This window comes from Carlito syrichta, unplaced genomic scaffold (genome assembly GCF_000164805.1).
Source record: "Carlito syrichta isolate Samal-C Ts95f unplaced genomic scaffold, Tarsius_syrichta-2.0.1 Scaffold313468, whole genome shotgun sequence".
NCBI lineage: Eukaryota > Metazoa > Chordata > Mammalia > Primates > Tarsiidae > Carlito > Carlito syrichta.
In genome coordinates, this window is record NW_007257564.1 from 66,841 (window position 1) to 208,285 (window position 141,445).

At 41.1% G+C, this 141,445-nt stretch overlaps 1 protein-coding gene and 1 pseudogene across 2 annotated transcripts; both read left to right on the plus strand.

Annotated features, from left to right (window-relative positions):
- Positions 1–3,927: 3,927 nt before the first annotated feature.
- Positions 3,928–49,780, plus strand: FRMD6 (FERM domain containing 6). Of its 2 annotated transcripts, none has more exons than XM_008070508.2 (13): positions 3,928–4,188; positions 15,707–15,797; positions 19,071–19,174; positions 20,162–20,238; positions 22,616–22,802; positions 25,950–26,105; positions 29,746–29,811; positions 30,675–30,743; positions 33,617–33,791; positions 38,612–38,947; positions 40,034–40,165; positions 44,710–44,801; positions 46,754–49,780. In XM_008070508.2, the coding sequence occupies exons 1-13, from the start codon at positions 4,090–4,092 to the stop codon at positions 47,036–47,038; spliced, it is 1,869 nt and encodes a 622-aa protein (XP_008068699.1). In that variant the 5' UTR covers positions 3,928–4,089; the 3' UTR covers positions 47,039–49,780. The 2 variants fall into 2 exon arrangements, with proteins under 2 accessions (XP_008068699.1, XP_008068700.1); XM_008070509.1 differs by having other exon boundaries at positions 3,932–4,188; positions 19,071–19,150.
- Positions 49,781–60,228: 10,448 nt separating this feature from the next.
- LOC103273055 lies at positions 60,229–60,626 on the plus strand (annotated as a pseudogene).
- The last annotated feature ends 80,819 nt before the right edge of the window (positions 60,627–141,445 follow it).

The window sequence follows — 141,445 nt, forward strand, 5'->3', positions numbered from 1 at the left end:
TGTTGAACCAATCTTGCATCCCAGGAATGAAGCCTTCTTGGTCATGGTGGATGATTTTTGAGATGTATTGCTGAATCCGGTTTGCTAGGATCTTGTTGAGAATTTTAGCATCTATGTTCATCAAAGATATTGGCCTGTAGTTCTCTTTCTTTGTTGGACCTTTACCTGGCTTGGGTATCAGTGTGATGTTGGCTTTGTAAAATGATTTGGGGAGAGTTCCATCTTTTTCAATCGCCTGAAATACCTTCAGTAGGATTGGTATCAGCTCCTCCTTAAATGTCTTATAGAATTCTTCTGGAAAGCCATCTGGACCAGGGCTTTTTTTTGTAAGAAGTTTTCTTATTACGTAGTCGATTTCCTTGATTGTTATTGGTCTATTTAGGTTCTCAATTTCTTCTTGTTCCAACCTAGGTAGGTTGTGTGATGTCAGAAAGTCCTCCATTTCCTTAAGGTTTTCAAGTCTGAATTTCTAAGAGAAAGCATATGTAGGATGTTGTATTTTGCAAACTTATTTATCCCCAGACCACCTAGTAACATTTTTCAGGAAAATGTTTTGAGCACACAAATTGGATCTGTTTTAGAAATTTATATCTTTGAGCATGCAGTGCTGAGGACTTGCCTTTTTTTTTTTTTGTTATAGTAGTAATGTGGTAGCATTCACATATGTTGCTTTTCCCTAATTCTTTAAGATATTTTTCTTTTCTTTCTTTCTTTCTTTTTTTTTTTGACTCTGAGTCTTACTCTGTTTCCCATTCTGGAGTTCAGTAGCACACTCACGGCCACCAAGCCTTGACCTGCTGGGTTCAGGTGATCCTACCCCTCAGCTTTCCACGGGCTGGAACCACAGACAGGCTCCACCATGCCAGGCTGATTTTTTTATTTATTGTAGAGACGAGGTCTCACCAAATTTTCCAGGCTGGTCTCAAATTCCTGGGCTCAGGCAATCCTCTTGCTTCTACCTCCCAAAGTACTGGGATTATAGGTGTGAGCCACCACACCTGACTAATTTTTTGATTTATTATAGAGACGAGATCTCACCAAGTTGACTGGGCTGGTCTTGAAGCCCTGGGCTCGGGTAATCTTCTCACTTCGGCCTCCCAAGGTACTGGGATTACAGATTTGAGTCACCGTGCTGGCTAAAGCATGTGTTTTTAAAGATGGCTGATAGGATCTGGGGTGCGATTAGTTTGCCGTAATGGGATACATCAGTTAAACACCCATTCTGGAGACACCTGTAGCACTGATCTCCAGTGACTCCATTAAGTGATGTGTTGGCTATAACCTAATGGGAAACAATTGATATTATTCTTTAAATAATTATATTATATTATATTTAAAAATATATTTAAAGAATTATTCTTAAAAAAAAGCAGAATACTCCTAAGAGGGCTTTTGGTTACCTTCCTAATAAGAAAGTACCATATATAAGGTTATCCCTTGCTAGTTTTGAGTAATTCACTTATGGATAGTATTTTATTTATACTTTAAACAGAAATGCTAGCTTATATTCACTAATTGTGCCATCTATCTAAGACTATGTTCTCTTCCCTCCTGCTGATAAGAGATAGACATTTAACCTTTAAGAAGTAGATAGAAGCCAGGCTCAGTGGCTCAGCCTGTAATCCCGCATCTTTGGGAGGCTGAGGTGAGTGGATTGCCTGTGCCCGCGGGTTCAAGACCCGCCTGGGCAGCGAGACTTCATCTCTACCATAAATCAAAAAATCAGTAGTGCGTGCCTGTAATTCCGGCTACTCAGAAGGCTGAGGCGGAAGGATCGCCGGAGCCCAGCAGGTCGAGGCTGCGGTGGCCGGGAGCGGCCACTGTACTCCAGTGTGGGCGACAGAGTGAGACTCCAGCTAAAAAAAAAAAACGTAGGTAGAGCAACATTCTGTCTCATTTTTGCTTTGATTTATGTGAGCACTGATAATAGCTTTTCTGTGAAAACTGTATGGTTCTATATACTCTGCCTAGTGAAACAGTTCCATGTTCCTGGAAATCATCTTTTACTTCCTACATATATAGCTGGAAGCAACTAGTCTTGGCATATCTTGGTTGAATAGTGTTCTATTAGCAATGATATGTGAAATACTAGACACTGATTAAAAGTAGGAAATATTCGCTACTGTTTTAAAATTAGCCTGCAAGCTCTCACCAATGCAATGAGACACGAAACAAAAATAAAAGGAGTGATTATTGAAAACTGGAGATAAAATTTGTATTACTTGAAAACAATTTTTTTTTAAATTCAGAGTCTCGGTCACTCAAGCTGGAGTGAAGTGGTACAATCACAGCTTACTGCAGCCTCGACCTCCTGGGCTCAGGAAATACTTTCACCTCAGCCTCCCAAGTAGCTGAGACTACAGGCATGTGCCATCACATCCAATCAATTTTATTTATTTTTCATAGAGACAAGGTCTTGCTATGTTGCTCAGGCTGGACTCAAACTCCTAGGCTCAAGCATTCCTTCCACCTCGGCCTCCCAAAGTGCTAGGATTGCAGGCATGAGTCACCACACCTTGCCATACAAAATTCTTTATATCAAAACCTGAGAGAAGTTAAAAAATAAAATTTAAGTTTAATGGAACTAATTAGATAGGAGGGGGATCCCAAAGCCAGAGCTCTTTTTTGTACAAATATGGTTTGATATCCACAGTCTTGTTACAGCTATGGTTGGTGAAATTATACATAGAAAAATTAAGTTTGCACTTTCAAATTAGAGAATCAGGAGAGAGCACCACCCTAAAAGCTAAAGGAGATGAAAGTTGTCAGGAAGGTTTAACAGCCATGGTAAATGTAGATAGATTGATTCAAGTGAATCCTACAGACACTGCTGATGGCCTGGGACCCTGGGCTTCCTTGAACAGAGCCATGTTGGTTGGTGAAGTGAAGAAAGTGGGAGCCAGACCACGGTGGTTTAAAAATAAATGTACATAAGAGCCAAGGCATTTGAGAGAGAGAGACGAGAGAAAGTGTTTTGTTGCTGCAGCTATCTTTGTCCTTTTTGTTTGTTTTGGGAACCCTTCGTTGTCTCCCAGGTGAGTCTGGAAGCCCCTTACCATCAGGATCTGTTTCTGTGAGGCCTGGAGTGCTTGGTACTTCCTTGAATGTGAGAAGCTGTCATTGGCTTTCAGTTTAATTCCTAACTGTGAGTGAAAGTTTTAAAATGGCCTGGCATGGTGGCTTACGCCTATAATCGCAGCACTTTAGAGCCTAAGGCAGGAGGTTTTCTTGAGGCCGGAGTTCAAGACCAGCCTAGGCAACATAGCCTTGGCTCTACAAAAATTAGAAAATAAAAAAATTAGCCCAGTGTGGTGGGAGTGCCTGTAGTCCCAGCTACACAGGGGACTGAGACAGAAGAATCACTTGAACCCAGGAAGTTGAGGCTGCAGCATGCCACTACATTCCAGTCTGGGTAACATTAATAATAATAATAATAACAATAATATAAGGTAATTTTTTTTTGAGTGGGAATCTCACTCTGACATCCAGGCTGGAGGGCAGTTTCACACTCACAGCCACCACAGTCTCAACCTGCTGGAATGAGGGGGATCCTCAGGGGATCCTTCTGCCTCAGCCTTCCAAGTAGCTGGAACCACAGGCATGTGCCACATGCTCAGCTGATTTTTTGATTTATTGTAGAGACGAGGTCTTGCCATGTTGCCCAGGCTGGTCTTGAACCCCTGAGCTCAGATAATGCTCTTGCCTCCGCCTCCCAAAGTGCTGGGATTACAAGTGTGAGCCACTGTGCCCAGCTAAGATAAAAGTTTTGGAACTTTGTGAGCAAAATGCAGAGTGCATCTCAGTGGGCTCTCGCTTATTAAACTACATCCCTGGCTTGAGATGTGCTGTCCCTGTGCCCACAAGAGTACTTATGCACTGCTCGTCTCCTTACCCCCTCCTCTGCCTTTATTCAAGAGCCTCCCTTTGGGCTTTTTTTGCAGCTATGAAGCCCACGTAGTCGAACACCATGATGCTTCTCCTGTCGGGGATGTGATGAAGAGGGGAGTTTTTGGCTTTGGAGTGTTGGGAACCTGAGCGATTGCCGAGGACTCGGAGCCCAGCCCTGACTACTGGAGAGCCCACAACACAATGAACAAATTGAATTTCCATAACAATAGAGTCATGCAGGACCGCCGCAGTGTGTGCATTTTTCTTCCCAATGATGAATCGCTGAACATCATCATAAATGTGAGTAGATCTGATTTCAGAAGTGTTTAAATACTGTGTTTTTACCAGTGACCACAATCAAATTATGGCTTGGGTTAAGGGTGAAATCTCTGCAAAAGACCAGTAATAATGGGGCAGAACTGGGATGTTAAATAGTCCATATAGGTATAAGCTTAGCGTTATGGCTTATCCCTTATAGCGTCCGTTATGGCTTTTACCTTAAGTGCAGCTGCCTTCAACGTTCTCTTTTACCTGGGGTAAAATCAGAGAATTTTGGTTGCTATATTGAAAAACAAACGTGTTTACTTGTTATTTTTAAACTTTTTATTGCAATGTAATTTTTATTGAAGTCTATGAAGTTGTGTTTTACCCACACAAATGAAATGGTACTAATTGCCAGCTTTTTAATATGCATCTTGATTGTTGTTTTAGTCGTAGCCAAAGACTAGCTGATTTCAAGGACTAGTGCATTTGAGCACTAAGCTGTTGCTTATGATTCACAGGTCAGAATAAACTTAGTTAACCTGGATGTTGAGGAATGTATTTTTTAACTTTTTTTTTTTTAAGAATCAAAGTTAGTTTTATTCAGACGTCTTACTGAGCACTATAAACCGAGTCCTGTAGCCTGGAAGCAGCCCTTTAGGGAGGTTCTGTCAGACTGCTATCTATTTTTTAACTTTTAAAAGTTGAGTTGCAATTTATATACTGCAAAGTATAAAAATACTAAGGGTTTAGCTCAGTGAATGTTTTACAAGTGTACATATCCGTGTAGCCATCACCACATCACCAGCTTGAGATGTAACAGCACACCAGAAAGATCCTTTGTGACCATCCCTCCTAGCGAGTATTCTCTACCCAAAGAGTGAGAGCTGTTGGGACCTCTGTCACCATAGAGTAGTTGTGCTTGTTTCTGAACTTCACGCAGCTGAAAATATATTTTACGTGTTCTTTTGTGCCTGGCTTCTTTTACCCAGCATTTCGCCTGTGAAATTCATTCTTGCTATTGTATGTGACAGTAATTATTTCCCATTGTGTGATATTCCATTGTATGAATATGTCCAATTTATATATCTATCTGCTGTTGATAACTACTGGGTTGTTTTAAGTTTTAGGCTATTATGAATAGAACGGTTGTGAACATTTTATGTGTGTGCACATGTGTATATATTTCTGGATTTGCACCCAAGAGTGGATTGGTGAATCATATGCTGTAGATATGTTTAGCCTAGGGAGAGACTGCCAGGCAATTTTATGGTAATCAGTGTCATGCTTAGCATTTTTCAGCCCCTCTCTATATTATCGACTTTCATATTCTTTTTTGCACAGATTGTATCCTGATGGAATTAGGGGGAAAATTGCCTTAGTATATGCCTTGAATTAGTTTTATTTCCTGTATGCTACTATATTTTTAATCCAATTGCTATCTAAAAGATTATTTCTAAGTGTTATACTGAAATATGTATGGCATTTAAATAGATTCATTTAAAAGTTTAGATAGGAAAAGATTCTGCTTATTGCCATAATCATTTGGCTTTATTCCCACAGTCAACACAGTTTCTTGATTTCCTAATGTATCCTCGCTTTCACTCGTACAGATTTGCCCGAGCATTAGGCCTGCTTGCTGGATGAACTTTATCATCTGCTGGGCAGAATCTCCAGCGACTAGCTGTATTCCTGGTCAGAGTACCTGGGGTTGTTTTTGTATGTGTGAAGTAGTAGGCTATTATTTTGGCAGCACTTAGTTTTAAAAACTGAATAAAAACTGGCACCATGTCTCCTTTTTCAGTGTGCACTTGCAAGACAAATTAAAATGTAATTCTCTCTATAGCAAAAAAAACAAAGCAGGGAGGTATCATACTTCCAGACTTCAAACTTTGCTGTTCAGCTACAGTAATCAAAACAGCCTGGTGTTGGTACAAGAACAGGCCCACAGACCAATGGAACAGGACAGAGATTCCGGAAGCAAAGCCTCAATTCCTCAACCAACTCATCTTTGACAAAACCTCCAACAACAACCACTGAGGAGAGGAGAAACTATTCAATAAATGGTGCTGGGAATACTGGCTGACCACATGCAGAAGATTGAAACAGGACCCCTACCTATCACCATACACAAAAATTAACTCTAAATGGATCAAAGACCTAAATGTAAAACCTCAAACTATAAGAATCTTAGAAAGCGTGGGAGGCACCCTTATGGATTTGGAATTGGGAACCAATTCCTATTCAGAACCCTAAAGCCCCATACATTAAGAAATAAGATAGACAAGTGGGACCTCATCAAATTAATGAGCTTCTGCAAAGCAAAAGAAACCATCAAGAGAGCAGGGAAACAACCCACAGAATGGGAAAAAATATTTGCCAATTGTATATCTGACAAAGGCCTAGCAACTAGGATCTACAAGGAACTCAAATGCGCCAAAAGGAAAAAAACAAACAGCCCCTTTAAAAGTGGGCAAAAGACATGAATAGACACTTCTCAGAAGAAGGTATACGGGCAGCCAACAGACACATGAAAAAGTGCTCAGCCTCACTCGTCATCAGAGAAATGCAAATCAAAACCACATTGAGATACCACCTAACCCCTATATGAATAGCCATCATTAATAAAACAAACAACAACAGGTGCTGGCAAGGATGTGGAGAAAAAGGAACACTTCTATACTGCTGGTGGGAATGCAGACTAGTACAACCTCTTTGGAAGACAGTGTGGCGATTTCTGAAAGAACTAAAAATTGACCTTCCATATGACTCAGCAGTTCCCCTATTGAGAATGTCCCGGAGGAACTCAAATTATTCTATGAAAAAGATACCTGCACCACGTATGTTTGTTGCAGCTCTTTTCACAATAGCAAAAACATGGAACCAACTATGTTGCCCATCAAAGCTGGCCTGAATTAAAAAAAATGTGGTACATATATACAATGGAATATTATGTAACCATAAAGAAGGACAAATATATGGACTTTGCAGCAACTTGGATGGATTTATAGTTTATTATACTCAGTGATTTTCATAGACAAAGAACTGAGTTCCATATGTTCTCACTCATAAGCGAACCTTGAACATTTATAATGCTATAAGAAAGCGATTGGCAGTAGTGGAAAACTGTCAGGGGAGGAGGGGTGGGACTGGCAGTGGAGGGAAGCTGCTAGGGGAGGGAGAGGCATACCTCATCAACAATGGTACCTGCATGATCAATGCTTATATACCTAACCCAGAATTGTACCCCAGATCTTTACTATAAATTTTTTTAAATGTAATTCTCACAGATGTGAATATGATGTTTAAGTTCTTTTGTACGGTTAGATCTGCTAAATTTTTTAAAAATTACATATCAGGACATATAGCATCAGCACCTAAGAAACATCTCTCGCTTTCATTTCTGTCTTTTTACCCAGTAGAATGTGTATGTGTGTGTTCATGAATGTGTACACATGTGCAAGATGTGTAGCAAAATATTAGCCACATTAAGTGAAGACTCGTCTGACTTAGTGAGGAATACTAAAAGCTGACTCTAATTTTCAGAGACATCCATTTGTACTGAAATTTCAGCTAAAGAAATTAATGATGGAGAACAGATTGTAAGCTAGCCAGTTTTATCGTTGCTGTAAATCAGTGGTTTTGAAACTGTACATTGGATAATGTACGTTGAATATGTGTACTTGAATTTTTTGGGGGGGAGCTTGCTAAATATTGATATTGTTGGACTCTACTCCTTAGAAATGCAGTTGTAGTAAGTCTGAGGTAAGACATGGGAATCTGTATTATAATCCCCAGACAGGTGCTGTAACATCTCTAACATCTTGAGCCAGACAGGCAAGGACCCGTGTACCAGCACCACCTAGTTTCTTTCACTCTCTAGAACTTTATGTACTGGCTTGTGTTGTTGGCATTGTGTCAGTGACCTGGTTCTCAGAGCAGTACGTGACACATAGTAAGTGCTGGTTGTTGTTTGTTGTAATAATAGAATCATCATTGTTGAGAAGTATTACAAGATTATTCATATTTTGACTCTAGAATTTGCTAGACACGTTACTTAAGCTTACAAACCTTTTTTCATTTGTAAAAGCAGATTGCCCAGTACCTTGTACATAGTAGGTATTCAATTTGTATTAGCTTTCTTTCTGCCTTCCCTTTATAAAATAATTGAGGGGCAGTATGGAAGTGAAAGACATAGTTGTACTTAAAACATATAGATTTGTTTCAAATCATGTATCAAAATGACTTTTGGAACACTAACTGTACCTCCCTCAGCTGCAATGTCTTCATCTGTAAAATGAGAATAATACCTATGTTCCAGAGTGATTGTTACAATCCAGGATTAACATGTAGCGTAATTTCTGACACATGGGTTAGTGGAGGCTATTATTATTTTAACCTCTAGGCAGAAATAATTTTTTTTAAAGATGTGGGGGTACAATTCAGGGTAAGGTATACAAATGTTCCTTATGCAGGTACGCTTGTGATAAATTTTATACTTCTTCAATTTCCCTCTTTTACAACATTAGTGTAATCTCATAAGATGGTCAGGACTCTCTGATCATGGACTGCGAAGCCATATATCAAGGTAAAACTTGGTTTTAGAGTCGTGGAGACTGGGTTGAAATCCCTATTTCATGACTTACTTTGCAATTTAGGGCACATTTCCTAGTTTTTTGGTTATGTTTTGGGGATTTTGTTCTTTGTTTGGTTTTTGCTTTGGTTTCTTCTTCTGTGAAGTTGGGATAATAATCTTACCCTCCTCACAAGGATGTTACGAGGATTTGAAGATGTCACATGCATGGCGTGCTTAGTGAAGTGTTTAGCACGTGTGTGTCACTCAGTAAGTGCGCTTTTAACAGAGTGTCATTTTACCTGTTTTTCTTTCCTTGAGCTGTTTGTTCATTTCATTACTGTGTTCTGTTAATGAAATGAAAATGTAGGCCTATAAGATTTCTTATTCCAGGGCACATAGAGTCTTCTGCCATGCCCAGACGCCTCTCCAGCAAGCAGTGGGTCCAGAGGAGGGGCTGGGTTAAGTAATGTGGAGGCTTCCCCTCTGTCAGAAAAACAGCTCAAGCCTGCCAAGGGTCCCTCTTTCTCTACAAAGTAATATCTTTGTATTCAGAAAATAGCAGTTGATGTTTGTAGAATTTGCGTGTAACAAGTTAACTATAGCAAAAACTTTCATAACAAGGCTCTTCTTGTTCATCATTTCTAATTTTTTTTTTTAACAAGCTTTGTTCCCTAACAAGTGTGGTTGAGAATCTTGCCTTTTTTGCATGTGGAATAAATTTGGTGTTTTGATCATTCTGAATTCCTTATGAGTTATGCTAATAGGATCTGTTTTCAATGATTTTAGTCATCAGGCATATATTAAATATGGGATCTTAGAAAATTTTGGAAATAAAATTATGGTAAATGTAAGAGCCATAAAGTTTTTGAGTGATATAAATTATGGCCAAGAGCTTATACATCTTCACTAAGACTAAACTGAACAATTCTTTTTTTCTAAAGCATATTTTAAACATTCCTGCACAACAAGAAACCATTAATGTTTAGGATCACATGCTGTTTTAATTTAGAAGTCCATATAGAGTATATTTTTAGATGAAACCTTAGTTCTTATTCTTAATACTTTATACTATATAGCACTGTTTTAAGGTTCCCATTACTCCTGAAGATTAAAGAACTTGAGAAGTTTCAGTCGGCTAAAATATAGCCTTAAAGTCGCATAATATGCAAATACAGAAAACTCAAGCTTGTTTTCACAGCAGGTGAGAGTTCAGAGTCCCAGCCTTATTTAATTATAGTTTTAAACAAGAACACTGTGCTTACTTGATAGTTGTTAAAGAGCTTTATCAGTAGCCTCCAAATACTTGATTTAAACTAGTAGAGCAATAATAATTGTATGGGATGCATAGAGGAAATGTACAGCATTATTTGGTCTACAATTGCTCAAAGTTACAACATGGTTTATTTTCTATAAATTCACTTTGTGGTTTGGGATTTCAACTTTTTATTGCGTTTTATCCTAGCCGCTTTGTGTCTGTCTGACTTCTTAAAATACAGTGAAACTAAGGATTAAAAGTGCTCCTGATAATATGACATTTACATCTTAAGTATAAAATTTGTAGTATGTATACGGTTTAACTTAAGAATTTTATATAACTTTTTTTTTTTTTTTGAGTCATAGTCTTACTCTGTCATCCAGGCTGGTGTGCAATGGCATGATAATGGCTACTGCAGCCTCAGCAGGCAATCTTTCTGCCTCAGCCTCCCAAGTAGCTGGGACTATATAGGCACATACCACCACAACTGGTTAATTTTTTGATTTATTGTAGAGACAAGACATTGCCATGTCAGCCAGGCTGGTCTCAAACTCCTGGGCTCAGGCAGTTCTCTCACCTCAGCCTCCCAAAGAGCTGGGATTACAGGCATGAGCCACCATGCCCGGCCAAGAATTTTATATGACATTTGATATGCCTCTTCTTTATCATTGTTTATTTATGCTTGTTTGTATAGTAACATTATGGTGATATAGAACTTAAAATCCAGAGTCTTTTTAGTGAACATTGGAAATAGCATAGAACTTTTATAGGACAGAAATCAAAGATCTCAGTGGGCTGAATCAAGCAAGATATACACAAAGAGGATGATAATAATTTCCCATTGACAGATGTATTCTCCCAGTGGTATTGGTGGGTTTGCATTGATATATTTTTCCTAAAATGCTGAATGACACATTTATAAAATGGTTAGCAGTAAATCAGGGAGCGGTCTGTAGTCATAGAACAGAACAAAGGTGAGAAGGAGCCCACAGGGAGTCAGATTCCTGGATTTTGTTCATCAAACATTTACTGAGTGCCTACTATATATCCTGATTATAAAATAAGACACTGTCCCAGGTCGAGGTCCTGGCACTTCCAAGCAGCTGAATTGCTGCTACTCTGCTCTTTCCAGTGGGAAAGGTGCTTCGGGCTGGTTGCCATTTAATAATGAATGTGGAAAAGAGCAATAAACCCATTCTTCTTACTGCAGTTGGAATTGTCACCTGTTCTGAATTATTTGGCTTTCAGTTTTCAAGGGATCTCAGCATGTTTTTTATTTTCTTAATCTGAGTTCTATATTAAGATATGATAAAAAGTCACTAATTCAGAGTTAACTATTTCAGAATTTATAATAATTCAAACTTTAATTGTCTTCGTTATAAAAATGAAGAAAGCATTTGAGGGCTAGTAATACTAATAAGAGGGGAAAATCTCACATGTAATCTATGTAGCTAAAATCAGACTATCATGTTATACATATTTTAATACATACAGAAATATTTAAATGCACAAATGATTTGTGAGTTGCTGTCTTTGTCACTACTAACAGCATGACTGTAAGCTGAGTTTTATTTTATATTTCCAATGAGAATTACAAAACACTGCTCAAAGAAATCCAAGAAGACACAAACAAATGGAAAAATATTCCATGATCATGGATAGGAAGGATCAACATTGTTAAGATGTCCATCCTACCAAAGGCAATCTACAGATTCAACACAATACCCATTAAGTTACCAACATCATTCTTCTCAGACCTGGAAATGACAATACAGAAATTCATATGGAAACATAAATGACCACGAATAGCCAAAACCATCCTTAGCAAAAGAAACAAAGCAGGAGGTATCACAATTCCAGACTTCAAACTTTGCTATAAGGCTACAGTAATCAAAACAGCCTGGTATTGGTACAAGAACAGGCACACAGATCAATGGAACACGATAGAGATTCTGGAAGCAAAGCCTCAATTCCTCAACCAACTCATCTTTAACAAAACCTTCAACAACAACCACTGAGGAGAGGAGAAACTATTCAATAAATGGTGCTGGGAATACTGGCTGACCACATGCAGAAGATGGAAACAGGACCCCTACCTATCACCATACACAAAAATTAACTCTAAATGAATCAAAGACCTAAATGTAAAACCTCAAACTATAAGAATCTTAGAAAGCGCAGGAAGCACCCTTATGGAATTTGGAACTGGGAACCAATTCCTATTCAGAACCCTAAAGCCCCATACATTAAGAAATAAGATAGACAAGTGGGACCTCATCAAATTAATGAGCTTCTGCAAAGCAAAAGAAACCATCAAGAGAGCAGGGAAACAACCCACAGAATGGGAAAAAATATTTGCCAACTGTATATCTGACAAAGGCCTAGCATCTAGGATCTACAAGGAACTCAATGCGCCAAAAGGAAAAAAAACAAACAGCCCCTTTAAAAGTGGGCAAAAGACATGAATAGACACTTCTCAAAAGAAGATATACGGGCAGCCAACAGACACATGAAAAAGTGCTCAGCCTCACTCGTCATCAGAGAAATGCAAATCAAAACCACATTGAGATACCTCATAACCCCTGTAAGAATGGCAATCATTAATAAAACAAACAACAGATGCTGGTGAGGATGTGGAGCAAAAGGACCGCTTCTACACTGCTGGTGGGAATGCAGACTAGTACAACCTCTTTGAAAGACAGTGTGACAATTTCTGAAAGGACTAGAAATTGACCTTACATATGACCCAGCAATTCCCCTATTGGAAATATATCCAGAGGAACTCAAATTATTCTATAAAAAAGATACCTGCACACATGTTTGTTGGAGCTCTATTCACAGTAGCAAAAATATGGAACCAACTGTGTTGTCCATCGAAGCTGGACTGGATTTTTAAAAAAATGTACATATACACAATGGAATATTATGCAGCTATAACAAAGGACAAATATATGAACTTTGTAGGAACTTGGATGTATTTGGAGTCGATCATACTCGTGTTTTATCACAGAAAGAACTGAGTTCCATATGTTCTCACTTATAAGCTGACTTTGAACAATTAAAATGCTATAAGAAAGTGACTGGCAGTAGTGGAAAACTGTCAGGGGAGGGGGTGTAGGATTGGCAGTTGAGGGAAGCTGCTAGGGGAGGGAGGGGCATACCTCATCAACAAGGGTACCTGCATGATCAATGTTTATATACTTAACCCTGAATTGTACCCCACATCTTTATAATAAATTTATAAAAAAGAGAAATTGACTTGGGTAGTTTCTTAAAGGTAATCCTAACTCTGATAAACTTTGGCAATTTAGAAGTCTAAAAGGTAGACTCAGAATTACTGCCCTTCCAGCACTTCATTAAACATTTGAGAAAGCATTCAATTGTATCTTTTAATTTTTTTACTTTTTGTGTTGGGGAGTCTCAGTCTGTCACCCTGGTTAGAGTGCAGTGGCACAATCATGGCTCACCACAGCCCTGACCTCCTGGGCTTGGCCAATCCTTGTGTCTCAGCCTCTTGAGCAACATGAATACTACATGCCAGGCTAATTTTTTTGTTTGTTTTCTTTCATGAAGACAAGGTCTCGGTTGGTTGCCTAGACTGGTAATATTGTATTTTCTAAAGACTCTTTTATCATTCAACTTGGGACTTGGCAGAATGATTTATCCCCACAGGTCCATGTTTTTATGGTTTTATGATTGAATTATACTAGGACTCAGAAAAGAAATCCGGTTTAGGTATTAGAAAGTTGTTAGACGGGAGGGGTGTGGAAAACTGCCAGGGGAGGGAGGGGCACACCTCGTCAACAAGGATACCTGTATAATAAACTTTTGTGTACCTAATCCTGAATTATACCCCACATCTTTAAAATAAAAATAAAAAATAATTAAAAAAAAGAAAGATGTTAGACAATAGTGATTGATTAAAATAAATAAAAGCTAAGCAGGTCAGTGGTGTAGCTCATGCCTGTATCCCAGCCCTTTGGTAGACTGAGGCTGGAGGATCTCTTGAGGCCAGTAGTTCATGACCAGCCTGGGCAATATAACGAGACTCTGCCTGTACAAAAAAGTAAAAACTACACACACACACACACACACACACACACGGCAGTGACTTACTGTAAAGCATAGGCTATCAAGAGGAAAACTTTCCTTGCAAAGATATTTGCCCTAGCCGGGCTCTGTGGCTCAGCCTGTAATCCCGCACCTTTGGGAGGCTGAGGTGAGTGGATTGCCTGAGCCCGCGGGTTCGAGACCCGCCTGGACAACTTGGCAAGACCTCATCTCCACAATAAATCAAAAAATCAGCCAGGCGTGGTAGCGCGTGCCTGTAATTCTGGCTACTCGGAAGGCTGAGGTGGAAGGATTGCTGGAGCCCAGCAGGTCGAGGCTGCGGTGTCCGGGAGCGGCCACTGTACTCCAGTCTGGGCAACAAAGTGAGACTCCAACTCAAAAAAAAAAAAGATATTTGCCCTAAATAGACATTCCTCAAGAGAATACAGATGACCAATAGAGTATATGGAAAAATGTTCAGCATCGCCAATCACTGAGGAAGTATAAATTAAAAACCACAATGAGGTATTACCTCACACCCCGTTAGAATGGTCACTGTGAAAAACACAAAAGGTAACAAGTGTTGGTGAGGCTGTGGAGAAAAGGGTACAGTGTTGATAGGAATGTAAGTTAGTATAGCCATTATGGAAAACAGTATGGAGGTTGCTCAAAAAATTAAAAATAGAAGTAAGAGTATGATCCAGCAGTCCCACTCCTTGCCAGTATCCCTAGTCAATGAAATAATTGTGTTGGAGAGATATCTCCAACTCTCATGTTCATTGCAGTATTATCCATAATAGTCAAGATATGGGATCAACCTAAATGTGAATAAATGGATGAAGAAAATGTGGTACATATACACAGTGGAACACAATTCAACCTTTAAAAAGAAGGAAATGTCATTTGCAACAACATGCATGAACCTGGGGAATATTATGTTAAGTTAAATAAGGCAGACACAGAAAGACAAATCCTGTGTGGAATCTAAAAAAGCCTAACTCACAGAAGCAGAGAGTAGAGTGGTGAGGAGAGAGGGGTTAGGGAGATGTTGGTAGGGGATATAGAATTTCAGTTAGGAGGAATGAGTCCAAGAGATCCACCGTACAATATAACTGAAGTTAATAAAGATGCATTGTATACTTGAAAATTGCTGAGAGTAAATTTTAAGTGTTCTCACCACACAAAAAGATGTATGTGAGATAATGCATATGTTATTTAGTCTGATTCAGCCATTCTATAGTGTATGCATATATCAAAATATCATGTTGTACACCTTTAATATATACAGCAGCTTTTTTATTAATTAAAAAGCAAATGAATAAAAATGTTTAAAAAGAAACAAGAGAGATGTGCCAAGTAAATACTTCAGGAAATCTGAGCAGGCTGCATTGATAATGTACTGTGGTTTGAGAGCCTTGTTCGTGTATTGTGAGATCTGAGTCTTGTGCAAGATCACATTGGTAGTTTATTTCCATGCTGTAAAATTTGGTATTGTGATCATCATTACTGAAACTTAGCCACAGATTAAAGTGATTTTGATAAACCAGCAGTTGTTTTGCTAGCATCAGCTTGTCCTTTCCAGACCTATATTTACTATGCATTAAATTGCCTGACTGTGCCTCTTTGTGTGGACTTATTTGAATAGTTATCTCTAGCCATGCTTTCTTCCCCTACAGGTAAAAATTCTGTGTCACCAGTTGCTGGTCCAAGTATGTGACCTGCTCAGGCTAAAGGACTGTCACCTCTTTGGACTCAGTGTTATACAAAGTAAGTCTTACACCCATCTGTGAGGGATTTCACCAGGTATCCCTGAGGAAATGACATTTTATAGCTGTAACTTAAATAGGGCATATTTTTATAAAACTGTGATTGTCAAAATATCCATAAACTGATCTTGATTTTTAGTCTAGTATTCATTTTTAAATCTCAATCACTGTGTATTTCTTACAAGATTTGGGATTTTAGGCATGTATTTGTTATAGTTTGAACTTAAAAATGGATTCCTCTTAAGGAATCTAAATTTTATGTGTTTGTTCTTTCATAAATCAAGCTTGATTTTTGTTTCCTTGCATTCAGGGAACTAGTAGGAAAGTAACCTAGGTATTTTTGTAATTTATTTTATAATTTTTGACATTAAACTGACTTTCCTCTTTTCAAGTTCTCTTACTATTGATTGTGTAGTATAACAAAGTAATCTATTAATCTTATTATTTGTTTTTCTCTCTTACCCCTTTTCTTTTTTCCAGTCAGACTATATAATGGAAATTTCTTCAGTAACTTGGTCAATCAATTTCTTCTATACTATTTAGATGAAGAAGATTTTTTTAGTTAAGGACTCCATATAAGATTTTTTCTCCCTTAACATCTTAGTTAAATTCCCAAGACTCATCTGCAGCCATTTTATTATACACTTTCTTCTTTCAAAGTATATCTAAACATTTTTCTAATTCAGTCTTCTGCATGCCAAAAATCTTTCATATTTTTGCTGATTTTGTCAAGAAGACTTTTGTGAATATATACTTAATTATATTTTATACTTGAACTGTTGCCGGAGTTGGTTTAAGTTTATAGTTTTAAGGTAGCTTGAGAATCTGGTCAATACCATTAAATGCTTATATCTGCCAAGTTGGAAAGTCGTGGATTATCATGGCCAACTGATAACAAGACCCTTTTTACTAAAAAAGTGAACGTTTTTCAGATGCCTTTTTAGAAGAGACCAAAGAGTATGGTGCAAGAAACGCCTCAGGTCCCTGTGAATCAGCCATTTGCCCCTCAGTTTTTTCCTGTGGTAGTTAAAACAATAAAAACATAGATGCTAAGGTCTAGCTTGTGTTAGTACACATGTCAGTCCTTCTTTTAAGGAAGGGTCTGGGAGCAATAAGATGCCCTGTAGATTTATTATTCTATGCACAGAATTAATTCTTCTTACTACAACTACAACCAGACTGTTCATCTTTGTTGTTTAACAGGTCAGTCCAATAAAACCAGTTTACAACTTCCTTAGGTTTCAAAATAAGAGTTTTTAAGAAGTCCCTTTTAAAAAGAGATTGCAGTATGGCGAAAGAACTTCAGAGCAGGAGTCAGATGGCCTGGTTCTAGTTCTGGTTCTACCACTGACTGGAAGTGTGGCTTTGAACACACCACTGACTTCTCTCAACGTCAGTGTTTTTCACATGTCAACTGGTAGAAGGTAATACTCCACCAGCTTTTCAGGATTGATATGTGCTTGAGAATTCTTAAAGTATAAAGCTCTGGTAAAACTGTAGGTAGCAGAGACATAGTGGTAGCTTAAAAACACATATGTGTTATTATAGTGCACAGTCTCAATTCTATTTGTTATGTTGCTTCTTCAGACAGGAACTCAAGCCAAACATAAATCACTTTCAACAGGAAGGCTGTCTGATCTTGCCTGTTGCATGTTTAATCAGTAATATGAGAGATGGGAGATAATGTTAGTTGACCGATAGCTAAATTTAAGTAGCATTCCTTTTCTTGTCTTTGGTATTCCTTTCATTCAAGTTGGTTGACATAATATGCCATTTATAGCCAAGGAGTAGTTTTACCCTTCTTATTCTCTTATGTCATTTACCGAGGAGTCACAGTGTAGCAAAGTGTTTGTCATTGGAACAGACATGCTTCTCTTCCAGAATGAGTTCTTTTTTGGTGGGGGAGTAGGGTTGAGTTGGAGTCTCACTGTCACCCAGGCTGGAGTAGAGTGCAGTGGCACACTCATGGCCACCACAGCCTTGACCTACTGGGCTCAGGCGAGCCTCCTGCCTCGGCCTTCCATGTAGCTGGAACTACATGCACATGCCACCACGCCCGGCTAATTTTTTGATTTATTGTAGAGTCATTTTACCAAGTTGCCTAGGCTGGTCTTGAACCCTGGACTCAGGCAGTCCTCGCACGTCAGCCTCCCAAAGTGCTGGGATTACAAGCATGAGCCACTGCATCTGGCAGAATGTATTTATTTTTATGCAGATTTTTTTATGAGGATGTCCCCTTAGTTGATAGAGGAATAATTTTTTGTTTTGTTTTAATATTTAAAACTTTGACCAGGCACAATGACTCATGCCTGTAATCTCAGTACTTTCGGAGGCCGAGACAAGAGGATCGTTTGAGCCCAGGAGTTCAAGACCAGTCTGGGCAGCATAGGGAGACCTTGTCTCTACAAAAAAAAGATTTTACCTAAAAAAACTTTGCCTAAGACAGGAATGCTGAAGGCTTGTCTTATGAAATATGTTTGTCTTTTAAAAGATTCTTTTGGAGAATTCTGAAAACTACCCCCACCCAGGTTCTCATATGTTTAGGTCATGTTTACATAGGTTTCAACTGTCTTATTTTCTGTTCACCTTATGGACATCATCCTCTTGTAGGAATATTTTGGCGTTCATACTGTTTTTCTTCTCCTGTTTTCATGAGATCAATCCCAAAGGTAGTGTGAGTGATGTTCTATCATTTGTTATGCTGTGTTTTGATGAGTGTGGAACACAAAAGAAATAGCCTTAAAGATTATTCTTCACAAAGATTATTCTTCACAAATGGGTCAGGCTTCTCACTTGGAAATGGGCTGATATTATCAATGTTTTCTAATTTCTTTAGTAGCAATTAAGATGGTGTTTCTGCCTGGTTTCATTATTTCACATCTATGAGAACAGTCTTCTCAGAGATGAACAAAAGCATGTTTTTCTAAAACTTACGTCATGCCCACAGTGTTGGAAGTTAGACTATAAGTCATAACAACCCCAGAAGCTAAGAAAAAGCAGAAGTTGGAAGCCAACATTTCTTCTAAACATTAAATATTTTTAACAGTGTTTGTTTAGTATTGCAAAAGCAAAATAATTAATAAAGAATCTCGTTAATGTCTAGTTCACGGGGCCTTTTATCTTTTAGTGTCTTGTTGGGTTGTCTTGGTAATATATGAATGTAGAGTACATTCACAGACCTGAGTCTTTTTTTTTAAATCTTGTTTATTTATATATTCTTTTCTTTTAAAAATCTGTCCTTTTCATTTTGTCTCCTTTGCTTTTTAATGTGCAGATAATGAACACGTGTATATGGAGTTGTCACAAAAGCTTTATAAGTATTGTCCAAAAGAATGGAAGAAAGAGGCCAGCAAGGTACGACAATACGAAGTCACTTGGGTGAGATTACATTTATGAGCAAAATTACTTGGGTTTTTTTTTTAAAGAAAATGTTTATTTTAACTATTATACATTAGAAAAATGTAAGCACTACTCTATACAGTGGAGGAAAAATGGAAAAAGGAAATGATTATAAGTTCTAGAATGTCTTATGAATCAAGTATTAATAGCAAATAATCGGTTCTGGATATCTGTTAAATAATGTTGGATAATAACTTTTTAGTAATTTTGGGATGATGCTTCAAAGTGAAAAGTACGGGAAAATTATTTGCTTCTCTTGTGGCTTTGTTAGTTGTCACAACTGATGTCCTAGACGTTACTACTAATTTTTAAACAGGCTTTTACTATTCTTGCATTTGCTACTTTATTTTATTGTACTGGTGCCTTTATTTAGTAAACATCAATTCCTTTTACAGGGGAGAACATTCACGGGCAATTTACCTAGTATTTCCAGGATGAAGTCAAAAATAATAATCCTAGATCCTCTCGTTTGTATTTAAGAATTCCTAGAATAAACTAGAAGGCTGCTTCAAAGCCAACTACAAAGTAAAGAACATGAATGTCTAAGTAAACAAACAGCATATTAGAATTTGGTATGCAGAATGTCAGAGGAACAGGAGAACATTTGTAATAAAGAGCAAATGGTCACCACAGGGAACAGAGCTGAGTGAGGAGCTGGATCTCAGCTAGAAATTTCCACTGGCATTTATTTTTATCTTCCCTTATGTTATCATTGGCATTACAATGAATGAGATTCAGGTAGAGGGATGATGCCCTGTTTTTTGCTTTAGAACTTTCTAGTTTTATGTGAACCTGGTATCCGTATGAGACAACCATCTAGCCACTACAAGCCCCCACTCATTACAAGTAGATAAAAACTTTCATTGTTTAAATGTGTCTTTCAAATAATGGTATTTTGATTGCTTTTGAAACCCATGTTTGAAGTGACTAGAAATAGCCTGATTTTTGTGTGTGCCTTTGTTTTAGGGTATTGACCAGTTTGGCCCCCCCATGATCATCCACTTTCGCGTGCAGTACTATGTGGAAAATGGCAGATTGATCAGGTATAAGGGCAGGGAGAAATTCTAGGCCTTTACTTCCCCACAGCACTTCTTTGAACATGTCAAATAAGTCACTTGTTTTTATTGTTTGTCTCTACCTGTTAAAACATGAACTCCATAAAAGCAGTGATGTTTTTCTTTCATCTTTTTTACATACACATGTATCCTCAGTCCCTAAAACAGAGATACAGTGGCCACTCAGTAAATATTTGTTGAATGAATGAATGGTAAATGTTAACAGTTTCACTGGCTCTCATTTTCTGTACTCCACTTTTTCATGACAAATCAGTCTCCAAAATGGTATTTCTTTCAAGAAGAAACTAGTATTTTTGTGAAGAGATTGATGAAAGGATTATAATCTTTTCTGCTGATGAGGTAGGTAGTAGGTCAGGGTCAGGAATTCTCCTATAAAAGTTCATGGGTGTTTATGTAGCCTGGTTATATTTTCAGTGTTTGGGGTCTTGCTTGTATTTTTGGCAATAGCTTTAAAGCCAAGATTAAGCCCAGTAAAGCTATCCTGTGAGATTCTTTGATGCGATTTGACAAGGGCAGGTAATTGATTCTTTTTCTGGAAGTGAGTACATGAACCATTCCTATGTTCATGATACAAATTCAGTATTCAGCATTTCAGAACTCAGTCCACACAGGAGGATTCAGTGATGGAAAACTTCCAGAGGTAATTTTCTTGGACGATAGAAAATACTAGAAATGGGAAGTCCGTGTTTTACATATATGTTTGTATCATTTCCAGATACAAATGAAAAAGTAAAAAATATTAGCCCATAAAAATGTTTTTAAAGTAAAAAATATTAGCCCATAAAGAATATTTTTAAAGGTGAATAAATCTTATTAGTTATTCTCAGTTTATATAAATGTTTCACTCAGTTTACCTGATAAATATGGAGTGACCTGCAAAAGAAGCAACATCTATTATTTAACAACTAATTAACCCCCAGGAGCTGATAAATGTTGGATTCATCCCTGTACTTCTGCTCTTACTCCCCAGGGATGGACTGGTCCAAACAATGTACAGTTGACATTATAAAAAGAAGTGCTCCTAAAAGTACTCTGTCCCAAGAGGGAAAATTTCATAAATGTTATATTTTTTAAACTCTTTGTAGTTAAACCACGGTCTTGGTTAAAATAAACCCATGTAGCCGGGCTCGGTGGCTCAGTCTGTAATTCCGCGCCTTTGGGAGGCTGAGGTGAGTGGATTGCCTGAGCCCGCGGGTTCGAGACCTGCCTGGGCAGCAAGACCTCATCTCTACAATAAATCAAAAAATCAGCCGGGCGTGGTAGCGCATGCCTGTAATTCCGGCTACTCGGAAGGCTGAGGAGGAAGGATCGCCGGAGCCCAGCAGGTCGAGGCTGCGGTGGCCGGGAGCGGCCACTGCACTCCAGTCTGGGTGACAGAGTGAGACTCCAACTCAAAAAAAAAAAACATAAAATAAACCCATGTGTCTTTATTATTATCTACTAATGACATTAACTGTGACTCTCAGTTAAACATTTATCCCAAAATAATATGGAAGCAAATAAGCTTATTAAAAAACATGCCCACTTCTTGCATGTTTACTTTGATCGTTTTTAGAGCTTTGACCATGGGTTGCCCCAGTCAGCACTTCTTAATGTATTTAATGGGGATTATTTATTTCTGACCTCAACACATCGTCATGAGTACACTGTTAGTATTTTCTCTTGTGGGGAGTATAATTGTTATGACATGTGCCTATAAAAATACACCCATAAAGTAACATTCACTTAATAAAAAAAACAAAAACCAGATTGAAGGAAAATTTTGGGTTCCTTCTTCTCAGAGGAATTTTTTTTAAAGAACACTATAGTTAAGCAAAAAATTTTTTTGAAGGACATATAAACAGAAACATTTTTTAAAGGGTCTTAGAGTATTTGTAGTGTGCTCAGTTAAAACATAAAACAAAAAAGAACAGCCAAACCTGAAAGCGGGATTGCCCCTCAGATTTGTCCTTGTTTATGTCGTGTATGCAGCATGTCATAGCAGAATTACTTTAGTACAGACGACACATATCTAGCTTCTATTCCAATGCTTGTTCCAGTGAAATATTTGCCATATTTGAGTGGAATGACTCAGACCCTTTTCCCCTTCCCTGAGTGAGTCAAAAGTTGTAAGCCTTGGGAAATGTTAGCTTTGTTGTCTGGGTAGTCTGACTTGGGGTTCCAACCCCCCCCACCTCAGTGAGGCAGCAATCAGGTATTAGCTCCAACCTTCCCCTTTGCTGAGGTGGGGGGGAACAGAAACAGAAGGGCTGCTGTTGCCAGATGGAGAGCAGGATTGGGCTCTGTTTACACGCGATTGGATTGTTGCATCAAAATGAGGTTCTGCTTTCTTTTATTCTCCTAGTGACAGAGCGGCAAGATACTATTATTACTGGCACCTGAGAAAACAAGTTCTTCATTCTCAGTGTGTGCTCCGGGAGGAGGCCTACTTCCTGCTGGCTGCCTTTGCCCTGCAGGCTGATCTTGGTAACTTCAAAAGGAATAAGCACTATGGAAAATACTTTGAGCCGGAGGCCTACTTCCCATCTTGGGTAGGCACTGTTTTCAAATTCTAAGGAGTGTTTTCTCTAACACATTTCTGGTTCATTGCGCTGCTACTCATGTTGCTTCTAGAAATGGGAACTCAGCTGTTTTCTGGCCACTCAAATGCCTCATGATGCGCAAGTATAAATTTAACACTTGACCAGGTGCGGTGGCTCACGCCTGTCATCCCAGCACTTTGGGAGGCCTAGGCGAGAGGATTGCCTGAGCTGGGGGGGGACGGGTCAAGACCAGCCTGGGCAACATGGTGAGACCTGGTCTCTACATAAATCAAACAATTAGCCGGGTGTAGTGCCGCGTGCCTGTGGTTCCAGCTACCTGGGAGGCTGAGGTGGAAGGATCGCCTGAGCCCAGCAGGTCAAGGCTGTGGTGGCCATGAGCATGCCACTGCACTCCAGTCTAGATGACAGAGTGAGACTCCCAACTCAAAAAAAAAGTAACACTTGAGAGTGCAGTACATGTGATGTCTCCATATACTTGGTCTGCTTATGGTTAATGGGTGAGAGGATTGCCATCGGTCCCAAAACGGTGGAACTTGGAATTTGCCCATCTCCTTTTGGCCTTCACAAGGCCTTGACTGTCTTATCTACTATGACCAGAGCAGCATATTCCCTCCTTTAAAGGGAGAAGAGCATGACCCTTCAGAAGGTAAGATCATTCACAGCCTTTGCTGTGTGAGAAAAAATTTATGTCAACTTCTTGTCCTACACTCCCAGGAGAAGAACCACCCCCCTGACTTCAGCAAGAAAATGTAGGTTATTCCAACGCAAGCTGTCTCAAGGGCCTTCTCCACCCCTCCTTGTGTGTATTTCCATTCCTCCTCAGGTCTCTGCTGTGTCATCTCTGTCTCCTGTATCATGAGTCTCTCCTCAAACTAACTCTCCTCTAGTCAGAATGCACAAAACATGATTGGTTCTCACCCACTCATCCTCAGGAAAGAAGAGCTACTACTCTTGCCTGTCCTTCTCAGTAAAGCTTCTTGAGAAGGTAGTGAGTGTATGTTTGACATTTTGGCTTTACTTCCCACATGTGTTCCTGAAGCCACCTTAGTCTGCTTTCTTTCCCCATCAGTCCCCCCATGGTGCTGTCCCTGGGGTCACCAGTGGCCTTTATATCGACAAATCCAATGGACCCTTTTCACTGAATTTCACTGCTGTATTTGACACTCAACCACTTCACATCTTGGAAGATCATCCCCATTAATGCTTTTAACAATCGCCTGCATGCAGGCAACTCCCAAATCTGTTTCTCTTGTATCCGTGAGGTAGGTGTTTACACCTAGGCACCTCAAGCTCAATGATTTAATCTTCTTCCCACCTCAATTCTATGTATTCCCACCTCTCAGCACTTGAGAGCCATCTGGATTCCCTCATCACTGTTCTGTCTCCTTGTCCATCCCATCAGCTGCATCATCCTATAACATGTATGCTTGACTACCAATTACCCAGCTTCAGAAATACAATTATCTTGTGTTTTTGTTTGTTAGCTTTCCCAAGCATTCGTTGTGTCTCCTCAGTCGTAGTGCCTACAGCTTTGCAGGGCCCAGCTCTCAGCCGCTCTACTGCAGAAGCATGCCCCAGCTTCAGGCTACTTTACCATGTACAGGGGCTCCCCTATCACCTGTACCATGACACCCAGGTTCCCAAGCAAAACCTAGAAACTCACAAGGATGTGGTTCCCACATCCAGCTTCTTTTCTGCGTGTTCAGCACCTTGAACTGTATGTTCTGTCAACATCCAGCACACCTGTGGGCCTTTCTGCAGTTACTTTAGCTAGTGAAGCCGCCTCCCTGTTTAACCTGGCTGACTCCTATGCATCTTCTAAGCCTCAGCTCAATTGTGGTTCCTTCTGGGAAGATCATCAAGGGATCATCTTGATTCCTGCTCAGGGGTCAAGAACATAAGTCCCTGGACATAAGTGTTATCTGTCGTATTTTCACTTGATCTGTTTATCTCTTGTCCCCAGTAAAGTAAGGGTTTGCTAGTATGTTCTAAAATTTTTGTCAACTGATTTGTAGACTTCTCTTGTGGAAGAGAAGTTACACTACGTGTCAAGCTATTGCTTGCTGTCTGTGGCATGTATTTATGTCCTCTAGTTATCATCAGGTACTCCCGAATCTTGGTCATTTAAACCCAGTTGGTATGCCATGGCACCCAGTGTGCCAAGGTACCAGTGTCATCAACTGCTGGGATCACCAAAATCGTCTACTTCGGTGCCCTCAAATATTATTTCCAGTGTTTTTGACGTGAATCAAGGTTGACAAGTACTAGTGTAGATGATCACCATGGAAAAGGAATCTAGAGAAATCTGTAACTTGAGTTCTCAGCACAACTTGACAGTTGACTAGTGATGCATCACATTTAATTCTCCGTAAACTATTTAACAGGAAGAAACAAGATGTCAGTATCTGCACATACATTGTAAAACTATAAATTCTCTTAATTATTTTATTCTGATCATTTTAAGCTCCACTGTTTTGCTCACATTGTATACTTCTTTCCATATTTTATAATTCTCGTGAAGTCAGCTAAGACTTTAGTCAGCTTTTCTCTTAGCCTGTAGCTGCTAGATGCTATCCACTTTTGACATATAAAAGCTCAGACTACTGTCTGATGAAAACCTAAGTCACAGTGAATCACAGTGCATGTTTGAGTGAAACTGTTCTCTCGTAAGTATTCCAGCAGTGTTCATTATCAACCTTTTATGCAAGAACCACAAATGTTTCAGAGAATTCCTCCCAGTCCCCTGCCTTCTGTGGATTAACAGGCAGAACCTCCCACTTTGTGCCTGTAATTTTCTAAGAGTTAAGTAGGATAGTGTGTGCAAAATTATGGAAATTTGCATAAACTTTTTTTTCTATTTGACTTTAAAGCCAAGAGAACGTATTTTTTCCGTTTCTTATGATTTTTCTTCTTAGATATTCAGCACTGCAGTTAAATGGACTTTAACTTCCAGTACTTGCTGATTCAGCCTAGCAACATAACAGATGGTGAAAACAGAATAAAAGTGGGAATTTTCTAATGGAAATTAGCCAGTTTACGTGGCCTATTTTAGAATCTTGTCCTTTCATAATTTTGGGGATGGGGCAGTACGTCATTCCAACAAATGTTGCATTGCAACCCCTTGTATTTCAACAGGTTGTTTCCAAGAGGGGGAAGGACTACATCCTGAAGCACATTCCAAACATGCACAAAGATCAGTTTGCACTGACGGCTTCTGAGGCTCATCTTAAATATATCAAAGAGGCCGTCCGCCTGGATGATGTTGCTGTTCATTACTACAGACTGTATAAGGTACGAAGCACAATTTCTGAGAAAAAAAAAATACCTCCTCAGTTAGGATTTCAATTCTTTTAAAATTTGTTACTTCATTTATTAACAGGCTTTTAAAAGAGTGTCATTTGAGCCACCATTTGTTATCATAGGTCGTTTCTGTCTTTCTTCCATGCCCTAGAGATGCATTGTTAATACCCCATCATCCTTGAAGGGCATAATTGAGTTCCTTAAGATCTTTTTGGCTAAATTCCTAAATTCTTAAAGTTGTGGTTTTGTGTGTATGTGTGTGTTTAACCTTAAGAAATTTCAGTTGGAGTCAGTGGTGTTTCTCTGACCTTGAAACAGGATGAAGCATTTTTTAATGATTCTGATAGTGAGATGACAAATGGCCACAAATTGTGAATAAGTGATTATGACTCTATTTTTCTCTTCAGATCTGCTCTTCTACTTTGGAGAGTGACGTTTGTAACTTGTTTGATCAATAATTTTTAATGTTCCTCAATGTGAAGCCATTCCTGCATTGTATTCATTAATTATAAGACCATCACCACAGCAGCTGAAGTTTATCGAGTACTGTGTTCATAGGGCACACTTTATTTATTTGTTTGTTTGTTTAATCCTTATGACTATAAAAAAGAAACTGTAATCTTCATTTTACAGACCAGGAAACTGAGGCGTAAGGAGATAAAGTAATTCTCATAAGATCACAAAACATTATGGCCGAAGCCAGGATTCAATCCAGGCCTTCTTGATGTGCTTACGCCACTGTACTCCATGCTTCCTTCTCTCTGAAGTTTCTCACTTCTGTGTATCTCTAGCCTCATTTTTCCATGCTGGGGCAGGGGTGACACACTCAGATAACAAGGGACTATGCTCAGGGAACCCCTCATGCTACTCTTTCTCATCTTCTTGTCTTCTCTTCCTCTACCCCCTCCTACCTACCCTGTCAATGTCCCCACGAGCGCCACTTCATTGCTAAGTACTCTTGAATGCTCACTTAAATATTCAGAGGTATATTCTCAAACCAAATGGAATGAATTGGTTAAGAGCATGGACAGTTGGGCCTGACATCTGGAACTAAATCCTAGCTCGGCTTTTTACTGTGTGACCTTAGACAAGTTACTTCTCAGTGCTTCATTTTTTCCATAGTGAGGACAGTAATAAATCTATCTTTTAGGACTGCTGAAGACTAAAGAAATTATTGGATGAAAAGTGCTTAAAACAGGCCCAGGCACATGTTAAGCATGCTGTTAGGCTTGCTGCTGTTACCATTACCATTGTTAGTATTGTGTTTGCTGTCTCTATAATGCCCTTTGTGGTAAGATTAGCATAACTAGACCATTAGGGACTGGGCTTTAGTTTGGATGTATTGCTCAGTAATCTGCTTAGCTGGCTCAGAAAACTTAATGAGGGACCAACGTGATAGTTTTTCTGTCTCTTCCATGCCCAAGAGATGCATTGTTAATACCCATCATCCTTGAATGGCATAGTTGAGTTCCCTAAGATCTTTTTGGCTAAAATTGTGGTTTTGTGTGTGTGTGTGTGTTTAACCTTAAGAAATTTCCATTGTGATACCTCAATTTACATGACAGAATGCAAATAAATGACATTTTTCATTACTAATTTCTATTTTAAGACGCAGTAGAAGTACAAACAGTGTGTTTGAAAGGCTGTGGCTTTGGAATCAGGTATCAGTTAGAAGCCCTATGTCCTTGCTCACTTCAGCAGGGAACTGAGGCCACTGTAGCTGCAGTCTTGAGCCCTCCACTAAGTGGGCATGACATTTTCAATATACTTTGCAAGGTTGGGAAGATTCAATGATTCAACGAGATAATGATTCTGAAATAATGAGGTAGAATACCTGGCATGTTAGCGGGTGCTCAAATATCAGTTGCTTCTTACTTCATTTGCTGGGAAGGCTTGCTCTTTTAAAGAATACTATTAGCTGGGCTCGGTGGCTCAGCCTGTAATCCTGCACCTTTGGGAGGCTGAGGTGAGTGGATTGCCTGAGCCCACGGGATCGAGACCCGCCTGGGCAGCGAGACCTCATCTCTACAATAAATAAATCAGCACGCCTGTAATTCCAGGTACTCGGAGGCTGAGGCGGAAGGATCGCCGGAGCCCAGCAGGTCGATGCTGCGGTGGCCGGGAGCGGCCACTGCACTCCAGTCTGGGTGACAGAGTGAGACTCTAACTCAAAAAAAAATATATATATTATTAAGGAAGAAGAATCTTTTTAAAAAGTAGATATCCCCAATTTACCTTTTGTGTAAAAAGTTAATTTTTAAATTTACCTGAAGGTATGGTTCTTCTAAATGGTATAGGAAATGACTCTCTTATCTGCTTAAAACAAGATATTTAATAAAAATGTAACAGAATCAAATGGGGATATTGTTACCTGATGTGCAGTTTTCATTCTTTGGAGAAATCAAGTGACAGCTATTAAATCTGCTTCATTTAGGGGCTGCTCATAAACTGGAAATAAGGTAGACAAAGGACAGGGAACATTCTGAAGAACACTACTTTATACCCCTTTCCCACAAATACATACCTTGTATGTGAACAGTCAGATGTTTATGTGCACGGTTTTATTTGAGAAAACTGTCAGTACAGACTTGAAAGGGAAATTGACCAGAACTTGTATAGGGATGCACTGGTTTCTCCTCTTCAACCTTAAACTGTGTGTCTTTCTTGATGTAACAATATACTAATTGGAAAGAAACAGCCTAAATAATAAAAATAGGCAGTGTCTTCCCTTGACAGTGCCAGGTGAGGAAACATTTTCTGACGATATTTCTTCCCATGTTCATGGAGAAACTGGCACTAAGTTAATCAGTATCTTTACATATTATTTTATTGTTTTTATTGAGAAATCTCATAATAAAAATACTTATTGTATTTATTTTTTATTTTGAACCTCATACCTCATATATACTTCTTATAGATGAGCACTTAAAAGATATGGCCAGAGTTCAAAGTATATGTTTAATTGTTGAGGGTTTTTTCCCTTATAATTGTTGTTGTTTATTTGTTACAGTTTATGGATTAGCTGGTAGAATATGTATTATATGGGCAAGTGATAGTTGAACTTCATAAAAACAAGTATTTCCAAACTAACCGAAAACAAAGCTCTCACAACTTTATTATCTGTCCTCATGAGAGAATCTAAAATATTTAGTCACTTGCCTCTAATTTTGGCTTCTGAGCTGGGAGATTTGTCCAGTTTTAAACATATGAAGTCTGATGCATCTCAGAATACAACTAGAACATTTGATTTAAGATTCTAAGATCTGAGAAAAGCTTAATCATAAGATGGAAGATTAAAAAAACCAGATGACACAAAAGCCGCAAAAATCGTCTTTTTTCCTGGAGTTCTCAATAATATAAAGTATTTAGAATATTGTTGGATATGGAAGTGTTTGTAATATAGTGAAAACACTAAAGCTTTGAAATCTCAGGGATTTCAGAAGTAGAATAGGCCACTATTTATTTAATATGTGCTCATGATTTTCTTAAATCCTGTAGAGATGTAGAGCAAAGTTGCTTTAAGTAAAAAACCTTTCAGTTCTGAATTTCAATCCTGAGATGTTTCTTTAGTGCTAAATTGCCCACTGTATAAAAAAAATATATAATTTTTCATCAAATCTTATTCCTGCAGGATAAAAGGGAAATTGAAGCTTCACTGACTCTTGGATTGACCATGCGGGGAATACAGATATTTCAGGTTGGTAAATGAGAAATAAGTGTCAAATGGTACTGACCATGTCTTACTCTTGCAGTGGGCCTGTGTGGTCCTGCAATAGGTTTGGTAGTTCATTCTCAGCCACTGGCTGTTCCTTATTTCCTGTTTATTTAGCACAGATGTGGATGATGTAGAACAGATGATGTGGCTCCGCCTGGTCCTTAACAATAGTAAGATCAACAAGCCAAAGATTAGCCCAGGTTCATCACTAAAAGATCACTAACAGATCATTATTACCCCAGACATTTCTCTCTTGATTTCTCATTGGTTTTAAATATTCTCTTTTATCCTCTGGAGCACTTACAAGTTGAAAGAAAAATAACATTTTAATATGTTGACTGACCAGACATTTTAATTTCCGTTACACTTTTCTGATAAAACTTGTCCCTTGAATAAATAGCAATGTCACTCTTCAGCAGGTGGGATGGTGTTATCAGACAGCTATCAACAGGGGAGGCAGAATACCTCTTTTTGTAAGACACAGGAAAATATAAGAATCTCATATCTTTGATGTAGGCTAAATATCCAATTATGAAAGTCTGAGTGCCTTATTACACCTCTTGAATGCCTGAGTCATTTGGAAATTTTATTTAAATTTAGAGACAGGCCAGAAGGGAAAAGATTGCTTTGAAAGGACCAGTTAATACAGTCACACAGGAACCAAAAGCTACAGGATGTGTCACTAATCTTCTAATTACTGTCTGCACTTCTCCAAAGAGAGTTGGGGACCTTTTTCAGATTTTAATTACTGTATTTTAGTTTTCAGGGAGAAAAGTTAGAGCCATTTTAGAGTATTTGTCATTTTTCTCATTAACTCTATATATGCATTGTGATTCTTTTCACAGAATTTAGATGAAGAGAAACAATTACTTTATGATTTCCCCTGGACAAATGTTGGAAAGTTGGTGTTTGTGGTGAGTTTAAAATAACTAAATTAGGAACATTTAAGTAATTGCTTATTTTTATGGATTTTTGTTGTTTTGTTTTTAAACAATATGTCTTGGGCACAAAAGTTGTTACATTTAAAAAGTTGATGTTGAAGATAATTTGCTCTCTTGTATCCTAATGCATGCATTAGCTCTGATCCTTGTCACGTGTATCAGTAGTGAACTTGAAGTCAAAAATCTTCTAGCAAAAGAAACTGCTAATTTTAATTTGTGTGTTTGGTCCCTACCACACTCCCCTAAGTTATTCTAATTGTAGGAGATAGTTGATGGGAAAAGTACAAGGTAAGTTCCTTAAATAGAATTATCATAAAAAGCCTACAGCAGGGGGATTGGAAAACAGAAAGCCATAATCAGAGTAAATTACTCTTAGTGTAGAGGTTAACTGGTTCTTTAGGAAGTTACTTCTTAAGGGCAAAGAATATAGAATTATATAAAAAGATGTTTCTATTAATATCTGACTATTTAAAGCTCAGTATTATAAAGAAAAACCTACAATTCTTTCCAAAAATGTACTCATATTTGTACAATATAGAGACTGATACAGATAAGAATTTGTAGACATGTGCTTCTCTCCCATAAGGAAGATGGCCTATATAAACAAAGGGCTACCTTGCAGATAGAATGTGGGCACCGACTCTACACTGCCCTGTGAGTCAGAAGACTTGTTTCACATTACCTTAATTACTTGGGCACGATTCAATCTGATTCCACTTTACTCATACACTAAGTGAAGACTGACCTGCCTTCTCCTCAGTGGCTCTCTCTTGTCCAAGCTCTTTGTGAAAGTATCTGAGCTGTTTGATTTTTTTTTAATGTGTGTGTGTTTGTGTGTGTGTGTGTGTGTGTGTGTGTGTGTGTTCGTGTCCCACTCTATGCCCAGGCTAGAGTGCAGTGGCACGCTCATGGTTCATTACAGCCTTGACCTCCTAGGCTCAAACCATCCTTCTGTTTCAACCTCCCAAGTAGCTGGAACTGTGAGTGCACATCACCATGCCTGGCTAATTTTTAGATTTTTTTTGTAGAGATGAGGTCTTCCTGTGTTGCCCAGGCTTGTCTCAAACTCCTGGGCTTAAGCAATCCTCTTGTCTTGACCTGCCAAAGTGCTGGGATTTACAGGAGTGAGCCACCAAGCCTGGTCTTATGTCCCAAATTAAGTGGTAATAAAATGCATGTATGAAATGGAGCTTTTTTAGGTCCTGGACTTGTGGTTATTGAATCTAGTTGTATATTGGCCTTACCCGAGGAGCTTGTTTGAGATATGGATTTCTGGTCCTTATCCTCCTCTCAAGGAATTTTTGACTCAATGGTCTGTAGTAGAAACCAGGATACTGTTTTGCTAAGTTTTACCAGATAATGATTCTCACAACCAACCAAGCCCTGCCTAGCTGTGTGACCTTGAGCAAGTTACAGAAACTCTCTGTGCTTTGGTTTTATTCCAAAATGGTGATAGTTGACCCCTGCATAGATTTGTTGTGAGGATTAAATGAGTTAATACATGTTTTGTGCTTGAAAAGTTTCAGTTATTTGTATTTCAGCATTAGGATTCACTGGCAGTTCCTTTAAAAAGAAGTTAACAACAGCAACAATAAACACCTCTTCCTATCTGGGCTTTACAAACCCATACTACTTTGTGCCGACTTTAAATGCGTGTGTGATTAAAATAGCCCTCCCTCCCTGCTTACCTCTGCCTTCCGGCTGAGAATCATTATGTCTGAACTATTCCTTTTGTAGTTGCGCTATTTATTGCCAGGAAAGTTAAAGGAATTCATAATATCCCATAACTAAAGAACTTTGCCAAACCCTCACCCCCAACTTAGAACTTTACATTAATGATCCCAGACTTAATGAGATTCCTTACATCTCTCCTGATAGCTGTTTTTTCTTCTTCTCGTCTGATCTCCCTCCAGGTTTCTCGTAGACATCTCCCATTCTTCCTAAACCCCAAATAGATATGTCCTACCGTTATAACTCCTTACTTGTTTTCTTCCCAGAATTTATCATAAGCTATGATTATTATGTGTGTGTTTGCCATTTCTCTAACTGGGATGTAGTTTCATGAGGATGCAAACCTTATCTGTCTTATGCACTGCTACTTTTCTTCAGTGCTTAGCACAGTGGTGCATAGTAAGTGATCAATAAATACTTGAATGTATGAGTCTCTTCTAGAATTCATCTTGTATGCTGAGTTAAGGTGTTGGGATTGCATCTGGGGATACTTCAATGATGGGCCCTTCTTTTCTCCATGAGACAAATATCCTGACCAGCCAGAGAAACCAAAGATATTCCTCAGCTGTCTTACATAGTCAGTGTTTTCTGAAAGACCCTGGTTAGATGCTTCCTTGAATTTTTTTTTTTTTTTTTTTGAATTGGAGTTTCACTCCGTCGCCCAGGCTAGAGTGCAGTGGCACACTCACGGCCACCCCAGTATCGGCCTGATGGGATTTGACAATCCTTCCATTTCAGCCTTCCAAGTAGCCAGAACTGCAGGCACACACTACCATGCCGGCTAATTTTTTTGATTTATTATAGAGATGAGGTCTCGCCCAGTTGCCCAGGCTGGTCTCAAACTTGTGGGCTCAGGCAGTCCTCTCACCTCGGCCTCCCAAAGTGCTGAGTTTATAGGTCTGAGCCACCATGCCTGGCCGTTTCCTTGAATTTTTGGTGTTCCTCTGTCCTGTGATATTTTTGAAAGTGGAAGCAATAACTTATCCCTTAGGGACTTTTAGATGGAGCTTTCTCCATCTATTTCTGAATCTATAGTTTTCTCTACGAAATAGAAAACTTTGGCAAAGCATGGGTTGATTTTCCTCCTAAGTTTGACTCACGCTTTCCTTCGACAGGGTAAGAAATTTGAGATCTTGCCGGATGGGCTTCCCTCAGCCAGGAAGCTCATGTACTACACAGGGTGCCCCATGCGCTCCAGACACCTCCTGCAGCTCCTGGGCAATAGCCATCGCCTCTACATGAATCTGCAGCCTGTCTTGCGCCACATCCGGAAACTGGAGGAAAATGAAGGTACGCAGGGTCTCAGGGCAGGGAAGCAGTAGTGGCCCTGGCCACTCGTGGTCTCTCATCCATCATCACCATAAACTGGGGCTGTGAGCTCCAGGCAATGGGATTTGGGGACTCGGGCTCTCCAGATTCTGAGCAGCATTTGTCCCAGAAGGTAAGGGGACAACTAGAGCATACCCGCCGTAGCAACTATTCAGAGTTTCCCTGGAGTGCAGTCTTTTTAAACTTTCCTCACACACGACTGGCTTGAAAATCCTTGCAAAGCCACCTTGTAAAGGCACAGGGCAACGGTCTATCTGCAACTCAGATTTTATCTGCAACTGACCCACCTTGGTGCTGTTATCCATAGATGGTCTGGAGTTCCTTTCAGTGTTGTTATTCATTAGGTTAGAGTGACAATAAAGGTGTGTCACAGATGTGTGGCCAGCCTCTCTGATTGACAGCTGGGAGACCCCCCACGTCCAGTCCATCAAGGACAAACAGAGAGAGAGGTTTTCATATGAGCATGTTGTCAGCCGTCATGGAGCTTTGCTGAAGTGCAGATGGAACAGAGCAGTCTGTCTGGGGCCCCAGCATGCTGGACCCTGGAAAGTGGGGCCAGTCAGGGTGGGGAGGACAAAGGCTGAGGCCTCTGACATCAGTCTTCAACTTCACAATGTTAGTCTAATGGTTAGCCCTTTATCTTGAACTGTGGCACCCTGGAGTTCCTCCATGTAGCACACATGCCTCACTTCAAATCCTCAGAAATCCTGTGTTGCATATTTGTTTGTTTGTTGATGCTTCCAATTTGACGTACAAATTCACGTTGTAGTCATTCCTTTGGAAATTCGATAGTGTGCTAGTTTGATGAGGTTAGGTTTGGGTTGTTTGCACGAACATCAGGATATAGATTTATATCTTAGGTTCATGTCCAAAACAAATTTGGACCCCTCAGGCTTACCTTTTCTGCAGAAACAAGGCAAATCGCTATCCTCTCTTACATGAACTAAAGATCTTTATAGAAGTGTGTGCTTCTGATTGATTTCTCTCAAAGATGATCTCTCGATCCAAATGAGACCCCATTTGGCAATTCCCTTGGAAAGGAGTGGTGATGAGAACATGAATCACCATCCACTGTCTGCCACCAAACCACACCTGCCTTTGGAGAGAATTGGTACGACTGTCAGGTGTATTGACTTCTGCTGTTGCAGGCTGCCAGTTCTTCCCCACAGTGACTCATTGGTAGAACACATATATCTCTCCTTTGCTGACATGAATACGGAAAGGAATTCAGTGGGGACAGAAGGAGGTTGAGGAACCAAGGGAACCTGTGGGACTAGGTGACTTAATTAGGTGCAGAGTGCATACTTTGCCAAGTCAGCCGCATTTCTAAGTGGCCAACGTGGTGCCTCGCGGAGTTCCTTTAGCTCACCAACCTTCTGCCTGCAGCATTTTGGCACGCCTTGTTCAGATCACCTTGAAGGAGACCTTTAGAGACCGAAAGAATCCATGGCCCTTCTGTAGATTCCAGGGTAAAATGTAAAACGATTTTGAGTGCTCCGAGGGGCAGGGCTTTGTCATCACCATGCATGCTACCAAGTATATCTGGGGGCTTCAGTGAGCAGGTGTCTCAGTTCGTTGTGTGCTGCTATAACAAAAGATCTCACAGACTGGGTCATCAGAAATGGATTTCCTCACAGTTCTGGAGACCAGAAAGTCCAAGATTAAGGAGCTGGTTTCTGGCAAGGGCCTTCTTGCTATTTCATCTCATGGTGGGAGGTGGAAGGGCAAAGAAAAAGAGCCCAGACTCCCCTTCATAATGAACCCCCTCCCTTGATAACCACATTAGTCCATTCATGAAGGGAGAACCTCATAGCTTAATCATCTCTTAAAGGTCCCACATCTGCTACTGTCAGGATGGCAGTTAAATTTCGGCATGAGTTTGGGATGAGGGGGACAGGCATTCAAACCATAGCAGTAGTGGAATGAAGGAATATAGAGGTGTAAATTGGATCTTTTATTTGTGTCCTTGAAGACAGATTTAGGGAAAAACCTTTTCTTCGTCTTCCAAAGAAAACAGGCTTAGTTTCTTCTACTTAGAGGTACCTCTGAGTCTGAAGAAGGCCAAAAACTAAGTTCCTCTGGGCCAACTTTGGCCTGAATCCAGTGATCCCGCCACACTTAAGGGCTCCATCATTTTAACAAGAAAAGCTCTTTTCTTGACATTAGTTTAGCAGAAAAAGTCTTTTTCTTAATTAAATTTCATTTAGTGTCACCTTGTCTGCAACACTATTTTAGAACTTTATAGTAAAAAATCATGACAAGAATTCTTCCTTCCTTAAAAAGGAAGGAAAAACATGCCTTGTGTCATTAAAAAAAAAATTAAGCCTAACTTTATTAAATAGCTGGAGCTTATTCTTAGGTTTTACACATTTACTGCATTAATGTCTAAAGTAACATATGAAGAACTGTCGCCTCTGGACTTTTACAACAGAGGAAGCGAAAAGAACACAGACATATTGATGATCTGTACTGGCTGACACCAGTGTTTATTAGGGGAATGAGAGGTTGCATTTTGCGTTCCTTAGACTCAATCTCAGAGTTATTTAAATGGTTCCTTCAGTTTGACTCTGTGAAACTTCTTAGATGTTTGCAAAAGGTGTACGTGATATAGCACTAAGAAGGGAACAGGAGTCAGCCACATGGAACAGCAAAGCTGCACTGACTTGTTGATGGGAAATATGATTTACACTAGGCTCCTCCTAGATAGAAAACAGGTTAGTGAGTACTAGGCTTCTCCTGAGTATACTAGGGCACACAAAGTAACAGATTGCCTCTGAACCTACCAGGAAGCTAGGAACAAAACTGCTATCTGTAAAGAGGCAGAAAGGCTTTTAAATGGTTGGACCCACAATTCCTTACTTGTCTTAGAGCCTTAGAACTCTGATATCTTGTAGACATTTTTTACTTTTTTTCTCTTCACTTTCCAACTTTCCAAGGACCTCATGGTCATTATTTGTGAAACTACATTTCAGCTCTCCATCTTCATCTCATACTTGTTGCCCTCAGAAGATAGGGATTGTTAGAACCCAGTCTGCTCCCTGAGCAACAGGCTGCACCTGGGTGTGTTTTATTGTGATGGTGTAAGACTGTGATGTCCGCTTCCACCTGCTTTTTGTGTGGCTGCATCTTCGTGTTTGAGCCCAGTTCCTTAGAATGATGGCGGGTGGGCTACAGCCCAGAAGTGTACACAGAACCTTCTCCAAGCATTTTTTTTTTTACACATTCTGGAAAACACATCTATTTTTTTGCTGCTCATTCCCTCTTTGAGTAGCCTGTGGTAATCATACTTCAGAGCTGGATTCAGACATCAGGAGTCCAAGTATTTTCACTTAACCAAGAAACATGACAATTAAATCCATGAACAGGCCCCTGAGAACCCAATTAGTCTACTAGTTAACAATCTCTAAAATAATACCAACTTGACATTCCCCAAATGCACTCTATTTTTAACATTGTTTTAATGTGTTATTTCTCATCATTATTAAGAAGGCAAGGAAGCTAAATGGTTTTTTTGTTTTATATTTCTGACCTTGAAAACACAAAAGTAATGTTTTTGTGTCAGTTGTACACCTGCAACTGAGTTGTAACTTTATGTCATTTTAATGTAATGGTTAGTTTAGTATGTAATAAAAGAGAATTTCCAATGTTGTGCCTTTGACTGCATTAAAGAGTAGCACTGACATGTTAAATAAAAGAGCAGTTTTACCAGTCACGTCATGTGGGCATAAATCATCAAACCAGTCGTGATTACCAAGGCTAATAATCTATTTCTTTTCTAAATAGATAATAAAACCTTACTAGTTCAGTCCAAATGGAGAAAAGCAATCTTAAATTAATGAAAATCTGAGTTTTAGAATCTTTGCGAGAACTCTCAGAAGAATGATTTTATTTTAAATTGTATTCAGCCGCTAGAGCTAAGCTAACAATGGAACACATTGAACAGATGAACAAATAAAATGAATGGCAATTAGCATAATTATATTTATTAAGGGATCTTCCATGGCAGTGCTTCTGAAATTATTTGTGGAGAAGAACCAGATTTTTAAATGCTGTTGACTGATACTTTTGTGGAATGCAGAATCATGCTAGTGGCTGTCATGGCAATGTCAAATAACTGTGGAAGTTTCTAAATGTTCATTCTCAATGACTGAACTTATTTCACTGTGGACCAATAACAGTTTGCAGACAAGAAGTGGTCTGCGACTACACTTTGAATAGCACTCTTCTTCCTGTGCTTGAAGCTTCGAAACTTTGAGTAGCTTAGTCAGTCTCCAGATTGGGCCTGATGGATCACACCTGTAATCCCAGCACTTTGAGAGTTCGAGGCTGGAGCATCACTTTTGCCCAGGAGATTGAGACCAGCTGGGCAACATAGCAAGACCTGGTCTCTACAGAAAATTAGCTGGGCTTGATGGTGTGTGCCTATAGTCCCAACTACTTGGGAGGCTGAGGCAGAAGAATTGCCTGAGCTCCAGAAGTCGAGGCTGTGGTAAGCCATGAGCGTGCCACTGCACTCCAGCCTGAGTGACAGACAAGACTCTGACTTGAATGAATAAATGAATGAAGGAAAGAAGGAAGAAATGTCCTCCTTCAGTCCGTTGCAGGGGGTTTTTATTCAGCTTGTAGTCTTAAGTCAAGCTTCTATCTAAGTTATCACTGCTTTCCAGCCACCAGATTCTGAATGTGAAATTGTCCTTGTTCTCTGCCCAGTGACTCACTTGAGCTGACAGCTGTCCCTTCTGTCTTGCTTGGTCTAATGAGCTGTGTTCCTCACCACGCAGAGAAGAAACAGTACCGGGAATCTTACATCAGTGACAACCTGGACCTGGATATAGACCAGTTGGAAAAGCGGTCTCGGGCCAGTGGGAGCAGTGCCGGCAGCGTGAAGCACAAGCGCCTGTCCCGTCACTCCACTGCCAGCCACAGCAGTTCCCACACCTCGGGCATTGAAGCTGACACCAAGCCCCGAGACCCGGGCCCGGAGGACGGCTATGCTGGCAGTGCCATCCACCGCAAGCTGAAGACCTGCAACTCCATGACCAGCCACGGCAGCTCCCACACCTCGGGCGTAGAGAGCAGCGGCAAGGACCGGTTGGAAGAGGACTCGCAAGATGATGGTACCTGTGCTGCCCCTTGCGCTCTCTTCTTTCTGTCTCTTGGCTTTTCCAAGTATTGGTTATGTAGAATCGATGTGTGGGGGGTGGCTTCAAGTAGTCGCAATAGGGAAGAAGAGGTGTCCTGCCATCTTCCCTGTGACTTGGTTGCGTCACTTGTGTCTGACTGTGTACAGAGCGTCCTTCTAGTCACAATTCTTTGTGACCACAGTGTTGGATGGTTGAGGACTCTCAAGTCTGTTCATGTGGAGTAGAGATGAGTCCTAGAGCCCTCGAGGCAGGATTCTCGATTTCCAGATGAAATAATACAGTGGGTGGGGCAGCAGAGTGGAGTGCAGTAAGAGTGACAGAAGCATCTTGAGCTTCTGGACCTCTCCCCCCAAATAAAGACTTGAGTCCTTGCCATGGGACTACTTAGTCAAGAATGAAGTGCCTCCCGTGTAACCAAGACTACAGGGAATATACAAAGATAGCACGTAGCTGCTATGAATTCACCCTGTGTTAAGGAGGTGAGACCTACAGCCTAGGTGTGTGCCTCTTTTAAATTGCTTTTCTGTCTCATGTGAGTACTACAACATTCAGGTTTGGGGGAAAGATTGACTCTGTAGAGAAAAACTGCAGAACACATGTTTGGCTCCTGTGGAGTTCATGTGGGTCTCAAGTCACTCACACCCCTGAGAGCAGGCAGCTGCAGGAAGCAAGGAGCCTCCCTGACTTCTCGTCTGCCTGTGTCAACAACCTTGCTCTGGCATTCGGCAGACGCCCTGTCAGCTTCAGTTTGCACTTTGTCGTTGCAGCAAGAGAGCGCAGTTTTTCTTCTTTCTTACAGAAGATGGAATAGCTGATGATCCCATCATGGCTATTTCACAGAAGACATGTGGATCACACAGCACTACATCAGTCCTATGAAGAAAGGGAACAAATAATACCCAGTTGGGAATTGTCCCTGGAGTTCACAATGGGAAAGTCTCCTTAGCAGATGTGTCTTCTGCTGAGAATAAGCGCACAGCCACCCTCGAAGTGCAACTGTGGATTGTGACGGTTGTTTCCCTTCAAGTCACTAAATGTCCTTTCCTTCTTCCATGTCAGAGATTGAGATGTTGGTCGATGACCCCCGGGACCTGGAGCAGACAGGTGAAGAGCCCCTGGAGGTCAGCCCAGACATGTGCATCTTCATCACAGAGGACATGCTCATGTCACGAAAGCTGAACGGACACTCCGGTGAGCTGACAGGAGGTTCTCCTCAGGTGGCTGAACATCCTGAACTGAGGAGCAAGTGCCTCTAGAAATAGATGGGGTGGGGTTGCTAGATCCGAGACAGGACTGGAACAAGCCCTTTCAGGTCCTAAACCGCAGGATCCAGTGCCTTCTGGGGACGAAGGGAGAGAGAAACCCTCAGTACTGGGAAGCAGTGTCTTCTGCTCTGTTCTTTGGACAGAAGGGAGTTGTGTAGTAGGGTTTATTTTTTGCTGTTTTCAATCAGAGAGCCATATAGTGCATCTGGAAGGGCCTTGAAGACCCTTCAGTCTGGGCTCCTGTTTACAGATGAGATAACCCATAAATTTAAGGGGAGAAATGAAATACTGCATAGCTAGAAACGCAAGTCAGGCCTCCAGGTTGTTCTGTTGTGTTTTCCCACTCTGTTGTACTAGAACAGGAGTCTAGGAGAAAAAGTGTCATAAAGGGTTGACCTGAAAAGATGCTTGTAAATTTCATGTTTGTATGGTTTATTCTAGGAAACTTGCATTCCCTGAATTCCTATTATAGGGTTATATAATATACAGTATATGTTTTTGTCATATAGAAGATACTGTTTGGGGTTTTGAGGGGGGGTTTTGTTTTTTTTAGTTGGAGTCTCACTCTATCACCCAGGCTGGAGTGCAGTGGCACACTCACGGCCACCACAGCATCAACCTGCTGGGCTCAGGTGATCCTTCAGCCTCAACCTTCCAAGAAGCTGGAAGTATAGGCATGCACCCCACCACACCTGGCTAATTTTTTGATTTGTTGTATAGATGAAGTCTCGCCAAGTTGCCCAGGCTGGTCTCGAACCTGTGGGCTCAGGCAATCCTCTTGCCTCTGCCTCCGCCTCCCAAAGTGCTGGGATTATAGACCTGAGCCACCGTGCCTAACCTGTTTATTTTTAAGGCAGCACTATGGATTTTGTTTTTAAACCTCAGTCACTTCTGCTTTTGTCACACATTATAAATTATTCTCTGCTCTTTAGAGGTATATGCCTTTGGAACCAGCACTATTGAAATGTTCTCTTCCATCTCGAATTGAATGAAAGAAATTGTTACTGCTGGGGTGACCAGTCACTACCCTGTCAGATCCACAGTCCTTGAAGCTCAGTGAGCCTCTCCCAAGTGCTAGGCCCTGGGAATCAGACAGGAGCAAGACCAGTGCACAGTCTGCAGCATCCTGGCATGCACTCTGCCAAGGGCATGAGGCAACTTTTATTTCAGATTTCCCTTTACCCAGCAGAACCATGGCTTCCTGATACTCTGTTGGGAACAGACCTGCTCATGCTTATGGAGAATCACTCTGACCATGCGGGCTCATCAGGACGGTTGCTGTAGACATGCTTGGAGTCATAAACCAAACTTTGCTCCTTTTGCCCATTTGCTATATGTTTTAGCTTTATTTTATTTTATGTATTTATTTTTGAGTCAGGGTCTCACTCTGTTGCCCTGACTGGAATGCAGTGGCATAATCATGGCTCACTGCAGCCTCACCCCCCTGGGCTCGAGTGATCCTTCTACTTCAGCCTCCCTAGTAGCTGAGACTACAGACGCATGCCACAACACCTTTTTAAAATTTTTTGATAAAGACAAGGTCTTGCTGTGTTCCCAGGCTGGTCTCAAACTCCTGGGCCCACGTGATCCTTCCATCTCAGATTTCCTAAGTGCTGGGATTACAGAATTCAGCCACTGCGCCCAGTCCCATTTGCTTTATGATACTGAATGTTCTCTCTTTCAAAGACATTTTAATGCATATTAAGTATAAATTCACAATTTGAGGCACACTATAGGTGCATGGATAGCTCTATTATGTAATATGTTTGTAGAAGGGAAGTGGTCTAAATTAGTGTATGCCAAATGCCATGGGACCAGGGTGGGCATGAGAGAGGCTGACTTTGTATTTATATATTTCTTCATCTAATTTTTATAAGTGTCAATTTTGTAATTTTGAATAGAAATTAAATAAGATGACTGTTGAAGATTTATATACAAAAATGTTCTTTGAAATGTTATTTTAATAGCAAAGAAATGAAAAGAAGGAATGAGTGGTTAAATTATACTCTACTCATACAATGGAATATAATACAGTCATTAAATATGAGATTTTCAAAGAATACTGATAACACAGGAAAGATGGATATCGAAAGTAAAAATTACGTAAAAGGATGACCTCATTAAAAGATAGTGTTGCTGGGCTCGGTGGCTCAGCCTGTAATCCTGCGCCTTTGGGAGGCTGAGGCGAGTGGATTGCCTGAGCCCGCGGGTTTGAGACCCGCCTGGGCAGCGAGACCTCATCTCTACAATAAATCAAAAAATCAACTGGGCGTGGTAGCTCATGCCTGTAACTCCTGCTACTCGGAAGGCTGAGGCGGAAGGATCGCCGGAGCCCAACGGGCGAGGCTGCGGTGACCGGGAGCGGCCACTGCATTCCAGTCTGGGCGACTGAGTGAGACTTCAACTCAAAAAAAATTAAATTAAATTAAAAAAAGATAGTGTTTATATGTATATAAGAAAGAAAATACCAAAGAGTAATAGCCTTTTCTCTGGAAGTAGGATCATAGATGATCTTCGTTTCTTCCTTGCATCATTCTAGTTTTCTAGATTCTCTGCAGTTTGAGCATTTAGATGTCTGAGAATGGTGAGCCAAGACTGGGTAGTACTGAAGCTACCTGCTTGGCCCCTCGTGCTCGGTGAAGGAACTGCTTCCTTGTTGCAGACTTGATGCTGACTTTTCTTTCTCTTTTTTTTGAGTTGGAGTCTCACTCCGTCGCCCAGGCTGGAGTGCAGTGGCACACTCATGGCCACCCCAGTATCGACTTGCTAGGCTCCAGTGATCCCTCACCTCAGCCATCCAAGTAGCCAGAACTATAGGCGCATGCTACCACCCCCGGCTAATTTTTGATTTATTGTAGAGACGAGGTCTTGGCCAAGTTGCCCTGACTGGTCTCGAACCTGTGAACTCAGGCAATTCTCTCACCTCTGCCTCCCAAAGTGCTGGAATTATAGGCTGATCCACTGAGTCTGGTCAATGCTGACTTTTCTAGTGGTGGGTTCCAGATTGGGAGAAGACTATTTACAGGCATGGGAACTCCTGTAATCCTGTAAATCCAGAAGGAACCAAACCAGCTGCCAGTCATTGCACAAGTCTGCATGCTCCTGTGAGGATGTGTTCAAAGGTTTAATGCTTTCTAGAACATAATGATCTTTCTAGAGAAAAGCCCTCTACTAAAGCTGTATTAACCCCTAAATCAGAGTTACACAGAGAGTTTTATATGTATATAAGAAAGAAAATACCAAAAGAGATCATCACAGCACCCAATCACCTTGGTACTGAATGTCCTCATATTTCAGTTAAGTAATTGTCAAATATTTAACATATGAAAGGAATATGCTCGACAGTAAATCATTATGAGACATTGCTAAAGAGTTAGGAGATAGAACACAAGTCATTCTATAGATTACTAGTGGGGGTTGAGTAAAAATGACATTACTTAGGGTTCTTTTTTTGGAAGGTTGGGATATAATCTTCTTAAGATGCCATTTGGCCTTGTCGATCGATATAGGGCTTAACCTTCACCCACTTCATGTGCTGGCAGGGAAAATGTCAGAGACATTCACTTATGTTTCCAGTTCTCATCAGTAGTTTTACCTTCTGAGACCATTTTTTTCTGAATGTTTCACTCACAAGCTAAAGTCAGAGAGGGAAGTGTCGACCTTGGATTTCTGTTTTTAAAAATGTAGTGAGTTTCCCCCAAGTACCAAGGTGATTGAGTGCTGTGATGATCTCAGAGACCCAGTACTGAAGTCTCAATGTGGCCTCTCATTTTGGTCTTCTGCCAGCGGGATCAGCTGCAGGAGGTACATGCCATGGTGTCCCTCAGCCAAGAAGTCTTCCGTGAGCTGAGTGTATTCGTGTGTAGGCCCTGTACCTCACCCCTGTCATGCATTTGCTGTTTGATCATCATTTAAAACTCTAGTGCATAGGTGCTATTATCAGCCCCATTTTATATGAGAAGACAGAGGGAGGTTAAGTACCTGCCCTATACATGGTTAATTAATTTTCTGGGCCAGGCTGCAGTCAGATCTGTCTGACTCCAGAGGACAGAGCCCCTATAGTTCACTACTGCACATCCAAGTGGAACCAAGCCTAGAAGGCTGCGCCACTGTTCAGCAAGAGTTAAACTGGAGGAAGGGTAAGCTTCATGTGATATGGTAAAGAGACTGCTGCACCCAGTCTTTGTTTTCATTTCTAACTTCATCATAAATAGCTTGGTTAGAAGTTTTTAAAAGAAAATTCCTGTTCTAAGCTTCTTCCTACACTCTAACCCCACATTGACTATCTCTACTGTGAGACAAGAGATGTGTGTCGCCCTGGTGGCCCACCAACAGAGGGTCACAGTGGGACTTTTCAGAAATGGTTAGTATTGACGTTCTCATTCCTGGTGGTAGTCCTTGTCAGAAGATGTACTAAGAGGTTTGAATGATTTGAAGTATTTATTGTCTTTTTCCTCTGCTCTACTTTAGGGTTGATCGTGAAAGAAATCGGTTCTTCCACCTCCAGCTCCTCCGAAACAGTTGTCAAACTTCGTGGCCAGAGTACTGATTCTCTTCCACAGGTATTAAAGGGATTGAACATTTCAAATTAGAAACTGAAGTTATCGGAAACTTTAAGTAAGAGCTTACATATTTATTTATGCAAATGAGCAAAAATTAGAAACCCAGAGGAAATTAGTCTTACCAGATCCACAAATTCTATTTTTATGCTGAATTTATTTCCATTTTATTTGCTAGCCCTGCTTATCTTTGAGATGATTTTTTTGTGTGGATAAATCATATACTTTGTTTCACAGTTCATATAGGTGGAAAGCCTCTCCCTTAAGACTTCAGGTTGAGAGAGAGAGAGAGAGAGAGAGAGAGAGAGAGAGAGAGTGAGAGAGAGAGAGAGAGAGAGTGTGTGTGTGTGTGTGTGTGTGTGTGTGTGTGTGTGTTGATTGACTGACTGCAACAACCTGGGAGGATAATATTCTTGTCAGGTGTGTTATGGCAGAAATGTTTCCCCACTCTGGTTATTCCATTCAGATTGAATTTTCAAAGTTTGCAGAACTCAAGTATTTGACAACCTGTGATCACTGTTAAACTATTAAAATGTCAAAAGGTATAAATGGAATGCTCTGAAACTCGTGGTATTAGCATTTGGAGTTAATCTACACCTGATCCCTCTCTTTTCCAAGCACTGTGTCCCCCCTTTCTGTGCTTCACTTTCTAGGGACTTTCCTTGCGTCTTTCCTCACCCTTCTGTATGTGTTTCTCTCTTTTATATCCTTCTTTCTCTTGCATTCTGGCTCTCTTGATTCCCTTCCCCCCTTTCTTTCTTCACTTTTTCTCATTTGTCCTTTCTTTCTCTCATCTCCATCCAAATAACTATTATGCAAAGACATTTATTGCATATGCTTTTGAAAACGCCAGTGAGTAATCTTTCAAGCAGTGTGTGTAGCCTGATGAACTGGCACGCGCACTCCAGAGTCAGACTGCCTGGCTTGCTCCCAGCTCGGTGTTAACTCTTAGGAAATATCTGTGGGACACAGCTGAGCATTACACCTGGGCAGAACATTGATGAGCCTGCGTGGTGGGTTTGTGGGGATGACCAAATGATTCCATGTGTGAAATCCTCTTGGAACCTGGGAAGACTGCATCTGTGCAGCGAGTCATGCCATGCAGGGGATCTCACACACATGTGACACTTCCTAGTAAAATGTCCTCTTGTTCTAACAAGGCTGTCCTTTGTAGTGTTAAGCAGCAAAATTAGAGATAAAATGCCTAGTTTCCTTAAATAGTCCATTAAGTGGCTTCTATTCTTGTAGTTATCTGAACCATTTTTTACCTTCTTTCTGTTTTCCACCATACCACCTCTTGGGATAACACTTCCCTAAATCTGCTGGCTGCTGTGTAAAGCAGGACATGACCCCCTTGTATCCAGGAGCTGCCCCCATCCTGGTGCTTGTCTCCCACCCTTTCCAGCACCCAAGAATCCTGGCTTTTTAAGCAGTAATTCTTCAAACTGTGTTTCTTTGGAATAATTGGTTTGTTTTCCCATTTCTTATTAAAATCATAATAGGCCTCACCCACATTGAATTGCCACATCCTAGTAAGAAAAATAAAGACACAGATTCTTTACCTATACTGCCTTATTTTAAGAGAATTGCTTGATTTCTGAAATGTTTCGGCAGTTGGATTCCTTCTGTGTTTGCATCTCTCACCTTGGATCATTTATCTGTAAAATGGGGAGAATCATGGTGTCTGCCTCCTAGGACTGTTAGGAAGATTAAATGAGTGTTTAGGTCAAGACCTGGCACATACAGTCCATGTTAGCTGCTGTTATCATCAGTGGCGATAGTGTTCATATATTTTCCCATAGGGCCCAGAAACCACAGATTGAAAACTAGTTTCTGACATCGAAGGATTTGGAGCCTTTTCTGATTCTGCAGCATCTCTCTTTACAGGGCAATACACTAACCTTTTGTCTTAGTCTGTACTCTTGAAGTTGTTTCACCCTCCCCTTATTTTGCAGACTGTATGTCGAAAACCAAAGACCTCCACAGATCGACATAGCTTGAGCCTTGACGACATCCGGCTTTACCAGAAAGACTTCCTGCATATCGCAGGTCTGTGTCAGGACACTGCCCAGAGTTACACCTTTGGATGTGGCCACGAACTGGACGAGGAAGGCCTGTACTGCAATAGCTGCTTGGCTCAGCAGTGCGTCAACATCCAAGATGCTTTTCCAGTCAAAAGAACCAGCAAATACTTTTCTCTGGATCTCACTCATGATGAAGCTCCAGAGTTTGTTGTATAAAGTCCATCTTCATGCCACTGTCCGGGCAGCCTGCTGTTTGCTAGAGGACATGAAAGTCATGGGTTCTTGACATATTACTTGTGCCATATTCTCTTCACCCCAAAACATAGCTCTTTCATTATAATATTTGAGATGGAAACAAAAGCCTTCAGACAATTGCACTTTAAGTATTATTACACAGGGGTAAAAGAACTACAGAAAATGTACAGCAATGCGAGCACCCAGGCGTTCACAGATCCTGTGGAAAGAAAGATGCTCGCTGATCACCATGCCTTCCGAAGAGTGGACTGTGGTGTGTTTGCGCATTTGCTGTTGCTTAGTTCAGTTACATGTACCATCACTTTTTTTTATCATGTGAAAGATGTTACTAGCTTTATTTGTTTGCTTGTACATTGTGTACTACTCCCTCATGAAATGCTCGTGGTTTGAGGGAAGAAAGAGGGAAGGTTCTCTCTTCTTTTAACAGAGAGACCATTGCCTAGTAAATATAGCCATTGCTGCCTCGCTGAGGCCATCCCAAAGTGAACACTGATGAAGTGGTCAAACTCATGGAGTTCTAGCAAGCCAAAGATGTGTACCTGACACAAGTACCTGCTCAGAGTTGAGAAGACGTGAATTAAGTAATAACAGAAGACGGTGTATGCTGCGATGCCTTGGGCTCCTTTGCACCTGGTCAGTGCCGTGTGCCTCTTTGATCTTCCAGAAAGCTCCAGGATTCAGTTGAGGTTCCCATCCACATAATAGATCAGTTGTGTTCATGTGACAGTGCATTTTGTGGAGTTTACAAAACTGGTGTCTGTTGAAACTTTAGTTATGTCTTAGGAAATGTTTGTGCTTGGAGGTGTTAGGTTTTTTGTGTGTTTTAATTCTCAAGAACAAACGATCATAATGCTAGTTTCTGCTTAACCAAATTCCCCTAACTATATGTATTTGTCTTACATATATACAAACACACAGGATCATGTGTTTATATATGTTTAAAACTTGCTAAGTTTTCATTTTGCTTTCACGACTCCCTTGTATACATGGAATCCCTTGTTTAATATTGAGAATACAGAACTGAATGAATGATGCCTGCAGACAATCAGTTGATGTATGTAGAGTTAAGAATAACTGTTTCCTCATGTGCCTTTGGCCATGATTCTCAACCCTGATTGTATAATAGAATTTTGGTGAGGAGCTTTTAAAAAACAATGTCTGGGTACCCCCACCAGACCCATTAAGTCAGTCTCCTGTGGTGGGGCCCAGGTAGAATTGCCTTTTCTTTTAAAGTTCTCCAGATGGAGCTAATATGCAACAGGGTTGAAAGCCACTGATCCAGGGGGTGTCTTTGTTACTTTTGAAGTGGAAATGTACAGAAGATGTAGTGTATGAGAAAGGGCCATTTTTAAGTCAGTTACCTGCCGTGCTGTTGTTATGCTATCTAAAGAAACCAGGCGAGTGAATTTATCAGCCTCTTGATGGACAGTAAAAACGTTGCTTGTACTTCAGGAGAGAACTTCATAGCACAGTGTCTTTCTATGAGATGTTTTTAATGATTTAATATTTTACAACCTTTGTTTACCATATTTTGATATACCATTTTTTCTATCTGCCAGGTTTTATTAAAAAGAAAACTATATATTATTTACTAAAGAAACAGTCATATTTTTGTACAAATTATGTTTCCAGGTAACAAAGAAATAGATTTAGGGTACAACAGAACATAGCAGTGTTACCCGAGGATGGGAGTCAGTATTATAAAACAAATGATGAGCAGGAACACGCCCCCTTGTGCTGCCTCTCATGTGCCAGGTGGCGGATGTGTGTGCAACACAGCCTTGTCAAGTTAGGTTCACCTGACACTCTAAAAGGAAAAAAAGCCCCATAGAGTTCTATAGTCATGAAATGATTTTGCTTTTCTCAAATGCTTTAATAGACCAAAGTTTCACATATCAGAATGTATAAAGGTATCTCAGTCTCTGCATAGAAGGATACAAGTAAGAAAGGATCATTTAATGACTATTTTACTTGTAAGTCATTAAATAATCCTCTGTTTCTTATAGATGATGCTTGAGAGAGAAATCATGATGACGTTTGTACTCTAAAGAGCCCAGATCATAAAGCGGTGCATTTCCTTAGCTCTTAGAGTATTTTGCAAACACAAAGAAAAAACATATTTAAGAAAAAAAAGTAAAGAAAGAATTTAATTACTACACACAGGTAGTGCTCTATGCTTTATGTTCCCTTTACTTCAATCAGAGTCAGGTCTTTAGGGTTACTCCAGCATTGGTCATGGTTTTGCATACCTTCTTTCTAATTGAATTTATGAATTGTCTTGTGGGTTTTCCAAAATGAAACATGCTAAGGAACCTTTTTGCTTTCTGATCCACTGTTTGCAGCAGAATTATATATATATGTATATGAAAATCCACTTTGGATAATCTACATTTTTGTATTTGGAAATTGTTTTTAAAAATAAAAAAGAGAAAGAAAAGTATGAAGTTGTTATTTATTCTGCATTCCTTACATTTCCATTGCTAGTCAGTATACCAACTTGATATATATCGCCTCACACATCTACGTCTGTATTTGCAACAGTGAGCTTTATATCTACGTAAATTGTAAATAATCCTTTCTGTGAAAGGATCATCATATCAGGGTGATACCAAAAGTATGTAAGAAACTGCATTATTTTGTAGTTATTTCTTATGTCTCATGGTAAGATTAGCAGTCAATAAAGTTACTTTTCTTTGCCTTTAATTTGCCTTTTTTTATTATTAGAGCTCTCGATTAAGCAAGAAGCATTAAGGAGTGAATGTTTCTTTGTGTTCTTCTTTCCTATAATGGAGCACAGTAAAGGACAATCTGAAGGTTCTGTAAGATAGAATTCCAAGCAAAACCGCCCCCATAGTGGTGATGGTAACCTGGCTGACATGGGTATCACCACATGCCAGGGCCACGTAAGGTAGAATTGCCCGTGTGAACTCATTTATCCTCAAATTCCCATAAGGCAAGTACAATTGTTCTCAAGTTTGAGATGAAGGAACCAAGGTTCCAGGAGGCCGAGGGGCTGAAAGAACTCCACTTTTTAACATCATTTAAAAAAAAATAGCTACTTTAACTTAGACCCTTAAAACAGCCATCATAGAACTATTGTTTTGTTTTAAATAAGTGGTTGCATTTTTTTTTAATTTTTATTTTTTATTTTTTGAGTTGGAGTCTCACTCTGTCGCCCAGACCGGAGTGCAGTGGCCACTCCCAGCCACCGCAGCCTCGACCTGCTGGGCACTGGCGATCCTTCCGCCTCAGCCTTCCAAGTAGCTGGAACTACAGGTGCGCGCTACCACACCCCGCTAATTTTTGATTTATTGTGGAGATGAGGTCTCGCCAAGTTGCCCAGGCGGGTCTCGAACCCGCGGGCTCAGGCAATCCACTCACCTCAGCCTCCCAAAGGCGCGGGATTACAGGCTGAGCCACCGAGCCCAGCTAAGTGGTTGCATTTAACAGCATGCATTCATAAAGCCGAATGTGAGGTCAGTGTGGCATTAGGGAAACAGCCCAGAATTAAGTATTGGTAGACCAGATTCTGGAAAGCCCCTGCTCTCTTTCTAAAGGGAAATCCATTCCTTCTCTTGACTCCTGTTTTGGCTATAAAGTGGGGCTAATAATTCAAAGGACTGTTTGGGAAAATAAATAAGGGAATAGGTTTAATATGCCCCTGATGACTAGGGTGGGAGGAAGGTGGGCTTTCAAATCTTCTAGCAAATATTTAACCCTTTGCATTCAGAAACATCTCGCAGGTCACCTACTAGCAACCCAACCACACTTTTTTATTAATACCAAATAGTGAAAAACGAATCATTTCGTATTACATAGTAGAGCATTGGAACCAATTATTTTATTGTAATGATATTTGGCTTGTAATGGAATTTTGGACATCGGGGAACTTATAACAAAAATAAAAATTTTGGATCCTATATTTTTCTAACGTGGCAACGTGTGAAATAGTCATCTACGTGCGTTGCCAGTTCATTGGTAAACGTGCAGTAGTAATTTGATGGCTTCCACCTAGTGTTTTTCTATTCAAACAAGCAACGCAGTCTCATTTTCTTCTTCCCACATTAATGTGTAATTTATTGTCCAGTCTGCTGTTCGAAGAAGATGTGTAAGGACGCACTCATTCCTGAAAACCACTTCTTAACTGATCAGAAACGACAAATTTCAGATGGGACATAGGCTTTTCATTGTTTTTGAGTGGAAAACTTTAAGGAAGCATACATTTTTTTAAAATTTGCAATTTCTAGTAAGTTTGCCCAGCAATCTCTTTATGTTCCCTTGAGAGGGGACATCTGAGTGTTTTGCTAGATTTATCATGTCCCCTTGGGGGACATCTGAATACAAAGGGTTAGCTTTTATAAATAGAGCCCTTTGGCCATTTGGAAGCATACAATTAAAAAAAAAACTTTCTGGTGGAAGTTATTCATTAATTTTGCAGAGTTTCTGGCAAATCGCAAGTAGGAGTCAAGGGAAGAAAATAGCTGGTCACCTACTATGTGATATTACACATGTGTCTTATCCTCACAACTCTTCAAAGAGTTCTCACCATTTCACAACCGAGGAAACAGTTAAACTTACTGAAGATCCTCCAGCTAGTGAATGGTAGAGCAGAGTTTTAAACCCAAATGTCTGCAAAAGCTTTGTTTTTTTCTGTAGAGAACGCTCAGAACCTAGTAGGGAAGACAGACTTTCCCGTTTTGATAGTGTGATCAATGAAATTTATTTGCGAACTCAGTAATTTTTTTGAGTAGCCACTACGTGCCAGGCATATACAAGGCTTATACAGGTGTTACCTTGGCCCAGAGACAGTAACGACCTGGGAGATGGAGAGTGGGAGACAGAAGAACCGAGAAGGATTTACTGGAGAAAACCTTGAATGGGGACTTCTGGCAGCATGCGGTGAGGTACAGGCTGTCTAGGCAAAGGCTTATAAGCTGGATTCAACGATGGTCATCCAGGGACCTGCATAAACCTCACGGGTCCTTTTGGCTTGAGTAACCACTCTCCAGCTTAGTCATGAAAGCCTTGACACCCAAATGAGGACACCAAGTTATTTTCTAGACAGCAGGAAGCCACTGAAGAGAGTTATGAAGGATAAAGACGAGAGATGTGTTTAGGGCTTGAAAGAAATTATGGGTGCAGCGCTAACAGCAGGTTGGGAGGAAGTTGGAAGATGGTGAGGGTCTGAACTGAAGGAGTGGTAGCACAGAGAAAAGGAGAAGATTCAGAAGCTATGTAGGAAGCAGAACCAGAGCACTGTTATGTTGTGGGTAGTGACCATTGTCCAGAGTTGCAAACAGTGCAAGAACTCATCCAAGTCAGATTCGAGATTCAGATTTATTGAGTACACTGCAAGGGAGCAGTCAGCAAGGCAGGATAGAAAAACTGCACCAAGCTGGCAATTTGAGGTGGTTTTTATATGGGAACTGGCCCTTCAAGTCCTGCCATGCAAATGAGGGATTAAAACATGGCTGTTCTGATTGGCTGGTGTTGGACTCTGATTGTAGGCTGCTCATTGGTCAGTTTGAGGTTAACACAAGGTGGCTCTTGTCATCTAAAATGGCTTCCACGTGTTACACACATAGAAGGTTGTCATCTCCTGAACTAAACATTAGTGGAGAAACGCAATTTGCCCTAACTTGACAAAGCCCATGGGAAGACTAACTGCTTTATATTATGAATTAAAATCTACTCTACCTAAATGTCTTTAGTGTGAAAAATTGGCACAATGGCCACAACTATCCCAATCTGTAGCAGTGATTCTCAACCCCACCTGCACATTCGAGTGACCCAGAGAGCATTAAACAGTGACCCCCAGTGCTTCTGATGTGCTTGGTCTAGGGTCGTTCTGCAAGTCACGCCAACATGCATCATGGTTGCAACCCACTGATCTACAGCTGAGCCCGAGCAATTGCCAGCCTATCTGCCCCTGAGGCAGCATGATTCACATTTGGCGTAGGTTGGGTCTCTAGAATGTCCAGGTATGCTGCATTTTGGAAGAATGACATTTTCTTTTACCAATAAAGCTGTCAGAGAGTGGACCAGTGCTGGAGTGAGGCACTCGCCTCACTATTTCAGAAAGCTTGAAAATACCCACGTTTTAGAGATTAGGGTGTTTTATTCATATGATTGTTTGGCTAAGTATGAGGGTGGGGGTAATGTGAGTTTAGTAAAATACTTTAAAATCTCCTCCCTGTTACTGTTTTATTTGCCTTGTCATTTTTCCATTGCTTTATATTCGTTGATGCCCACACAAAGGCATAATGGAAATAAGGAAGCTAAATTCCACCAGCCCTTTCATTCCTAAGACATGTATTTTGAGTTAATGAAGAAGCCTGACCTCTGAAAAGTCCTCCTCAGATGCTGTGAGCCATTATAGGTGATGGAGTTATTTGCTCTCAAGAGATTAATTGAAAGCCTGTAAGCATGGCACAGCTATAATTAACTAACTCATTACTTAGGATGGGTGTTTACCCATCTGGTGTCAACTGTAGTCAGCTGAGGTCTCCTCAATTTATTACTGTTATTACTGCAAGAGATGGATTTCATAAGAACAGACAGTTCCCAACTTAGGAAAGAAGACTCAGTTCCAAGTTTGCTTCTAAATTGGTTGTTTGACATTTAGAACACACATCCTTAAACTCCCTGGTCCATAAATACCTGTTTAACCCAGAGGTATTACTTAGAGATGTTTTTTCTGAGTATTTGTAAGCATGTGTCAAAGAAGAGGCCCACAACTTAAATTAGGTAGGTGGAATGACCCCACAACCAGAGAGATGAGAGATGATAGCACTCCACTGTAGCCCAACAGTTCGATCTTTAGGTTTTACTTATCATAGTACATCCATACCCAATTACAGACAAAATTGGAAGCTTCAGGAAAGTCATGCCAAGATAAAGAAGCTCTAAGCCAGTTTCTGCCTTGGAGTTCCATGAGGGATGCGTCTACTGATTTCTCATCCTCTCCCCGGGTCCCCAATCCAGAGCTACTCAGCGCTGCTCTCCCATCATGAAAGAGAGCAGACACTTTTCTCCTGACCTACAGAGGTAGAAGGAAGAGGGAAAGTCTAGGAGCTGTTTTAAGGAGCAGAAACCCCAGGGTCTTTAGACTGTATTTCTGAATTGTTACAGGGTAAGAATAAAATGCTGTAAGAGAGAAGTTAAGGAACCCATATCAGGGCTTTTAAATGCAACATCAACGGGAATGTGTGAGACCATAAGACCCACTAGAGGGTTTGAAAGAAGGGCTAAATGAATTCATGTACCTTATTCCCAAAAGGAAAAGCTCAATAATATCAATGTCAAGTTTTCCCATCAATTCCTTTCTAAATCCCAAATGAAACATTTTGGCCATGATGGAGGTATAGGGACTAGTTTTACCTTCTCACTTTAAGTAACTATAAAAAGAAAACTATGAATAAAAAAAGTTTTTTAGACACTTACCAACAGGCAGTGCCTGTTGGCAGTAGAGTATGCCTCCAGAAGGTATCCCTCCTCGCCCCATTTCACTACCTGAGACTGTCCAGGACACAATGTAGAAGGAAACCTAATGGATCACAGCAGTCTTTCTGAGTTGGGAAGGCAGAGTTGAGAGTTTAGATAAGCCAGGGTGGCTACCTAGACCATGAAGATCTGTAAAAAGTTCTCAAGTATCCCTGATCAGTATATAATTGTGAGGAAAGCACCTGAGGCAGGATGTGAACCATGAGAAAACAGCAAAACAATCTCTGGAGCTCATGTAGCACCAGGAACAGTTTGAGATCCCACCAACGAGAATGAAAAATCCTTGTAATAATGAGACATCTAGTAAGAAAAAGTAATCAGAAGGGTATTCCTGGAGGTTGCTGTGGCCCTGCAAACACAGCTTAAAAAGCTTTTTAAACATTGAAAGAAAATTGCTGTCAACTTACAATTCTATACCCAAAGTCTCCTTCAAAAACAAAGATCAAATAAAAACATTTTAGGCATACAAAGAAAGAGTTCAATGCCAGCTCTTCATAAGACATGTAAATGAAAGCAAAATAAACGACCAAAAAGCCAACAGATTACAAAATTAGATCTACACAATGAAGAGCTCTAGAAATGGTAACTATGCAAGCCAAATATATATATATTTCATATTTTAAATCTTTTTACAAAATAATTGACTACTTAAAGCAAATGCAAAAGACAATGTATTGTGGAGCTTTGACATATATAAAAAGTAAGCACAAAGACCAGGAGAGGGCAAGGAACATATACTGTTGTAAGTTTCTTATGTGACATTTGAAGTGGTATGATATTGCTTAAAGGTGGGCTATGATAGCATAAAGATGTAGACTATAAATGCTAAAGCAACCCCTAGAAATAAACAAAACAAAGAAGCATGAGATAGAATGGATTAATAAAAATTGCTAAACACACACAAAAAAGAGAAAAGAGATTAGAGAACAAATAAGACAAATAAAAACCAAATATAAACTTGTAACGTTTAAAACCAACCATATCAATAATCAAATTAAATGTAAAATGTACCTCCTCAAAGACATTATAAGGAATAATGAAAATATTTTGGAATATAGACCCAATGAGGAGATATTTACCTTCTCATATACAGTCCATTATGTAGAGTTCCTGTTATTAACGATACTGACACAAAAATAGCAATTTAGGGCAAAGACTGGCAAAGTTTTTCCATAAAGAGCCAAAGCATGAATATATTAGGCTTTGCAAGCCGTACGGTTTCTATTGCAGCTACTTAACTTTATCATCGTAATGTGAAAGCAGTCACAGTCAATATGTGAACCAATAAGCATGGCTGTATTCCAATACAATTTTAGTTACAAAAACAGGCAGCAAGCTGGATTTACCTACAGGCTGTGGTTTGCCAATCACTGATTTACAGCAATGTAATAGACAACAAATCCAGGAGCAGACTAATAGATAAATGGGAATTAAGTATATGAAACAAGTGGCATTTCAAATCATAAGGGAAATGGTGAATTATGCACTAGTTAGTACTGGAAAAATTAGCTATTCTTTAGAAAAATAAAATTAGATTTTAGCCTTTTATTCTACACTAAAATGAAGAGCTAACTATTTAAAAATTAAAACCGCAAAAGTATTAGAGGACAAGTGGTAGGAAAAGTTTTTCTTAGATAAACACATTACTGGTATGTCACCAAAAACATTTGAAATTTTAGTACCAAAAAAGTTTTAAAAATGCTTGTATATAACTACCTATTAAAAGGTGACCAGGAAAAAAATACCTGCAACTTTTACAAAAAGCAATTGGTATATAGGGTATACAAAGAGATTCCAAATCAATAAGAAAAATACAAAGTAGAAATGTGGGAGGAAATATGAATGGTCAATTCACAAGGAAAAAAGTTTAAAACATCTAATAAATATAGAAAAGTTGTTCAATTTTACCATTCACAAGGTAACCAAACATTAATGTACTGATTTTTTTCCTTTCTAATTGACAAAAGTTAAAATGATTGATAATATTCAGTGTTTGTGAGAGTGTGAAGAAATACATACTTTCATAATTTATGATAGAATTGTAATTATTTTGTTGTTGTTGAGTTCTCAGTTCGTTGCCCAGGCTGGAGTACAATGGCACGATTATGGCTTACCTCAGCCTTAACCTCCTGGGATGAAGCGATTCTCCCGTTTCAACCTCCCAAGCGTCTGGGACAACAGAGGCATTTCACCATGCCCAGCTAATTTTTAAAATTTTTTGTAGGAATGGGATCTTTCTATATTGCCCAGGTTGGTTTCGAACTCCTGGGTTTAAGCAATCCTTCCACCTTGGTTTCCCAAAGTGCTGGGATTATAGAAGTGAGTCACCATGCCCAGCCAGAAGTGTAAATTAATACAGCATTTTAAAGGAAAATTTAGTAGTTTTGACCAAAGTGTTGAATAAAGTTAACCTGCAACTCAGCAATTTTATTTCCAGATATTTATTCGATTGAAATAAACACATAAAAGAAATGTAACAGTATTGCTTTGAAAAGAGAAGCATGTTATGCAATCTAAGTGTCAAGTAATTATTGGCACAATGTTATTGTGGTATAGTATGCAGAAATTAAAAATAATAGTGGTTTAGGTGTACAGACGTTGAAACATCTTCAGTGTACATTAAGTACAAAAAGAAAGCCAAGATGTAATACACTAGTATAGTATGAAAAAAAAAAGGTACATAATTATATGTTTGTTTAAACGTAATTACATAAAAATGACCATGAAGTGCATCTAACAAACCAAACCAGAGGTAACTCTGAAAAGGGGAATAATTAAAGATGAAGGAGGAGCCAGGCTCGGTGGCTCAGCCTGTAATCCCGCGCTTTGGGAGGCTGAGCTGAGTGGATTGCCTGAGCCACGAGTTCGAGACCCGCCTGGGCAACTTGGTGAGACCTCCTCTCTACAATAAATCAAAAAATTAGCCGGGTGTGCTAGCGCAGGCCTGTAGTTCCAGCTACTTGGAAGGCTGAGGCGGAAGGATCGCCGGGGCCCAGCAGGTCAAGGCTGCGGTGGCTGGGAGCGTGCCACTGCACTCCAGTTTGGGCGACAGAGTGAGACTCCAACTCAAAAAAAAAAAAAAAAGACAAGGGATGAGAGGGAGCCTACCTTTAAAAAAAAACAACTCTATGTTTTTCTCAGAAAGAGAGAAAAAAACAGAGACAATAGAGAGTAAAAATTTTTGGAGAAAATAACCTATTATTAATATTGTCAGAAAGACATAAAATACTGCACTCACAAAGTTGGAGAGCACTGCTATAGAGATAGAGATAGAATTATAAGCTTTCAAAATATGATAGCCAAAATAAAAGTTCCAGTGGGAGAATGGGAAGATGAAGGAAATCTCTCAGAAAGCAGAGCAAAGAGACAACAGACAAAGAGACGAAGAGATTCCCAGTCTCTAATGGTAGTTGCTAATTACGTGAATACAGAGAGCTAGATTGACAACAGTTGTACAGAGAAAAAATGGCACAAGAAAATGGCTTAGACCTAAAAGACATGTGTTTTCAAACTGGAAAAAAGTGCAAGGAATGCCCAGAAAATGAGTAATAAAGACCAATTCAGGACACATCTACTTAAGATTTTTAAATACTAGGGATCAAGAAAAGATGATACCTTTTTCATAGATTGTTTTTTTTAGAAAAAGTAAGCGAGGAATTTTATAGTTCTGTAAAGAAAGTGGGAAAAAATTGTTGATACATAGAATAACTGAGTGAGCAAAAAGAGGAAGCTGTTAACTCCGAGAATAAATGTTGAAGAAAAACATAATAATAGTACACTACATGACTTGACAATAAACAACACTCACACAATCATCATGTAAACCCTATTATGGTTGTCAGTTTACCAAAAAATGTAACATAAACATTGGGAAAGAAGGGAAATTCTGTGTGGATGTTGAGAGGACTAAATATGTATAAAAGTGCCACTTTATCATTTTCCATAACAGGAGGTTGATACATAACATTTCCAGTTGGAAATGTGTAAAAATCAGCCTACAAATATAAGCACATGACTTAGAAATATGGAGGTTAATACTTTTCTTCTAAAACCACTTCAAGAGTTGAAAGTGTTAGCATTTGGGGAGGGAAGGAAAAGAACCGACTGTATTTTTGTTGTTAGAGGCTTTGTAGTACATTTGACTTTAAAATTATGTAGATACATAACTTGGATAAAAATAGAAAGTGTGTTTTTAAGAAGATAAAAATTATTTCAGTCACTAACATAGAATCCTGTTAACAACCCTGGGTTCCTGGGAGCCCTAAAGAGAAAAGAATCAACAAATGGAAGGAAGTGGGGGTGGGTGGGTGTTCAGTCTGTGTGGAGGGGGGGTGGGCTGTGAAATTTGTCTTGAATGAATGGAGTATGTGGGCGCCCAGCCCAGGAGGTGGAGTAAAAGGGAGACTATTGTTCCTTTGGATGTGGACTCTTCCTGACAACGCGTGCTGGCTATTCTGGAAGTGTTGGGATGTTAATGAAAAGGCATTGGAGAGCCCTGTGGGATTTTTTTGTAGTGAAGGCACCACAAGGCGCGGCAGATCCTCTTCCTCCCTGCACGCTGGGATGCGTGAAGCTGATACCCAGCGGCTCTCATTTCTTTTGGGGAGAACAGCCAGCAGATGGGCGTCTGGTAACCTAAAGCCCTTGTAGAAACTGCCCAAGTCAATTGTTCCACCTGCCACCGAGGCCGAGGCTGACTCCGGTTTCAACCACAGGCCTCTAGGGACAAGTGGCAAAAAGCTGAGTAAAAGACTGAACCTGAGGCCTGATATTCAGTGGGAGGGACTGGAGACCCAGAGGGTGAGTCCTGGAGTCAGGCTAGAAGGGGAGGCTCACCCAGAGATTGTTGATCAGTCCAGCCTCCAGGTCCAGGGCTCACAAATTTAAATAATTCTCACAACCCCCAGGGGTGCTTTGTAAACGTATAGATTCATTTCCAGGCCTCCCCTGACATCTACCGATCAGGACGTCCAGGGGCAAGGACCAGGTTTCGGATGCACCTACCTTGACCTTGACCACCCTTGGGAGCCTGCTTTGCCATTTCCAAGATCACCCCTGCCCATTTCCCAAGGCAGCCCCCTCTCTGTTTGAGCTCTTTTTTTTTTTTCTTCCTTCATTAGAATTTCAGATGCAAAGAAATCTTCTGAAGCCCAAGTGGTCTGAGGGAATATTGTTAAAAGTCTGTGTTTTGCTAGAGGGTTGACAGCATCTGTCAGTTGCAGTGTAGTCTAGAGGAGGAGCTGGTGCTTCTGGGAGAGACCGTGGCCAATGTCTCCTATACTTCACTGCCATTTTTATTCCCATCATTCGTTTTCAGTGAGAACCTCTGAGAGGCAACTTAGAGGTTCAAAGACAAATATTTCTTGCTCCTCCCACAGCTCCAAGATCTGGAAAGTGTGTGGTGGGGACCATCAGGGGCAGCCAGGCTACTGGGCTTTTGCTCAGCCCCAAGAAATGGCACCAAACATGGAGATATCCGAATGGGCTGAATTCAGCTTGGAGGCTATGAACTCTGGAATCGCAATGTCTTTTCCCATCCAGAACACAGAATACTGAGATCGTAGGAGGGGGATGCCGGAGAGCTGCGGGATGCATTATTCCCCTAAAGTTGGGTGGAGGGTGGTGACTGGATTTTAAAAATCTGAGCCATGCTTTCCACCTTGGGCCCTCCAGAACGGCACCTGCAAAGAAGGTGCGAGAAGAAGGGTAGTACTGCCATCAAAGAGGTGGTGACCCGAGAACACACCATGAACATTCACAAGCACATTTATGGAGTGGGCATCCAGAAGCATGCCCCTTGGGCACTCAGAGAGACCCGAAAATTTGCCATGAAGGAGAAAGGGACTCCAGATGTATGCATTGATATCAGGCTCAACAAAGCTGTCTGAGCCAAAGGAATAAGGAATGTCCTGTACTGTATCCATGTGCGGTTGTCCAGAAAATGTAATGAGGATGAAGTCTCACCAAACAAGCTTTATACTTGGTTACCTATGTACCTGTTACCACTTTCAGAAATCTATAGACAGTCAATGTGGATGAGAACTAATCGCTGATCATCAAGTATATCAAATAAGGTTATAAAATTGCTATTAAAAAAATCTGAGCCACTAGCTGTTGTCTTCAGTTGCCAGGGACCCCATGAATGACTTTCCCATTGGGTTTTGGTGTTTGTAGTCACCAAGGAATTCCCATCAAGGCCACTCTAATCTAAAATCCACAAGCGATTTTCTGTGTTGAAGAAGATACATAGCGAACTAAGAAATGGAGGGCTAGTAGGGCTTTGTCTTGCACCAGGTTATAAATGTCAGTCATGAAGGCTGAAACCACGTCTCCCTTTTCACAACTTCATCTCAAGGAACTAGCACAGTGCCTGGTGTAGCAAGGGTGCCCAGTAAAGGGTGGCTTAAGCAATGAGTGAACGTTCCACAGCCATGTGCTGAGGCACCGGGCTGACCTGGGAGAAACCATAAATAAGCCCTCCCCACCTGGGCGCTCTTCCCTGGTCCTCAGCTTTATTCTGCTCTCAGCCCCTCCTCAGAAAGTTCTGCCCTGACCACCCACTCCGAAACGGGCCTCTCGTTGCACCTCTATGACAGGACTCTATTTCTGTGTTAATAGTCACAGTCTCCAAATCTCTGATTCACTCCTTCATTTACTTATTTTTATTTGTCTTCTCCACCATAATGGAGGCCCGTGACAGGGAGGACTTTGTCCATCTTCTGTAATCACTCTGACCCCGGCACTTCCAGCAGGTGCTTGGAACAGTGAGCACTGGGGTTGAGTCAATTTGGTAACACTAGATGATAAGAAGAGAGAAAACTTTTTTGGTTTCAGAAATGCGCTTTTTATTGATTCCGGAATGGGTTACATCTTACATTGGATGTGTCATCTCTCCCTCTTGCTCCTTCCTGAGAAGTTGCTAGTCTAAGGGTGCCTATGTAGTAGACTGAGTCTCAGCACCAACAGAAGACAAAAAATGATGATCCTGGGCAGAGAGCTTAGCTGCTTCTAAACCCAGGATGCTTTTCCTGAGTACTGAGGAGGATGGCGGCACATCAGAGGGGTTAGAATAAGGAAACCAGTGCCCAGAAGTGATTAGAAGGAACTTCGGAGTATGAAGGCATCCGGAGAGGGCAGAGTCAGCCTGCAATGGTCTTCAACTTACACGGAGCAGCAAGAATGCCCCTTCAATCCAGCTTGGGTATTTACTAACATGGCAAGAATAGCTGTGTCACTTCAGGTGTGCCAGCAAGCACACGTTCTACAGTCTGCAGCCCTGAGGTGGCAGGGTCTGTGGGCCTAATCCCGCCTGCCTGAGTCCTGGGCACAGCACCAAACCAGAGGTGGTGCTTGGGGTCTGCCCTGAGTTTCAGCAACTGCTTAAAACATTATTTCTTGAAAGTGTGGGTTTGCACCACCTGCCTCAGGACCGCTCAAAGAGTTTGCATAAAAATGCAGATTCTGGGGCCCGATCCCCAACCCCCAGAAGAGGTGTTAATGAGCAGAACCCCGTAAGCTGCTTTTTAACCATCTTCCCATGATTCTTAAGTGAGTGGTTCTCAAACAGAAGAAATGGAAAAGGGGGAATTATGGACTTTAGGAACTAACCCGACTCCGGGAAGCTTCTGGCGTGTTTGCCCGTGTCTATTACAGAAGAGAAAGGAATCCTGGACGAATGGGGCGCGCTTGGGGGAGTCTGTGGAAGCTTCCAGACCTGCCCTGCAGGGTCTGGGAGGACTGAGTCAAGCGCTGCTGTCAGGGAGCCACTGTGTTTCCTAACTGCAGCCTGACCTCTGGTGGCCAGAAAGGAGTGGTTTGCTAGGAAGAACCCAGAGTGCCAGGCCTTTTTGTGAATCTGGGGGAAATGAAACACTTACAAACCCCACTTCTCTTTACAGAGGCTCTGTTGCCAAGACTGGGATTTGTGAGGAAGACTGACATGCAGTTTATGGCTTTTCCAGATTCCTGATTTGCCCCGTTTCCTACTGATCGTGTTGCCTCCCCCTTCCCAAACATTTGCGGTGTCACCTTTGCTGCGAGAGACAGGGGACAAGGAGATGTTGAGTCTTTTCACGATGCATTAGTTTTGGGGGGGTTTTTTAGTTAGTTTGTTTTTTTTTTGAGGGGACATGGCCAAGGTTGCAAAAGCAGGCAACCAGACACAGCTTGGGAAGGTGGCCCGTGGCTTCCATTATTCATGGAGCTGCCTTTTTTCTCAGTGTACTGCCTAGGTCCTCCCAGTCTGCCTCTCACCTGACTGGAACACACCTGCAACCACTGAAGCTCGAGGGCGCTGGGGCCATAGCTGCTGTGCAGCCTTGTCTCTCTGCCCCCAAGCCTAGGTGTGGCTTCCCTAGTGTCCAAGCACTTACCCTGCTAAAACTCAGTCACTCTCAGTATGAAAATGACCATAAAAACACGTCATTTGAAAGCAGTCTCTCCAGGAATCTATCATCCTCTCCTTTCCCTTTTTAATTCTTAGGAATGTATAACCAGCAGAAAGAGATCACCTGAACCAACGATGAATAATCATGTGCTTTTGCATTCTCAGGACTGAAAGTGTCCAATTCAAGGAGCTTGTATGATCACTTTTGTCCAGTGATCACAAGTAGTGTGAACACGGTAGAAAACAGAGAGATGTTAAGGCTGGACGGAGAAAGGCAGGGCTGTGGTGTGGGCAGCGCACAGTCTAAGAGTCACAGAGCTAGAGCCATTGTTGGGGTGACTGTGTGCAATTCATTTATTCACCTATTTAATAAAATTCACTGAGGGCCTTCTGTGAAGCTGGTGAGCTGGCTGCTGGGAATACAAAGGAAAGTAAGACGGATGACTCCTACCCTCAAGCTATTTTCAGTATTGTGGGAGGCAGTAGCAAGACATATACATCCAAAACTATAAAAATATTTAGTGGCTCAGCCTGTAATCCCAGCACTTTGGGAAGCCAAGGTGAGAGGATTGCCTGAGCCCACAGTTTTGAGACCAGCCCGGGCAACTTGGCGAGACCTTATCTCTACAATAAATCAAAAAATTAGCCAGGCGTGGTAGTATTCGCCTATAGTTCCAGCTATTTAGAAGGCTGAGGGGGAAGGATCACCCTGGTACTTATCAAAGTCATCGCCACCTACCCACTCATCCTGACCATCTTCTCCATCTCAGAGGATAAAGCCTGCATCTCCTGCGGAAGCTCATTCTTCTTCTCCATGTCTCCTCCAACCCTCTCAGGACCATGTCCCCTCATCTCCTTTCTCCTGCCCCTTCTATCCATCACACCCTGCCGTTCCTTCCCTTCGGTCTCTAAACATGTCAAAGGCTCTCCTGTGCTAAACAAGCCCACGAACAAATAACGCACAACACAAGAAGCGCTTCCTTTGCCCTGTATCAGGCACAGCCTTGCCAGGTCCCCACCCACCAGTCCCGCTCCATGCCCCCCTCCCCTTTTCATCCGTCATCTAGAAAGTAAGCTGTGTCCATCTCCTCCACTTTCTCAACTTCCATTCCATCTGACTTCTGCAACCTCCTCATTGCCAAATACCATGGAGACTTGTAGTCTTAATCATGATGGGGCTCTCTACTGTGTTTGAAACCATGAGTGCCTTCCTCCTGGTGGGGTCTCTAGCCACTTGGTGTTCATGGGAACACACTTGTTGCTTCTCTGTATACCTCTCTGACATTTCCCCTCTCTCTCGTTTATGGACCTCTCTTTCCAGAAGCTTCTCTCTGCCATTTATCCCTTCAGTGTTGATATTTCCAGAGTAGCTCCTTGATGTCCTGGTTTTCTTCTTCTTCTCCTCTTGATTCCAGAACAATCTCATCTGCTCTCCTGGTTTTAACTGCACCCATCTGCTGGTGTCTCCCAGATGGATATCTCCAGCCCAGGCCCTCCCTCAAGCTTTGGCTGTGTGTATCTACTAGACTGTCCAACTCCCTGGATGTCCTCTGAGCACTTTAGACTCACCATGCACAAAACCAACTTCACCCTCAGGATTCTCTTCTAAACCTACTTGTCCTCTGAGAGTCTCTGTTTCAGGTGGTGATGCCACCATCTCCTCAGTCATTGACATTAGAAACTTAGAAGTCGCCCTTGATGCCTTCCATCCAATTAGGTGATGGGGTCCTCTTGAGTGGGTTTTGTTTTTTTTTTTTGAGTTGAAGTCTCACTCTGTCACCCAGGCTGGAGTGCAATGGCACGCTCACAGCACTTTGGGAGGCCAAGGTGAGTGGATTGCCTGAGCCCACGGGTTTGAGATCAGCCCAGGCACCTTGGCGAGACCTCGTCTCTACAATAAATCAAAAATTAGCCAGTCGTGGCAGTGCGCGCCTGTAGTTCTGGCTACTTGGAAAGATTGCCGGAGCCCAGCAGGTTGACACTGGGATGGCCAAGAGTGTGCCATGGCACTCTAGCCTGGGCAATGAAGTGAGACTCCAACTCAAAAAAACCCAAAACCAAAAGCAGCAACTTCCTTCATCAAAACCTTCAGCAGCACCCATCACCAGAGTGGGAGCTCCAGCCCTCTGGTAGGGCATGCAGGGTGCCCTGTAATCCAGCGACTGTCCACGGCAAGAGCTCCTCCATCATGCACTCTCTGCGCCTAACTCTGGTAGAACAGAGCTGCCTGTGGTGACTTGCTGGCATTTGGGGAGTCCTCATTCCCCCCGCTCAGATTCTGCTCTGGAGACTGTGTTTCCTCACCCCAGCTGCCCCCAAGCCTAGTTAACCTCCACTCACTTATTCATTAGAAATTATCTCCAAACAACCCTCCCCATCCCCTCAAATTTACAGTCCAATTACCTGTCTATGTGTCTGTACCCCATTTCTTCAAGAGTCAATAAGAAAGATGGTGATGCTCGACTTAAGGGAGGAGCTTCTAATTACGTTAGGTCATGAAAATATTCTCTCGCTCGCAAAATGAGGTTTCTGAGCTCCTGGGGAGGAATTTCAAACACTTTAGGCCCCAAAATCTGCCTTTCAAAGGGGTTTAGAGTCTAAGCAACCAGATGAACTTGGAAGAAGGACAAATGCCGGTTCAGCAGAGGGTGATGTGGAACTGAGCCTCCTTCAGTCCAGGTCTTGGTGTGTCTGGTGTGGGATGGAGCTCAAAATCCACTCCCAGCTCCCAGGACATGGCCACAACAATACACGATGTCCAGAGGCGCTGTGCAGCAGCAGAGAACGTGAGGGCAATGCAATACATAAGCCCTCGATATTATAGGAAAAAAGAAGGAACACACTCACGCCTTTATGGACTAGAAGAGGAATTCAGAAGTTGAAAGTCTAGTCGAGGCTCAGGGCCGGGCATGGTGGCTCACACCTGTAATCCCAGCACTTTCGCAAGCTGAAGCAGGAAGATCTCTTGAGCCCAGGGATTTGAGACCAGCCTGGGCAACATGGCAAGACCTCCTCTCTACAAAAAAAAATTTTTAAATTAGCTGGGTGTGGTGGGGGGCATGCCTGTAGTCCCAGCCATTAGGAAGGCTGAGGCAGAAGGGCTGCCTGAGCCTAGGAGGTCAAGGCTGTGGTGAGCCGTGACCCTGCCACTGCACTCCAGCCTGGGTGACAGAATGAGATCCTGACTCAAAATAAATAAATACAAATAAACTCCCATTTAAAGAAAGGCTCAGATGGACCTGTGACCAAGGGCCAAGAACCCTAGCAGAGCCCATTTTGAAGCCCTGAGCTCTGACAAGATGAGCAAAGAGGAAGGCTATGATATAAGGCCAAGTGCAAACACCAAGAAGGCAACGCCTAGGCTCCCAAGCCACCCTTTGGGTCTCTCTATTCTAGCCTCACTTCTTCCATCATCTCACCCCCTAGCAGAGTCCGTGCGCTTTGGTTTATACTTACCATGTTAAGGGTGAGGAAGACAACTTTCTAAAATAAGTACATTTTCCTCTGACTTGAAACGTGCTGGCTGTCCCAACTGCCCTTCTCCACCGGCTTTTCTCTTCCGAAATAAAAGAGCCGTGTGCCATCTTGTGGCTGAGGGTCGCCACAGCAACAATTATGTACTTCCAGCATCCAGCCCACTCCAGCGCCAGGACTCCCTGGTGTGAAGCTCTGGAAAAGGTTCTGGTGCTAGGACAGTAGCAGTCAGAGAATGCACCAGGGGAGAGACAGGCGGCACACCGGGACCTGAACTGATAAGTCATTAGTAGCATCCTGGTCTCTTAACCGGTGTGATTTCTAGGTGCCATTCCCCTCCCCCAAATGGATTTTGAATAGTGGTAGAGTGGTAGAAAGAAAAAAAACAAAAGACCTTCTGCAGTGGCAAAAACACCAGACTGAGAGCTAAGACAGCTGGTATCGAATTGCCTCTCTGTCACAGACTACCCACATTAACTAGCAACGAAGGATAATAGATCACTGACCTGGGGCCAGAAGATTTGAATTCATCTGTGACCACAACCTAGTGTGTTGCCTTTGAGAAACTGTTTAACTGAGTACCTTCCCGTGCCAGGTACTGTTCAAAATACTTTACATGGTTTTTTGATTTTTGTTTTATTTTCAATGTCTTTCTATGGGATAGTCTTCTACAACTTAGGAAACTGAGGCTTGGCAAGATGGAGGGAGCTGTTTAAGGTGTCAGAGAATAAGAAGTCAGAATCTGATCCGAGGTCTGACTCTAAAGCATATAGAATTTATTTGTTAAAATTTATTTTCCAGGCTCAGCCTGTAATCCCGCGCCTTTGGGAGGCTGAGGTGAGTGGATTGCCTGAGCCCGTGGGTTCGAGACCTGCCTGGGCAGCGAGACCTCATCTCTACCATAAATCAAAAATAAATAAATAAATAAATAAAAATAAAATAAACTTTATTTTCCCTTTATAAATGTTTATCATATGAACATGTGTGTGGGGATCACACATAGGCCACATGGCTTAAGTTTAATGTGTCCCTTTATGGTGGGCCAAGCCCAATTTTCACAAGTACTCAACAGAATTACAGATGTTTATGCTGGTTGCTCTTTAATTTCTTGTGTTCTCGTTTTCTCCATGTAATTTTTTTTATAAAAACATTTAGGAGGTCTAACTACCCTAGCTTCAAAAGTCGTGTCCTTTGACTTCTGAAGATAAAAGCTATGACCTAGAGAGAGAGAACACTGCTATTCTGCTGAGGGATTAACAGGAAAATTAAGTTCTTTCCAGGGAAGACAATGTCATTGATTTAATGCTTTTCTAAGGGCTTTTGCCACATCTCTCCTGACACAACAACCTTGTAAGGTGTATATTATTATCATCTTCATTTGTTCCCAAGGGGACTCAGGCACAGAGGGGTTAAACAACTCGAGATCACACAACTATGACTTGAACACAGGCCTTTTTCTTAAACTACTTCGTTGAAGTATAACTGACATACAATACACTGTACATATTTAAAGTATAAAATTTGATAAATTTGACAGTATGAACCTGTGAAAGCATAACTATAATTAAGATAATGAATATATCCATTGTTCCGTTAATACCCTTCCCCACCTTCACTCCCATGCTGCCTTCCCAGGCAACCATTGATATGCTTTTTGTCACTATAGTTTTAATTTTATACAATTTTAGGCTAGGTGTCATGGCTCATGTCTGTAATTTCAACACTTTGGGATGTCGAGGCAACAGGATTGCTTGAGCCCGGGGGTTTGAGACCACCCTGGGCAACTTAATGAGAATTCATCTCTTATAAAAAAATTTTTTTTTAATTAGGGAGGACTGGTGGTATGTGCCTGTGGTCTCAGCTACTCTGAAGGCTGAGGTGGAAGGATCGCTTGAGCCCAGAGTTTGAGGCTGCAGTGAGCTGTGAAGGCTGCCTCTGTAGTCCTGCCTAGGCATCAGAGTGAAACTTTGTCTCAAAATAATAATAATAATAATAATAATAGTTATAAACACTAGTATACACTTTTAAGTCTGGCTCTGTTTATTCAGCATAATTATCTTGAATTTCATTCATGTTTTTTGTGTATCAGTAGTTCTATCCTTTTCATTGTTGTTGAAGAATATTCTTTTACAAGGATATGCTGCAATTTTTTAATTTATTCTCTTGATGAACATTTAGATTATTTCTATTTGGGGACTATTATAAATAAAGTGTCTATGAACATGAATGCACAAGTATTTGTAATGAACATAAGCTTTCATTTATTTCAGGCAAAAACCTAAAAATGGAATGTTTGGATTATTTTGATAAGTATGTTTAGATTTTTAACTAACAGCTAGACTATTTTCCAAAATGGGTGTATCATTTTACATAGCAGAGTGTGTGAGGATTCTAGTTTCTCCACAGCTTTGCCAACACTTACTATGGTCAATCTTTTCCATTTTAGACATCCTGATGGGTATGGAGTAATATTCCATTGTGGTTTTAATTTGTATTTTCTTAACAATTAATGATGTTGAGCAACTTTTCATAAGCTTACTAGCTGTTCATATATCTTCATCAGTGAAGTGTCTCTAAATCTTTAATCAATTTTAACATTGGGTTTCTTGTTGGCTTATTACTGAGTTTTGTGAGTTCCTTATGTATTTTGGATATATTTCATCAGATATGTGATTTTTTTCAAATATTTCCTCTTATTCTGTAGACTGCCTTTTCATTCTCTTAATAGTGTCTTCTGAAGAGTGGATGTTTTAACTTTTAATGAAGTCAATTTATCAATTTTTTTCATTGATCCCGTTTTGAGTGTCATATCTAAAAAGTGTTTGCCTTACCCAAGGTCACAAAGGTTTTCTCCTATATGTTTTTCTAGAAGTTTTATAGTTTTTATTTGTTTGTTTACTTTTAGGTCTATAATCCATCTTGGTTAATTTTTTTATGCAATGTCAGAGATATTTTTAATTAATTTCCTCTTTTTTTTTTGCATAAGGATATCCAGTTTTCCAGCACTGCTCTTTGAAAAACCATCTTTTTTCCATTAAATTTCCTTTGCACTTTTGTTGAATATTAATTGACCAGATATATGTAACTCTGTTTCTATCATTTCTATTCTGTTCCATTGATTCTATTTGTTTATCTTTATGTCAATACTATATTGTCTGATGACTATAGTTTTATATGAGTCTGAAATCAAGTCACTAAGCCCTCTAACTTTGTTACTCTTTTTCAAAGTTGCTTTGAGTATTCTTGGTTCTTTGCATTTTCATACAAACTTTAGAATCAGCTGGTCAATTTCTACAAAATTCGAGATTTCATTTAGGATTGCATTGACTCTATGTGGATTGTAAGGATGAGTTACAGAAGCTTGTTTCTTAATGTCTATGTTTTGAAAACCATTCTTTTCTTTCCCTCCCATCCTTTTGTTGTTGTTGTTGTTTCAGCCAGGAATTTTAAGTCTAGTGCCTGTTACTCCATCTTGGCTGGAAATAACATAGTCATAGCAATACTAACAGCTAAACCAAGGCCTTTTGATCCCAAATTCCATGCTCTTTCCATAAGAAGGTTGATGTAAGAGAGGATGAGTATAGTCTCATCTTTTTAAAAAATCTTGTAAAAAATTATTTTACTCCTGTCTTTAGTAAATGTTTAAAATGCTCATCCCCACCCTGATAATACCACACACCAAATTTTAAGTTCCCAGATTTTGATTCTTATAAATCAAATCTTACTTTTGTTTATTTCTTTATTATGTAAGGAAAACCTGATTTCATGGCAGATGTATCCATTTGGAGAAGATGGATATAGTCATTTGATTTAAAAAGAACTAGTTTTTGTAATACACCCTACTTGTTCCCAAGCAGAGAGTAGAATTCAAGACTGTGGGATACTGATGTCTGTAAGCAGAAACCCTAGTGAGCAACTGTGTCTACTTAGCTTGACTTCATTAACTTTTTGAAAATGAACCTGTTGGGAAAGTGAACCTGATGTCATCCATTAAATAAGAAAAATTAAAATCAGATTATTAAAGTGAATGTGGCTGGTATGAAGGCCAACAAAATGAAAAATATTTTATTACTCTCCCTTATTTCAAAGCAGCCCTTTAATTAAGATTTCTTCCTCCAGCAAAATTCATTTGATAAGCTCATACAGCCAGCACATTTCCATTTACGGTTCCAGAAAGTAGTCCTTTTGCATTATAAGGAATTTATGTACAATAGCCAAAAAGCACATAAAGTCTCCAGGAAAAAGGAGATGCCCCCCAGTGGGAATGTAATAAGTCTTCCTGTACAGGTGGGACATAGTGAACAGTAACATTTTCCATTTCTTAGACAAGATTCAGCCTTGCCTATTTTTCTCATTGTCAGCTACTTTCTGGAACCATAAATGGAAATGTGAGATATATTGTTGGGGTCATCAGGCCAGTGCTGCATTTTATTCCTTTCTGAAATTGTTGATGACAGGAAAAGTTTGAATACCAATAGCGTTTCCAGTTTCTGGCTTCCCTAAAGAGGAGACAAGATAAATTTGATAACTGCTCAGAATACTAATGCAAGCTCTAAATTAATGATCACTTGATAGCCAATGATCACTAGAACAAATAGTACTGACCCAGCTACTCAGTTCTCTTAGAAATGTCTTAATTATACAGTTGAACAGCTGCTAGAGCCAGCCAAAGGCACAGGAGGGAAAAAAAAAACAGTTAAAGGAGAAACAAGGCAGGATTAATTTGTGGTCTAACTCATTAAGACCTCCTGCTGTTGTCTTTTGCCAAATCACTGAGCCTTCAGCCTTTTAGAAAGTGATCACATACCTCCAGCTACTCTTATTAGTTCTCTTGATTTTGCAGAAATCATACAATCCCCAGAAGTCATTAAAAGCACCTGGAGCATGTAATTTGTTCAAAGTGGGAAAAGACTTCCCGAAGAGACAAGGGACTGGTCTGCGGGGTTTTTGCCCTTCTTTCTTGTGGTGGCCCAAAGTCCCTCCACATCCCTTCCATTCTCCCTTTTCCTTTCTCCTTTTTTCTCTCATCTTTTTTCTTTCCTCTTTCCATCTTTCTTTCCTTGCTCCACTCTGGCTACTGGATTGAGGCTGAAGATGGGGTGTCAGGGACATAGATATGTAGCTACTATTAATGTACTTATTGAGCAATCTGCATTTATTATCTCTTTTTTGGGGGGTCTCACTGTGTCACGCAGACTGGAGTGCAGTGGCATCATCACAGCTCACCACAATCTTGACCTTCTGGGCTCAGGTGATCCTTCTGCATCAACCTCCCAAGTAGCCGGGACCACAGGCGCAAGCTACCATGCCCAGCTAAATTTTTGATTTTTGTAGAAACAAGGTCTTGCTATGTTGCCCAGACTCATGTTGAACCCCTATGCTCAAGCAATCCTCTCACCTCAGCCAAAGTGCTAGAATTACAGGTATGAGCCACTGCATCCAGCCCATTACCTCACTTAATCCTTAAAATGACCTTGAGAGGCAGTATGTCTCCCCATTTTACAAGTATAGGGATTGAGGTTTAGAGAGATTATGTAATTTACCTAAGTTCATTGTACCAGTTATTGAACAATTTTCTTTCTGTTTCAAAACCACTCTTTTATACTCTGCCTTGTGATGCTGAGACTGGGTTTGTCACATTTCCCCTTGGTCAGCTGGCTCCTTGTTAGCATGCCAGGAGGATGTTCTGAGGTGGGATGAGGGAGAAGAGACTTGCTTCTTCCTTTTTACCTCCTGTTTCTGTCAGTGTCATCCCAATAATGGTTTTTTACCACAGCAGCAATCATTATCTGCCTTCCCAGACCAGCCCCTCAGAAATACCAGCATCCGTTCAGTGGCAGCCCCTCGCCAGAGATCTGCATCCCATTACAAAGGGTTTCTCCTTCAGGCTTCTAGCCTCATCCTCTTCTCTTTGGTCCTGGGCACAGTAGCTGCTTCCTTAAGTCCCTATCCCTCTGGTGCCCCCACTGTCCCCTTTTTTTCCTTTTGGTATCTCCAGTACCCATTTAACCAATCCCCTCTATTAAGTTCCTTTCTGTGAAATGACTGGTTTGGTTTCTGTTTTTCTAACGAATACACACAGAAGCAAAAGGATTAGAAAATGAGTTGGTCTGACTCCAAGTCCAGGCCCTTATTTCCTACTTTGTGCTACCCCATGTCCCCCTTTAGCAGTCTGACACTCAAACAGTACCGTGAACCAAATATGACTGGAAACTCAAGTGACGTTCTTTGGATGAATCTCTTGGGGAAAGTCCTAAACATCATCGTGTTGATAACTGAAGATTCCATCCACTATCAAATAGTTTGGAAAGCACCTGGCATAACATAAGTGGTTCTAACAGCCTCAGCCAAGTAAGGTGGAGCTCTGATTAACAGATTTCTAAAAAGATCACAGAACTGACACATTTGCAAGTCATAGAAGCAATGGGAACTTGGCCCTCTGCATTTCTGCTGGAAATCTCATTTCTCTAAAAGCAGAGCATGTAATGTATTTTTTACTTTGTCTTGCTGATAATTTCATTTTGAAGAAGAGGAAGAAACAGAAGGAACTTCTCTCCTAGATTTCATTCTGATCTGCCAAGAAGAACTATTGAGGCAGAAGTCCTGGAACCCTAGGAGCCAGGGGGTCAGAGAATGCCCTTTTCATGGGAGATGAAAGCGCCCATGGAAAACCATTCTGGAAAGGCTCTGACATGGGTACTAAATGGGTATGTAGTTCTCAGAAGTTCAAAGGAAAGTGTGGTCTGATCGTATAACCAAATGATCTGAAAGAGAAGGCAGAATAAGAGGGATGAGAAGATCTCAAAAGTAAAATTCGGAGAATGTGAGAGTATGGATCTTGGTAAGGTGTGGAAGAGATTGGCTCCAAAAATACCAATGTGACTAACCGAGAGCAACTGAGTTTATCTTGTCAAAGGGCTGAGTAGGAAATTCGGGGAGTGCACAGCAGGTGATGAGTGGATGCCTCTTCCTTCCACTCTCTAGAAGTGAACAACTCAAGTCACGGCCAATGGGGTGCTTCCGCTCTAGTGGATGAGACAGATCACAAACTAATAAATAAATAATCCAGTAAATTAATGAAGTATGACAGGCAGCACTGAGTACAATAATGTGTGTGTTGAATCCGCTGAAACTGACAATATTCTTCCATGTTTTAAACCCGCAAGAATAGCAATTTCATTTGGTCCAGGAGGGTGAGATGTTATATAACCCAGCGAGAGATGGCCTCTCGGAGAAGGTGGTATATGAGTGGAGACCTGAATAAAGTGAGGGAATGAGCCATGTGAAAGTTGTGGGAAGAATGTTCTAGACTCAAGGGAGAGCAAGCTTCAAGAATTTGGGGTGAAAGTGCTGGGTGATGTGCAGAACATCCAGAAGTCCAGTGCAGATACAGTAGAGGACTAGGGACAAAGGACAGCAAGAGGTGAGATATGGGAGTCACTGGAGATAGCAACAGGGCCTTTCATGGCCTGTAGCTCATGGTAAAGACTTCAGGTTCTGTTCTGGAAATAAAGTAAAAGCCTCTCGAGATATAAGAACAGTAGATATTGATCTGCTTAATATTCTCAAAAGAACAATCTTGGGAACCCTGTGGAGATGAGACTGTAAGAGGGCCAAAGGAAGAAGCAGGGGAACCAGGGAGGAGGCCAAGCAGAAATCCAGGAGAGACCCGGTGGGGCTATGGGAGGCTCCGAGCAGTGGAGGGGCCGAGCACTGGCAGGCTGTAGGGCGTATTTTGAAGGTAAAAGCTACAGGACTTGGAGGCTGCATTAGCCATAACGGTGGGGAAGGAGGAGTTGAAGATGACAACAAGAATGTTGGCCTAAGTTACTGGATAAAGGGTGGAACCATTTACTGAGCCGGGGAAGAGGGAAGAAAGTAAAATAAAAAGTTATTGTTAGGCGTAATAGTAATTAATTTATTTCTAATACTATATATTTTGACACCATGTATGGTGACTTTCACATTGATATCCTTACTAATCTTGCTGTAAAGTTTATTGGTGTGTATCTATCTTTCTGCTATTATAGATAATTATGCTCGAATATTTCCTATTAGTCTCCTGGTGGAAATGAGAGGTTTATACTTGGGAGGGAATTACTGAATACAGGATTGTACCTCTTCTCCTTTGAGTATTTTCAAAAAGTTTTTAAAATAATTGCATTCCATTTCATTTTATTTTATTTTATTTTATAGAGTTGTGAGGTATATGTGAGTGTTTCCTACATAAGTAGACTGTGTGCAGGTGAGGTTTGGGCTTCTAGTGGTCCCCCTCTCCCCCTGGAAATGGACCTGGTAAAATTGACTTGGGTGGAAGAAAGGTTTGGATTTTAGATATGTTCAATTTAACACTCTTTCCAGGCATCCGATTTGAGCTATGTACTCTGTAGGCAGTTGGATAAACAAATTTGGAGTTTTAGGGAAAAGGCAAGACAGGAGGTATACATTCGGAGGTTATTAGCATACAAGTTTATTTAATGCATGGGACTGATAGAAATCACCTAGGGAAAGAGCATAGATAGATCAGGGACAGTACCGGGGCGCTCAAACATGAAGCTGTGAGGGGGTCAGCAGAGAAGACTCGGGAGGAGCTGTCAGTAAGGACCGAGGAACATCCTATCAATTATGACCTGAAGTCCCAGCTCTTGCCAGAGCCTTGTTTGAAAGAGGAATCTGTCAGAAGGCCTAAGGGAGGCTCGACAAGGCTCCCCAGGAGACTCTTCCAGCAGCATCAGTTCGAATAAACCCAAGGGCTCAGCACCAGGGAACCACTTCCTCCAGGGAGAACGAACTCCCGCGTTACCCCCACGTCTTCCACCTCCTCTTCCCCACCCCAAGTGACACAACGGTCAGGTCTACAAGCCAGATGTGAACAAATCTGTCAGTCGAGATATCTGAGGTATAAAAATGCTCTTTCTTTCCAAATGGTCCCATAGCCAACAAATTCTAATCAAAGTGCTCCTTACTTTCTGGAGGTCCCCTTAGAAAGTGATTTACTTCCCAGGGTATGAAAGGTCTGGGTACAAGGAAAGCCAGAGGACACATTCTTAGATGGATATTGGCAAAATTACTAATAGACTAAAGACTAAGATGAATTAGAAGCCTGGAGGAGGAGGGAAAAAAAACACAGGAGCATTCAACTAGATTATTTAAAATGGGATAAATTACAAATAAAGTGCCATTCTGGGCAGTTCTGTTTCAGGACTTCCTCTAGAATGCAGTTACAAACCCAGACAAGAGCCTCTAGAAGAGACCAGGTCTCTGTTGCTAAGGGCGATTGGGTGTGTCACCAGGATTTGCTGACCAAGGCTTATGGGCCCCTCTGTCTACAGAGCTGTAGCGGTGAGGGAGGATAACTGCCCACACCTCACCTCCCATAGATACAAGAACAATGAGACTCATGGGTGAGAAGAATGTATCTTCTGCAGTTATTGGGTGGAAAATTCTGTAGATGTCTGTTAGGTCCATTTGGCCCAGTTTAAGTCCAGTGTTTATTAATTTTCTGCTTTGATGATCTGTTTAGTAATGTCAGTGGAGTATTGAAGTCCCCCACTGTTGTGATACTGCTATCAATATGTTTTCTGAGGTCAAGTCATGTTTGCTTCATGAACTTGTGTACTCTGGTGTTCAATGCCAGTTTGTTTAGAGGAGCCAGTTAAGTACATGCCAACCAAAATTACCTCTTGATTCAAGGTATTTACACCAGTTACTAACTAGTTTTCATTCTAAATATTTCTGTAAATTGATAGATGAATAGATAGATAGGTAATAGATGATAGAGAGAAAGAGAGAGATAATAGATAAATGCAAGTGCTGAGGTTATGTGTTTTATACAAAAGCTCTTCAGAATTGAAGATTGTGCATTGTTAGTGGGAATGTAAACTGGTACTATCGCTGAGGAAAACAATATGGCATTTCCTCAAAAAACCATCCATAGAATTACCTCATGATCCAGCTATTCCATTTCTGGAATAGTTGAAGCAGACCCTCAAACAGATTTTATTTTTTCTGGAGTCAGAGTCTCACTCTGTCGCCCAGGCTGGAGTGCAGTGGTATGCTCACGGCCATTGCAGCCATGACCTGCTGGGCTCAGGTGATCCTTCTTCCTCAGCCTTCCAAGTAGCTGGAACTACAGGAACGCACCACCACACCCAGCTAATTTTTTTATTTACTGTAGAGATGAGGTCTCACAAGTTGCCCAGGCTGGTCTCAAACCCCTGGGCTCAGGCAATCCTCTCATCTCAATCTCCCGAAGTGCTGGGAGGTCAAGGAGGAGGAAGAGGAGAAGGAGGAGGAAGATTATAGGTGTGAGCCACTGACCTGGTCAAACAGATATTTTATACCCATGTTTATGGCAGCATTATTCACAATAGCTAAAATGTAGAAACAACACAAACGTCTAAGGACAGATGAATGGAAAACAAAACATGGTATATGCATACAATCAAATATTACTCATCCTTAAAAGGGAAGGAAATTTTAACACATAATACAACATGGATGAAACTTGAAGACATGCTAAGTAAATTAAGCCAAACACAAAAGACAAATACTATGATTCCACTTACAAGCTGTAGCCAAGTTAGCCAAATTCATAGAGACAGAAAATAGAATGCTGGCTGCTGGGGTGTAGGGGAAGGGGTAATGACAAGTTAGTGTTTGACAGGTACAGAGTTTCAACTTAAGAAGTTGAAGAAGTTCTGGATATGGATGGTGGTGATGTTTGTACAACAGTTAAATGTACTTATTGGGTCACTGAATTGTACACATACAAAAAGATAACATGCTTTAAAATGGAGATCAAAGATTATACGAGTTAAGAAAGATTGATTACTCATTAGGCAATGGTGTTGCTAAAAGAATAATTAAAATTGCCTTAGCTAGAGACAAAAATTGCATTAATATTAAAGATGCTGTCTTTTTTTGAGAGTGCAGGGGTGTGTGGGTGTGTGTGTGTGTGTGTGTGTGTGTGTGTGTGCACGCGTGTGTGTGTGTGAAATTTGATGTATATGTACCAGCACATCATAATTTTTGTGTGGATTGATTTCTAGATTTTTTTTCCTGTTTCTTCCTATTGTGTATGTGAGTGCTATAAATTCACCAATTAAAAATCACAAATCTCAATATAATTCTGATAGCCAGGTGGGGGGTAGTGGGGACTGGACTTCAGATAATTAAGCTGAAATGATTGTATTAATTTACTCATATCCTTAATCACTAATTTCATATTTCCCTTGACCTTTGGGAGAAAAATAGTCTTTGTCTCAAAAGTGGGCTTTAGTGACCTATGAGTTTGAAAAGCCACCAGAGATAATGAGACAGAGATATGTAAATGGCTACATGCCAGCAATTATTCATTAACTGAAATCTTTTGTAATTCTAGGCTGAGACCAATGCTGTTCTTCTCCACTGGGCTGTAAAGTGGGCAAGAGAAAGTTCCATCTTTGATTCCTTTTTAAAATGAAAGTATTCAGTAACTTTGTAATGTTTATAAAATTAAAAATTAAGAGATAGTAAAAGTAAATATTCCAATAGAATTCAAAACCTGTTATAGTTTGGCTGAGGGATTATCCAAAATAAGTACATATGAAATCATGCAAAACGAGTGTATGGATATAACAAATTATTTTAATGTAGAAATGTGGATACTTGCATCAAAACAGTGGCAACCTAACTTTCGCTACTGAAACCCATACTAAATATCTGAGACTATTCAAAAATATAGGTGAAAATTGCATGCAAAAAATATTTGAAAAATGTTGAACTAATAGAACATAAATGTGAAATTATAACTAGAAGGTCAACTTCATACTCTGTGAAATGTGGAATTATAACTGACATGTAACTCGCCTACAGATATATGACTGACTTCCTTCCTTCCTTCCTTCCTTCTTTCCATTTTCAATTGAGGTCTCTCTCTGACACCCAATCTCCAATGCAGTGGCATGATCATGCCTCACTGCAGCTCCGACCGCCTCAGGTCAGGCTTCAGTATAGCATAATGAGTTCAGGTGATTCTCTCACTTCAGTCTCTTGAGTACCTGGGACTACAGGCATGGACCACCACACCCAGCTATCTTTTTATCATTATTAATTTTTGTAGAGATGGTGTTTCACTATGTTACCTAGGCTGGTCTCAAACTCCTGGGCTCAAGCAATCCTCTCACCTTGGCCTCCCAAAGTGCTGGGATTACAGGTGTGTGCCACCATGCCTGGCCCCTGATATGTTTTTTATAATCAATTTTAAGGACTTAGACTACACTGTAGAAGCGTACATAGAAATTTTTCTATGTTCACTTTCTGAGTAAGAAAGTCACCTTGCATGCATTTCAGTAATACAGAGGGTGCCCCAAAAATGTGTACACATTTTAAGAAAGGAAAAAACTGTATTAAAATTATAATACTCAATAAGATGAATACAAGTCACATTTGACTGCTACAATTACAAGAGGTGCTCAAAGTGGTTACCAGCAGCAGACACTTCTGATTACAATGAACATCTCTTTAAATGTGTATATGTATTTTTTGTCACCTTCGGTATATCTTTATATGCATTTTAATAACACTTCCAAGTATCTTAAAGTAATTAAAGATTTGTCTGATACACAACCTCAGTATTACAGGTTTCTTTGCCATTGGTTTGTCATTGGTTTGATCTAATGACAAAAGCTGAAATGTCAGCCAGCGGCTAATCATTTGTGCAGGGCTTGCTTTGCCTGATAGCATATACTTCTACATTTTTAATTTTTGGAAAAATAAAGTCTGTTATTTTATATCTTTAGTATCCCAACAAGTGATGATTACAATAAAATAAAGTATTCCTCATTAAAAAAAAAAGAGGAAATTAGCACAGGCTCAAAAATAAAGTGAAAGAATGTTACCCTTAAAATTCAGATTTTATAAAGGCTCTATGAGGGTTGGCATGAGAAAAGGACGTCTTTATATGGCAAGGGAAATAGAAAAGAATAAGGGGAAAAAAAACCCTGTAAGATTAAACAAAAATAATCTTGGTAGACGATTGGTAAATTACAAAAGATAATCTCCAAATGGTCAAGCAATATATGAAAAGATGTTCATTTGTCATAGGGAAGATACAAATTAAAACCATGCTGCATATCACTACATCCACCAGAATAGCTAGAAAAGAAAAAGACAGGAAATGTGTTGCCACAATATGGAGCAAATGGAACTCTTTTACAGTAATGATGGGTACGTAAAAAGGCGTAACCACTTTGGAAACATGGTTGGCATTATGCTATCCTAAAGTTGAACATATGCCCTGTTTATAATCTAGGAATGCCACTCTTGAGAGCCAACAACATCCAGGTGCCACATAAGTCCACCAAAAGAAATTTGCAAGAATGTCTATAACAGCACGATTTGAAATAGCCCCCAAGTGGAAACTGCACAAATGTCATCAACAGTAGGATGGGTAAAGTATGATAAATTCACACAATATAATACCATGCAGAAACAACAGTGAGGGCTCTACAAAGTCCTCTGCAGCAATATAAATAAATCTCACAGACATAATGTCGGGTAGCAAAAGCCAAACACAAATGAGTACACACTGTATGATTTCATCTATATAAATCACAAAAATCAGTAAAACGAAAAGATGCTGTTAGGAGTTGAGAGATACTCTTGACTGGGAGGTAGGGTCATAGCCAGGAAGCAGTGTAAGGAGATTCTGCTTGTTAAGATTGTTCCATGTCTCAGCCAGGTGTGGTGCCTCATGCCTGTCATCCCAGTACTTTGGGAGGTGGAGGCGAGAGGACTGCCAGAGCCCAGGGGTTCAAGATCAGCCTGGGCAACTTGGCAAGACCTCGTCTTTACAATAAATCAAAAAATTAGCTGGGCGTGGTGGCACACAACTGTAGTTCCAGCTACTTGGAAGGCTGAGTTGGAAGGATCACCTGAACCCAGCAGGTTGAGGCTGCAGTGGCTGTGAGCATTCCACACTGTACTCCAGCCTGGGTGACAGAGCAAGACTCTAACTCACAATAAAAGAATGCTCTGCGTCTCTATCTTGATGATAAACAAGTGCAATCAAAATTTTTAAACTTATTTGCACACTTATGATAAATGCACTTTCCTGTATGTATAGTTCAATAAAATGTTTTTAAAAATAAGGAAGAAATAACAAAAATGACACTATTAACAAGAAAATATATAAATGGATTCTACAATAAGGGCTCTATTGGTCATGTTAAAGATCATATGCCCCCAAGATTCCCATGGTCTTTTAGGGAGAGGCTGGGTTTTGCTTTTTCTGACAGTTGTTGCTACTCTCTAACAGTCCCAACTGTTACCTTGTAGACCTCTGCACCATTTGGATGTCTTGCCAGGACATCTGAATCAAGGGTAGGGAAGGAAGGAAGAAAGAAGAAAAAAGAAAAGTATGACCACCACACTTTCTCAGGAAAGTTCTACCTAATAGATGTGTTGTTTATAAATCACATTAGTCACCCTCTTGTGCACCAATACAGCCTCTTGTGCACCACAAAGCTCTTTTATGGGGTGTAGGAATAATATCGATAGTTCTGGGCAGCACTGTAATTTAAACTCGGGATTTGGTGTGATAATGTATATCAGACAATGTCAAATTTGATAAGAGTATATGCATACTTGTGTATATGTAAGTATGTGTCAAAGAGTTGGAAACTTGCCTATATAATAAGATATTTTAAAAACAAAGAGAAAGGCCGGGCTCGGTGGCTCACCCTGTAATCCCGCGCCTTTAGGAGGCTGAGGTGAATGGATTGCCTGAGCCCGCGGGTTCGAGACCCACCTGGGCAGGCGAGACTTCATCTCTACAATAAATCAAAAAATCAGCCGGGCGTGGTAGCACGCACCTGTAGTTCCGGCTACTCGGAAGGCTGAGGCGGAAGGATCGCCAGAGCCCAGCAGGTCGAGGCTGCGGTGGCCGGGAGCGGCTACTGCACTCCAGTCTGGGCGATCGAGTGAGACTCCAACTCAAAAAAAAACCAAACAAACAAAGAGAAGAAACCAGAGCAGATGATTGAAAACCTCAACATGAGCTAATGCTCTATGGCAAGTTTCTTCACCGCAATACTACTGGCATTCGGAATGGATAATTATTTGTGGTTGGGGTTGTCCTGTGTATTGTGGAATGTTTAGCAGCATCCCTGGTCTTTACCTGTTAGATGCCATCACGCAGCCCATCCCCCTCTCCCTAATCATGACAAGCAAAAATGTCTCTAGACATTGCCAAATGATCTCTGAAAAACAAAATTGCCCTGATTGAGAACTACTGTCTATGCTACTTTCTTGCTTTGGTTGTGTCATTCCTGCAAACAGTCATTGTTATGTCCAAAGTGTAGCGCTGACCCTAGGATCCTGAGTCTTATCACGATTCTCCACTAAAAGGAGCCAGAGCTCCTTGGAAGATGTTGGAACTAGTCTTAGGGACAAGAAAAAGCAAGATAGTCTGAACACATATTGATGATGTCAAAAAGCAAGAATGCATCTAAAGAGGTATTTTTACAAACGTAAGCCAGTGTATGAATAGTTTTCTGTCACTCGTAACAAAAAGGGTTAAACAAATACAATATGTTCAGAAAAGTTTTAGAGGTATATGCATGACATATGAAACTCAACAATACAGTTACTTCTATGGAGGGTCCCTGGGAGTCTAGGGTAGGAGACTTACTTTCCATTGTGTAGACAAATGAACTGTTTTTATTTTTTGTCTATTTTTTACTATGTATGCATATCTTTTTAGATATAAGTTAGAAAACAAGTAGCTAATTTTTAAAAATAAACATGTCCTAAATCTGTGGTTGCCAACATTTAGGACTAGTTGCATCCAAATTACCTCCAAGAACTAGTTACAGACCACAAGTTCTCTCCTAGAGGGTTTGGTTCAGCAAATCTGGAGAAGGACCCAAAACCTGTATTTTTTTTTTTAATTCTTCAGTTGATTCTGGTAGCCAGCCAGCATTCTATGGCATGGTTCTCAACCCTGGCTGCACATTAGAATCAACTGGGAAAGCTTCCAAAGGTACCAGTGTGTGGATTCTGCCCCAGAAGAATCACATAAGGCTCTGGGTATGGTAACTTATAAAGCCCAGTAGTCTAAAATTTTAAAAATTGGATAGTATCAACTACTATAAAAGGTTTACGAAAGCAACTGGAACTCTAATACACAGCTGGGAGGAATATAAATTGATATAGTCATTTTGGAAATGTTTGACAGTATCTGCTAAAGCTCACCACATGTGTTCCTTGTGGCTCAGAAATTTCACTCCTACATATACACCCAAGAGAATTGGGTATACATGACATGAACAAGATGATAATAATCTTAATTGAAGAGTTAAATAATTCACTAATTAAACAAGTAATGAAATTAATTAAATAACTCATAATAGTTCCAAACTGGAAACAATCCACAGTTTATCAATGGTAGAATGTTGTACCTGCATTTACTGAAATACTACACAGCATATATAATATGCATATTATGTATATGATAAAAAGTGCAAACTATATATACAACATCAAGTCACACACATATTCAGCAAAAAGCACAGATGTATAAGAATACTTAAGTTTTATGATCTTATTTATAGAAAGTTCAAGGGCAAGCAAAACCGGTTGATGGTGATTGAAGTCAGAAGAGGGCGGTTACCTCTGAGGAGGGCTTTTGGGCTGCTAGAAGTGTTCTATAGCTTGATCTACTGGTGAACCCAGGTAGATGCCCTTGTCAAATTTCATCAAGTTTTATACTTAAGATTAGTGCACTTCACTGGATGTATGCCATATCTTAATAAAAAATAAAAATAAAAACAAACAGGAAAAAATAATGACTTGAATGTGCAACCCCAGTTGAAAGGCCCTGTTCTGTAGCTTCCAGTCGCGAGAGGGCATTTAACAGGTAGGTTACTCCCTGCTTTGTTTATGCACTTTCCTAGTCCCTCTTATTTCTCTGGAATCCTTCCTTCAATGGACTCCCCCCCCCAAAAAAAAAACACCTCTCTTCCTGTGTTTTTTATTCACACTGGCCTGCAAACAGTGGGAAGGAGGGAATTAAATGCTCTGAATAGTAAACGACTTCTAAACTTCTATTTTGACTCATCCGAATTTCTTATGCAATGATACCACTGGAAAGAATAACAAATCTGAATTGTATCCGTGTATTTTTCTTTCCTGTGATATTTTCTAAACTGCAATATGGATGATGGGTTGCTTTTTTCGTATTGTGCAGTGAAGAGTTGTCTTAGCATCATAGGCTGACAGTGAAATTCATTTTAAAATATCTATTCCTGCCTTCAAATGATGGTCACAGCTATCAGCCTGGGGAGCCAATTACATGACAGTCCCGGCTCCAGCACCTTCTTAATAAAGTGCTATCCCTCATTAGGGAATCAGAGTGTGGCTGCCACTCCTGGCCCAAGGCTGGCGGAAGCTTCTCAATCTTGCCTAATGCCAGTAACTGAAATGAAAACAAGTAGTTGAATCTTAACTTCAAGTTGAAGATTCCCAATCAGTTCCTAGAATAAACTGAAATCCCATTTAATATTGAGATTATAAGCCAGGTGTAGTGGTTTATGCCTATAATCCCAGCACTTTGGGAGGCGGAGGCGGGAGGATTGCCTGAGCCCAGGAGTTCGAGACCAGCCTGTGCAACATGGTGAAACCTTGCCTTAACAAAAATAATTAAAAATTAGCTGGGCATGGGGGCGCATGCCTATGGTAGTCCCAGCTACTTGGGAGGCTGAGGAAGGTACATCCTTTCAGCCCAGGAGTTTGAGGCTGTGGTGAGCTAGGAGTGTGCCATTGCACTCCAGTCTGGGCCAGACTCCAGCTCAAAAAAATATATATCTTTTTGAGATTATAAAATTCTTAGGACTATTTAAGGTTGGAAACTTCTTCCCAGGTAGTGGGTTTATCACTAACCCTAGAAAAGACCCTTTCCTTATTTTGACAACCTATTCTGTATAACGCACTGTGGTCAGAATACAAAGCAAGAGAGGCCCAGCTTTCACCCTGATGGTGCTTACAAAAGAAAACATAGTAGGATGCAGATTGTGTCAAGGAGTCTGTAGGAAGTTTTAAAAATGAGTTCAAGGGAGTCAAGGAAGTTTAAAAAATGAGTTCAAAGTACCCTGAGGATTCAGAGTGGCTGAGATCACTTCAGAGTAGGAGGACATAACCAGAAGCCCCCTTACCAGTCTCTTCCCATCCCACATGTATAGAAAGAGCAGTCAGAGGGCAAGGATAATAGAAAAGCTGCTCAAACCCTGCTAGGACATCTTGGGGACTGTCAAGGGAATACAAGAGATTGACCACAGCAAACCCTGGGGCTCCTTCCATTTCTGTCTCCCACCCTTTCTGCATGGCGAGGGAAGACTGTGACCACCCCAGGCTAATTACGCATGTCCTGTAACAGTTGGCTAAGACCATCCTCTACTGTGAAACTTTTTTTTTAGATTGGAAAATATAGTTTATTTTTAAAGTAAATTAGGGAGAGAGGAGAGAGAGAAGAGATTCACTTTCTCAAGGGAGGGGAGGAAGCCAGAGCTTAGGAAACATGGCAGTGGCTATACCTCAAAGAGTACATGGTCACACCAGAGTCAAGTAAGGCAATGGCCCTACTGTGAACCTTTGATGCTGCACCTCCTTTCTCTTCGTCCATCAAAACAATAAAAATTCTGAGATCTAGTGCTGAGGTGGTACCAATGACGTGGTTAGTCTTTTATCTTCACTTAATTTTCACAACTCCCCTCTGAGGTGAATGTAACTCACATCCATGTGACAAAGGAAGAAGCAAGACACAGAGGAGTCAAGTAGCTTGCTGGAGTCACACAGCTGGTACGTGGTAGACCCAGACCTAGATCCTGGGCTCCAAGCCCATACTCAGATGGTAAGTGTGAGCTGCTGTGGTCATGGAAGCCTTTCCCCCACAACAGTGCCCTCTTGACCATGGTTGTCTCTCTAGACGGTGGGCAAACCATCTCTGCACCTCCATCACAAGCTATTGAGGACACAAACTCTGTAGAGGAATCTGATACCTCAGCCTGCCTTGACTAGATTTTCTTTCCCTGTATCCGCTTTTGTCCCACTCCCTAGTAGAATACTATATACATACTTGGTACCCCAAAATTATGAAGGCAGTAAATTCACAAAATAAATACAAATCAGATTTTAGGCAGAAGCTCTCCACACCACTTTCATCTTGAAGACTGCACTTAGCATATTTTGTGCCGCAAAACAAATCATAAATAATGGCAGGAAGGCTTAGCACAGAACTCTAGATGAACTATGGTAGACTAAGTAACATCTGACCTAATGCATGAGCATGATTACTCTCTGCCTCTGAGTGAATTTGCATCTTTTTTGTTCCTTCCTCTCTCTTAGTAAGAGCAATGATGAGCCTGTCCGTGAAACAAGACAGTGCTATTTAGCACTGGGAAAAGAAGACTCGCATGCCACACACTATGATTCATAGCCAGAGAGAGAGAGAGAGACACAGTATCCTCCACAGAGGCCTGCCCTCCGCTCGCAGCTCTGCCCCACACCCCTCACCACATGGTCAGTGTGCTTTGGACTTACTGCGGCCAATCTCTTGTATTGTACAGGTGACTCCTTAGGGATTTGAAGTCTTTGTTCTCATCTCCCCTGCCCTGAAGCCTAAATCCGAGGCCTTACCTGACTTCTTTCTGTTTTCACCAAACTAAGAACTAGATCTACCAAATAATAACAGATAACATTAATGAAGCACTTGCTAAAGCCATGCACTGTCCTAGCACTCTGTATTCACTCGTTTAATTCTCACAACAACCCTCTAAAGTAGGGTTTCTAATTTGTGGTTGAACAAATTGAGGTACAGAAAGGTTTTATAACTTTCTCAAGTGATCACAGAGTAGGTAAGTGGTGGAGTTGGAATTCAAACCTAGACAATTCTAGCCCGGGAGCCCATTTTGTAAACACTGTAATATGGTTATGCTGAGAAAGAGTATCAAGCAGAGATGGACAGAGTCGGGGGGGGGAGGTACGAGTTCTGACAATCAAGTTCATAAACTCATCCTAGAAACAGTGCTCCATACCTCATTGCTGAATATCACTATGGTCACCTTCAAAGTATTCCCCTTGAAAAGCTATGCAAAGACACCAGCACCTAGTTCACCAATCAAAGCAATTTGTGTACTCTTTTAATAGAATGACCAATAGAGCTGTCATTGTATTATCCTTAATGTCCTGAATGTCATCAAAATATCTTCCTTTCAATATTGCCTTTATTTTCAGGGAAAGAAAAAAGTCATTGGAGGCCAGATCATGTGAGTAGGGAGGTTGTTCCAATACAGTTATTTGTTTGCTGGCTAAAAACTCCTTCACAGACAGTGCTGTTTGAGCTGACGCATTGTTGTGATGTAAGAGGTCCTTGGGGACGATGTTTCACACACCTTTCTCATGCCAAGGTTTTCAGTTAAGATTCTCCTGTTTCTCTGTCGATGATTATTTGGTCTGTTATGCTTACACAGTCAGCCAACAATTTTGATGTACAATTCAACAAATTTTTGCAATGCTTTCATCAGTTCTGCTAGTTACTGGCCATCCAGACCTCTCTTCATCAGTGATGCTTTCTCTCCCCTCAGAAAAACATTTATCCATTTGCACACTGCTGCTTTCTTCATGGCATTATCCCCATAAACTCAGACTAGCACGTCTCTGATTTCACTTCCACTCTTGCCAAGTTTAACAAGAAATTTAATGTTTGTTTCCTGCTCTAATTCAAGCTCCAGCATTCTCATGATGGCACACAAAGACACATAACGACAACAATGAATTCCACTCAGCAAGACACCGCTACATGTCGACACAAACATAGCTGTGAGACACTGGCATACCAAGGCTATGACACTTTATCAAGTTGTTTGTACAGCACCACCAATGCAGGAACACTGTGGCAAGTTCACAAACTTAATTGTCAAACCCCATACATAGAGAAAGATGGCCACAGCTTCTTTGCCATACCTCCCTTCAAAAGACGGAGTCTATTTTCGCTGGCTCTGTGACTTGCTTTGACCAATAGAATGTGGCAAAAGTGGCACTGTGTGTTTTAGGCCTAAGTTTTAAAAGACTCAATAGCATCTGCTTTTCTTTTAGAAATCAGATGTAAGGAAGTCCAAGTTGCACTTCTGGAAAGGGAGGCCATATGGAGAAGGACTGGGGGATGAGACACCTCGTGGAGTGAGAGGCCATGTGGAAGGCCTGGAAGATAAAATGCCTTGTGGAGAGAGAGGTCACATGGATAAGGCCTGGTGGATGAGCTGCCTCAGGGAATGAGAAGCCTTGAGGAAGGACACTGGTAATTCTGAGCTGACAGCACAAAGACCCTAGTTGTTTGAAGGAGGCCATAATGCACCTGCAGTCCAGGTCAGCTTAGCCAAATGGAGCTATATAAACGAGTGACCCCAAGTGAGACCAGGAGCAGAACCACCCACCCAGAGAAACTGTGAGAAATAACAACCCATTGTTTTAAGACACTAAGGTTTGTGGTGGTTTGTTACATAGGAATAGATAACTGATACAGATGGTTTGAATGACTTGACCTTAAAATTCCTTCTTACTCTGAAAGTTCGTAGTCTGCCTGGTCCAGAGAGCCTGGGTAGAAAAAGACCAGGAGGTAGGGTTAGGGCCAGATGAGGGACTTTGGTACCAAGCTAAGGAACATGAACCCATCTTTGTAAGGTTTCACAACCTTGGTGTACCAGTAGTCTCACAGCTGTGTTCGTGTTGACATGTGGCAGTGTCTTGCTGAGTGGTGCTTGTTATTGTTGTTGCATGTTTTTGTGTGCTGTCATGAGAATGTCAGAGCTTGACTTAGAGCAAAGGTAGGTTCTGAAGCTGACGGAGGAGGGAGGTGACATGAGAAGAGAGTTGTTAAGGAAGACTCACACAGCTGCAGCGTATTTCTATAACATGTGGGCATCCAGCGCACAGGTGAGAAAAAGGAGGCAGGGAGACCTGAATGCTGAGCTCAAAGGATGCAGCTGAAAATGATCGAACAAGCCATTGAATGCAGAATCAAACGTTCAGTCCTTAAAGCCTTAAAGATGTTTTTTGCTTTAACTATGGCCTCTACTATCTCTTTGTTTTATCAAACTATGTTCTTACTTTAAAAAACTCACTGGAGGATACATGGTGTGTGGTTAAAAATCTGAGGTTTGAAATAAGACAAACCTGGCTTTAAATCTGTTCTCTTAGGCCAGGCATGGTGGCTCATGCCTATAGTCCCAGAACTTTGGGAGACTGAAGCGAGAGGATTGTCTGAGTCCAGGGGTTTGAGACCAACCTGGGAAGCTTGAGAAGAACTCATCCTACAATAAATCAAAAAATTAGCTGGACGTGGTGGCGCTCGCCTGTAGTTCCAGCTACTTGGGAGGCTGAGGTGGAGGATCGCCTGAGCCCAGCAGGTCAAGGTTGTGGTGGCCGTGAGCGTGACACTGCACTCCAGCCTGGGCAACAGAGTGAGACTCCAACTCAAAAAAAAAAAAAAATCTGTTCTCTTTCATCTTCTAGTGATGTTACTTTACTCTGGGCAAGTTACTTGCTGCTTCTTGGCTTCTTCATCTGTGAAATGGCACAATGATACTTTCCTCATAGGGGTATTGCAAGGATGAACAGAGACGTGTTTGATGCCCCGCTTTCCATAAATGGTTATATAACCAAGTGATGCAAATACTCAGCTGATTGTTTCTCTTTCATGTAACAGTCCAGGTTGGGAGTGGCAGGTTGGTGGGTGGCTCTTCTACACAGCTTTTTGAAAAACTCATGGTTAAGAGCCATCTTTAAACAGAGCACCACATGTCTCACTCGTAAGTGGACTCTGAACAATTATAATACTATAATTGTGTAGTGGGAAACTGCTGGGGGAGGGAGGGGGACACACCTCATCAAAAGGATACCCGATCTCAAACCAGGTGAAGTGGGGACCAAAGTGAGACCCAAACTTTACCTACACAATGACCATTTGTACACCTAACCCTGAATTGTACCCCACAACTTTAAAAAACAAACAAAAAAAAGTCATCTTGAGTGCATGCCTTCCAGGGTTATTCCAGTCTTCACCCTTACAAAAAAGAGAGGAGAAAAGGGCATGAAGGAGCAGACCTAGGAAGTTTCATGCGCCGGCCCAGAAATGGCACACGTTCCCACCCCATTGGCAAGAACACATGGCACACTGGCTGCCCACAGATATAGGGAATCTCAGCTAGAATTCCAACCAACAGAAGAAGCAATAGTTGGGTATTAGGGTTACTAACCTGCTAAACTAACCTGATCACACTTATCTACCAACAAACTGCACCATGATTTAACCATGCCAGTTAAATCAGCATCCCTTAGGATGCAACCTGGGCATCCAGATTGCAACCCTAATGGGCTGCAAAGTTTGAGAACCACTGGCTTACATCACCACTACTTAGTTTTTCTATTACTTGTAGCTAAAATCACTTGTAACTTACAGGTTCTCTGGGGCAGTGCTTCTCAACCTTGTGTGAACATTAGAATCACCTGGAAAGCTTACATGTCAGTGCCTGGGCTGAACTCCAAACCCGTTATCTCAGAATTTCTGGGGGTGGGACTTAGGCTTCAGTATTTTTTAAAGTTCTCCAGGTGATTCCAGTGTGCCAGCAAGCTTGAGAATCGCCAAACTGAGAAAAAGTAAAATTGTTGGAATTTCTCTCTTGCACACCTTTGTCTCATAGGTTAAGGCTGTATTTTTCAAACTTCAGTGAGTATGGGAATTGCCTGGAGTCCTTATTAAAGTGCAGAATTCAGACTCTATTCAGTAGGTCTGGGTAGGTCTGAGCTTCTGCATTTCTAGCAAGCTCCCAGGTGAGGCTGATCTACTAGTTTAAGGACCACATTCTGAATAGCAAGGAGTGAGGCACATTCTGAATAGCAAGGAGTGAGGCAACTGTTAAGTCACAATTTAAGTTAGTTACATTTTTTAAAGTTTTTTGATCAGTGAAGACTAGTATATACTTTCTTGTTCTTTCCTTCAAGGGAACTATCATTCCATATAAGTGTAATAAATATTTCCATATTTCAAGCTTTCTAGAGGGCTGTTTCTAATTACCCCCATGAGACATCTCAAAAAAAGAAACATTCCTCTCTTGGAAATAGGTTCCAAGACATAGACAACCAAAATCTGCAGATGCACAAGTTTCTAATATAAAATGGTGCAATATTTGCATCGAACCTACACACATCCTCCTGTATACTTTAAGTCTTCTGTATTGTGGCTTTTGTCTTTTTAATTCCTGTATTGTTATTTTTAAGTTTTTTTGCATATAAATATGTTCAACAATTGCATATTTTTTCCCAGATATTTTTGATCCATGGTTGGTTGGATCTGCAAATGTGAACCCCATGGATGTAGAGGCCCAACTGTATTCAGTAGAGAACTATTAAATAGAGAACTACAGGCAGAGAACGTTTTTTTGTTTGTTTGTTTGTTTTTGTTTTTTGAGTTGGAGTCTCACTCCTTTGCTCAGGCTGGAGTGCAGTGGCACACTCATGACCACCCCAGCATTGACCTGCTGTGCTCCGGCGATCCTTCTGCCTCAGCCCTCCAAGTAGCCGGAACTACAGGTGCAGGCTACCACGACCGGCTCATTTTTTGATTTACTGTACAGAAACGGTCTCACCAAGTTGCCTGGGCTGATCCCGAACCTGCGGGTTCAGATAATCCACCAGCCTTGGCCTCCCAAAGTGCTGGGATTACAGGCTGAGCCACCAAGCCCAGCCCAGCATCTTTTATTTTAAACTAAAGTTTTTCATTTTTTAATTTTAAAAATATGGGGTACAATTCAGGGCTAGGTATACAAATGTTCATTATGCAGGTACCCTTTTTGATGAGGTGCCTCCCCCACGGTTTCCCACTACTGCCAATCCTTTTCTTACAGCATTATGATAGCTGTTTAAGATTCGCTTATGAGTGAGAACATATGATTCTCAGTTCTTTGTCTCTGTGATAGATCAATCAGTAGTACAGACCCTAAGTCCATCCAAGTTTCTATGAAGCTCATAATTTTGGCAAACCATAATATTCCATCGTGTATATATACCACGTTTTTTAAATCCAGTCCTCTTTTGACGGGCAGCACGGTTGGTCCCATGTTTTTGGTACTGTGGATAACGCTGCAATAAATATGCATGTGAAGGCATCTTTTTCATAGAGTGATTTGAGTTTCTTCATGTGTATTTCCAGTAGGAGGATTGCGGGGTTGTATGGGAGATCGATTTTTAAAGTTTTTCACTTTAACAAAAGTATCTGACATAAGGCTACTTTTAGAAGAAAATGTAGAAATGTTTTCTTAAAGAGAATGCAAAATAAGTACAAACCATAAAAAAATGGGTAAGCCTATCCAAAATTAAAACTTCTGTGCATCCAAAGCCCATTAAAACTGTGAAAACACAAGCAATATCCATTTTCTCTTCTCCCATTCTTTCTTGAATTTCCTTCAAGCTTGTGCTTACCAAACTCTAATAACCTGCTCTTTGAGAAACCCAAAGTTCCATGTACAGGCAGGTCTTAGCTAATTCAATCTTTTCTCAAAAATTTATGCTCCTTGGATTATAGAACACCTATCACTTGCTGTTTTCATTACTTTTTTTTTTTTTTTAAAGACATAACAGTATGCACACACTTAGAATCAGTTGGTACTTTAAAGACATACATAAAGTTCTTTGCTCCACTTCTTACCCTTACCTCTTCCTGATGCCTGTTCCCCAGTGGCCACTACTTTCAACTCTTCAGCTTTTTCTTACAATATTTAAGTGACTAACATTCATACGCTTTTTATTTTTTATTAATTAATTTTAGGTATTTGGTTAAGCCAAAGACCTGCCACATCTCTCCCTTGTTACAGCATGTCAGCTCAATGGGTGGGTCAACCAGCCAAGCCCCAGATAGGGTCGTCTGGAGGGGCTGGTAAGACTAACCCTGAAAATATTGGCTCTAGTGAGCTGGCAAGGCAAGCCCTAAAAGTGTTGCTGGTTCGGTGGGCGGGCAAGCCTAGCCCCTGCAGTATGTCAGCTCCAGAGTTTCACCTTCCAGCAAGGGTCCTGGTTCAGCCACCTCTGTTAACTGGCAAGCCAGCCCCTGGAATACACAACGTTTGACTCCGGCAGCTCTCTGGCATTGAGGTTCTTGCTTTTTGCCCACATAGAAAGAGAAACATAAGCCAGAAAGTGAGAAAACAGAAGTGAAAGCAAGAATTATTGAGAGAACGAAAAACACCACAAAGTCAAAAGAAAACCCAAATGGCTATCACTCTAGGGTCGGAACCCGGGGTTTATATAGCCCTAAGTCCAAGCCAATTGGCTAGCACTAGCTGTGAGCTGATTGGTCCACACTTAACTGTTCTGATTGACCAGTATTAAGGGCCAATTAGGCAGGAGGTAGGGGCCTAATGGTGAGCTGATTGGTTGCTTTTCGATCTCAGCAGTGAGTACTTAAGCTATAGCTTGAGCAGCTCACAGTGAGTTTATTTACCAAGCTGAGTCTGAGAGGCCTACCTGGAGCTAGCTACTATTCCTAGTTACCGTAGGAACTGCCTACCTTTCTGCCTCTCTCCCTGCCTAGCCTTTCTCTAGCTGTCTTTTGTCTCAGCTTCTAGCTGGTTTCTGTAGCTTTTTGACCTAATTCCATTAGTCTTGGAGCATTTCCTTTGCTTTCTGGAACAAGATATTGAGGCTCACCAGTGCGCTTTCTGCTCTAGACATGGACTTAGCCATTTCTGCGGAAAGATCCTTAGTTCCTTTAAGTAGAGAATGCTTTTTTGGGAGGTGGGGGCTCTGATTTTAAAAGCAATATGTGTTCGTTGTAGAAAAAAATTGGAAAATAAAAGGAAAGCATAAAGAATAAACTACCTAGAGCTAACCATCCTTATTATTCAGTGTACTTATTTCTGGCCTTTTAGATTTGTAATTTTTAATGAATTATTTTAACTTTAAATTATGGGTTGATACTATGTGTTTGGTATTATTCCCTGCTTTTAGCAACAAAATCATAAACGTATTTCCATGTCATTAAATATTCTTTAAAACCATACTTTTAATGTTTTTACTATAAACACTTTCTGAGTTTATGAATCTTTTTCAGAGAATCATAACTACCTGTCATGATCAAATTGAAACCACGCCTCAGCTATTCAGCTCATCCTAAAGCTTCCTTAAGTAACAAAGGCATTAGTTGAGTATCAAAAAATAATAATGCTGAGATAAGCACATCTCTTGAAACAGAAATTTTTGAAAGACAATATGTTCTCTAAATTATGCCAATCATGTGAGATTTACTCTACCAGTTGTTGTGAGAGGATACATTTCTTTGGATCTAGGCACTTTAGTTTCTCAGAGACATCTACCTGATAATAAAATGCCAGTGACTTCATTTTTAAGTGCCCCAAGAGTGGAATTGATTTTTAAAAGATAAAATTTACCAACAAATGGAAAGAGATTACTCTTCTGCTTTTTCCTTGCTGTATGACCCTTAGAATGTTATTTAACTGCCTTTCGAGTTACTCTTTTTTTTTTTTTTTTGAGTTGGAGTCTTACACGATCACCCAGGCTGATGTGCAATGGCGCAATCCTGGCTACTGCAGTCTCAACCTCCTGGGCTCAATTGATCCTTCTACTTCAGCCTTCTAGGTAGCTGAGACTACAGGCCCACATGACCATACCCAGCTAATTTTTTGTAAAGATGAAGTCTCACTATGTTGCCCAGACTGGTCTCCAACTCCTAGGCTCAAGCAATCCTCTTGCCCAGCATGCAACTTACTTTTATCCATACATTGAGACTAATGATAGTTTATCCTGCATAGCATTGTTGTGGCAATTAAATTAAGTAATAAAGTGTTTATTACAAGATCTATCATCTAGTAAGGGCTCTATCAATGCTAACTATTAAAATAATCATTTCAGGCCAAAGTAGTGAGTAGGATTTGAGTGAACATTCATGAAAGAGCAGAAATTAGACTGGCTAATGGTGGTGAGACAGAGGGACATTCTGGGGGAAAAAAAAAAGCCATGGCACAGAGTTCAGAACACACAAGGTCTGTTAAACAAATCTGTTGAGCCAGAATTTTGAGAATTAAATGCTCTCGTGAGAGCATGATAGCTCAGGATAGGCATTTGCCTTGTAGTTTTCTTCCTTGGCATATTTCTATATATAAAAATCCAATGCTTTTATTGATTAAAGCAATAGTGGCAGTTTTTATAGGGAAAGACTTGAAAACTTCTCATTGGAAAGTAGGCGTGCTAAATTGCATTTTAATACAGCCCAAAGAGATTTTTACAGCTTTGAAACCTTTTAAATGTCTCCCTGGTTCTTGTGTCCTTTCAGATCTGATCAATTTATTAGAGCTACTGTGGCCACACCAACGTGGTTATAAATTAGTCAAGTGTATGCATAGACCACTTCTAGCTCCGTAGCTACAGAAAAATGACTTAATTTTCTTCATCTTTGGAACAAGAATTACAACAATATTGCCCACTACTTAAGGTCATTGTAGGAACAAATACAATGTTATGTATGTAACATCATAATGAGATACCAGCTAGTTCTGTATACAGGGCAAAAAAACCCCCAAACAAAACAAATAGTAGTGTTTTTTAGCATAATATACAAGGTGGACCCCCCCAACCAGAATTTTTTGTGGAGGGCAGGTCCCTTACAGTATGGGCTTCTCCCAGTAGGTCAGTGTTCTAGGAACCCACTGCCATTGATGTACCAGCTAATGTTGTTATGAAATGCTGCATTTGGCTTCAGTGAATTTTTTTTGGAGATTCTTTCACTCATTTAATGATGGCTGATTTACAAGCACACCTGCCCACACTGTGTTCAGCAGTTTTTGATAAAAAAAGCATGACCCCTGCTCCCCACCCTCCCTATTCATCCAATGTCACCTCAAGTGACTTTTTCTTGCTTCCCTGGATGAAAAACTCCTCAAAGGGAAATGTTTTGTCAATGTGGAAGAGGTGAAGCAAAAAACAGCAGAAGCACTAAAAAGCATCAAAATTGACGAGCTCAAAAACTTTCTTTTTTTGAGTTGGCGTCCCACTCTGTTGCCCAGACTGGAGTGCAATGGCATGCTCACAGCCACCTCAGCATTAACCTGCTGGACTCCATCCGCCTCAGCCTTCCAAGTAGCTGGAACTCCAGTTGCGTGCTACCACGCCTGGCTAATTTTTTATTTGTTGTAGAGATGAGGTCTCGACAAATTGCCTGGGCTGGTCTTGAATTCGCGGGCTTACGCAATCCACTAGCCTCGGCCTCACAAAGTGCTGGGATTATAGGCTGAGCCACTGAGCCCAGCCCAAAACTGTTTTAAGCAGTGGAAAAGGTATCTTGATAGGTGTATTGTGTCAAATGGAGAGTACTTTGAAGGGTGACTGAAGTTTAAACATGTAAGAATAAAGACACAATTTTTTATAAATAAATTCCGGGGTTTTTTGGGAACTCCCTCATAGTTGAGACTGAAAATCCTTCCAGTCTCAGTATTCAGATTCCCCCATCATTATATTGTTTCTTCTCTCTCTCTCTTTTTTTTTTTTTTTTTGTAGAGACGAGATCTCACCAAGTTGCCCAGGCTTGTCTCCACCTCCTCAGCTCAGGCAGTCCTCTCGCCTTCCACCTCCCAAAAGGCTGGGATTATAAGCATGAACCACCACACCCGGCTATATTGTTTCTTAACAAATTTGTAAGTGAGAACCTCTGTCAGGCACTTTGCCTAAAATGTGAAGTACTTACATATTAAAAAAGAATCTCCAAGGGTTGGTACTTACCCTGGCTAAAGGGGAAAAAAAAAGGGAAAAAGAAGAAAAAATCTCCTATGTCTATTCCCACCACAGATGTATATGCAATTCATCCATTTATTCCACAAGCATGTATTGAGCACTTGACTTTGCCTTACTGCACCAGGTGCTGGGCATTCATGAAAGGTACATGTATTTCAAAAACCATGAAAATATTCAAGCCATTTGGGATAGATAATGTTCAGGGTTGAAAGTCAGAATACATGTTTGGGTATAATGCTGCTTACTAAGCAAGTAGAAAACTAAAGTAAATGCAAGCATTAAGCCCTTTAAGAAGACATATCTTCCAGAGAGCCTTAAAGGCAAGGCAGACATTTGATGGCTTACCTGGGAGCATTCTCTCCAGGTTATTTCACTATGAGTGAGTAAAGGAGATGGTTATATCTCTGAAACACTTCTGGTTCACTTTTGAAGGATTTGTCATAGCAATGGTAAGAGGCTCATGCAACTACCTTCTCAGAAGAGCATGATAGCCTGAGTGACTGGAGCCAGCAGTGAGTGTTTAAACTCTAGGTCCTTAAGCAATATTTTGGAAAAGGTCCCTTCTCTAGCCCACAACATCTAAGAAAGTCCTGGCCTTAAAGTATTAGCTTGGGGGTACAGGAGATACTCTGCAGAATGTTTCTGGGATAATTCAGTGATCTCAGACGGGCTACTCCAAGTCTCCTTGGACCACCTGCTTGGTTCAACCATATTCAGCAATGAACATTTAGACAAGAATAAAGAGGACAATATATTTGATATCTGTTAAACACACAGTTTTGAGCCCTTTTTACAGCAAAATGAACCTGGCACAGCTCAAGACATTCCTCTGCTTGGGACAAAGTGACTCAAAGACACAGTATTAATGGCTATATCTTAATTAGTCCCAGTCCGTTTGCAGGGGTCTCTATCTTTATGTTCTCAGGGGGACTGGGAGAGGGTTGGGAGTCATGAAGGGCATCATCCTATGAAATACCAGCTGCAGCATCCTGAGCTCTTGCTGTGAATGAATCCACTGGTCTCTCTTCCTCAAGCCTTATCAGAAGTGAGAGTGTTATTTTTCATTGGCTCATTTGCCCCAAGATCCCATCAGACAGAAGATGACCTATTATTATTGGCTTAATGTCTCTACCCTACTCAGGGACACAGCCTAATAAATCAGAGCATTCTTCTCACTGGGTCAGATTGACCAGGGTAAAATTCACATTTGTTTCAGGCCACATTTTAAGCTAAATCATTCTCTGTATCTAAAGCTTCCATTTTTACAGGGGAGACAATATAATAATATTCAGCATCTGAAAATGGTAAATACACAGGATGATGTTTGATCTACATTTTCTTCTTAAAAGGTAACATTAGATAATCACAAACAAAACTTTAAAAAATACCGGCATTTTCTATAGAGATGCTTTCGAGGGCAAGTAACAAAAACCCCCACCAAAACTGCATTAAAGAATAAAAAACTTGACGTTGTCACAGAACAGGAAGTGCGGGGCTGGGCAGGTATCAAGGCTGGTGGCTCATCAGAGCAACAAGGTCACCAAGGATCCTGGTTATTTTTGTCTCTTCACCCCACCATCTTTTGTGTTGGCATCATCCTCAGGGGAGTAGCAAGGTGGCTGCAAAAGTTCCAGGGATCAAATCTAGACACAAAAGTATCCACAGGAAGGAGAGTAAGACAAACTCTTCCTGCTGCTCTATGATGGGAGCCTTGTCCCAGAAGTCCCATCAGATTTCAGCCCTCTCCACACCTCATTGGTCCCCTCATTCAGCACCGGAAGGGGAAATGGGATGGCCCTTGACCATCAGCACCACCCCTAGTCCTAGAGATGGGGTTTGCTGAGACACCTAGCTGAGTGGGGGAGGGTCGGGGGTCTGAAGAAATCGAGCTGCTTCTAGTTAAGATGTGGAGAAATGGATGCTGGGTGGGTTATATTTAGTGGCAGGAAACAGAAAATGATTTACAAGTGACTTAAGTCCCAAAATGATTTCTCTTTCATAACATCAATGACTGCCTTAGCTGGCTGCTGGCATTGGTTCAGTGGCTGAATGATGTCATAGTTAGCAACTCGGTGAGGCCCTTAACCTTTCCTTCATGTTTGTCACCTTATGGTCCCGAGGTTGCCACTCAGGTTTTCTTTTTCTTTTTCTTTTTTCTTTTTGAGTTGGAGCCTCACTCAGTCGCTCAGACTGGAGTGCAGTGGCTGCTCTCGGCCACTGCAGCTTCGACCTGCTGGGCTCCAGCGATCCTTCTGCCTCAGCTTTCCAAGTAACTGGAACTACAGGCGTGCACTACCACACCCGGCTAATTTTTTGATTTATTGTAGAGATGAGATCTCGCCAAGTTGCCTAGGCGGGTCTCAAACCCATGGGCTCAGGCAATCCACTCACCTCAGCCTCCCAAAGCGCGGGATTACAGACTGAGCCACCGAGCCCAGCTTCTAAATCATATCTGGATTCAAAGCAGGAAGAAGAAGAAAGAGGGCATGGGCTGGATAAAATGCTTTATCAGATGTACTGGAGTCTGTGGGGCAAATGCAAAAGTGGGTTTAATTTCTTTTCCTTACAAGGGACAACAATTTACATGGGGAGAAAAAACACACCCCAGAACCACAACACAACATCAGTACCAAGAGAAGCGTGCAGATGACACATACAGGAACTCAGAGCATCACAATGGAAAGGATATTGCAGCTGCCTATGCCCACCCCACATCTGGTCAGTCCTGTGTGTCACTAGGTTCACTTCAGCTCCAGGCAAGCTTCCAGAAATTGTGACATACACTCCTGCAGTGAGCAGATCTGTGTCTACTTGTTCTTTACGTGGACACTACTTTTCTTTGGCAGACAGATAAATGTATCAGACAGAGGCTCTTGGATGGACAATATTGTCCTGGCAGGGGTCCAGGGTGGCTGGGAATAGAGATCATGTAATGAGTCTGGTGGCAGGACAACTGAGGTGTGACTGGATGTGACAGAGGACAACACCTCTTTGACAGTGACATTATCTGAGCTTGGGTGGGCTCCCGTCTCAAGTTTCAGATGGCCAGTCATCTGCTGGCCACCATCCAATTGCCATTTTGTGTTTTACCACCTTGAGTTAAGTTTGGAAGAAGTTTACAGCAAGTAGGTAGTTATTTGGGTGTTGCTGTGTCTCCCACAATGTTTTAAATTCAGTAGGGGCAGGGAATATACATGGCTTACCTACCTTTATACCATTACCCTACCTCTTGGCACGTGGTGACTCTCCTCCTGACTTCAGTAATCTATGCCTGGACCTTAGAAATCCTTCCGTTACCCACCATCCTTACAATCCCAGCTTCTTCCCCATCTCTCCAGCTCCCTTCCTACACAGATTACCCTGGCTCGCTCGCTTTCCCTTGTACACAGTTTTAATAGAGGTCTGAGCTCCAGAATGTCACTCCAGTTCTCATCCTCTGCACCCCTCGTAGCACTTGGCGCCATTAACGGCACCTCTTTCCTCTTGACTTCTGGACCCCACAGTCTCCTGGTTTTTGTTCTTCAGGGCCTTCTTCTCAGGCACCTCTTCTTTTAATGTCTGTTTTCCTCTTAGCTAAGCTCCGTTTTTTATTTTTATTTTCTACATCCTCCCTGGCCGTTCATTCACATTCCCAACTTACACCTCAGCATCTGTCTCCAGCCCCTCTCCCCCCACCCCACCTCTCTACCAGAATATCCCACAGGTACACTGAACTCAACATGGCTAAAACCACCTCTCACTTCAAAATAGAATTCTTCTCTTTTTAAAGAACAAGCGCCAAGCCAGAAGTCAGTGAGTCATGCCTTGTACCCATCTCATGCGTCAGTCTCCCTTATTAAGATATTGCCATCCCTGGCTGAAATGTCTGTCAAAGTAATAAATAAGTTTGTGTGTGTGTGTGTGTGTGTGTGTGTGTGTGTGTGTGTGTGTGTACCACATACAATGGAATATTATTCAACCTTAAAATAGGAGATCCTGCCATTTGTGACAACTTAGATGAACACAGAGGATGTTATGCTAAGTGAAATAAGCCAGAAGCAGAAAGGAAAGTACTGCATGATCTCACTCATATGTAGAATCATTAAACAAAGAGAGTAGAAAAGTGATTCCCAGGGGCAGGGGTGAGAGATTGGGAGTGGGTGGACATGACAGTGGAAAATGGGGAGATGGAAGTCAAAGGACACAAAGTTTCAATTCTGTAGAATAAATAAGCCTAGAGATCTCAAGTACAGTATGCAATCTTTAGGTCACAATATCAAATTAAATACTAGAAATCTACTAGGAATAGATTTTAGGTACTTATACCACACACCCCAAAAAAGGTAACCATGTGAGATTATAGATATGTTAAGATACTTGCCTGTAATAATCATTTCACTATGTAAATGTGCATCAAAACATCATGTTCTATATCTTAAATATAGTTGTGCACTGCATAATGATGTTTCGGCCAATGACAGACTGCATAGACAACAGTGGTCCCAAGGATTATAAAGGAAACGTAAAATTCCCCTTGCCTCGTAACATCTTAATGACCCTGACCCTGAGTAGGCCTAGGTTAATGTGGGTGTTTGTGCCTTAGTTTTAACAAAAAAGTTTTAAAAGTCTTTTAAAAAATTGAAAGTAGGAAAAAGCTTCTAGAACAAGGATATCAAGAAAATATTTTTGTACCGATATACAATGTGTTTGTGTTTTAAGCATGACTATCAAAAAGTCAAAAAGTTAACAAAAATGAAGTTTATAAGGTAAAAAAATTATAGTAAGCTAAGGTTAATTTATTGTTGAAGAGAGAAAAATATTTTTTATGAATGTAGTATAGCCTCAGTGTAGAGGGTTTATGAAGTCTACAGAGGTGGACAGTCGTGTCCTAGGCCTTCACATCTACTCACCACTCACTCCCTGACTCACCCATAACAAATTCCACTCCTGCAAGCTCCACTTTATGATAAGTGCCCTCTATAGCTGTACCATTTTTTATATGTTGTACAGTATTTTTTTTCTTTGCATTGGAGTCTCACTCAGGCTGGAGTGCAGTGGCACACTCACAGTCACCTCAGCCTCAATCTGCTGGGCTCAGATGATCCTTCTGCCTCAGCCTTCCAAGTAGCTGGAACTACAGGCATGCACCACCATACCCGGCTAATTTTTTGATGTATTGAGAGACCATCATGTTACCCAGGCTGGTGTCAAACCTGTGGAATCAGGCAATCCTCTTGCCTCAGCCTCCCAAAGTGCTGAGATTATAGGCATGAGCCGCCGCACCCAGCCTTGCTGTACAGTATTTTCATGGCACCTTTTCTATTTTTAGATATGGTTAGATACACAAATACTTGCTGTTGTGTTAGAAATGCCTGCAGTATTCATTATAGTGACATGCTTTACAGGCTTATAGACTAGGAGCAATAGGCTATACCATATAGCCTAGGTGTGTAGTAGGCTACACCATCTAGGGTTGTGTAAGTATTCACATTCCATGATGTCCACACACAGATGAAATTGCCAAATAATTCAGTTCTCAGAAAGTATCCCTGTCATTAAGGGATACTGAGGCAGGGTAGTCAGTGTGGGTTAGACATAGTAGGTAAATTTCTTGTAAGCAGTTTTAGAATAGAGGAAGTGTTCAGACATTTTTCCTTATCACATCAGACCAGACTATCCCACAGGCTGGTATGTGGACCCATTGTGGACTTCCAGTTCATTCTACTCCCTCAGCTCATCAAAGGATAAGTCCATCAGGGTGATTCCCGAACTGGCAATCCATAGGTATAGAAATGATTATCAGACCACCTTTTAGCTCATAAATTAACACAATCACAAAGTCTATCAAGTCTCCTGTCAAAGGCAAAATGTGTGTTCAGGGAAAAAGCCATCCCTTCACCCATCGGGGCAGAGAGATGGTACTCTCTCCACAATGAATACCTGCAGCCAACTTATTAACATATTAATCACTAAGTAGCTATATATCAAGCCTCTTGTAAAAAGCAAAAACATGGTTTCTCCAAGACACTCATGCCGAGGCACATTTTTTCTATATGTCTCTCCTTCTTTCTCTCTAATAAATTCTGTTTTAAGACTTTGCTGGCCACTCTGAAATTCTTTTCAGTAGTGAACCAAAGAACCCAAAAGCACTGTGCCACACTCCACCTGGCAATGAATACAATTAAAAAAAAAAAAAATATATATATATATATATATATGACCACCCTAACATATGACATAATTAACCCCTTTCAAACCCTCTATAACTGCATGCCATTACTTGATGCCCATCATGTGCCCCATGCCCCTGCTGCCCCTTCCCCTCCAAGCCAGTTTGAATTAGTTTACTCCCTCTAGGACTCAACAGCACCCAGCTCCTTCTTCTGTTGTAGAAATTAGGATTATATATCTTACTCATGTGTTCCCTTCTTCATTACCATACTAGGCTGTAATTTCCTCCAGGGCAAAGACACTGCTATAGTAATTTTGGAATCTCCAGTATATAGAGGATCTGGCATGTAGGGTAGTTATAAAATTAATGTTTGTTGGGTGAGGTATTCAATAAATGACCTATAGCATTTTTGTACTATCAACATTTTTAGCACTTTTTTTTCCACTTAGAAAATAAGTATTTAAATAAAAAGAAAAAAAAAGCCACTGTATAGTCCCACTCGTCTAACTGAACCATAGTCACATTTGGGTGCATTTTCTTTCTAACCATCTTCTGTGGTTAAGATTTATTTTTATGTAAGCACAGTCATACTGCACTTGTAACTTTGAATTCTGCCTTTTTACTAAGAATATCCTATTTAAAAAAATATTTTAAAATATTTATTGTCATTCTGAAAAAATGTTTTTGTTCCTTATTACAAACCACATACCGCTAATGGTAGATTCTTTTTTAAAGACAGAAAGTATAAAGAATAAATAGCAATTAGCTACAATCTCACCACCCAGAAGCACGATTATTAATATTTTACATGTTAGTTATGCTCTCTAAAAATGCGTTTTCCATGACTGAACTACATTTTATACTGCTGCAGATTCCTTTAGCCAATATAAATCAGAAACATTTTCCTTTACTATGGAAAATATTTCCCAAATAGTTTTTAATAACTGCATAAAAATCTATTTTATGGTTGCTCTATAACTTATTCAACTACTCCTTTAATGTTGGACTTTCAGGCTGGTTTCAATTTGCTATAAATTGTTGTAAATCACATGCTTCTATATGCATTTGTGTGTTTCATAGTGTAAATTCCTGGTGGTAGAATTAATCTGTCAAAATATATAAATATTCCAGAAGCATTTGATATGTATTGTCAAAATGCCTTCCAGAAAGTTTTCACTAGTTTGTCCTCCCACCAAACAGGAGAAGGCATTTCTCACTGAACCCTTCCCCAACACTGGAACGTTACTATTATGCTGACACATCTTAAAATAAATAAATAAATAAACCACAAAACTTCAGATCTGACCTTGCTTTTATTTTTATTTTTCACTGTGAATGAGATTGAACTCTTCAACATTTTTAAATGGTCACATAAATTAAGCTTTCTAAAATAAGTTGTTTATGCCCTTTGGAATATTATTTCTATAGAAATATTACAATTTTTGCATTGATTTGTATAAGTTTTCTATATCAGAATATCCTTCTATTGAAAATTTTCACAAATACTGTTTTCTTTAGCTTATTGTTTACTCTTTAATTTTATTAATGATTTTCTTTATATAAATATGAGATTTTACTATTTATGTAGCCAATCTAGTATTTACCTTTATTATGTCTTCTACTGATTTTAACCTTAGAAAGGGTCTCTTTACCCATGAATCAAATATTTAGCCACTTTTCCTTCCAGTATTTTTATATTTTGATGTACTTTCATACTTAATGCTTTTATTCACTTGAATTTATTTTGGCATGTCATATGAAAAAAGATCTGACTAGATTTTTTTTCCTGCTAAGTTAAACAGTTGGGTAAGTATTATTTTTATAACATTATAATATTTTGCATTGAATTGCAATTCAAGAAAAGATTGCTCAAAGGAAGTCAGGATAATATTTCTGATGAAATCAACCTCATGATGTAATTTGGAACACAAGTAATGGGGATGGCATTCCAGGAGGTGGGGGCAGGCTGGGATGAGTCTGAATTCAGCCTTGGAAGCAGGAATGACTTCTATTTCCGGAGGTATCTTTGACTGGTGAAGGTGCAAACAGAAAGAGCAGGAATGTGGTTGGACCCCCTCAGGCCCAGGAGTGTTCACACGTAAGAAGATTGATTTAGCAGTTCTTTGCTATGATGATGCTACCACTTCCATTTCTATGGAGGTCTAAAAATACAATGAGATGGGAATATGAGAGAGCAGATGGGAAAGATGTTATTTTAATTTGCATCACTTCATACCCAGACCTCAATCCTGACCCTATGTTAAGCAATGACTCATAGTTCCACAAGTTGCTAAATATTTTAAAGACTAGAGGAACCCTATATAAACTGAATGAAAATGTGTCTGCAAAAAACCTAGACTGCTTGAATTAATGCCTGCAATTCGTATGTTGTCCGAAAAGTCAAGGGTGACTTCGCAATAGGAGAGAAATCATGAATTAAGGTCATTCCCCCCACCACGGGTGTAGACCAGGAGTGTCAGTACGTAGGACGTTTGTCTGCCTTTCATTCAACAGATCTGGGTCTTGTCTGGAAACTGAAGTACAAGACCTGGCATCACTTGCCAAGAACCTCTGGATTGCTTTAGGAGGTAGGCCACAGTAAGCCACCGTGCCTATGCACAGTCCTGGGAAATTGACCTTGTTCCCTTTTTAGTCATGACAGAACTCAACTTCTCATAATAACAGCATTGTCACACAGCACTGAGGACATCAGTGAAGAGAGAGAGAGAGATGGAAAGATAAAACGTTGCAGCTGCATACACACACACACACACACACACACACACACACACACACACACACACGGCTCAGCTTTACGGATGAGCTCTTGACTTAGAAATGAAACAGTTTTGTAATTCATGCAATTTATGAAACAGACCAAAAAACATCACTAAATAAGTAGTTGTCGCAGAAACATACCAATCCTCAAGTTGCCCAGCCCCAGCATATATACAAGATTACTCAGATTTTTCTAAAAAAGAAAAAAAAAAGAGTAAACTATTCAAGCCAGAAGGAACTCAAGCCATGTTGCATGTAGGGCAACTCCTGTGTTACATTTTGAGGTTTTCACCTTGACTTTACAATGTTTTCTTATCATTTGCCAATTATTTCCTAATAACCTTTTTGTTTTATTTTGCTTTGCTTTTTTTCCCAGTTTCCATCAGCTTTGCCCTGCTCGCAAGCCCAGCCCATGACCTCTCACACAAAAGATGCTCATGTGGAAAATGGTGTTTGTGATGCAAGCACACCTTTCAGTACTGTCCTGGGCAAGAAAATGCCACAGGCACATTTCTTCTGTGTTGTTGGATGGCCCTTAGGAATGCGCAAGGCATGCTTTAATCATAGCTAATATAGAATGATGGCAAAATTAACTGGCACCAGGAACAAAATGAGTTAGCTGCCTTGTTAATCAGGTGATTCTGCTTGTGAACTGTCCAGGCCTCTGGTTTGCCTCGCCTTTGAAAGAAGTGAGAGCAGGGGAACACGAACTTTTTTCTATCTGGATGTCAACACAAATTCCTTGTATCAGTCTAGTCAAGCACAGGTTGATACTTGGCATGAAATGGAAGCTCCTAGAAGCCTCTTCTCTGTGTATTGTCTTTTTTGTTTTGTCTTTTTTGTTTTCTCACTCTGTGGCCCAGACTGGAGTACAGTGATGGGATCATAGCTCACTGCAGTCTCAAGTTCCTAGACTCATGCAATCTTCCCACCCAAGCCTCCTGAGTAGCTGGGACTATAGGCATGTGCCACCATGCCCAGCTAATGTTTTTAACTTTTGTAGAGATGGAGTTTCACTATGCTGACCAGGCTAGTCTTGCACTCCTAGGCTCAAGTGATCCTCTTGCCATGGCCTCCCAAAGTGCTGGAGTTACAGGCACAAGCTACTACACCTGGCCGGTGTGTGATCTTTACCCATTTTTTAAAAATAGCAACTACAAATGAAAATTTGGTTCACTGATCATTTGAAGAACAATGAATTATTAACTTTGTTACAGCTTTATTGAGGTATAATTAAAATAATGAAGATTTGGAACATTTCCATTGCTTCAAAATGTGTTCTCATGTTCATTTGTAGTAAATCATGGCTCTCTCTCCCAGCCCTAGGCAACCACTGACCTGTTTCTGTCTCTGCAAATTGCCTTTTCCAAACACTTTATTTAAATGGAGTTATACATACACTATGCAGTCTTTTACATCTAGCCTCTTTCACTTGAGATTCATCCATATTATAGTGAATCAGTGGTTCTTTCATTTTAATTGTTGAATATTATTTCATTGTATGGATTGAGTGTATTTTGTTGATGTATTCTTCAGTTGATGGATATTTGGTAAGTTCCTGGGTGGGGCTATTATGAATAATGCTCCCATGGACACTCACCTGTGTGTCTTTATGTTGAACATAAGTTGTTTCTCTTGCAAAAATTCCTAGGAATGGAATTGTTGGGTCATATAATAAGTTTAACTTCTTAAGAAACTGCCAAGTTGTTTAATAAAGTGACTGTATCATTTTACATTCTTACAAGCAATACATGAAGCTTTCAGTTTTTTTACATCCTTGCCGATGTGTGGCATTGTCTGTTATTATAACCATTCTAGTCGGTGTGTAATAGTATCACATTGTGGTTTTAGTTTGCATTAGCCTAATGACTAATGATACTGAAAATCTTTTCATGTTCTTATTGCCATTCCTATATCTTTTTCAGTGAAATGTTTATTTATATCTTTTGCCCATTAAAAAAATCGGGTTATTTTCTTATTATTGAGTTATAAAAGTTCTTTATATATTCTGGAAACAAATCCTTTATCAGCTATATAATTTGTAAATACTTTTTCTCAGTCTGTGGCATGTTTTTTCCTTTTCTTTTTAAAATTTTTTTTACTCTTTTTTTGTAGAGACAGTCTTACTATATTGCCCAGATTGGTCTCAAATTCCTGGGCTCAAATGATTCTCCAGCCTAGACCTCTCCAAGTGGTGGGATTACAGGTATGAGCCACCACACACAGCCCTTTCATTTTCTTAATGATGACCTTTGAAGCACAGAAGTTTTTAACTTTGGTAAAGTCCAATTTATCAATTATTTATTTTATGTATCCTACTTTTGACATAACTGTTTTTACATTGTGTAGAGATAAGAAGTTGTATATAAATACAATATTTAGTATATAATATGTATAATTCAGAGTTTTATAGAAATATGTTTACTATTATATTAAATATATGATATGTGGAAAATTACCAAAGTTTTCTTCATTTTCTCTCCTGACCTACTTTGTATTTTGAGTAGAAGCAACACTAGTGCTCTGTTTTAAACTAATGTTAAGGTTTTCAAAGTTGCAATGTACAAAATCCAAAGCCGGGCATGGTGGCTTAAGCCTGTCATCCCAGCACTTTGGGAGGCTTAGATGAGAGGGTTGCCTGAGCTTAGGGGTTCGAGACCAGCCTGGGCAACTTAGTAAGACCTCATCTCTATATTAAATCAAAAAATTAGCTAGGCAAGGTGGCGCATTCCTGTAGTTCCAGCTCCTTAGAAGGTTGAGATGGAAGGATCGCCTGAGCCCAGCAGGTCGAGGCTGCGGCGGCCATGAGCTAGCCACTGCACTCCAGCCTGGGTGACAGAGTGAGACTCTGACTCAAAAAAAAAAAAAAAAAAAAAAACAAGAAGAAAAGAAAAAGATATTCACTACATATCACCTAGCACCAGAGGCCCAGTCTGTCCCTAGGATGCAGTGCCCATGCAAACACATTTCCTAAACCAAACTGTATTTCATTGTATTAGTTCGGCAAACAGCCACACAGACACTCTTCTGTCTGCCTTGTTGATTTCCTTCCTGTGCTGTGCTTCCTGTTTGTGTTTGTCATTTTCCTTTGTGTGTGTACGTGTGACTTTTCTTCCTGCCTCTGCTGAAGTTGTCACCGTGTGGATAGGGCATGGTACTTCAGTCTCCAGACAACTGGATCCCCAAAAGGTTGGTGGATTTGTTGCTTTTTCACTGTGCTGACAGGAGCTATGTGCCTGCCTTTGTTAAGCAGTAAATACATGTTGGAAGCAAAAGCATCATGAGTATAATGCATTATGCATCTGACACAGTTTTCTCATTAGTGCCTAGCATACCGAGCAAAGAAGCTGGGCTCTAGAAATAAAGAGAAGGTTACTTGTTGACCATGTTAGCAAAGTCCCCCTTTCCCATGGCAACGCAGGAGGTTAAAAAAGAAAGAAAAAAATCTTAAGAATTCTGAACACTACACTCAAAAGCCTTGAAAGGAGGTATTTGGAAGGACTGACTCCTACTCCTGGACCCCTGTCAGTGGGCAGCAGGAGCTGGCAAATGGATGCTAGGTTTGTGTGTAAGACAGCAGTAAAGAAAAGAGAGAGAGTCAGAGGCTCATGAGGTTAAGAGTTGGGGGGGTTGAAGATACAATGGGCCCTCCGTGTCCTTGGGTTCTGCCTCTTTAAATTCCACCAACCAGTATCAAAAATATATATTTAAAAAACAAAAATACCACACTAGAGACAATCCAGATTTTGAAAATACAACATCACAACTATTTGCACAGCATTCATGTTGTATTAAGTATTATAAGTAATCTAGAGATGATTTAAAGTATATGGGAGTATGTATGTAAGTTATATGCAAATACTATGCCATTTATATCAAGGACTTGAATATCTGCAGATTTTTATATGGCAGGGCGGGGATAGGTGGGTGTCCTGGAACCAATTCCTCTTGTAAATATGGAGGAACAACTGTGTTCAAAAAGAGCATGCCACGAGTAGTGTTAAGTGCAGTAATGCAAGTGGCAGGGTAGAGGCTTTCATCTTGACCTGGTATAGGAATACAGCATCCTCTGAGATAAAGGGGCAACTGGAAAGAAAGGGTATGATGGATGGAATGAAAAATAGAAAGAGATTACGCCCAAAGGAACCCATTTTTCTTGTTGAAGTAGGAGATGTAATCACCTGAAACATTCAAAAAGAGAAATTAGAATGGTGACTGGTGAAGGAGATGGAGACTAGAGAAACCAAGAATAAGTTAAAAGATCCATAAATAAACACAACTAGGACAAGTCACAGACTGAGATGGCTGTGTGACTTTCTTTAGCCACACTTGATGGCTAACATTTAGGAGCAGTAAAAATGGGTTGACACAGGTTTGAGGTTTCCTAGGGAATGATATGAGGCTGACACCAGAATACAGAGCGAGATATACTTCAGGTAATTAACCATATGCTCCAGGATGGGTAGGAGGAGACTGGACAGTGGAAGAGTAGAAGAAAGGAAACTAGAAGGGACCACCAATTTCAGAAGTGTACATAGAATCACCCGGGGATCTATTAAAAATTCTAGTGCTCAAGGCACATTGCAGATGAATTAAATCACAGTCTCTGGGAGTGAGACCCAGGTACAGACATCAGTACTTTCTGAAGCTCCCCAGGTAATTCTAACATGAAGACAAGTTTGGAAGATATTGAGCACATACATTAAGACAGTGGTTCTCAAAGTGTGGTCCCCAAACTTGCACCATCATTATCACCTGGGAACATGTTAGAACACAGCAAATTCTTGAGCGCCACTCCAGACCTCCTGAATCAGAAATTCTAGGAGTAGGGATTCAGCAATCTGTGTTTTAACTAGCCCTCCAGGTGATTCTGATGTCTGTTAAAATTTGACAACTATTGAATTAGGAGGAGAGGAAGGAATTCGGGTACTGGCAATCCCACTGAGAGCAGATGAAGTGAGAAAGGTAGGGGTGGTGTAATTGGCTATAATGTAGTTCTAGGCTGTAACTAGCTTTGAGCTTTGAAAAAGTCAAGGAATTAAAGTGTTAATTAGTGTGCTGGATGGCCATCCATGTATATGTTTAAATATCCCAGAATTATGTCATGATTTGGGGCTGGTGAAGATACTTATGAGCCAGACCATGTGTCTAGGTCTTCAGTGTTTATGGGAGAGAGAAAATGGTAGCATCAAGTGGCATCCAAGTGGATGGACGATATGCTGTTTAACATATTATGGAAAAGCAGCACCAGAGATTGGGGTGAGTCCTGATTCCAAGCTCTGTCTCCTTTCTGAGGACATATAGAGGAAATGGCAGCCTCCACTGGAAAGGGAAGCAAGAGACATGCATCTTCAGGGGAAGGTGGGCTTCAACTAATCGTGGTTAAGAGGACACTGTTAAAAAAAAAGTGTTGAAGCATCAATTATCTGTTGAATGGTGGCTCAAGAGGGCATGGTGAAAAGAGTAAAATAAAGGGCTTGGAGGGAGGGATTGAGGGGGAAGGAATCAAAAAGGAAAGAGCCTAAAGTGGCAGAAAATGTGAGAATAACATAGGAAAGGTGTATGAGTGGAGAAGGTGGGGGAGGGCACCGTCCCATTTGCCTTTGGGACAGTGGCCACGGGTTATCAGTATAAGAGGCCTTGGTGGAACTAACTAGCTTTCTCAACATGAGTTATTTGGTGCCATTGTGGCTGATTGTGCCAGATAGTCCTGCCACTATCCCCAGGGGTGCTGAAGTCACTGTGTGGTGAAAACCACAATCTCCGGCAAGTCTGCTTTGCGGCAGGACTGGGGACGGGCCTCCAAGTAAGTGACGGATGGCAGAGCCTGGTCTGTGATGAGCTTTTTCACATGGGAGACTTGCCTATCTCCCAGAACTCAGCATCTCCTGCCCAACAAGGAGCTGTGACTGCCTAGAAGCGTTTCCAAAGCTCAACTGTTATCAGAAAGGAAAGCAGGAACAGAGGAACCTTGAAAACGTTTTAGATATCGCTTATAGTAGCTCTGACTGATAAGGGACAGGAGGGGGAAAGGAGGAAGGAATACATCAAGGGGATAATAACAAAAGCAGAAGAAAACAGGCCCCTTTGGCTGGGCTGAATAGTTTGGCTTGTGATTTCTGTGTGACTTGTGGCCACATTGAGGATTCTGGAATGCATCACACCCAGGTATGAATTAAGCATTCTAATAGCCTCAAGATGTAGCTCAGTTTACAGACTAGTTACACTGCTTGGGCTGGTCTGAGGCTGGATTGCTAAACTGGTACGATTTGATTCTGATTCTACTCTGTTTCGGGTCCTCTTTTCCTCCTGCAGAAATTCTTTTCCCTGGTTTCTCCTCAACCGACAGTCTTGCCCTCACCCTTCAGGAACATCTGGGGCGGCGGGTGGGGGGAACCTCAGGGCTGGGGACGGCAGAGGCTTAGCTTCCTCCTGCTGCTTAGTGTTTTGATGTGCAGGCATTAAAGACCCTTCACTCACCATCACATTCCCTAAACCTCTTGCCACAATTTTGAGGGATGTCAAGGTCCTCAGTGGTGATCCCCTCAGTTCCTCATGACCCAGAAATAATACTCACAATATGTAACAAGTGGCAGGGCAAAGGTACTGACTGCTAGAATGGACATCAGCTGGAAACACCTCAGGAAAGCAACAAGGCCCATGCTGGCCAAACAGTGGCATCCTCCTGCCTGCCCAGGGGCCCAGCCTTCCAATTACCTTGTCACCTTCTGCCTTGGCTGTCCACTCCCATGGGTAGAGCCCAGAATTGTCATTACCATCAATGGCAACCCCTTCTCAGTCATCATCTCTTGAGCTTTTTTCAGCTTACCTACCCAATTCCAAAAATTCTTTAAATCCAGCAGCTCTTGGACTTACCTGTAGGCTATTGATCCTGCGACCTTTTCACTATCCCGACCCCCCCAAACCCTCATGCTCTCTGTATCCAGCTCAGATTCCAGTATCCATCATTACCACACCCTCATCTCACTTGCCTCTCTCTCACTCCAGAATACTCATGTGGCAACCCCCATCCTAGTCAAACCCAATGCATCATCTACTACAGACCTGCGTTTCCATAGTTGCTATTTCCTTCCATCTTATAAACAAAAACTCTTCTTTATTCCACATTTCCCTCTGGTCACTGACCCACTCCTCTGCTCTCTTGTGGTAAAATCCCTTGCAAAGAGGTATCTATTTTCACTGTCTCCAATTCCTCTCTTTCCATCCCTATTAAACCCTCCTCTGCTGGGATTTCACTTCCATCTCTCCAACTCTGCTCTCATCAAAACATCCACTGCAAAATCAAGTAGTCAGTGCTCAGTGTTCATCTGATTTGACCTATCAGCAGCATTTCCTGGTTCGTGCTCTACTCCTTGAAGCACTTTTTTTTTTTTTTTTTACTTCCAGGATCCCTCAGTCTTCTGGCCTTCCTCCTCTGTAATTAGCCATTCCTTCTAGGAGTTTCTCCTGATTCTTTTTCATCTTATTGACTTTAAAAGAGTGGAGTACTTCAGGGTTCAGTCTTTGAACCTAGCTCTTGTCTTCTCTAACTGTATGTGCTCCATTACTGAGTTCATCTTGTCTTGTGGCTTGAAATACTGTCTTCGTCCAAAGGACTCCCAAGTTTTTATTTTTAGCAAAGATCTTCTACCTCAACTTCAGTCTCATCTGCCAATTGCCTTTGGACATCTCCACTTGATGGCTAATAGGCAGCTCATGTTTAAAATGTCCAAAATGGAACACCTGAGCTTACCTTCAAACTGTTCCTCCTACAGTTTTACTGGCTCAGCAAATAGGAACACTAGCTAGACTTCCAATGAATCAGGTTAAAAGAATAGAGTCATTCATGTGCTTCTTTTTACTCTCAGACCCTCCGTTAAATACATCTGCAAACTCTGTTGGCTTAACCTTCAATATATTCAGAAGGTGACCACTTCTCGTCACTACTTCCCCATGATTCACACTGTCAATGTTTCTGACCTGAATTACTGAAACGCCTTCTTTGTTATTCTCCCTGCTTTCATCATTGTCTACCCAGCCCTCAGTCAAGTCTTATTACTGCAGCCAGAGTGAGCTTGTTCAAGCATAAGATTATGTCATTCTTCTTCTAAAACTTCTTGAAAAGTTTCTCATTTCACTCCCAATTTCAGTTCAAAAGTTGAAGTATTTGTTTTTTGGTTTTTTTCAGGGTTTTTTTTTTGAGTTGGAGTCTCACTCTGTCACTCAGGTTGGAGTGCAGTGGCATGCTCACGGCCACCCCAGTGTGGACCTGCTGGGCTCCAGTGATCCTTCCGCCTCAGCCTTCCAAGCAGCCAGAACTACAGGCACATGCTACCATGCCCAGCTAATTTTTTGCTTTATTGTAGAAATGAGGTCTTGTCAAGCTGCCCAGGCTGTTCTTGAATCTGTGGGCTCAGGCAATGCCCTCACCTTGGCCTCCCAAAGTCCTGGGATTGTAGGCTTGAGCCACCACGCCTGGCCTCAAAAGCTGAAGTCTTTAAAACAGCTGACGAGGTCCTCCAACATGATCTGTTTCTCCAGTTTTTCTGGGATCTTATGTTTTACCATGCTGTCCCTTGCTCATGACACACAATGGCCACCCTGCTTGTCCTTAAATGTGCTAAGCATGTTCCAGCCTCAAGGCTTTGTGCTTGCTACTCCATCTGCCTGGAATACTCTTCCTCCAGGCCTCTGCTTTGCCAGTTCCTCAATTCCAGAAATTGTTTAATTCCAACAGTTTTACTTTCACATTCCCAGATACTCCTGCACATAATGTTCCAACCTACCTCCTCATCCTCTGTTTTAGTATTTTCTATCCTCTTTTCCTTTAAAAATGTTTTCCCCAACACCTGATCATCATCTAACATACTTTATGTGTTTATTGCATGTGTTCCCCAATATAGTCTCCGCAAAGACAGGACAGGAATTGCTGGCTGTGTAGACCACTGTGCATCCCCAGTTTTTTGAACAGTGTCTGGCACATATTACATGTTCAATACATATTTTTCAATGGACTGGATGAATACGGAAGAAAAGGTCTTTACCCATAAAGCCTGGACTATCAGTATCAGAAACCATAAGCCATAGGAAGAAGTGTGGTGACAGAAGGGCTCACAAAGGAACTATACCTTGTTTGATCAACCAATTCTAAGAGAAGGAAAGGAAAAACTCGTTTCTTTTTAGTAGTCAGATATTACTTGGCACATTTTCCTCTTCAACTCACAGCCTGTAAGAAAATTGTCCTCAAAAATAAATTCATATTTGACATCACTGGAGCAGCCCTAATATAATTGAATGACTTCATGACCAAGACCAGCACAGTGTTACTTTCAGAAGAAATCACAGCCTAACAACTAATTTAAATCTTTAGTGAAGACTCAAAGAGATAACAAAGTAGAATACATCACATAGCATGTAGCATACTTCCTAAAGATTCTCCTGACTGTCAAAAGTGTTAGAGATAGGAGATACCTAGAGAAAGGATAGGCAGATAGACAGGCGGCTCTTCTGGTAAAAGATAGCAAACTGCCATAGGCCTCAGCGTTGGTAAACAAGCTTCCTGAGAGCCTATCAAGCTAGAGTTTAAGTACTCACTGCTGGGATCAAACAGCAACCAATCAGTTCACCATTAGGCCCCTACCTCCTGCTGATTGGTCCTTAATATTGACCAATCAGAATAGCTAAGTGTGGACCAATCAGCTCAAAGCTAGTGCTAGCCAATCGGCTTGGACTTAGGGCTATATATAACACCAGGTTTCAGCCCCCAGACGGGCAGCCTGTTTGGGTTTTCTCGCAGTATGTAGATGGTTTCTTGCTTTCCTTGTCTTTTACATGTCCTTTTGATGTTGCTTCCATGTCCTTTTGATGGTTTCTTGCTTTCCATGTCTTTCTTCCTGTAGTTTAATCAGGAGCCTTGACTCTGAAGAACTGCAACGTGGAGATTTGCAGATTTGCAGAAGATTATGGGAGCTCAATAGCTGTGCATGCCAAAGGCTGGCCTTCCAGCTGATGGAGTTGGCTGAACTAGGAGAGCTGCTGGAAGAGCTGCTGAAAGAGCTGCTGGAAGAAGGTGAGACTTCAAAGTCGAGCACACTCTCGGGGAAGGTTTGGTAGCCCGTCAGAGCCAACACTCCAGGGGCTGCTCACCAAACAAGCAACAGTCTCAGGACTTGGCTTGCTAGCCTATCAGAGCCATCACTTCAAGGGCTAGGCTTGCCAGCCTTCCAAACTAACACTCTCAGGGCTTGACTTGCCAGTCCACTAGCACCAACACTCCCTGGATAAGACCCTTTCTGGGGTTTAGCTGGCCGATCCATTGAGCTGACACTCACAAAACCCAGGCTGGCCTGAAAATTTTGTATCATTACCTTCAACATTTAATGAGCCCAAACTCCTGAGCTCAAGTGGTTCTCTCACCTTGACCTTCCCAATTACAGGTGTGAGCCACCATGCCTGGCCTTAAAGAGAGAGTTCTTATACATAGCTTGTGTCAAAGTTTTATTTTAACCTCTTAAAATGGTAAGTTAAACCAAAAGTTAAGGATATAATATGTAGTCAATAAAAACAATAAGTGCAGAAGTAAGATGGTTAATTAGAAATAAAACTAATTAATTTATTACATGGCAACAAACCATTATCTCTCGGGGCTGTTTTTTCTACTTTTAAAAGTAGCTTGCATCTCCACAGGACAAGAAGTATTGTTTCTCAGTTTCTTAGCTCAGGCTGTCAAAACATAACACCATAGGCCGGGGGCTTAAGCAATTGCAATATGTTTTCTTACAGTTCTGAAACCTGGGAAGTCCAATATGTACAAGCGTGATTAGCTTTTCGCAAGGGCTCTTTTTCTGGCTTTCAGATGCTGCCTTCTCCGTGTTTTCTCACATAGAGGACAGGAAGAAAACAAACTTTAGGTATTTCTTTTTGTAGGGGCACTATTCCCCTCATAAGGACCCCATATTTATGACTACATGTAAACTGAATTACCTCTCAAAGATTTCATTTCCAAATACCATCACATTGAGGGTGAAGGCTTCAACATATGAATTGAGGAGAGGAGAGAGACAGTTCAGTATGTAGCAATAGGAAAAAAACATTTGCATGTTATCAGTTTTCTGTGAAGTTTAAAGTCTACAGCGTTTTTAACTGGTCTAATAAATGTAAGTCAGACAATTTTGCATACTTCTGAATTCAGATGATCCTTAGGTAGATTTATTAGGATCATGGCATGATAAGACAAACAATTTTTTTTCCCTTGAGGGTTTGAAAAGTTTTATTGTTATCCGTTTACTTCTCTATAAAAACCAATGGAGATTCAGACTTACGGGGCCTGAAACATACAATTTGTAGGGAAGGTTGCTCTGTAAGAAAAATGTAAAATGAATATGTCAACACATTACTTGGATCTGAAGGGCTTAGAAGGGGTCTGTGTCAGTGAGAACTTCACAGAAAATCCACCTCTGGTTCCTTTTTATAGCCATTTTTGGACCATCCCCAAATCTCTCATCCATTCTAAACATTCTACAAACTTCTCCATCTTTCATGCACTCTTTTTGCTTTTCAACTCTTCTCCAGTAAACATCTGCTAGTTCTTCTGGTTCTTGCTTCCTGTCATCTCTATAGCAAGAGGCAAAAAGAGTTCTCCTTGGAACCTGAAGTAGGCATCATGAAGTAGCCAGGTCAAGTATGTCACCCATTTTTCCATAGAAGTAGAATGAAATTTGACAGTGGGGAGTTGTAACCGAGCATCTCAGCCTTAAAATGTATCACAAGGTTTTTTTCTTTCTCTTAACATGTTTTAGAAACTTCTTTTTACTTTGCGTGCTTATCTGACCCTATGCTTGCTTAGTAATCCCAGTTGCTAACCTTAAAATGGCCCTGCAGGGCCCTTCCACATAGGGGGTGTCATAAGATGGTTGCTCCATTACCTGACTACAGCTGAAATAACACCAACAAGATATCTGGGAGGACCACCACCCAAGATAAACCACCAAGACGTACCCTGTGCCACACCTGCATGTTCCCCCATACCAAGTTTCCTTTTTAAAACCCCTGCACTCAGCCTAGAACTCTGAAATGATTTCTTTGAGGCATAAGGCTGGCCATTTCCCAATCTGCTGGCTTTTGGAATAAAGTCACTTTCCATTCACCACCCCCAAAAGATTTGTTTGGAGTAGGGTAAGACTGCAAGCACAAATACAATACAATTTTCTCCATCTTAATGTGCACCATCCTCAGGAATTTTTTTTTAAGTGTCAAGGCGTAAATCAAAGGAATGAAAAACACTATTTGTAGAATTTCAGGCAGAATAGAAGGGTACTGTTATTTGAGGGACATGAAGAATGGCAATATTGGGTGGGCACAGTGGCTCGCCTACAATCCCAGCACTTTGGGAGGCAGAGGCCAGAGGATTGCCTGAGCCCAGGGGTTTAAGATTAGCCTGGGCAACTTGGAGAGACCTTGTTTCTACTTCAGCTGAGCATGGTGGTGCATGACTGTAGCTCCGGCTACTTGAAAGACTGAGGCAGAACAGTCACCTGAGCCCAGCAGGTCAAGGCTGCAGTACCCATGAGCATGCCACTGCACTCCAGCCTGGGCAACAGAGGGAGACTGACTTAAAAAAAAAATGGCGGTGTTGATTTTGAGAAACTCTACTGGGAACCTTTTCTATAGAATGCCACTCATCTGTCACTGTAGCCAATTCATCACAGCATCACTGCTGCCTGCCATCTGCTGGGATGATGAATGAAATTACCTTCACGTCAGGAGTGCCAACACTTTCCCTGCCACTTGTCTTCTCTTTTACAGTGATATTTGTGGTCATATCAGGAGTAGGAGATACATTGTTTCTGTAGCTTACAGTAGATGTCTTGATATCCACTCAACAATGACATCAGACTTTTAGATGTCCTTGGCATGAACTACTGATTGTGTTAGTAAACATGAACCCTACTCTTTGGACAATTTCTGAAAAAGACAACAAAAAGAAATAGATAAAATGACTTAAAGAATGTTTTCATTCAGAAATTGCATTGAATACATAACACACTGAAGTTTTTGGAGAAGAGGGGAAAAGAACATTTCAAGGACTGGCAGAAGGGAAAGCTGCGATTGCCTCAGAATTCTTGTCTTTCTGTTAACTAGTAGGGTACAAATACCACTTTATCTGTACATTAAAGATCCTCCAGAATGCACTGGTGCTCATCACTGAGACACTGAACTATGGTGACTGGATACCAGCTCTGTGAGGGGCTCCATCCCTGGGCTTGCCTGGCTTCTGCCTGTCATGGGATCCCCTGATGGGGGCAGAGCCACACGGAAGCGAGGCCTTCCTTGGTGACTGAAAACAGAGCTTGTCAACCAGCTGGGAGACAAGTGTCAGGTGCTGGGTGAAGGTGGCAGATGAAAGACTGGTGAGATGCTAATGACCTTTCCTCCAGAAGGTAACAAGCCAGAACACAGCTGCCTCTGCTTAGTACAGCAGATTTTTTGCTCCTGTGTTCCACGGACACTGATACCACTGGGTACCAGGTAAGAACAAAAACTCATCCACTCAACACTGAGGTTGCTAAAGCCATTCTAATTTTCTAGGAGAGTCCTTTTCATGGGTGAGAAGGAAGCATTAGAGCTGTCACCTAAGTGAATTCATAGCCACATCCAGTGCCCTAATGCATGCAAAGTCGTCAGGTACCTGACCTGAAGCACCCATGAATAGAATGCACCTGTTCTGGAAATAGATTTTCCTTTCCATTCCCTTTAGGGCATTCGATTTATTTCTGCTATGTCCTACTCTAAGTTAGAATGCTTTGTTATACCTGGTTTAAAGATACCCTAAATGCCTTCCCAGGAACTATATAAATGAGTAAAGACAAGGTTCTGTGCTAAAAAGAGTCAGGGACTCTGAAGGTCAGCAGGGTCTTAACCAAGTGAGTGGTCAGTTCACAAAAGTGAGCTCTGAGGAATTTGAAGCTTCATCCAGAGGCTCAGCTTTTTTAATGCCCTCTCTGAGGAACAAGCAAAAGGGGAACGGAGACAGAGATTCTAGACTCATCTGAAGTTTAAAAATGACCCTGGCTCAGTGGAGGAGCAGTGATGCTCTGAGTTGGTAATTGCCATAAGAAGTGAGATGCGGCTCTGAATGAATCTGATCAGATAAGAGGCATAAAGCGCCAGAAAACACAAAGTCTAGAGAAGGACTAGGCATCCAGCCTTTTGACTCTTTTAACATCTAAACCTACCTTCTTACCTTATTTCTTTTATCTTGAGAAGAAGAAATATATATCCCAGTCATCTACTAGGATGATGAATAACATGAATAGACGCTTCTCAAAAGAAAGATATACAGACAGCCAACAGGCACATGAAAAAGTGCTCAGCCTCACTCATCATCAGAGAAATGCAAATCAAAACCACGCTGAGATACCACCTAACCCCAGTAAGAATAGCCATCATTAATAAAACAATCATCAACAGACGCTGCCAAGGATATGAAGAAAAAGGGATGCTTCTACACTGCTGGTGGGAATGCAAACTAGTTCAACCTCTATGGAAAATAGCGTGGTGATTTCTAAAAGAGCTAGAAATTGACCTTCCGTATGACCCAGCAATCCCCCTACTGGAAATATACCCAGAGGAACTCAAAGCATACTACAGAAAAGATACCTACACACACATGTTTTTAGCAACACTATTCAGAATAACAAAAACGTGGAACCAATCGTGCCGCCCATCAAAACTGGACTGGATTTTTTAAAAATGTGGTACATATACACAATGGAATGTTATGCAGCCATAAAGAAGGACAAACATGGAATTCGCAGCAACTTGGCTGGATTCAGAGTCTATCATACTCAGTGATCATCACAGAAACAAAGAACAGAGTTCCCACACATTCTCACTCATAAGCGGACCCTGAAAATTCACCGTAATACTCTTAAGAAAGGGATTGGCAGTAGCAGGATACTGCCAGGGTGGAGGTGGAGGGCAGATACAACATCAATAAGAGTACCTGATCTCAAATCAGGAAAAGTGGGGACCAAAGGGAGGCCCAAACTTTACCTGTATGATGTCCACTTGTATACCTGATCCTGAATTGTATCCTACATCTTAAAGTAAATATATATATATTTATAAAATATATATATATATATATATATATTTATAAAGTAAATATATATATATATAAAAGAAATTATCTTCACATCAGGAGTGCCAACGCTTTCCCTGTTTTTGTTGGGGTGTCACTCTATGATCCAGGCTGGAGTGCATTGGCATGATCACAGCTCACCACAGCCTCAACCTCCTGGGCTCAGACAATGCTTTCACCTCAGCCACCCAAGAAGCCAGGACTACAGGCACATGCCACCACTCCCAGCCGATTTTTGTGATTTTTTTTTTTTTGTAGAGGACACTTATCACTATGTTGTTCAGACTGGTCTCAAACTCCTGGGCTCAAGCAAACCTCCTGCCTTGGCCTCCCAAAGTGCTGGGGTTAAAGGCTGAGCCACCATATCTGGCCTATTATTGATATTTAGACCTGAGATCTCTCAGTGATATTTCAGAAGCCCAAGGCTATCTAGGTCAATAAGAACCTGTTTCAGATTGTCCCTCCTAATTATCTTTCCCGTCTTTTTCTCAACTCCAGGAAGAACCCACCTTTGGTTTGAGACATGCTCACCCGGAACAGCAAAGTCTAACCCACTCTTCATTCTCATGTCCAGTGCTCCTTTACAAACACTTCAACAGATTCACCTAGAAGAATATCTTAAGGTAAGCTTACAGGATCATCCATTCCTGCCCCTGATCTGCAACTTCTCACTGAAGAAAAGACCCATGTTTTTGAGACCCCCCCCCCCAAACCCAACATGTATTCCTTTTAGAATTAGGAATAAATGTAAACATTTAACAAAGTAGAAAACTTTAGTTAAAATGCTGTATCTTTTCTTTCTTGCTTTGTAAAAACGTATCTTGTTGCCAATTAAAGGAAACCTTATATGTCCAAGCTTGGAAATTTCAGAACAAGAGCTGTACAGGAAAAACTATGTGACAAATTGATAGGTGCCTTAGTCAGTTTGGGATGCTATCACAGAGCACTATAGCCTGGGTGGCTTAAACAATAGAAATTTATTTTTCATGGTTCTGAAACCTGGGAAGTCCAAAATCAAGTTGCCAGCTGATCCCGTGTCTGGTGTAGACCCCCTTCTTGGTCTGCAGAAGGGCATCCTCTCATTATGTCTTCACTTGGCAGACAGAGATCATGACCAACCCTCTCCTCTCTCTTATGAGGGTGATAATCCCATTCATGAAGTTTCCACCCTCATGACCTAATTACCTTTCTTTTTGCTTTTGAGTAGGAGTCTTACTCTGTCGCCCAAGCTGGAGTGCAGTTGCACACTCACAGCCATCCCAATGTTGACCTGCTGGACTCCAGCAATCCTTCCACCTCAGCCTTCCAAGTAACTGGAACTACAGGTGCATACTACCACACCCAGCTAATTTTTTTATTTATTGTAGAGATGAGGTCTCGCCAAGTTGCCCAGGCTGGTCTCGAACTCACGGGCTCAGGCAATCCACTCGCCTTGGCCTCTCAAAGTGCTGGGATTATAGGCTGAGCCACCGAGCCCGGCCTAATTACCCTTCCAAGGCCCCACCTCCAAATATCTTCACATTGGGACTTTAGGCTTCAACATACAAATCTGGAGGAGACATGCTCAGGGCATAGTCGTAGCAGCAGTGTGGTATAATGGAGCAAGCATTGGATTTAGTGGTATCTCCGTTCAAAACATCACTAATTCCTTGAGTGATCTTGAATGCTTTGTGCCTTAATTTTTTCCTTCATGCAATGAAACACTGTATCTTATGGGGTTGTTTTGAAAGTCAAATGAGATAATGTACATGAAAATGCTTTACAATTATTAAAAGCTATACAAATGTGTTTTATAGTTATCTCCTGATATACCACCTGCCTGAGCAGTGCCTTCTCCCCTTGCTACAACACCAGCAAGTACCAGTATGCCACCTACCACTGGTTTGGGATAACCTGACCAAAGTCTATTAAGTCTAGCCCTTCTTCTCCTTGTCCATACTCTTCTACACATCCTTAAACAGATGGACCTGGAAAAAAAATCATTGTAAGGCAAATCTAAGGAATTGCTGCTCCTGTTTCTAACCTACAACTTTTCAGTAAACACTCAACGCCACCCTATCATGAAAAGCTTGTTTTTATAAATGCAATACGATATTTTCAATTCTATGCTTTTAAGTGATCTCATCTTAACATTGATGAAGTAAAACAGAAATTAACTGGAAAATCAGTTATCAAAGAAATATAGCTCATTTAATATTGCTTCCCACACATAGATATAGAAAGGAATTTTTAAAAAGTTGGACGGTAATAAAAGCTAAAAGGTATTGAACACTTACTATGAGCAAAGCACTCTACTGAGTATTGCCAGATATAAAATTAAAAGCATGACTCGTTCCAATAAAAAGTGAGTCCATGTCAAAAAAAATTTTAACTCAGTGAAGAAACTGATAGGATGGCTTAAAAAGAATTAGGAAAATTAAAGTACTTGTAGAGGCTGAAAAACAAAGAATGTTTGAATAAGATTCATAATTTAGAGGAAAAACTGATTTCTGTCCTAGAGAGCAATAACAATGTAACCTTGCAATGGTCTTTTCCACCCAGAAATTACTTTAATCCCCACTGGCCTTTGACAAGAATTATTTGCATTGCTAACAGTTTTCTATGAGTTAACGTCTATACTTATGGAGTTGTAAAATATCTAACCAGTAGTAAATAGCAAGTCAGACAAAAGTACCCACCTGGATAATCAGATAATCACCCAAGTCTACACACAAGCCTTGCTGGACACTGAAAAGACCTACTAATTTCCAAGTCTTGGATAATTGTTAACAGTACTTTATTCATATTATAATGCAGAATTTAATATTCATTATTTCATGAGATCCTCGCAGTTCTTAAGAGTGATTATTATTAATCCTATTTACACAGATGAAAAAACTGAAAAGCTGGAAGATCAAAAATTTGTCCAAATTCAATATAACAAATGATTACCTAAATCTGCTTAACTGTGAAGTCCTTGCTCCTCTTGCTACAATGTATATATTGACAAAAGAAAATGTTTCAATTTTTTTGTATTGAGTTACAGCAGTCAGAGAGTAATGTGTGTAAGTTTCATGCATAGAGTTCGATGACTTTTTAGTGTGGGGCATATAGGTGTGTTTGGCCAGACACATGTCACTATGACCCAGATGAAGATGTAGAACCTTTCTTACCCCAGAAGTTGTCTCATGCCCCTTTCTTTTTTCTTTTTTTTTTTTTTTTAGTTGGAGTCTCACTCTGTCACCCAGACTGGAGTGCAATGGCCGCTCCCGGCCACCGCAGCCTTGACCTGCTTGGCTCCCGCGATCCTTCCGCCTCAGCCTTCCAAGTAGCTAGAACTACAGGCGCACGCTACCATGCCCGGCTGATTTTGTGATTTATTATAGAGATGCGGTCTCGCTGCCCAGGGGGGTCTCGAACCCGGGGGCTCAGGCAATCCACTCACCTCAGCTTCCCAAAGGCGTGGGATTACAGGCTGAGCTACCGAGCCTGGCCTCATGCCCCTTTCTACTCAATAGCCACCATCACCACTACCCCCAGGTAACCCTTTTTCTGACATCCTTCACCATAGATTAGTTTTGCCTATTTTTCATAAAAATAAGATCATACTTTATGTATTCTCTTGTGCCTAGCATCTTTCCCTCATAATTGTGTTTGTGGCATATATCCATATTGTTGCATGTAGTAGTATCCTTTTCCCCCAACTTTTAAGTATTCCGTTGAATGAATAATCATAACTTAGTTGTCTGTTTTCTTGCTGAAGAAATGTTTGAGTTGTTTCCAATTTTTTATTATAACACATAAAGCAGTCTATAACTGTATTTCTAAATCTGTCATTCTGTCTCTGTTGCACAAACTAATACAATTTAGGATTCTAAGGAAGGCTGCTTTCCTTCAATGGCCAGACTTTCAATTTGCTCTGGCTTCTCTCTACTACAGTGGGTGATCGTTTGGTAGATGGTCATGATGTTTTTGCAGGAAGAAAACAAACTGCCTGGCTTCAGTTCTTCATTCTATCACTAAGCGATCTTTGGCGAATCATTCAACCTTCAAATACTTCAGCTCTTTTGTCTGTAAAATGGGAAAAGCAATAGCTTCTACCTTAGAGGGATGAGAATTATATGAGCTATTGTTTGTAAAGCACTTGGAACAGGGCCTGAACACAGCAAACAATGTACAGGTGTTGGTTTATTAAGTAAAATAAGCGAAAAATCCTACTTCAAGCAGTCATCACTCAATCACTCAAAAATATTCTTTCTTTCCAGATTGGAAAATATAGTTTATTTAGAAAGTAGATTGGAGAGAGAGAGAAAAGAGGATCCACCGCTCCTAAATTGGAGAGGGGGACAGAACTTAAAGTGAAGCATGGTGGCCATAGATCCATGAACACATGGCCTGGCCATTGTTTAACAAAAGCATGGCCAAAAATCTCCTGTTTAAATTCCCATGTGCCCTTTTTGAACCCCACTGAGATCCATACATCCTCTCATGCCAACTTATGCATAGTGTTCTTAAACATCAGAAGAACAAGATGCTCAGCAAACAGCAGCCCACTAGTTCATATACCACCATGAATGGATCACCAACACAGTATGCTCTGTCAAAGAAGCCAGCCCAAGAGACTGTGTATTGTCTGATTCGATTTGTTTGACATTCTGGAAAAGGCAAAACTATATGGATAAAAACATATCGGTGGTTGCCAAGGACTAGGGGTTGAGGCAGGAGTTAACTGAAAAAGGGGATGAAGCCGGGCTTGGTGGCTCAGCCTGTAATCCCGCACCTTTGGGAGGCTGAGGTGAGTGGACAGCCTGAGCCCGCGGGTTTGAGACCCGCCTGGGCAGCAAGATCTCATCTCTACAATAAATCAAAAAATCAGCCGGGCGTGGTAGCGCGTGCCTGTAATTCCGGCTACTTGGAAGGCTGAGGCAGAAGGATTGCCGGAGCCCAGCAGGCGAGGCTGCGGTGGCCGGGAGCGGCCACTGCACTCCAGTGTGGGCAACAGAGTGAGACTCCAACTCAAAAAAAAAAAGAAAAAGAAAAAAGAAAAAGGGGATGAGAGAATTTGGAGGGGGGTGATGCAGCTGATCTATAACTTGATTGTGGTGGTGGCTCTATCATTGTGTTTGTCAAATTCATATAACTCTAAAAAGGGGAGATGTTGATATATGCAAATTATACCCTTTTAAAAAAAGATCAAGATGTACCACAAAGTTTTTTTAATCCCAAAACAAAACCAAACAAAAACAAAAACTTTACAATTAGCCATTCGATACACATAGGGAGTCCTGGAATGTGTGCAGAACCATATCTGACGTCAGACTCGAGCCAGCTATTATCATTTCAGGACAAGATCTCCAACAGTCTTGAAACTTTAGCCAGTTGCAGGATGCTTTCGGAGCACTGGTCTTTGATAAACTGTCTTTCAGAACGCCTTGGAAATGTGTCATAGTTGTTTTGTATCGACTACTTGCATCTGGCAACCAGAGTGTTGCAAAAGACTTAAGAAGAGATACAAATATCTGTAAGAAAGGACAAAGGTGAGTTTCTTACATCTGGTGAAATCATTACTCCATTTGGGTAGCTTCATCAACAGCTCTGTCGTTGTTGAGGGAGCCTGGAAGCTTGTACCTTGGTCTAGGAGGATGACACCTTGTCTTCTGCTTTACCTCCAGGACTTTCTTTACCCCTTATCAATTTGCCATGAAGAAACTGTTCTGCACAGTATCTGCTATGTCTTTCTATCATCATGTCTTCTGTGACATGTATAAAATGTTCCACACAAAATCACCTGCCAACAAAAAATCAGAAGTAACTCCTTGAGCCTGTTTGGCTGCCCCCTCTTCGTCTTGGTTCTCCACTCTGGATTCAGTCCCCACAGTTGCCCAGTTCCCAGTCTATGAGAGACTTCTGTTTCTATGAACACCCCTCTTTTGCTCTCCCTCTTCCACTGGCTTCCCATTCTACTCAGACTCTCTGCATCATAAGTTTTGCTCCTAAACCTTGTCCCCGGATTGCCACTAATTCTGTTGTCTCAGGACTTTTCCTGGGTAGAGCGGAAGGTGACATGGAACCCAGCGAATGGATAAAGAGAGATGGAAACTACCTCCACCAGTCTGCCCATAAGTCATGCAACCAGGAGAGCGGGACTTTCCAACTACTATAAAAGTGGCTGCCTTTTTACTATATCATCTTTGCTTATGTGCCAGAAAACAACTCCCTTCTGTCTTTCATATTACTTACATTAGGTCAACAAATCCCTGAAGGTTCCTCTACCTTGCAATATTCTGAGCCCTTAAACTAGGTCCAGTCACATGTATATAATGCCTAAAATATAAAAAATATATTTCCCATCACAGTAGACATAGGTTAACTGGAGCCCTTGTGTATCTGGTAATTTTTATTCAAGAGTAAAGGACGCTGTCACAGCCTGAGGAGTGACTGCAAATACATAATATAAAACCCAAAGTGAATAAAATCCCGTGATTAGATGGGTAGTTCTATAGAGGATCACAATTAGGCAAAACCCCCAAACCTACAAAGTCTGAGACTTTGTCAGATGGAGAAAAGTTCAAGAGAATAGGAAGAACAAGGACAGCACCAAGGAACCCTCGAAATTGTAAGCAGTGGTTCCCAAATGTCATTCTCTGAATCAGTGGCAACAGACCCTTCTCCAGACGAAGTCAGAATCTAAGACAGTGGGTCCAGGAATCTACACAGCAAAATATCTCCCCAGGTGATTCTGATACTTGATTAGGTTTTAGGTATCCTATGTTTAAAGGATCCCCTAGAAAAAGAGCCCAGTACTGTTCTGTATTCATACAATCCCCACATTTATTCATTTTTGTAGGATAACTGTGGGGATTGTATGAATTAATACAGAACAGTACTGGGCTCTTTTTACAGATAAGAATGTTGAAGCACATAAAGGTCACTCACAGGTGGTGGAGCCTAGATTCGAACCCAGGTAATCTGGGTTCAGCATTCACAATAATATTTCAACAGAACTATTAAAAGGAAATTAAGGCTGGATATAACAGCTTATGCTTGTAATCCCAGAACTTTGGGAGACCAAGGCGAGAGGATTGCTTGAACCCAGGAGTTCAATACCAGCCTGGGCAACTTAGTGAGCCCTTGCCTCTACCAAGGAGGCATGTACCTGTAGTCCCAGCTATTTGGGAGGCTAAGGTAGAAGGGTCACCTGAGCCCAGGAGATCAAGCCTGTGTGAGCCATGATTGCACCACTGCACTCCAACCTGGGTGACAGAGTGAAACACTGACTCAAAACAAAAAAAAGAAATAAAACAAACAAAAAAACATTAAGTCCACAAAAAGAAAAGCAGAAAGAAATGAAAGGCAAATGACCAAATCACTGTAGGAATTAGGAAATTACTGTGAGAGCGAAATACAACTTCTAGCATATAACAGTAGGTGCAGATTCAATGAAATGCTTTTCTTTGGTCTGTACAGTGACAAAATCTTTTTAAATTTTTTTAGATATGTGGGGTATGGCCAGGCTCGGTGGCTCAGCCTGTAATCCCAGCACTTTGGGAGGCCGAGATGGTGGATTGCCTGAGCCCACAGGGTTCGAGACCCACCTGGGGAACTTGGCGAGACCTCATCTCTATAATAAATCAAAAATCAACTGGGCATGGTAGTGCCTGTAGTTCCAGCTACTTGGAAGGCCGAGGCAGAAGGATCGCTGGAGCCCAGCAGTCAGCCACTGCGCTCCAGTCTGGGTAACAGAGTGAGACTCCAACTCAAAAAAATAAATATATATATCTGGGGTATAATTCAAGGTTAGGTATACAAATGTTCATTATGCAGGTACCCTTGTTGATGAGGTGTGCCCCCCTTCCCCTGGCAGTTTCTCACTGCCAATCCCTTTCTTATAGTATTATGATAGGACAACCAAAATCTTAATGACAACTCCAGACAATGCAAATTCCATCAGGAAAGAAGAATACTTTGTTTCCAATAGAAAAAGATGTTAATGTATTTAAGAAAGATGTCTAACATAAGTTAACTGTTCACACACAGCTACCTAGAATGTCCTCCCAAGGAAAACAGGCCGGTCTCAGAACATTCTGCTTATTGATGTTTTTAATTCCCTGTATATCATTTTCCTATAGTTTAGAAGGCCTCCTTTTTGTCTAACCTAGATGGTTACAATGATATCCTGCTCATTTTCCCTTTCCTGACCTAAACCATAATGAAATTGAGATCCTTGAAAAATATCCTCCTATTCAGAACCAGGCCACTAAAAGCTTATTCAGATATGTGACTATTGTCCTGATAATATCTAGTCTAGACATAGGGATTCATGAAAGAAGGTACAATTAGAATCTTTTAAGTCTGGAGCTGATGTCTTGAAATAAGTTTTCTAAAAATCTGATTTTAATATGTGTTATTTTGAGGGGAGAGAGAGAGGGAGAGAGAAAACATCTTTCCCAGATCTTCACCAGAAAAGTTCATTGTGTTTCTTCTTTCTACTTCCTCTAGGCAGAATATATTTTGCTGCAGCTGCTGGGCTCTGCACACTAAACAGAAGTGCTATGAAGCTAGGACACCCACTGACCCAGTGCAGGAAGGGTTTTTCCTGAGGTCCCACCAGAAAAGTCATAGACCTGTTCAGGATCCAAATTTTATTTAACAAGATGGTTGGTTGGCCTGTGTTGCCAGAGGGATGGCTGGTGTGTGGCCAGAGTACAGTTTTCAGAGTACAGTTATTTGCCAGAATTGAAGGAAAAAACACTTCCTCTCCCTCTGGAGAACTCTAACCTTGTTGCCCTAAAGTGGCAGGCTGAAACATTGTAGCAAAAGACCCACTGGTGTTATTATAAAGCAGAAGGGAGCAGGGCATGGCGGTTCACGCCTGTAATCCCAGCACTTTGGGAGGTGGAGGTGAGAGGATTGCCTGAACTTGGTGTTTGAGATCAGCCTGGACAAGTCAGTGAGACCTCATCTCTACAATAAATCAAAAAACAATTAGTCGGGTGCAGTGGCTCATGCCTGTCATCCTAGCACTTTGGGAGGCGAAGGCAAGAGGATTGCCTGAACCCAGGGGTTTGAGACCAGGCTGAGCAACATGGAGAGCCCTCATCACTACAATAAATTAAAACATTAGCCAGATATAGTGGTATCCACTTGTGGTTTCAGCTACTTGGAAGACTGAGGTGGAAGGATCGCCTGAGCCCAGCAATCGAGGCTGTGGTGGCCGTGAGCATGCCACTGCATCCAGCCTGAATGGCAGAGTGAGACTCTGAATCAAAAAAAAAAAAAAAAAAAAAAGCAGAAAAGACCAACAATCCATTAAGTTATAAGTGGCTGAACAATTTCAAGTGTTTTTAATCAATGTACTCCTTACCGTAAATCATAGGGAAGGTCTCCAAGGCAGAGAGAGCGAGAGAATGCTTTTATGTTCATGCAGATAAATAATTGTTGAGGGGCTGAGTGGAGGCACATCGCCTATCTGGTTGTCTTACTCTTGGAGTAATTCTGACCTCAACTTTCTTGCTTTTCTCCCCCATTACCTACTCCCAGATACTCAACCATTAGGTGCTATGAAAACCTCTCAAATATTTTGAGTGTATCCACTGTGCTCTGGCCTTCCACCCTACTTCCTTGCAATGCATACCCTACATTATCATGGGCACTCTTTCCAAATTGCAGACCTGGTCACATCAGTCCTCTGACTATCTTCTATCTTCTATGGCTCCTCATGTTCCATGTTGACTGAAATGTCACGGAAGGTACACCCCCAACAGACCCTAGCCCACTTCTTCATTCCACAATGTACCCTACCCACACGTCCTAGCCTTTTGTTTCCACTATGCCAACCCATCCATGATTTACAGAATGAGCCACGTTGTGCCCCACTTCAAGCTTCTGTGCACCCAGTCGCCTGGGCCTAAACAGCCCTCTTTACCTCACCCAACCCTTAGCTGCCCTCTTGGTTGCTACCTCAGTTATAAAGACTCTCCGGGTAACTCAGGCAAAAGAAATGTATTTCCTTGCTGTGTGTCCTCTCCTCTGCTCTCTTCTCTGTGGTCCTTTCTACATCGTTTACGTGCCTGTCTCATCTACTCAACCAGTTTAATTGAAGACATGGACCAGGCTTGATGGCTCAGCCTGTCATCCTAGCACTTTGGGAGGCCGAGGCAAGTGGGTTGCCTGAGCCTGAGGGTTCAAGACCAGCCTGGGCAACTTGGTGAGACCTCGTCTCTACAATTAAAAAAACAAAACAGTAGCCAGGCATGGTAGTTGCATGCCTGTGGCTCTGGCTATTTGGAAGACTGAGGCAGAAGGATCGCCGGAGCCCAGCAGATCGATGCTGGAGTGGCTGTGAGCATGCCACTGCACTCCAGCCTGGGCGAAAGAGTGAGACTCCAACTCAAAACAAACAAACAGAAAAACATGGACTAGTTTTATCTTGCAAATGACTGCCACCAGCTCTGTTCTGTTCTATCATCATTTCTCCTTTTCCTCTAGTCACCTGGCCCCCTTAAAAAGATTTTATTCTGTGTCATAATGCTTGAGTTATTTGTGTTTGTTAAAACACTCTGGTCCTATTTACCACCTCATATTTGGGTCAAACCTCTCTTTCTCCCAGGGCAGTCTAGATTATGCTGGGTAGGGGATGGATCTCATCTCTGACACTGTCTCCTTACTTGTGGTGTCATAGTGGTAACAAGGAGTAGGAGAAGGTTCCCTATCTTCTTCATTGGCTTCAGTGGTGGTGATGTTACTGGCAACTCTGTTGTTTTTCACAGCTGTGTGTGTGGAGGTGTCACATAAAGAGCCAGTGTGGTCAGATGGAAGCCTCAAAATCTCCACTGAAGAGGACTCTGTCCCAAGAAGTTTCCCTAAGCATTGGTGGTTTCTTTCCAGGGAAATTGACCTCAACTTAGAGCTGACCCCCAACTGGAGGCATCACTCCATGCCACTCTGATGTTCCTTCCTCTTAGCCTCTCCCACAGTTTTGCTAAAATAATTTAGAGCTCTTATGGATTTTATTGTTAAGAGAATTTCATGATAGACCTATAGAAGGCATAAAAAATCATGAGTATGAAACTAGGTGCTCATGTGCTTAGGTTTAAATTAAATATCTTAAAAGATACCTAATTTATTGTGGATTCTTTTTTATTTTTATCTTTTTTATTTTTAGTTTGATCCATTTATCAAAGAGATTGCACCTTTTAAAATGCTCGTTGTATCTGTTAAATGAATGAAAACATCCTTATTTCTTAGGCAGTTGATGTCTTACTACAAAGAAAAGTGCAGCAAATCCAGATCCAAAGTACAAACTCATTGTAATTAGTAACCACCGCTTGTTCTCTACTGAAAATGGGACCTTATCATAGTGGTTCCCACAGACCACAGAGTTTGTAAACCTCCTGCGATGCTCTGTTCCTACATAACATGCAAGAAATAGTGGCACCACACCAAAGGTCCTCCTTTTTCACCTGGAAAAAAAATTACTTTCTAAAATAGGTAATCTAGTCGGGCTCGGTGGCTCAGCCTGTAATCCCACTTTGGGAGGCTGAGGTGAGTGGATTGCCTGAGCCCGCGGGTTTGAGACCTGCCTGGGCAACTTGGTGAGACCTCATCTCTACAATAAATAAAAAATTAGCCTGGCGTGGTAGCACGCGCCTGTAGTTCCAGCTACTTTGAAGGCTGAGGCGGAAGGATCACCGGAGCCCAGCAGGTTGAGACTGCAGTGACCGGGAGTGGCCACTGCATTCCAGTCTGGGCGACAGAGTGAGACTCCAACTCAAAAAATGAATAAATAAAAATAAAATAAATAAATAAAAAATAAAAATAGGTAATCTTAAGGCCGTGCATGTTGACTCACGGTCATCCAGCACTTTGAGTGGCAGAGACGATATTGCCTGGGCTCAGGGGTCCAAGACCAGCCTGCGGAACTTGGCGAGACCTTGTCTCTACGATAAATCAAGAAAAATTAGCCAGGTGTGGTCATGCTCTCCTGTGGTTCCAGCTACTTGGAAGGCTGAGGCAGAAGGATCACCTGAGCCCAGCAGGTTGCGGCTGCGGTGACCATGAATATGCCTGTGCACTCTGGCCTGGGTAATGCAGTGAGACTTTGACTCAAAATAAAATAAAATAAAAATAAGTAATTTTAAATCAGAAATAAAAATCCATCTATCTTTAAATGATGATTAGATCAGAGAGACAATCTGACCCAGTATTTCTCAAAGTATGCTCTAAAGATCTAAGAGGTGTCCTGTAAAGGCAACGCTCAGTGGTCAAATGTGACGAGAGACCCCACACTCTCTAGAAGCCCCTCTCAAGAGTCATTGTAGATATCAGAATATCAAAAGCCTGTTTGGGGCTGCAGTGAGCTATGATCACATCACTACATTCCACCTCTGGGCAAGAGGGTAAGACCCCCTCTCACTGAGAAATCCTATAATAAATAACCCCGGCAGCCGGGCTCAGTGGCTCAGCCGCTCAACCTGTAATCCCACGCTTTGGGAGGCTGAGGTGAGTAGATTACCTGAGCCTGCGGGTTCGAGACTCACCTGGGCAACTTGACCAGACTTCATCTCTACAATAAATCCAAAAATTAGCCGGGTGTGGTAGCATGCACCTGTAGTTCCAGCTACTTGGAAGTCTGAGGCGGAAGGATCGCCGAAGCCCAGCAGGTCGAGGCTGCAGTGACCGGGAACGTGCCACTGCACTCCAGTCTGGGTGACAGAGTGAGACTCCAACTCAAAAAAATAAATAATAAATAAATAATTCCGGCTAACATTCTTTTTTTTTTTTGAGTTGGAGTCTCACTCTGTCGCCCAGGCTGGAGTGAAGTGACACACTCACAGCCACCTCAGCCTCGACCTGCTGAGCTCAGGAGCTCCTTCCCCCTCAACCTTCCAAGTAGCTAGAACTACAGATTCACACCACCATGCCCAGCTAGCTATTTTTTCTTTTTAAATTTACTTATTATAGAGATGAGGTTTCTCCATGTTGCCCAGGCTGGTCTCAATCTCATGGGGTCAGGCAATCCTCTGCCTCTGTCTCCCAAAATGCTGGGATTACAGGTTTGAGCCACAGTGCCCAGTTTGGGTTAACATTCTTAAATCTAGAATTAGATTGCAAAATAATTTGAGCTCTGAATTCCTTGTCCCAACTTTTTACCCTGTGTGACATCTATTGATCCACTTTGGGACATGCTGGGTTTAGTGATGAGGCAGTGATGAATGCTGGAAAGAATATTAAGAACTGGCAGTTACAGGGCCAGATGCCCTTTGTGCTCTGAAGCTCCCTGGGCACAGAGCTTTGTCTCTCGGCATCATTGCTCTAGCCTCTATAAAGCATGGGTCACTCTAGTCATTGTAGCTCCAACCTTTGACAAGATAGACATTAAAAAATGTCCTAGTGATTCAGCTGCTGAAAATTTATAGTAAAACACCAGTACCTGTCTCTGTGTGTATTTCAGTAAAGCTTTGGCCATTCTGTCTGACTGGGTTTTTAAAATGTATGAAACATTTGTCAAAAGGCAGAAGGATGTTTTTTGGAAAAAGAAAAGCAGATTAATTTTAAATCATTTGACTCAGATATGAAATGTCAAGGAGGTGAGTTATTAGCAATTTTAGTTTTTGTATATATTTGGAGTAGTACAAAATATATTTTATAAATTTTTTTCACATTCAAGTGCTCTTCATAAATATTAGTAAACACAGATAATACCCAAGCTCTGAAAATCACAGAAGCCTGAATTAAGCAATTTTTGCTATGTAGTTCTATCTGGGTGTTACAAGTCAATTAAAGAAGAAGAAAACAACTGCATTTTGTTGTTAATGTTCCAAAGTTACTGGATGGAAGTAATAATTCAACATCAACTGAATATTAGAGCATTTGGAATCTTAATTATAAAACTATAACATTCAATCTAACCTTCTTCCACTCCAGTTAAAAATCTCAGATTTCCTCTCGGTGGGTCGCAGGCTGGCCGCCGAAGAGCCCTTGCCACCTGAGAGTGGCATCTGCCCTCCAGTCACCATGCCAACTCCCCCAGCTACAAACCAGAGGGATTTCCCCTGTTTTGCTGTCTTCCCTCCCATGAGGGAGAGCTCAGGCACTCCCGCCTCGGGCAGTACACCATGTCTAATGACAGTGGGTTCCTTCCCTTTACTATTGTGTGAGAAAAAAAAGCTTGAGATACAATCCTTTGTCTTTTGAAACATGATTTTTTTTTTTTCTGTTGCTTTCTCACTATTCTTACTGACGTCTTTGTGTGGTGCAGCGCCTGGGATCCCATTGCATTTACATGGCAACCAGGAAATCAGTCATCCAGTGTTGCCATGGTAACCGGAGGGGGAGGGGAGGAGAAGTCCCTTTGATCACGGTAGGCTGTGTCCCTTCCTGGAAGCCTCCAGAATTTTTTAGACAGAGATCATGGAATCAACAACAGCATCACTGGGCAGGCTGTGGACTGTGAGGATGTGAGTGAGCATGTGGCAAGCTTCATGATGAGGGTAGGGCGTGGCCCTCACCTCTCAGCCCACAGAGAGGGCTAACAGGGTGCCCACGTGCCCCCTGCAGCCTCTGAAGAGGGCAGTCTGTAAGCAGGAGTGCCCACCTGAATTGCCAAATTCTGAGGCTTCAAGTCTGCAGAGGAAAAGCAGGTAACCAATGTTGTGTAAGAGGAGAGCATCTGGGTTTGGGTGGGGACACAGCACAGCTTTGCTCTTATGGTAAGAAGAGCCCTGACTGCGGAAGTGGGCAGCAGGGTGCTATCCCCAGAAAAGCGGAAGTGTCTGCTGAGTCTTGCTTCCTGTCACATCTGCTTCTGGAGCTGAAGGTAGTCATATTTCAAATTTTAAAAAAGAAAGTCATGTGAGGTTCACCAGAGAGATGATCCTTTACAGGCATGATCATTCGAATTCTCAGTGGCGCAGAAGCCCTGGACCCTCAGAATAGACTTAGCTCCTGAAATTACTCAGTCTGACCTTTGGAGAGTCAAAGTACCAAGAGCTGATCACACTTCCAACTAAAGTTGAGAACACATGACTTCATTTCTAAAAGTCTTGTAATGCCAATATTCTAACAGGCCAGGGGATATTACTCTAGGAATGTAGATCCTTGTTTGCATATATAAAATGAGAAATGAACTCTCATCTTCCTTTTTTAACAGCAGAAGTTCCCTCTTCTCCTCTTCTGAAGTTGAGATGAGTAAATTCTTGATTTCCTCTCCTCCTGTCTCCAGATTGCCCGTGGATTCCCTTACCCTCATCTTCAGAAATAGCCACCCTTCACCACCAACTTTGGAGTCCACCATCCACCATTCACCACCAACTTTGGAGTCTCCCTCACTTACTCTCCTCCCCTCATGTCCAACTTAGTAGCAACCCTCGTTTCAAAATATATCCCCAATCCAATCTCTTCTCACTATCTTTACAAGTCCTCATCCTAGAGCAAGCCACCATCATCTTTCCAAATTCTAAAAGAGCCGCTGGGCTGTATTCCTAGTTTTCATTTTGGCTACCTACAACCTGGTCTCACAGTACATATTAGATCATGAGATGCCCCTGTTCAGACCATTTCCCATCCCATCCTGTGACTGTACATTCCACTCGGAATACAACCCTGACCCACAAAACCCTACCAGATGTGACCCCCGACTACCACCCCATCCTCAGCCCCTGTTTGTATGTTCTGCTCTACCCATGCCAATCTCCTGCATGCTATTCCTGAGCAATGCCAAGCTTTCCTTCGTCTCAGGGAAGAGAATTTTGCCCTAGCTGAAATATTAGGAGGCTCCTTCTCTCACTTCCATCAGGTCTTTGCCCAAATCTCCTCCCCTATACAAAGACTTTTATATCAGTCTGGCCTTTTAGGAAATAGAAGGCACACCAGTTTTAGGAGAATGATGGGGTGAGTTACAGAGGTGGGGGCCGGATCAGATGATGCCACCCCCAGGCTTGAAGGGATTAGGGTTGTGGGGTGCAGAGAGCTGTAGTCCTGGACACCCGTGGGGCTGCCCAGAGGAGCTGTGGTTATTGAGGAAGAAAATCAGAAAATCAGGACCAGAGAAGAACGCTGAGGAATGAACACGTTGACTTCACTTCCCATCCACTAGCCAAGCACAGATGGAACTCAGAGGCCAAGGGAGTCAAGCAATGAAGCATTAGGTACGTTTATCTATTGTTGCATAACAAATTATCTCCAAAACATAGTGACTTGAAACAATAAACACATGTTTTCTCTTACAGTTTCCGTGGGTCAGGAAATTTGGGATCAGCTTATCTTGGTATTTCTAGCCCCCAGACTCACTTGAGATTACGGTCAAAATGTCAGTTATTTGAAGACTTGTCTGGGGTAGAGGATCCATTTCCAAAGAGGCTCACTTACACGCCTGGCAAGCTGGGGCTGGTTGTTGGCAGAAGGCCTAAGATCCTCCCATGTGAGCCACTTGAGTGTCCTCATGACATGGCACCTAGCTTCCCCCAAAGTGAATGATTGAAAAGATCAAGGTGGGAGCTACAGTGCCTGTTATGACCTAGCCTCAGGAATATTGTACAACCATAAAGAAGGACAAACATATGGACTTTGCATCAATTTGGATGGATTTAGAGTCTATCACACTCAGTGTCTATTACAGAAACAACAGAGTACACATGTTCTCACTCATAAGCAGACTAAGCAGACCCTGAACATTTACCATAATACTATAAGAAAGGGATTGGCAGTAGCGGGATACCACTTGGCTGGGGGGAGGGGGTGGGGGGGGAAACACGACATCAATGAGGATACCTGATCTCAAACCAGCCAAAGTAGGGACAAAAGGTAGGCTCAAACTTTACCTGTACAATATTCACTTGTATACCTAATCCTGAATTGTATCCCACATCTTTAAAATAAAATTAAAAGCCGGGCTCAGTGGCTCAGCCTATAATCCTGCGCCTTGGGAGGCTGAGGTGAGTGGATTGCCTGAGCCCGCGGGTTCGAGACCCACCGGGGCAACTTGGCGAGACCTCATCTCTACAATAAATCCAAAAAAAAAAAATTAGCCAGGCATGGTAGCATGCACCTGTAGCTCCAGCTACTTGGAAGGCTGAGGCAAAAGAATCGCCAGAGCCCAGCAGGTTGAGGCTGCGGTGTCTGGGAGTGGCCACTGCACTCCAGTCTGGGCCACAGAGTGAGACTCCAACTCAAAAAATAAAAAAATAAAAAATTAAATTAAAAAGGTGACACATTGTCACCTCAGCCGCGTTCTATTAGCCACACAGATCAGTTCTGAGTCAATGTAGGAAGAGGTTACACAAGGATATGAATAGCAGAAGCCAAGAGTTATCGAAGACCATATTGGCGATACCATGGGAACAAAGGGAAAAAAAATGGAGAATGAATTGAAAAAGGTGATGAAAGGGCTGGAAATTGGAGAATAACCAGGCCTTTCCCTGACCATTCTACTTACATATTATATGCATTCCTGCCACTTTGTTCCCTTTCACTCTGTTTTCTTTTTCTTCACAAAATTGAATGCTACCTGACATATATTTATCTGTTAGCCTCTTGGCTTTCCCCACTGTCATATAAACTCCATGAAATAAGAGACAATTGTTTCCTGCTGGCATCGTAAGCTTCCAGTAAATATTAGTATATTCAAATGTATAAATTATACTCAATTTTAGAAAAAAGGCAAATGCCTTTAAATGGTCAGTTTCAATTATGTCCCCCACCTCACCCTAAAAATGAGTAATACTACTCATGAATTAGAATTTTGCTTCTGGGAGCTTTGCAAGCAACATAGTCACCTTTTGGTCCTTTCTGCTGCTTTGGCTTCTGTTATTTTCATTTGGCTATTTCTTTGAGGTTTTATTTTTGTTTTGGGGTTTTCCCTATTAATTTTAGAAAAACTTCATATTTCTCTCCATCAGAATAAAAGTAAATTAAATTGCCTCTTGTCTGTGTGGCTTTCATTTGAGTTCTCTTTTCAGAGATCTTATTGAAAAACTAGCTCTCATGAGAAAAGCAAACCCTTATATTCTAATCTTCTCCTTTGTTCTCCTTCTTCTGTTTATTTCTGAAAGCCGCCAAAGGCACCTATGAAAATTTCTCATCTTCTGTAGCACATATGGAGCTAAAAATGATTGCTGACCTATGGTTGCTGATAGTTGAAGAAAGCAGATCACAAGCAGAAAAACATATCTTCTGGGCACTGGGAAAAATGGGGAGCCCATGTACACAATGCAAGCCCACTTTTGGAGCCCACATAAACAAGAAGAAGGCAGTCTCAGAAACATCTGCAGCCAAATCTGGAGTGGGTAGAAGGATGATTTTTCTCCTCCATCAGCCCTAGACACTGCATTATAAATCAATACCCTTCCAGATACCAAGAGGGGGAAACTAGTTTCTTAAGTTGTGAAGCTAATTCCCTCGGAGGAGGAGAGACTATCTGGTTGTCAAAAGATATAACTTGATGCCATGTGTACATACATTCCACAAAACACAGCTGTCTTCATTGTAAACCCTCTGGATAATGACGTTACTTCTGGTTTCACCATCTATCCCAGAGCCAGCAGCTTTTGATTCTTGTATTAAGAGTAAGTACTAAACCTCACCTTTACCTTATAATTAGGAACAGTGAGATTCTGTTATTCTTGTGAAGTACATTCATTCATTTCACAAAGATTTAGTGAAATTTAGCACCATCAAGCCCCTGACTAGTCAAGATAAGCGCACACAGTTATCTTTCTAGACAGTTAAGGGTAGAAAAGTGGGGGGAGGGTTGTTTTGTTTTGTTTTTGACAGGCTCTCACTCTGTTGCCCAGGCTGGAGTGCAGTAGAGTGAGCATAGCTCACTGTAGCCTCTACCTCCTGGGTTCAAATAATCCTCCCACCTCTGCATGCCATGTAGCTGGGACAGCAGGTGTGTGCCACCATGCCCAGCTAATTTTTGTTGTTGTAGTTCTCTTCCTTTGACCATCAGCAACCATACGTCAGCAATCTTTTTAGCTCCATATGTGCCACAGAAGACAAGAAATTTTCACCGTGTTGTCCAGTCTAGTCTTAAACTCCTGGACTCAAGCAATCCTCCAATCTCAGCCTCCCAAAGTACTGGGGTTATAGGCATGAGCCACCAAGCCTGGCTGAAAGTGTTTTTATTTCCCCAACTAATGATTGTCATAGATGGTAGATCTTTGAAATGTTTTCTTAGACTATTATTCCAGAACAAAATGGGAGTGTCTCACTAATAGATAGATTAAGCAACTATAGCCATTCTGAACACATTAACTTCTTCCTTAAATTCATATTTTTCTCTAGTGGTGTTTTCTTAACTGTGGATGTGGGCAACTTTTTTCCTTTCTTGACTATATTATTTATGGTTATTGCTGTCACCTTCAGATGTAAAACCATTGATGTATGTAATCCTCAAATAAGGGTGCAGGTAATGTTGTTTTTTCACTCTTATATCAGCTTTATGCCAAGTGTGTTTATGGGATTTTGGTGGAGTTTAGTTTTTATGCTGTCAGATTTTAGTTAATACAAATCTGCTTTCTAGATGCAATTAGGCAGGCGAATGTACCTAAATATTGTAATAATCAACAAATGGCTGTGGTCTGAGTAAATTTGTATTCTGAACTAGGAGGTAATAAATGACCATAACTGGTCTTGAATATGTAAACCACTCTTTTCATTTGAAAACACTCCATAAATAAGAATGTGTAATTAACAAACTTGCTATACTAACAAGATGCCATAGGATTTTTTAACTGTTTTTAAAGTTACAAAGAAACCTACAGATATTTGGCTTACATTCCTCCTCCTAAAATGAATCTCTGTATCTTACTTGTCATGCTTTTCCCTTTATTCATATATATGCAACGAATATTTATTGCACACCTACTATGTCCTGTGCACTGAGCACAGTGTGAGGTACTAGAAACGCAGCACTGAGTAAGCTATAACTTGTATATTCTAGGATTCAGTGGAAGATAGAGAGAGGTAAACATACAATGACAATACAACGTGATAAGAACATTAACCAAGATAAACACATGGTGATTTGTGGAGGACGGTATCCCTAAATCAGCCATTTTCTTTTAGGACACTACACAAGTAAAAATACTAATTCACTAAGGAAACTTATTTATAGATTACTTTTGCAAGTCAATAATTTGTGACTTCCAAATTTACCATATACACACAATTCTTCTCTGATGAAATTTCCCTGTGAAATCATACAAGTAATACTTAAAGAATGTTGAATAACTTCTTACCAAAGTAACGGAAATCATTTTAGCACCATTTCACAGGAAGTTATACAACATGTTTGGAATTACTAAAAGTGTGCTTTCAAAGTTCACAGATTTGCAAGAAGAGCAATCATTCTCCTTTATAAGAGCTTTCTACATATAGTGGGGCTTCATTTTCACCTAAGTAAAGAACAGGTTTTTCCTATTGACTTAATACTATTACTTGCTTAGTAACTTTGAGGTCTTTCTTTTTCAAAATTAACATCACATTTTCCTTCTTGCCACATCCTCTTCTCATCTTTTTGATTTCTGAGGACATTTTTGGTACTATTTTAAGTAGCCATGGTGGTTGTTTGCTCATCCTCTTAGAATTTTAGCTGATTTGATAAAATGTATGTTCTTGTATTTTCAAAATGGTCGGTAGGTTCTCATAACTTTCTTAAACAGAGCTTCGGGTAAGTTAACAAATGTACTGAGTACATGCAACATGCCAAGCACTGTGCAAGGTACTGAATATGCAGAGTTGTGAGACCTAGCCCTTGCCCTCGGGTAGTTGTCAGTCTGATTATTAGACTCTAGTGGCCTCTGATAGAAGAGACACATTCACCAGCCAACGCTTAACATCACACTTCCCTCCTTAACTTCTTTTTTTTTGAGTTGGAGTCTTACTCCATCGCCCAGGCTGAAGTACAGTGGCATGCCCACAGCCACCCCAGCATCGACCTGCTAGGCTCTGGCGATCCTTCCACCTCAGCCTTTCAAGTAGCTGGAACTACAGACGCGTGCTACCACACCTGGCTAATTTCTGATTTATTGTAAAGACAGGGTTTCACCAAGTTGCCTGGGTTGGTCTCAAACCCGCGGGCTCAGGCAATCCACTTGCCTTGGCCTCCCAAAGTGCTGGGAT

Bases quoted from the DNA above. Each gene is read 5' to 3' on its own strand.
- FRMD6 (XM_008070508.2), top strand. From the start codon at position 4,090: ATGAACAAATTGAATTTCCATAACAATAGAGTCATGCAGGACCGCCGC. The intron at 29,812-30,674 runs GTTGGTAAATGA...TTCTTTTCACAG, and splicing joins GGGGAATACAGATATTTCAG to AATTTAGATGAAGAGAAACA. The intron at 30,744-33,616 runs GTGAGTTTAAAA...TTCCTTCGACAG, and splicing joins TTGGAAAGTTGGTGTTTGTG to GGTAAGAAATTTGAGATCTT.